We start from the raw sequence: 144,179 nt of genomic DNA, 5'->3' as shown, positions 1-144,179 counted from the left end.
AAAGTATGGGGAGGGTGGCAACTCGATGGCTTGAGGTAGAGGTGAGAATCAGTGGGTTTGGTATGGAGACTGAATTTTATTTCACCATCTTCCAAGGTGGATGTAGTATCCAAAAATACATTTTTGGAACTAGATATGTCCACTGTGAATTTAATCGAATTGTGGAAGGAGTTGGCAAAGGTGATGAAGTCATTAAGGCAGTCTCGGTTTTCGACCCATTTCATCTCAATATCATCAATGAACCGCAACTTACCAGCTCAAAGGTTTGAAAGGAATTGCGTTCCAATCTTCCCATAAATATATTGGCGTAAGAGGGAGCCATTTTGGTGCCCATAGCTGTACCACTTAATTGTATGTAATGTTCGCCATTAAACATGAAATTGTTCAGCTTGAGAACATGTTCAAGGAGCTTAAGTAGAGATTCGGTTGACGGCTGCTGAATCGTTCTACTGTCCCATACCTCCCTGCAGGCCTCGATACCTTCATCGTGAGGAATATTCGTGTACAAGGACGTGACGTCCATTGTAACGAGAAGAGTATGGTCTGGCAGGCCAGAGGAAGGTGTTTTATTCAGGTAATCTAGCTGTAGTGTCCTTGAGGTATGATGGCAAATCTTCTACATGTGGACGGTGATGTAAATCTATAAATTCAGATATTTTCTACGTGGGGTGGCCGATGGCACTGACAATAGGGCGCCCAGGCATACCCCCTATTTTCTTTGTTTGTGATTTCTAGTTCACACTTTTTAAATTTGACATAACACAGTCTCATTTCTGGTACGACCTATCACTTTTCATGTTCTGTGAAAAATATTAAGTCGTACCTGATATCATTTATTTTGGATAACCATTAAACATATTTCGGCTATTTAGTTTTTATTGAAATTAAATCTTTTTTCAAACAAACAAAAGAGCACCTTTAAACTTCTGAAAAAACAAAATAAGAAATGTATCAAAACCAAACACAGAATATCAAATTTAGAAACGTATATCAACTGTGACATTATACCAAAAGGCTTCCAGATAAATGTCACTCCCAACCTAGGGTTAGTTTTTAAAAACTTCCAAAAACGCTGGGACTTCATATTAAGAAGATGCTCCAAAGAATTAATGTCGCTCTGTCTGTCGTGGGATAACCACAGACTTCGACAACTGGAGAAAGATGTAGTTTCACTGGAGTCTTCTCTTAATACATCATCTTCCCATGCAGATTTTGTTGAAGCAAAAAGAATTATTACAACATTTAATACAACCCTATCTAATGACCTCAACAATACCCAAAACAGGAAGTTCCTTCGGGATGGTGTTCCAGCAACAAACAGATTTTTTTTTATAAAAGTAAGCGATCTGTTCAGTGTTCATACTTTAATGCTATTCCTCACATTAAATAACTGATAATTATAAAAATCTTGGAACTCATAGAGTTTAATTTTTGGTTTATTCATTTTTAAATCATTGTTTTAGTGCTTATAAAATTTATCGCAACTTACCGAATTTTATATGCACTTTGTCCATTCTTAAATCCCCAACAACGTCAAAAACCAAATAACTAATGTTTTCCACCAAATGTTTATTTAAAGATAACATTTTATATTTTGACAACAGCAATTTTATTGTGCAAAAACCCGCTTAATTTTCACACGCAAGAACATGTTTCATACCTTTTTGCTAAAAATTGAAAACGAGCAATTTAAATCGCTAAAGAAAAATGGGGCACCCTATATCTTTAACTCGATTTTTTTTATTAAATAAATATATATATATATTTTTAATCAGAACTCTAACGTTTTTCTTTTTCTAAATGATATAAGTAAATATGCTTTTGGCAAATGGCGATCCAAATTATTTATTAAAAGTTTTCTTTAACAAGTTTTGAAACAGTTTTAAAAATTCAGATATTGAAAGTCACATAAGTTCTTTTACACAGGTAGGTAATCGTAAATTTTTGAAAGGGGTGAAGGTGTGTTGCTGCTGTTTTTATTTTATGTGCAGTTTACTACAAGTTAAAGACACTTTAAATATCCAGGTAACAATGGTGCTTCAGATCTTTGTAAACACATTTTAAAAGTCGTACAAACGTCGGTCTTGTGGTTTAAGTGGAATAAATCATGGATGGTCCGGAGCTTCCTTGAAGTACTTGCAAATGTTAAAAGTAACTTTAATCGTTAAGAGTTAAATGACATTAGAGCGAAATCAGTTGTCTCCTCCAAAGCCTTGTCACTACAAGAACTTTTTGAAAAAGTTTTTGAGTTTCTGAGTACATATTCGGAAAGTCTATCATTTTTCAAAGCAATCATTTTGAGATTAAATGTCTTGTTGTGTTAATTTAGCAAAACACATTAAATGCAACGAACTTGCTGCATTTGTTTGTCATGCACAATGAGAACTTTGAGGTTTTTTTTTTTTAATTTGTTCTTTAATTGCTAAAACGTTCAATTTTATATACGAACTTACAAACATGATTATTTTAATACTAGATAGTTGATAATGGTTAAAAAAGTGGAATATCATTGTTTGTTTGTAAACTTAAAAAAAAAAATCAAATGATTGTACTAGGTAGTAAATTAAAAGCAAAAAATGGCGCTCACATGTAACTCCGTGTTAGTGAGAATAAATCCGCCCACACTAACTGACTGCTGCACGCCTTTTTATCAATTCTATGTAAGAATCAATGATTTATAAAAGGGTCTGACCACGCATAGTCACCAATTTTCCTTATAATTCATACATGGACACACCTAGGTGTAAAGCGCAAAAAAACCCACTAAAAGTTGGTTGCTAAGGGTAACCGTTGCCATGGTAATCGAGGCTAAAGATGGGAAAATAGCAAAACTTACCTACTTTGAAGCCATATTATAAGGTTTTGCCCACTAATGTGAACTATCAAAGACATAAAACAGCCTTTGTCCTATTTTCAATTATCTTATTACATAAGAAAATTGATGGAGAAACCAATACTTTTAAAATGTTTCCATTCTAAACCGTTACAAATTTTTGAAATCAGTTTTCTGCGGTTTTTTAAGCCCAAATGGGAAACTGTTAAATTTTGTCATCCATATCAATATCCATGCAATATATATTTATCATGAAAATTGACATCCGTTGCTATGGCAACAAGGCCAAAAATTAAGAAAACTGAGAAACTGAAGATTGTATTGATATGCTTTTATTCTTGATTTTAGAATTTATTTGCAATTGTTTTAGTTGAAACTTGTAAAAATATATCTAAATTTACATTATACACCACAAAAACCTTTGATATACAACAGAGACGTGTTGTTGCTATGGAAAATTAAGTTGCGTAAAAAAGCACACAGAAATTCTTACTTTTGGAAAAGTCCATAGCAACGGCAGTTATTTTTTAAAAAATCAGATTTTGTTCAAGTGTCATTAAAGTTAAGGACATGCTTTATTTTTTCTCATCATTTGATTTTATATATTTATTCATTATCAGTGAAAAATATCCATTTTAAGATGCCTAAACATATTATAATTGTCCTTATTTTTAAGATTGTTAGCTTAGCAACGGTTCTCAATTTTCATATTTAAATTTTTAATTGCACAATCATAATAGTGTTTACCAAAAAATCCAAAAGTTGCCCTTTTAATTAAAATTATATGAAGAAAACAACTTTTAAAATTTCTGTTTAGTAATCATGGAAACGCTAAAAAAATATGCGTTTCTCCATGAATGTTTTTCTTTCTTTTGAAAAATGACAACTATTTTCAATAATATATTTTACCCTGGAAACCCCAAGTTCAGCACATTACTCACAATATGTTCTCAAATAAGCATTAAAATGCCATTTTTACATCTTTACCCTCGGTTACCATGGCAACGGGACCACATAGCAAGAAACAAATGGTGTAAGGCTTTTTTACTCACCAAAGTCTATCAAATTGTCAAGTATGAAGAAAATCCCTGACTATGCGTGGCCACCGAATTTTGATTCTTACTATAGCATTAAATCGTGATTTTTTGAAGAATACACTCTCATAACTGCAGAAAATCATGATTTAATGCTTATATATACATTTTTTAACTCCTTGCCTTGTCTGCAAATATGATTCATACCTTAAAATTCCTATCTTATCCTAAGGGTTAGTTAAGATTAATGGAAGAGACACAGTAACAGCCACAAGCATGAACTTTGATTTTCGCTTGTGACGTTGCAGTTTACAGCGTTCAACGTTTGTGACGTCATAATAAAATCGTCAATTTGACCTTTGACTACTTGTTGGATTTAGAGGCATTTTAAGATCACAGAATTTAATGGAAAAACACAGTAGAGTGTAAATATATAGAATTGATCTTAAGGCGTATGTACATAACGGGTTTAAACTGGTCGACATATCGAGGGACTTCGATTTGATTATAATTCTAGTCACTTTAAAATTTACAAATTCAAAAAATATCTTTGCATGCGAATGCATAACATGTTATACCTCATCCATTTATGAAATAATTAGTTAAGTTCTCTGTATTACATATGACCAAATTAAAACATTGTCTATATTAAAAAGTTAGTCGACGAACACGTATACATATGTTTGCAAGTTTATGCAACCTTGGGAGTACAAAGAATTGATTTAAAGTTTAATCCTTATTGGCTTTCGATAAATATATTTCTAATATCTGAACGCAAAACGAAAAGAATATAACCTATTATAGGGAAAATCTACTATATAGTAGCTTTCGCCTTTGGGGGAAAGACAACTACTTAGCCAGCTTTCCGGGGTGAAAGACTACTATGGGGAAAACTGCTATACAACACCGGTAGTCTCGTAATTTAAAATACATGGTTACCATCTTGAAATATCAGCTATATCTTGGCGAGGGTAAGAAAGCGTGAAAAAGGGCGAGGCTTCCCGAGCGCTCTTTACGTTTTCGACCCGAGCCCAAATATAGCTTATATTTCAACACAAATAACATGTATTTTGCTTACCCTGTAACAGTTTAGATTAATCAATTTTTAAAGCACGTTTGCAAACTTTTTTTGACTACCTGATAGATCGTTAATATTGTTATGCCAAATCTGCATCACCGCTGTTCCGAAGCGAAAGATATTTATCATTCCGCATAACAAACTACATCCCTTTGATTTGTAAAATCGAACACATCATCAAGTACAAAAATAAATTGGCAAATGAATTTCTGTTTATAATATTAACATTCATAAGGTAATATAATTTGAATAACAATTATCAACAAATCGTAAAGAAAAGTATTGTAAACATGTGACGTAGGGAACCTATATAACAGTGTCAAAACCGGTACAAAAAATTCTGTGCCGTCATCTGTTTTTTTTCAATTTGACCCCCCTCCCCATCTTAAATTGTAATGTTCTGTATCTCCTCTAAAACCGAAATGAATGCCATTTTTCAACCAGAGGGTGTATCAAAGTGCTTCAGGATTTTGATTGCCAAGGATTTCCTTTTGCACATGTTGATTTCTTCGTCTGATATAGCGTCCGCTTTGCTTGAACTATTGCCTTCCTCTGTTTGTTTTTGGGGTTTTTTTTTGCTTTGCTTTTAGGGCGTCGCGAATTAAACGGACAGAATCATCTTGACTGTCGATTAATTTCTGTCCATATTTGTAAGGTCATCCGTTTCCAACAGAAGACCTTATTGTTTTTCTTAAGTTTCTTTTTCCCAATTGTCATTTTTTTTTCTTACCGATTTTGTGCACACGATATCTCAAAACAGCTCAACCGATTTACGTCGAACTTTCAGATCTGATAGGTATTGATCGGAACCTTGTTGGAAATATTTTGAATGATGACGTCACTTCCAGTTTTGAGTTATTTAGAATTTAACGATTTTCAAAGGGTCGGCTTATCCGGGGGTAAACTATATTGAGTTCAAATTTTCCGGGAATGTAGACTAAATTGTGTAGATCTGAAATGTGGTACATATTTTTTTTGGTGACCAAAAGCTCGCCCAATCTCGAAAATTACGGTTGAAAGCGTCGTGATTGTTCGTGGTTTTCTTTCAATATCTCTTTTCACGATAGTATTTTATAAAAACATGTAGAACAAAAAAAACTTTATAAAGTCAAGAGCTTTTATTTGACATCAAGGAAAAGGGGCTGGCCCTTAAAATTAGGGGCCGAGAGGGCTCTAAAAATTTTAAATGATGACTTTTTATTATAAAATATTTTGTTATACATTAAAGAAGCAAATCTGTTTGTTATAAATTTATTTACCTATTCATGGCAATCATTTACTCCTTTATTAGGTAATTATGGATTTTAAGGAGCCAGAAATCCGAAACTTTGATTTTCAATAGCTCAAAATGGAGGAATATTCTGAAAAGCAATATTGAACAGAATATGCTCAAAACATTGAGCTTAACAATATGCAACCACAATTTCTTTGTAATGTGGTTCCTAAAAGGAGTTTCAGGGCGGCACCTAAAACAACCTTCTCCAGATATCTCGAGGACGGTAAAAAAATTCGAAACACTTGTTAACAAAATGTGTTTGAAATGATAAGACCATTCTTCTGACATCAAGAAAAAAGGGACTGGCCCTTCAAATTATGGTCCAAGGGGGCTCTTAAGTCTGTAAATGATAACCTTTTATTGTGAGATATATTGTTATTTGTTATAGAAGCAACCATGTTCATTATAATGTTGCATGATAATTATTTACTCCTTTGTTACGTAATTAAATATTTTAAAGGAATAGAAATCCGAAACTTTGTTCTTTAATATCTCAAATTAGAGGAACATTCTGAAAAGCAATAGTGTACAGAAGATGCTCAAAATAATGTGCTTAACAACATGCAATCAAAATTTCTTTATTATCCGGTCCCTAAAAGGAGTTAAAAGGTCGGCCCCTAAACAACCTTCTCTAGATATTCCAAGAACGGTACAACATTCTTTAACACTTGTTGAACAAAATTTGTTAAAATTTTCAAGACCATTCTTATGACATCAAGAAAAAGGGAGTCTGGCTGACCCTTCAAATTATGGGCCAATGGGGCTTTTAAATCTGTAAATGATAACTTTTTAAAGTGAATTATTTTGTTACTTGTTATATTATAGAAGCAATTTATTTCTTATAACGTTGTTTACCTATGCATGAAAACGATTTTCTCCTTTGTTAAGTAATTAAAGAATTTAAGGAGCCAGAAATCCGAAACGTTGATCTTAATATCTCACGATGGAAAATAATTCTGAAAAGCAATAATGATCAGAAGATGCTCAAAATAATGTGCTAAACAAAATGCAACCATAATTTCTATGTTATCCGGTACCTAAAAGTAGTTACATGGTCGGCCCCTAAAAAAACCTTCTCCAGATATCTTGAGAACGTTACAAAATTCCTCAACACTTGATGAACAAAATGTGTTCTAAATGACAAAATCATTCTTATGACACTAAGAGAGGGTTGGATAGTCTTTCATACATAACTCTTAGATCCCGCCTCCGTTTCCTGATATGGTTCGTTGACGAATATTAAGGGCAATGTCATTTCCTATTCTTAAAATCGGACGAAAGACCCCCTCGTAACTAGATCGTGTCTAGTTGTCTACTTAATTTTCTGTCCAAGCTACTGATGATGGAGCGAACAGAACTCGGTTTTATACTACTGACCACCAGTTTCTCTGTCTGACAAAACAAAAATGGCTTACAGCTGATCTAATTCGTCGCAAGGGATTCCATGAACGTCGCGGTGTTCATTTTCATCATTTTTAGGATTTGTCTAACCAGGTTTGCATCTCTGAGAGTAACTGAGTTTGAGTTTTCTTGGTCTGTAAGGAAAGTTTCAACTTCATCAAATTTTATATGAATAAACTGAGGGTAAAAGTTGACAAAGGGTACTGTCTGTGCCGGTGTAATGAAGAATAGTGACCCTTGTAGAATAATGACCGGTCGTCATTTTTCGACGTAGAATAATGACCCCCCCCCCCCCCTCCTTGCTATAGAATAATTGGATTTCTCTGAAGAAAATAGACCCAGGGGTCATTTGTCTTCATGTCCAACGTGAAGAAAATGACCCCCGTAAAAATGACCCCCGCTGTAAACAAGAATAAAAATTGGTTACCCAGTATCCCGACAAGGTATCTGACTTTGAAATTACTGGAATTTTCACTCTGTTCAGTTGATTTTGAAGTTATAAACACCGAACTTGTAAAGAAATCACTATATATATATATACGGTTTTTTATATCCGTAGCAAAACACACATAAACACACTTACGATTTCTTTGAAATCCCTTGCGACGAATTAGATCAGCTGTAAGCCATTTTTGTTTTGTCAGACAGAGAAACTGGTGGTCAGTAGTATAAAACCGAGTTCTGTTCGCTCCATCGTCAGTAGCTTGGACAGAAAATTAGGTAGACAACTAGACACGATCTCGTTACGAGGGGGTCTTCCGTCCGATTTTAAGAAGAGGAAATGACATTGCCCTTAATATTCGTCAACGAACCATATCAGGAAACGGAGGCGGGATCTAAGAGTTATGTATGAAAGACTATCCAACCCTCTCTTGATGTCATAAGAATGCTCTTGTCATTTAGAACACATTTTGTTCATCAAGTGTTGAGGAATTTTGTAACGTTCTCGAGATATCTGGAGAAGGTTGTTTTAGGGGCCGACCATGTAACTACTTTTAGGTACCGTATAACATAGAAATTATGGTTGCATTTTGTTTAGCACATTATTTTGAGCATCTTCTGATCATTTTTGCTTTTCAGAATTTTCCTCCATTGTGAGATATTAAAGATCAACGTTTCGGATTTCTGGCTCCTTTAATTCTTTAATTACTTAACGAGGCCGAGTACAGAACGAGTACGCACGCTTTCGCGCAGCGTTTCATTTGCATTGTGACGTCATCTTTTTGCTTTGTTGACGCCGTGGCCTGATAGTTTCAACTGCAGATATTCAGCAAAATATGTTGGAAATAGCTCGTTTGATGCGTAATGTTGATATTATATTGTGGAAAAAACATAAATGTCTCGAAGTATAAGCTATATTTGGGCTCGGGTCGAAAACGTGAAGAGCGTTCAGCAAGCTTAGCCCTCTGTCACGTTTTCTTAACCCGCCTAAATATCACTTAATGCATTTATTTCAAGACATTAACAATTTATTTTATATTAATGACCCTTAATATGTGATGTTATATATTTATTTATTACTTAAATATGTCGTAATGTTTTAATAATACTATAAAGATCACCATTTCCGCCGTTGTCAATAAAAATAGCCATTATCTGACAAATTTGGGAAATTGGGCATACAAAAAACAACTTTGATAAGACCCCTGGAACAAACCAGGAGGTAAAAGGTTTTTTTTTTATTTGACCATTTGATGCCTTTTAGCAATAACTATAATATATAGAACAGAAAAAGAAACCCCTAGGGCAGATGTTTAAAAAAATGTAGAAAATGTGCAAAATTGATACATTTTAAGCAAAATCCCATAGAGTCCTATGTTAAAAATTAACAAACTTTGAGATGACCCCTTAAACAAACGGTGTGGTAAATGTCTTATTTTTTTTATCTTTAAATAATACTTATATCAGTAGAAATTCGTGTAAAAAATTTCATTAAAAAATCTAGGGCAGAACAAATTAGACCCGGCCTCGTTAACAAAGGAGAAAATAGTTGTTATGCATAGGTAAACAACGTTATAAGAAACAAAATTGCTTCTATAACAAGTAACAAAATAATTCAATTTAAAAAGTTATCATTTACAGACTTAAAAGCCCCCTTGGCCAATAATTTGAAGGGTCAGCTCCTTTTTTCTTGATGTCATAAGAATGGTCTAGACAATTTTAACAAATTTTGTTCAACAAGTATTAAAGAATTTTGTACCGTTCTTGGCATATCTGGAGAAGGTCGTTTAGGGGCCGACCTTTTAACTCCTTTTAGGGACCGGATAATTAAGAAATTTTGATTGCATGTTGTTAAGAGACAATGTCAGTAAGCATTGAGCTTCGCATGGAAAGTGAAAATTTTAAAAATCATTTAAAACCATACTAAGTCATCAAAGGAGAAGCAAAAACATATTTTTAACAAATTTTGAGTGATATCTTTTTTTGCTTGGTTTCCATGACAACAAAACAAATGTTCCATATTATCTATTAGTGTACAAAATCCTTGAAAAATAGGGATCTAAATATACAGTATAGGCCACTTTAGAGTTAAAAATATACCTTTTCAACAGTTTACCTAAAAAGACAGTCATTTATGTAATATAATTTGGATGGAATTATTATTCAATGAAATGACATCATAGTTGCTATGACAACCTGAAGAAGATCTGTTTTACTAGATACAGTATTGTCATAAAACAAATACATTTTAAAACCCTTTTCTTAAAAAAAGCAACGACTGGCAGCATAATGACAGTTGTCAATATTATGTATGTAAGCAATAAATTTGGGTAATTGATTTTCCTAATTTTTTTTGCAGAATGATGAATATTTGCAATTTTCCACCATTTTTATTTCAGTTGGCCGTCTATATAGCCTGTAAAAATTAAGTATTAATAAAAGTAAATATTAACTTAACATTCAATATGACTTGATTGTTAAGTTTTTACTTTTTAATGATTTTTTTCTCTGAGATTTAAGTCCATAGCAACGTAATTTTGTCCCTAGCAACTCCTTTTTGACACATCAAGAGTCATTAATTTATTTACGTTTATTTAACTGCATGTAAGTAGATTATTTTTATATTATTTTTTTTAAATATTATAAAAAGAACATTTTATTATCATATTTTTCTTTTTATTTAATTAAATAATTCCCATACCAACATAATTTTAATCATAGCAACACATTTTTTGCCACAGAAATCAGACCTTGATTGTGTTTTTAATGACTGTATGTATCTATATTTTATATTTTAAAAACATCATTATTTAATTTTTTCCAATCACTTCTATTCTCTTTGGTTTTTCTAAATCATGTCCATAGAAACATTATGTTCTCCCTAGCAACACATTTTTGCCATACAAATCAGAGTTGAGATAGGTTTAATAAGCCTTCACACACTTTATGAGTTACAATAATGAAATGTTTAAATTTTGATATTTAAAAAAACTTTACCAAAATAATAATAAAAAACACATTATGAAAAAGATTTGTATGGCAACAGTGTTCTCTGTGTGTATATACATGTATATATATATATATATAGAGAGAGAGAGAGAGAGAGAGAGAGAGAGAGAGAGAGAGAGAGAGAGAGAGAGAGAGAGAAAGAGAGAGAGAGAGAGAGAGAGAGAGAGAGAGAGGACACACTTTGACGGAGATACAAACTTTACAATTTTGATAAATTTATTCACTGTTTTAAACAGAAAATTACCATTATACATAGCGGTAATTTTTCAATCGTTTGAAATTGTTTTCTTGTTAAGCAAAATAACAGCAGAATATACTCTACTTACTTATTTAATAGAAATGCAATTTTAACCATACAGATTGGTTTTAGGTTAAATTTTGACTTAAGGTTACATAAAAGTTATTTTAATATTTCTTGCATTTAACAGAAGGACATCATACATATAAAAATTCATTTGTTCATTGCCTAAATTTGTTTTTCCTAATTTTTTTCACAAATTTGTCACCACCGTTTGTGACATCGACAATGACTAACCTCACCAGTTCAAAGTGAAGAGTTTCAGTTGAAAATATACATGATGCGTTCACATAGCTCACAAACAATACTACATTTTACAAGAGGCCCATGGTTCTTATCGATCACCTGAGTACCTGCAGTGTGGCCCTTTCAATGTATATTCATGTGCATTATAATTAAAGGGCTATTATGAAATCAGTTTTATTATTCCGGGATAGTTCATTCCAATAAACTTTCGAAATTCTAAAAAAAATATTAAAAAGTCGTAGCATAACATACAATGACATAATTTAACAAATCTTAAGAACAAAAAAATAATTGGGCAAAAATTACACCACCCTACTCTATACATAATCATTAAAGCCCTGCCCTTACAAGAAAACTCCTGATCCAGGGGCCATTAAATTCATAACTTGAAAAGAAGCATTCTTCCTTATCATAACTTTATACTTATTTCATCGGATTAATACCAAGGAGCATAGGAGAATATTTTCAAAGAACTACTGCATTTAGAGCCCCACCCTAACACCAGAACACCTGACCCAGGGCCATGAACTTCCCAATGTTGGAAGAGGCACTCTTCCTCATCATAAATATATACCTGGTATGTTCTTTAGTACATATATTAACTTTGGTTTAAATTGGATCAGTGGTTTCAAAAAAGAAGCTAAAAATGTTTAAAAGTTTACAACCAATGTACAACGAATGATGACGGACAAATACAGATAGCAATAGGTCACCTGAGTGACTCAAGTGGCCTAAAAATAGTGAATCAGAAGTTCTAATAAGATGCTTAAGTTGCCAAGCTTCTAAAAATCGTCTTAATCATTTTCAGCTTCTAGGTCCTCTTCTCCAACCATCTGATCATAACAGGAATCCTCCTCCTTTTTAAGGCCAATCTGCAGAAACAGCTGAAAACTTGATTTCCTGAAAGGAACTCATCAATTCTGAAAATGCGCTTTCCTTCTGCATTTCTCACTATTCTCATCTCGGAGGCTACATCTTCTGGGTCAAGTTTATGACCACTACTTTCTCCAACCTCAAACTTCTCTTTCAAGAAAGATTTTTGAGATTCATGGAATCACTTAAACTCGTGTTTTGACTTCAAAGCCCATCCTTTGTGCAGAACCAACTGGACATGTGTCTACTTCATTTTCCCCTTGTGTATTCTCCTTATCTGATTCCATCCTTTTTACAAGATGTTTTCTACAATTGGAACACACTCCTGTAAAAGTGAAAAACTATTACAGTAAATGATTGAGATATCATCTAACAAATTCAAACAAGAGGCCCAGAAGCCACATCACTAATCTGAGCAACAATAGCTCATCAAATTTACTTCATGGAATCAGAACAAACAAGAGATGTTTGTAAAACACTTATGCCCTCTCCTTTGGAAACATCTACAAGAAAATAAACGGAAACTGCAAATAACTGGAATTTTTTTAAGTCCAAGGGGTATAACTCTGTCGAAAATTGCTCGATCGTACCCAATATCGAACTTGACCTAGATATTATCATGATAAACCTGAATACCAAATTTCATTCCAATATGTTCATCCTCTGCGAAGAAAATGAGCGGAAACTGCAAATAACTGGAATTTTTCTACGTCCAAGGGCCATAACTCTTTCGAAAATTGCTTGATCGTACTCAATATCGAACTTGACCTAGATATTATCCTGATAACCCTGTATACTAAATTTCATTTCAATATGTTCATCCTCTACAAAGAAAATGAACGGAAACTGTTGGTGGACCGACCGACCGATAGACCAACCGACAGACAGCAGCAAAGCAATATGCCCTCCCTTCTTCGAAGGGGGGCATAAATATCTAAAATATCAATTAAGAGTAGCTACATTTAGTATACCTTGTTTAAAAAAATCTTTAAAATTTACTGCACATATTCCTATGTTAAACATCAAATCCCTTTTTTAAAAGACTTTTCAAAAGATTTTATCTAATTATATTCCTTGGTTAAAACTGACCCAGTGGTTCTCAAAAAGTTTACAGATGGATGGAAAGACAGACAGACATATGGATGTAATCAGAAAGTAATCAGAAATGCTCACTTGAGCTTTCAGCTCAGGTGAGATAATAAAAAGAAAATCAATTATCTAATTACCTACGTTTAATTTTGTATAACTGTTTGAAGGGCCAACATGGCTGAAAGCAGTAAAAAATTTATTTAATTTGGACTGTAACATTAGTCTTTACAAAAACTCAGTGGTCCGAAGACTGCGGCCAGAGAATTTCTTATTCCTGCCAGTGAAATTAAAAATTGACAAGTATGATGGACTTGTAAATATTTTAAAAGATAAATGTCTAAAACAATTTGTAATCAAATTTGAAAGTTAAACCTATGGATATATGGGGGCAAGTTAATTTTTTTGCAGGCCAATATATTTTGACAGACTACTGGTCCCAGTAGCTGTTAGTTTGAAAAGTTTTCATGAAGACTGTCACATTCTGGGTTTTTTTAAAATTTAAGTATATTTTACTGTACCAAGGCTTCATTTATCAACAGAGAGAGAGAGAGAGAGAGAGAGAGAGAGAGAGAGAGAGAGAGCGAAATAAAGATTCTGTGTTTTTAATCGCAATGCCATAATAACCAAAATAATTGACAAACTTGAACCAATTCTAATAAGACAATCATAATACCTCTTCAGAAAGAATGCCTGCTCTTTTGTTATGGTTCCTTTGAATTGCTCTTGCTTTGATGATTACATGTCCATCCAAGGGAACACATCCTACTTGACCTCCATCCAACACCAAGAACATATCTAAATAAGATGTTTAAACTCATTTGTAAATGTGAGTATCATTACTTAACCATTTTTTTCACAAATGCCCACTGCCTGGTCAAGTAATGATGAAATCAAAAGTTTTTACACATACTTTTGATATATTCAATCTGGCAGGCATATTTTTTAAAATTCTACATTCCCAGTTATGTCTACTAATGCTTAATTTTTGTTTCACTGGCAGTTTTACAATTGTCACTCAATATAAAAAAATATGGTTAAAATTTTGAAATTTACTTTGCAATTCCTTATTTCACATTTTGTGACGTTATAGTATTAATCTGTAGACTTAGTGCTGGTAGATTAAGTTTCTTGTGAATGCCAAACTTTTTGATGATCTGAAAGAATCTACCTCTATTTGCATTGTAATAATTGATTGATTCACAGTAAATGTACAGATATATATTGCAACATCAATATTAAAGAAGAAAAAGATAAGTGAGGACAGACAGATTAACAATTGCATAAGGAAATGCGCTTAGTTAAATTTACAAGTACAAGTAATTATGTACACTTTAAGTCCTTTTATACCGGTACTTATTTTTCCTGATACAAAACATTAAAAACAAAACAAAGCAAACAACATATGAATTTGTCATTTGCAAGCTAGTGTCTGTCATTGTCAAACTGAAGGCAAAGTTACTACAATTAAATTAAATGCTTTGAGATAGAGAGAAAATGATAGAGAAAAACCTAATTCACTATTAAGCAAAAGAAATTTCTATGGGTCATTTTTTCTGTTAATTCAGAGATTTACAAGCAACTCTTTCAAAACTAATCACATGTTCTTATTGAAAAAGGTGTTTAATTTAAATTCAGCAAGTCTTTGAATTTAATTGTCTGATATTCATAACCATATTATAAAACATGATACATTCGTAAGACATGTCACATACCTGTGTTTTGGACAGATAGTAAGTATTTCATCATCTTCACTGAAGAAACCTCCCCTTATTTTCTGAATTTGAATAATTCTGATTCTGATTTTATACTCCGACAAATTGAAAACTGTCGGAGGTGTGCATCTATGGAAAGATTACAACATGTCAGAGGAATAATATGTCTTGGTCAGGTCTTTTTGTATATTATATGTCCACAGGTATCATTCGGTGTGAAAAAGCTACAGACAAACTGATTTCCACCTAAAAGAGAACAAGATATCTTATAAATATAAAAGCTTGTTAATGAACTGATATTGAGCATACATGTATTTCCTAAACAAACATAGATGTACTACATCTCAGAATCTAAATTTAATAGTGCAATCTTATCATTATAGAGGCTTGATTTGGAATTAAAAATTGAAAATTAAAATTGCCTATTCTGTCTTTTTATATGTTTAGTGGGGGGGGGGGGGAGGGGGGGGTTATGTATTATTTTAATACATTTCATAATTTCATATAAATTTGCATTAATTTATGAATGCTTTACGTTATTACTGGTAACTTATTTGAAATCCATTCAACATACTGACAAAAATACACTTACTTTCAAAAGATGCTGTCATTTCTCTGCAACTTCAAGCGGATGACAATTAAGACAAAGTTCATGAGTCATTCCAATTCTTTCTAAAAATCTGTGTAAAATTGATAAAGAGTGTATTTTTATTTTACAAATTAACAATTTAATTGAAATTATTCTAAACTCATCACATATGTTGACGGAACAACACTTACCTTTACAAGTTGAATCAGATGTCATTCCTCTGTAATTTTAAACAAATATCAAGCAACCACAACTCCCTGTAAAATCAATCAAAAAGTCAATTTTTTTATTCGTTTATGAAGCAATATAGATGTTTTACATTAAATATTTTTGGCATAGATCAGAGATATTTATAAAATATCACCTACCATTACAAGTTGCTGTAAGTCCTCTGCAAATTCAAGCAGACTACAACCAACTAAGCAGACAACATGTTTGGTTTCCACTTCCTGTTAGTTTAATTGAACCTCCGCCGCAGAAAATTTCCATAAAAGGGGGGTAATATTACAAATTCAAAATCAAAGTTTTGTTACTTTGCTTTTAATGTTATTTCTTTTATACACAGTGACTACCGTTTTTCACTGATAAATCTTATAAACCAATGTAAGAATTTTTTATTTAATATAGAATCAAAACAAATTCAGGTTGCTTTTTAGAGAAATTAATTTTTAAAAAAACTTTAAATTTTACAATGAAAAATGTTAAAAAAGCAATTTGGGAAATAATACTTTGACGCTCTAATTTCCAAATAAATGCAAAATTTAGTGTCATCATTTTTTTCAAACTTAACAAAATTTTACGTTGATATGCATTGTTATTTTTACAAATTTGATGATTTGTTCGTATTTTAGTGTTTTTGTCTATTTTTGGTTGTTGCCATGGAAACAATGACCATGTGGCCAAAAATACCACATTTCTAAAATACTGCTTACCTATATTAATCAACATAACAATATCAAGGAAAAATAATTGTTTACACTTTCCACTTATAATATGGACAAAGCTCAATGATTACTGACATTGTCTCTTAAGCACATTATTTTGATCATATTCTGTTCACTATTGCTTTTCAGAATTTTCCTTTGATTTGAGATATTAAAGATCAAAGTTTCGGATTTCTGTCCCTTTAACATCTTTAATTACGTAATAAAGGAGTAAATAATTGTCATGCATAGGTAAACAACGTTATAATGAACATGATTGCTTCTATAACAAATAACAAAATATCTCACAATAAAAGGTTATCATTTACAGACTTAAGAGCCCCCTTGGCCCATAATTTGAAGGGCCAGTCCCTTTTTTCTTGATGTCAGAAGAATGGTCTTTTCATTTCAAACACATTTTGTTTAACAAGTGTTTCGAAATTTTTTACCGTCCTCGAGATATCTGGAGAAGGTTGTTTTAGGTGCCGACCCTGTAACTCCTTTTAGGAACCACATTACAAAGAAATTGTGGTTGCATATTGTTAAGCTCAATGTTTTGAGCATCTTCTGTTCAATATTGCTTTTCAGAATATTCCTCCATTTTGAGTTATTGAAAATCAAAGTTTCGGATTTCCTAATAAAGGAGGTAAATGATTGCCATGTATAGGTAAATAAATTTATCGGCCCCTAATTTTAAGGGCCAGCCCCTTTTTCTTAATGTCAAATAAAAGCTCTTGACTTTATAAAGTTTTTTTGTTCTACATGTTTTTATAAAATACTATCGTGAAAAGAGATATTGAAAGAAAATCACGACGCTTTCAACCGTATTTTTTTTAGCTTGGGCGAGCTTTTGGTCACCAAAAAAAATATGTACCACATTTCAGATCTACACACTTTAGTCTACATTCCCGGAAAATTTGAACTCAATATAGTTTACCCCCGAATAAGCCGACCCTTTGAAAATCGTTAAATTCTAAATAACTCAAAACTGGAAGTGACGTCATCATTTAAAAAATTTCCAACAAGGTTCAGATCAATACCTATCAGATCTGAAAGTTCGACGTAAATCGGTTGAGCTGTTTCTGAGATATCGTGTGCACAAAATCGGTAAGAAAAAAAAAATAATAATTAGGAAAAAGAAACCTAAGAAAAACAATAAGGTCTTCCGTTGGAAACGGATGACCTTACAAATATGGACAGAAATTAATGGACAGTCAAGACGATTCTGTCCGTTTAATTCGCGACGCCCTAAAAGCAAAGCAAAAAAAACCCCCAAAAACAAACAAAGGAAGGCAATAGTTCAAGCAAAGCGGACGCTATATCAGAAGAAGAAATCAACATGTGCAAAAGGAAATCCTTGGCAATCAAAATCCTGAAGCACTTTGATACACTCTCTGTTTGAAAAATGGCATTCATTTCGGTTTAAGAGGAGATACAGAACATTACAATTTAAGATGGGGAGGGGGGTCAAATTGAAACAAAATCAGATGACGGCACATAATTTTTTGTACCGGTTTTGACACTGTTATATAGGTTCCCTACGTCACATGTTTACAATACCTTTCTTTACGATTTGTTGATAATTGTTATTCAAATTATTTTATCTTATTAATTTTAATATTATAAACAGAAATTCATTTACCAATTTATTCACAAATCAAAGGGATGTAGTTTGTTATGCGGAATGATAAATATCTTTCTCTTCGGAACAGCGGTGATGCAGATTTGGCATAACAATATTAACGATCTATCAGGTAGTCAAAAAAAGTTTTCAAACGCGCTTTAAAATTTGTTTAATCTAAACTGTTACAGGGTAAGCAAAATACATGTTAATTGTGTTGAAATATAAGCTATATTTGGGTTCGGGTCGAAAACGTAAAGAGAGCTCAGCAAGTCTCGCCCTTTTTCACGCTTTCTTACCCTCGCCAAGATATAGCTGATATTTCAAGACGGTAACCATGTATTTTAAATTACGAGACTACCGGTGTTGTATAGCAGTTTTCCCCATAGTAGTCTTTCACCCCGGAAAGCTGGCTAAGAAGTTGTCTTTCCCCCAAAGGCGAAAGCTACTATATAGTAGATTTTCCCCATAATAGGTTATATTCCTTTCGTTTTGCGTTCAGATATTAGAAATATATTTACCGAAAGCCAATCGGGATTAAACTTTAAATCAATGCTTTGTACACCCAAGGTTGCATAAACTTGCAAACATATGTATACGTGTTCGTCGACTAACTTTTTGATATAGACAATGTTTTAATTTGGTCATAGGAAATACCGAGAACTTAACTAATTATTTGAAAAATGCATGAGGTATAACATGTTATGCATTCGCATGCAAAGATATTTTTTGAATTTGTAAATTTTAAAGTGACTAGAATTATAAATCAAATTTAAGAAAAAAATCAGCAAACAACGTCGTCCGTTTATCCGCCCATCTGTTCGTCCTATCCTGTCCGGGCAATAATTCTGCTCTGGAAAATCATTGAGAGTATATATACACTGTATCTAACACCCCTGCGAATGTGTTCGGAATGTTTTCTCTATCGTTGCTAAGTACGTAAAAAATCCAGAGGTGTTCGAATGAAAGTTAACGAGACTCCACCGAGATTTGTTCAGTTCCTGTGAAATTTCGAGCGGAAATATAAGTGTTCGGATAACATTATCAAAATACGTAAGTACCGGTCGTTTTTCATATCATATCCTACTTTGATTTATGTTAAATGGGAAAAGCTTTCAAGATATATGTATTTTTTCACCATCTAGCAGTTATTTATATTAAACAATAATATTCAGAACAGAGTTATCGTTCGTGTTCAACCACGTGTTAAGTGGTTGAAAATATAAACATTGGGTTGCTCAATAAAATCATAGCCATGTTTGATGTTTGTGGTGTGCAATACTATGTTTTTCAAAATAATAAGTCTCTGTTTTGCATTAAAACTTAGTATATCGAGCTAATTTTAAGGAACATTCTGCATAAAATGGCATAGTCTGTTTCACTATTGATGTTATTACTAGGTCAGGCGCGGATCGAAAATTAATCCTCAGGAGGGATCTCTTTTAAGCAGGTTAGTTGTTGCAACAGCAGACAAAAACTAATTTTTGTATCGTCACATTTATTTCTAGAACACATTTAATTCACCAATTAATGACGATAAAGTTTAAAATCAATAAACGTCTAGATTGTATATTTGACTACAAGAACGTAGATACTGTGAAATAGACTTTATATAGGAGGTACAATTTTTACTGCGAAACTAAAAGGGTCAAATAAAACCACGTGGTCTAAAATTTGAATGACAATAACATTTGCAGGGGTGTCTACGTCGTAAAAAATCATTCATGAATTTTCTCTCATGTGTTAACGATAGGGTAATATATCTTGTGGTCTATTTTATTTTTTTATTACTGTATAATTATTATTTAATTATTAAATAATTTTATTATTAATATCATTTTTTTAAGTTAATTTCTTTTTCAGAGGTTTCATGATACATGTAGGTCGAATGGTTGCATCATCCTTATTCTAACAAATTGAATTTCGTTAAACGACGGTTTACTGTGGTTTATCAGAAAGAAAACGTTCGCTGCATTGTAATACAAAGCATTAAATTTTTAATTGATGTCTTTACAATATTGAGACTTAACTAATTTAATCAAGGTAACATTGAGATAAAATTTCAAAAAGAGGTCCCTTGGCCACATTACTAACCTGAGCAAAAACAGTCTTAACTCTAATCGGCTTCTTAAATATAAACAACCAGACCGTTTAGTAGAATATATATTGCTTTAAAAATTTAAAATTAAATGGCATATTACAATTTAAAACATAAAGACTTTCTGTTGTTTCAGTTTTTTAGATGAAGAGTTTTACGATTTTGTTTTCATTTTATTCCTATGGAAAAAATAAAGCCCCTATATATAGTGTGTGTCCCCATCCTACACCGATGAACACGATTTAAACAAACTTGAATCTGCACTACCTGGGCAAAATTCCACAACAGTCACATTCTTTCTGATAAATATTGTTTAGAAGAAGATTTTAAAATATTATTATTTGCTATTCCGATGAAAAAAGTAACCTCCATTGTTGCATTATCGTACACCCCCACCCCTACCTCCAATCAATTTGTCAATTGTGAAAGATGACCCCATTGCTGTCGTAGATTATGGCCATATAGATAAGTATATTGAAGCCTAAAACACAGAACAAATTAACATTTACCAATTAAAAGTTACTTTGGTCGGACATAATTGCTGATGTCAACGGATTCAGGACAATTATAGTAAAATGGCCAAATAAGTTCCATAAAAAAACGTACTATGCAAACACATAGCCCATCCGTTATGCGCACATACAAGTCCGATGCGATTGTCCGAAGACTTGAACATGCTCAAAAGATTGGTCGAATAAAATCATTATTGATTCATATTAGATAAAATCCTTTATCACACCTCAAATTAGAAAAAGATACAACAATGTTAGAACACTTTTAACAAACCAGGTATAAGAGTGTTGTTTGTGTGTGTATTTTATAGTTTAACAGTTTTACAAATAATATGATGAAGTTTAAACATGACATATTATAACCTGTATGTTGAATTCTTTCTGAAGTATTTACATAAAATATTGCTTTTTTTAAAGCATATGCGCAATTTTCAATAATTTTTGCCAACAAATTAGACATGTGATGGAACAAGAAATATGTATAAATACAATTCTGGTATACAACAATTAATCAAAATCCTACATTTTAATTATCAACAATGTAATGTCTTTAAACTGGATATAATTTTATCTTGTTATATAAAATACATTAGAATTTAAAACTCAGTCTAACCAATTGTGTACTCTTCAAAAGATCCAGTGGCTTATATTTCTAACTTTACTTGTCCTAATAATCTAGAAACTTTCTTATCATTGTATGCACAGCGTTCTTCATAAATCACATGTGTCAAATGAATTTACCTTCAAAGTGAATACCAACGGTGATCATGTCAAGATAATGTCTTTGCACATGTACATTTTGTAAATAAGTCTATACGTAACGAGGTCAAACAGATTGTCTTCATTTGCAATGTAGTTGATAGGTAACAAAATAATCGGAAAGTACGGAACAAATCACCTTCATCGGGGGTCAACATTTCTGGTTCGCGAAAACGGATTTTTTGTAATCAATATTTCAGTTTTATGTTTCGTATTTTATTGAGAAAACAAGTAGATTCGTGAATAAGAGGGGTTCAAAAATTCATAAAAACCGAGCAACCACGAACTCTAATATAATGCCACTTTATGACATTTTATTGTAAAACAGTAAATAATATTTTATTGGTACATGTCCAGGAAAGAAATTGTATTCCTCCAAACTTTTTTTCTTGAATCTAATTAATATTTATTACAAAAAAACACTTAGTACATGTAAATTTTATTTATGTAGGATCTTGGAAATAATTGTCTTGAATAATAAATGGTTGATACACTACTTTAGTACATGTAATGTTAAAACAGACAGTTTTTTGCTTTAAATAAAGCTACCAGGATTAGTATATGTGTATTCAAGGAAATGTTCTGGACGTTTTTGATAGGAAAACATCGGTATTTTAAAGATAAACTACACCATGATATTCTTAGTCATTAGCTTAGCTAAACGATATACATGTATATTAAGTATATCAAGGTTTAAATGATTGCATTCAAAATGACAATGTTAACAATATCTGTCATTAGCCATGTTAACCCGATTCCCTCTGTCGGTCAATTACTCTGTTACAACTCAATTTTCTGACTAATCAAATGATAGGATACTGGGCTGCGTTTTATAAAAGAACTAACGATTTAACACCAAACTAATAACGCTTTTTAATCACACTCTGGTTAATGATTTAATTTATTGGCTGTTATACACCATTTAATAAATAGAAATTCTCGAAGGTACAAACTTGTACTATATTTATAGTTTTTTTTCGTTAAAAACAATTTAACGGGACTAAAATGATTCATAACTTCGGCGTACGTTCTTTTGCAAACACATCCAATGTTGTTAGCAATAAGCTTCAAGTTAACCCTATGTATAATTTATTTATACATGAATTGTCTTAATTTGACCAAACGAGCTTAATTGATATTTTTAAAATTTAAGAAACAAGCTAAGTTGTTTCATTAAACTACATTGTTTGCGTTTTATCTTTCGTATTCAAGTGTACGATGTATAAGTTTACTCAAATAAGGACTTTATCAAAATGGTTACCACTGCAATTATCAAAAACGCTATCTAGAGTTATTCACATGTGACAGTGAGTGGGAAAATTGGAACAGATGAGGAAAATTCACATTTTCATTTTGTTTCTGCTTTTTTGATTTGTATAAATGTTAAAAACAAGAATCCAGTTATTTTTGTAAAACATTCAACCCCGATGGAAAATATGACAATTTAAATAAGAGAACAATTTTCACATATTTTCTTTTTGGAGAATATACATGTTTAAAGCCGGCACATTTTGGATATTTTTTCAAAGAGTAATACAACTTAAAAAAAAAAAAGACATGATATTTTTTGGGTTAAGAACATTTTCATAATGTAGAGTAAATAAATTTTGTCATTGATTCTTGAAATAATACATATCAAAGGTATGTTAACATGGTAACAGAGAATCATTCATTGAAAGAAAACAACTTGTGTATTAGTGAAAAATTAAAAAACCAAATAAGAAATTGACGATGAAGGTAAATAACATAAAACATATATTGTACAAAGTCTAGTACTTTCAAAAGAAATATGCGAGTGTATAATCTGAGAGAGTTACAATCTAAGTCGAAAATAAAGATCATGAATTTGTTTTTCACACATTTTTGACTACAATTTTATTACAAATTTAACAACGGATATTTTATGGAAAGCTCAGAGCATGGTTTGCTATAAAACAGTCAATAATAATTGAAAAAAGATTTGTTTTCAGATATGAGTTAACGCAGTAAAGATTGTTTCCGTGTCATATTAGTGGGCTTGCCATGTTTGTTATCAACAATAGCTATAGCCTCAGGTTTTGTAAGCACAGGCCTTGGACAAACGGCTTCTTTTGAAGCTTCTGACGAGCAAAATTATCCGATACTCTCATACAAATACCATTGTCTTCTAATGTCAAGTACCCTCTCTGTGATAACATCAGGCAGCTTTCCTGCTGTTGGTTGTACATTTCCCTTAAGCACATTCACAGAAAAAGGATTGCCTTAATGTCTCCCCTTCACCTCAATCCACCCAGGGTTGTCAGCATGAAATTGGAAGTGATGGTATCTTGTCAAATTTTCAGAGGTTTGACGAAATTCTGGAGATATGTTTTCCAGTCATAAAACACCACTGGCTTGTCCTGGTCATGAAAAATCTGTGGAATGTTGTGTCCATCTTTGCTCGACCTATTGATTTTGCTACCTGAAGAAATACATAAACAGATCTTTTCTTTTAAAGAAATAAATTTTTTTGATATTTTTGAAAAATGTTGGTAACTTTGGTAAAATAAATACTGATTCGTGACGTCATTTGCATCTTTAAATTTACCTCTGTTAATGTTTATACAATTGAGTTTCTCCACTCTAATTTCCACATTCATAAGTACCAATCAGGTTCAAACTTGATGACTAGCAATCATTGTTGAAAACTGTATTCTTTTAAGCAGAACTAAATTGAACATTTGAATAGTGTTGTTAAATTGTCATTTCTGCAATAAAAGTAAACATCACTATTAAGTAAGTAAAAATAATGTACCTTGTGAAAAATGTTGTTATACACTATTACATCTTTACCATAATGCTCTAGGAATAAGATTTCAATTAAAGATTTTTTTAAATGGTTTCTCATTAAATACTTTCTCTATAAATCAAGGAAATACACACAGTATTTCTGTGAAAAGACGTATAAAGCTGTTATAGTTTTAAAAAAACTTAACTGTAATCACTCTCCATACCATAGAACAGTGTTGTTTTTTTCTGGCCACTGTAGTTGTCAAAGTGAAATTCCACTTCTTCTTCACCATGGCCATAGTATGTTAAATAGTGGTGCACCATGCTGGCTAAACTGTTTGCCCCCTTGCCTGTTGTCTCTGCTTCAACCACGAGATAAAAAACCTGTTTTCCTGAACAAAATGGTCAAATACATAAATTAACTTGAAAAAAATATTTTATTGATAACTTAGTTGTCAGGACTTTAACATCTTTTTCTATTTCAGTCATGTGTTTGTTTTTGATGAATATTAAATACATGTATAATATAATTATACAATAAATGATGCCAGTTATAGATAACATATTAACTACAGAATAAAGGATTTGGTACATACACACACATATATATATATATATATATATATATATATATATATATATATATATATATATATATATATATATATATATATATATATATATATATATATATATATATATATATATATTGACACTGGCTGAAATAGTAAATATTCGTCAAAAATTGACACATGTGTAAGACAAATTAAAGTAAACAACTATTGACTCTTTAACTCACCTGAAATGAAAACTCAATAAGCTTTTTTGATCACTTTTTATCCGGCGCCGTTCGCCCGCCTGTCCGTCCGTCTTTCTGATTGTCTATAAGTTTTTGAAATATTCTACTTCTTCTCCAGAATCATTGGGTATATGTCAACCAAACTTAGCACGAGGTATTATTGAATAAAGGGATTCAAGGGTGTTTAACAAATCCGCCAGGTCCTCTTTCAAGGGGGGATAATTGAGAATTATTTAAAATATGTTAACATTTTAGCTCACCTGAGCTGATGGTTCAAGTGGGCTTGATTTCAATTTCAACATCTTTTCCAGAACCACTGGGCTAATTTTAACCAAACGTAACACAAAGCATCCCTAAGCTAAAGGAATTCAAAGTTGTGGAAATAAGGACCACACATTTCTGCAACGGGAGATTGCTAGGAATTATTGAAAATTTTCGAGAAATTTTCAAAAATCATCTTCTCACGAATCATTAAGGACGTTTTTTACTCAGGGTTTGAGTTCTCAAATCCGGACTGTTAAAAAGTTAAATTTTATGAGTAAAATTTGTTTTAAATACAAAAAGTATTTATGGAATAAATGATTATTGACAACACAATTGAAATTTTACTAAATTTTGGAATTAGGCTCTGACAAAGTTTAACTTTTAGCCAAACAGAGGAAATTCGAACTAAATTTTTCAGGTTTTGTTTTTCACCGAAATATTTTTGGTTGTACTATAACATTAAAAGTTAAGATTTTTAGTTGTTAGTCAACATAATTTTGCATATTTTCTGTTGGTTTTATCTTGCTTTTTCGTTTATTTAATCGTATGGCACACACTACAAAGGATTGAAAAATGCTTAAAATTAATAAAAGACACCATATCCCAAAATTTGGATCATTTACCTCATATAAATGTTTCGAAAGCAGAGAAAGGTCAATATACTTAGTTTTAAGCTATTAATATTTTAGCATTATCATCATTCGGGTTTTTTTGGTTATATTGAATCAAAAATGGGTAGTTATTTGAAAACTGTTAGAGGAAATTCGGACTAGAATATCTATAGAAATTGTGAATGAAAATGTAATGCTTTGTATCTACTAATGTCATTACCATTCATAAACTGTATTTCATTTGTCAAAGAGTTAAGCAGTTTGTATTATTTTCAGAATTAAGAAAATCTCAATCAAAGTGTAAATTTTTTTATCGATTTTTCTTAAATTTTCCAAAAATATTCAATGGCCATTAACTCAAAAAGTAGGTCATAGGCCTACTTTTTTGGAAGTGAAGAATAACACTACCATGTAAGGTCTATAACACACAATAGTTGGTTTTTCATTATCATCAGTGGAATTTGATTTTCATTCTGAGTAAACGTCATCCTTAATCCAGGAAAACTGAAACTTTTGTGGAATCGGAAAAAAAAATATTTGTTGACAAAAATCGTGACCATGCACCTATAATATTCTTCAATTCTTCAAGAACCAATAGGCTAGAAAAACTGAAAGTTGTGTATAGGCATCCTCAGGTAGTGTTAATTGAAAGTTGTGAAAATCATGAACTCCGGGGGTAGGGTGGGGCCACAATAGGGGTTGCATTTTCATATCTCAATATATGAAGTAAATCTTTACAAATCTTCTCCTCAAGAACCATTATGCCAAGAAAGCTGAAACTTGTGTGGAAGCATCGTCAGGTAGTGAAAATGCAAAGTTATGAAAATCATGTCCCACGGGGTTCGGTGGGGCCACAATTAGGGTCGACTTTTTACATGGGAATATTAAGAGTAAATTTGGGAAGAAAAGCTGAAACTTGTTTGAAAACATCGTGAGGTAGTGAGTTTTCAGGTTTATTTAAATTATGATTCTCAGGGGGAAGGATGGGTTTACGGGGCGGGGGGGGGGGGGGGGCAGATTATTGCATAGGAATATATAAAAAAAAAAACTTTAAATCTTTTTCTTAAAAAAACATTTGCCTGGAAAAGCTGTAACTTTAGTGAAAGCAACTTCAGATAGTGTAGATTTAAATTTGTTCAAATCACAATCTTTAGGAGTAGTGTGGGGCCACCTTGGGGATTCAGTTGTACAAAGAAAAACGTTTTAAATATTCACAAAAACATGAGATGTAATTATATAATTATGTTCATATATGCTTTTATTTATATGCAAGGATTTTCATTTATTTCTGATTCTTTAAAATTGTTTAAACGTTGGCCTCTAGACGATATTTGGGCCTCAGAAGGGGTTCAGAGTTTGATGTTGGTTCGAAAGTGATATGACTATAAAATCATCCTGTTACATATAGAAAAGGGACTTGATATAAGAATAAGAATATCATGGGGAAACATTTTTTTGTATAGGATCTTCATGTATTATACCACATTGTCCAGATTACCATTACCATTACTTAATTTTCTTGAAGTAATGCATTACATTACCATTACATGAGTAAAGTAATGCATTACCATTACTTTGTGAAAAATCAATAAGTTTTTAAAAAGTGATTAAAATGCTGAATTTTTTTTGGAATACGTTCTATATCTAAAACATGATTAAACATATTTATAGGTTCAGGTTCACTATCACGTTTAAATCTAATGACTTATACAATATTGCTGTTGCGCTTTATGATCATCAATGTTTCAATGGTTCATCTTTAAACTGCATTATGTTGGGTTTGAAAACCTAAGATATAAGTGTTCAAGCAATAATAGATAAAATACATGAATCTTTTATTTTCTATCAGTCCAAACTATTGTACTTATATCAAACACACACAGAGAGAGAGAGAGAGAGAGAGAGAGAGAGAGAGAGAGAGAGAGAGAGAGAGAGAGATTATTTTCAAATGGGTTATAATACATGTACTAGATTGAAGTAAGTTTTAAGCTTACAGAGATCATGGTTGGACACTGCATTCTCTTAAGTGTAATTTGTTTTGCTTTTAATGGTGTATGCAACTGTCTGTTCTCTATTCTAATGGAACACAGCCCTGAGAAGGGTGGGGGATTGGGAATGTTTAGCACCTCTTAAAACAATAGGTTATTTTGATACTTAGATTATACTTGGGGCATTGTGTGTTGTTGACACATTCTTCAAAGTACAGAATTTATTAAATGCACAACTAATTGGATTAATTGTTTCAAATGATATAAAATGCTTTATAACAACAACACTCTTAAAATGTTATGAAATTTTGTTGTGATATGCAGTTATATTGACAATTTAAGAATGGATTTTTAATTTTAATTTTAAAAACTATTTAGTTGTGTGATTAAAAAAAACATACAACTTAATATTTTTATCTCAAGAATTATTTTTTTCCTTAAAACAATTTGTAATCAAATACAATTTAAGTTATTCAATTAATCACAATTTTATGAACATGAGCATGCATAAAAAAGCATAGTAATGCAAAGTAATGCCATGTAATGCCAGCATTACACTATATTTTGGAAAGTAATGCATTACATTACCATTACTTGTAATGATAATTTTGTGGCATTACACATTACTAGCATTACTTTGAAAACATGTAATGCATTGCAATGCATTACCATTACATTTAGCATTACCACAAGCCTGGTGGCGATTGTTGATCAGGTGAGGGATGTGGCCGATGGGCCTCTTGTTTATTAAGGTCTTCCGTTTCCAACGGAAGACCTTTCTATTATTGTGCGGGTTAAGATTATTCTTATTAGGGTCTTCCGTTTCCAACGGAAGACCCTCTTGTTATTCTATTGTTTCTTTTTATTATTATTAGGGTCTTCCGTTTCCAACGGAAGACCCTCTTGTTATTCTTCGGTTTCTTTTTATTAGGGTCTTCCGTTTTCAACGGAAGACCCTCTTGTTATTCTTCGGTTTCTTTCTATTATTATTATTATTAGGGTCTTCCGTTTCCAACGGAAGACCCTCTTGTTATTCTTCGGTTTCTTTTTATTATTATTTTTTTTCTTTTTCTTTTTTTTCTGACTCCTTTTTGGCTTCATAACTCAAAAAGTTTTCAACTTATTTAAAGGAAACTTTCAGGGATTATGTGCAATTATAATGCCTCAAAGATGTTAAAGTTTCCATAACAACATCACTTCCGTTTTGACGTTACGTCATTTTTAAACTTTTAAAAAGGTCATTTTGTCCGCGACATTTCTCAAAAACGCTTTAAGATAGAGTCTTGAAATTTTCTGTGGTTATGAATTTGGCAATTTACATGTGCAATAAGGCTGGAAAAAAAAATCCATTACTTCCGGTCGAAACCGGAAGTGAAACAAATTTTTCGAAAAAATGAATTTTCTGATCAAATCAAAAATGAATATGTGTTTTATAAAGCTTATCAAGCTGAATCTAACACTGAAACCCGTTTTAAAATCGGACAATGCATGAAATAGATATCGGAGTTTAAAAATTGATTTTTCCGGAAATTTTGTTTCCACGTCTTTGGTTTAAAAAATAGCGTAATGTTCAAAGTAAAGTTAATTCGTACCAAAAATAATTGTTAAGTCGTACATAAACACATTCGGATTTTTTTTGTTAAGTCGTTCTTGAAATCAGGAAGGTTTTTGTTAAGTCGTACTGAAAATCATTGTTAGTCGTCGTAAGTCGTACTAGGAATAATTCGATTTTTTCATCTTTTTATTTTAGTTACACTTGTTATTGGTTCAAGCTTTGCTTCTTACAGGAACTTCCAGCTTTACTTCCGACATTAACGGAAGACCCACTCGTTGCTTTGCAACGAGCTTTGCTCTAGTTCTTTTTATTTTTTTTTCTGACTCCTTTTCGGCTTTATAACTCAAAAATTTTACAACCGATTTTAATGAGGTTTTCAGAGGTTGTGTGCAACTATAATACCTCAAAGTTTGTGAAGTTTCTTTGAAAACGTCACTTCCGTTTTTACGTTACGTCATTTTTAAAATTTTCAAAAAGTCATTTTGTCCGCGGCGTTTCTCAAAAACGCTTCAAGATAGAGGCTTGAAATTTTCAATGGTTATGATTTGATCGATTTACCTATGTAATAAGGCTGGAAATGAAAATCTGTCACTTCCGGTCGAAACCGGAAGGGTATCAAATTTTTCGAAAAAATGAATTTTCTGATCAAATCAAAAATGAATATGTGTTTTATAGAGCTTATTAAACTGAATCTAACACTGAAAGCCGTTTTAAAATCGGACGATGCATTACAGAGATATACGAGTTCAAAAAATGATTTTTCCGGAAATTTTGATTCCGCGTTTTTGGTTAAGAAATTAGTATCAAGTTCTTGGTTAAATTAACTTGTACCTAAAAATTAATTGTTAAGTCGTACTGTAACACATTCGGATTTTTTTTGTTAAGTCGTTCTTGAAATCGGAAAGGTTTTTGATAAGTCGTACGTAAAATTATTCGGTGTTTGTTAAGTCGTACCAGGAATAATTCGATGTTTTCATCTTTTTATTTAAGGTACTCTTGTTATTGGTTTATGAGCTCTGCTTCTTACAGGAACTTCAAGCTTTACTTCCGACATTAACGGAAGACCCACTCGTTGCTTTGCAACGAGCTTTGCTCTAGTTATTATTATTATTCTTTTTCTTTTCTTCTGACTCCTTTTTTGCCTCATAACTCAAAAGATTTTTAACCGATTTTCATGAAATTTTCAGAGATTTTTGCAAGTTGGCGTCCCTCGAACATGTAAAAGTTTTAAAGAGAACGTCACCTCCGTTTTGACATGACGTCATTTTTAAAAATTTCAAAAAGTCATTTTGTCCCGGACTTTTCTCAAAAACGCTTTAAGATAGAGGCTTGAAATTTTCAATGGTTATGATTTGGTCGATTTACCTCTGAAATAAGGCTGGAAATGAAAATCTATCACTTCCAGTCGAAACCGGAAGTAAAACAAAATTTTCGAAAAAATGAATTTTCTGATTTAATCAAAAATGTATATGTGTTTTGTAGAGCTTATTAAGCTGAATCTAACACTGAAAGCCGTTTTAAAATCGGACGATGCATTACAGAGATATCGGGGTTTAAAAATTGATTTTTCCGGAAATTTTGATTCCGCGTCCTTGGTTTAAAAAATAGCGTAATGTTCAAAGTAATATTAACTCGTACCAAAAATAATTGTTAAGTCGTACTTGGACACATTCAGATTTTTTTGTTAAGTCGTTCTTGAAATCAGAAAGGTTTTTGTTAAGTCGTACTTAAAATCATTCGGATTTTGTTAAGTCGTACCAGGAATAATTCGATTTTTTTTCATCTTTTTATTTTAGTTACTCTTGTTATTGGTTTAAGAGATGTGCATCTTACAGGAACGTCCAGCTTTACTTCCGACATTAACGGAAGACCCACTCGTTGCTTTGCAACGAGCTTTGCTCTAGTTATTATTAGGGTCTTCCGTTTTCAACGGAAGACCCTCTTGTTATTCTTCGGTTTCTTTTTATTATTATTAGGGTCTTCCGTTTTTGAACGGAAGACCCTCTTGTTATTCTATTGTTTCTTTTTAGGGTCTTCCGTTTCCAACGGAAGACCCTCTTGTTTTTCTTCGGTTTCTTTTTATTATTATTTTATTTTTCATTTTTTTTCTGACTCCTTCTCGGCTTTATATCTCAAAAAGTTTTCATCCGATTTCAATGAAATTTTCAGAGCTTTTGTAAAGTTACCGTGCCTCAAAGATGGTAAAGTTTCAGCATTTACGTCACTTCCGTTCAAATTTGGCGGCCATTTTTAAATTTAAAAAAAGTGATTTTGTCCGGAAGAAATCTCCGTTAACTTTAAAGATATCGCTTTGAAATTTTTACTGATGATAGATGTATCAATTCTATAATGTACTGGGGGGTTTAAAAATTTCTTCATCAATTTTGCTCAAAACCGGAAGCAGTTCCAATTTTTGGAAATTTTCATTTTTTTTTAACAAAATAAGACAATACTACAGTCTTATAGAACTTGCCATGGTGAATTCAAATCTGAAATCCGTTTGAAAATCGAACGAAGCATTACAGAGATATCGGGGTTTAAAAATTGATTTTTCCGGAAATTTTGATTCCGCGTCCTTGGTTTAAAAAATAGTGTAATGTTCAAAGTAAAATTAACTCGTACCAAAAATAATTGTTAAGTCGTACTTGAACACATTCGGATTTTTTTTAATTAAGTCGTTCTTGAAATCGGAAAGGTTTTGTTAATTCGTACTCAAAATCATTCGGATTTTGTTAAGTCGTACCAGGACTAATTCGATTTTTTCATCTTTTTTTTTTAGTTACTCTTGTTATTGGTTTTAGAGCTCTGCTTCTTACAGGAACTTCCAGCTTTACTTCCGACATTAACGGAAGACCCACTCGTTGCTTTGCAACGAGCTTTGCTCTAGTTATTATTATTTTTTTTCTTTTTCTTTATTTTTCTGACTTTTTTAAACCTTAATATCTCCAAAAGTTTTCAACGGATTTACATGAAACTTTCAGGGATGAAGTAGCATTATTGTGCCTTAAAGATGTTGAATTTTTATTTACAACGTCACATCCGTTTTTACGTTACGTCAATTTTTAAATTTTCAAAAAGTGATTTTGTCCAGGGCGTTTTTCAAAAACGCTTCAAGATAGAGACTTGGAATTTTTTGTGTTGAAGCATTGATCGTTTTTATTTGGACATAAGGCTGGAATTTAGTTTCCGTCACTTCCGGTCTAAACCGGAAGTGTTTTAAAATTTTCGAATTTTCGAATTTTTCGTTTTAATTTTAAATGTTTACGAGGTTTGTAGAGTTGTTCATGCTGAATACGAAACTGAAATCCGTTTGAAAATCGGACGATGCATTATAGAGATATCGGGGTTTAAAAATTGATTTTTCCGGAAATTTTGTTTCCGCGTCCTTGGTTTAAAAAATAGCGTAATGTTAATAGTAAAATTAACTTGTACCAAAAATAATTGTTAAGTCTTACTTAGACACATTCGGATTTTTTTTTGTAAAGTTGTTCTTAAAATCAAGAAGGTTTTTGTTAAGTCGTACTTAAAATCATTCGGATTTTGTTAAGTCGTACCAGGAATAATTCGATTTTTTCATCTTTTTATTTAACTTTCTCTTGTTACTGGTTTAAAAGCTCTGCTTCTTACAGGAACTTCCAGCTTTACTTCCGACATTAACGGGAGACCCACTCGTTGCTTTGCAACGAGCTTTGCTCTAGTTATTATTCTTTTTCTTTTCTTCTGACTCCTTTTTTGCCTCATAACTCAAAAGATTTTTAACCGATTTTGATGAAATTTTCAGAGATTTTTGTAAGTTGGCGTTCTTCAAAAATGTAAAAGTTTTAAAGATAACGTCACCTCCGTTTTGACGTGACGTCATTTTTAAAAATTTCAAAAAGTCATTTTGTCCCGGACTTTTCTCAAAAACGCTTTAAGATAGAGGCTTGAAATTTTGAATGGTTATGATTTGATCGATTTACCTCTGTAATAAGGCTGGAAATGAAAATCTATCACTTCCGGTCGAAACCGGAAGTAAAACAAATTTGTTGAAAAAATGAATTTTCTGATCAAATCAAAAATGTATATGTGTTTTGTAGAGCTTATTAAGCTGAATCTAACACTGAAAGCCGTTTTAAAATCGGACGATGCATTACAGAGATATCGGGGTTTAAAAATTGATTTTTCCGGAAATTTTGATTCCGCGTCCTTGGTTTAAAAAATAGCGTAATGTTCAAAGTAATATTAACTCGTTCCAAAAATAATTGTTAAGTCATACTTGGACACATTCGGATTTTTTTTGTTAAGTCGTTCTTGAAATCAGAAAGGTTTTTGTTAAGTCGTTCTTAAAATCATTCGGATTTTGTTAAGTCGTACCAGGAATAATTCGATTTTTTTCATCTTTTTATTTTAGTTACTCTTGTTATTGGTTTAAGAGCTCTGCTTCTTACAGGAACTTCCAGCTTTGCTTTCAACATTAACGGAAGACCCACTCGTTGCTTTGCAACGAGCTTTGCTCTAGTTCTTTTTCTTTTCTTCTGACTCCTTTTTTGCTTCATAACTCAAAAAGTTTTTAACCGATTTTAATGAAATTTTCAGAGATGTTTGCAAGTTGGCGTCCCTCAAAAATGTTAAAGTTTTATAAAGAACGTCATCTCTGTTTTGACGTGACGTCATTTTTAAAAATTTCAAAAAGTCATTTTGTCCCGGACTTTTCTCAAAAACGTTTTAAGAAAGAGGCTTGAAAATTTCAATGGTGATGATTTGGTCGATTTACCTCTGTAATAAGGCTGGAAATGAAAATCTGTCACTTCCGGTCGAAACCGGAAGTGAAACAAATTTTTCGAAAAAATGAATTTTCTGATCAAATGAAAAATGAATATGTGTTTTGTAGAGCTTAATTAGCTGAATCAAACACTGAAAGCCGTTTTAAAATCGGACGATGCTTTACAGAGATATCGGGGTTTAAAAATTGATTTTTCCGGAAATTTTGATTCCGCGTCCTTGGTTTAAAAAATAGCGTAATGTTCAAAGTAATATTAACTCGTACCAAAAATAATTGTTAAGTCGTACTTGAACAATTCGGATTTTTTTTGTTAAGTTGTTCTTGAAATCGGAAAGGTGTTTGTTAAGTCGTACTTAAAATCATTCGTATTTTGTTAAGTCGTACCAGGAATAATTCGATTTTTTTATCTTTTCATTTTAGTTACTCTTGTTATTGGTTTAAGAGCTCTGCTTTTTACAGAAACTTCCAGCTTTACTTCCGACATTAACGGAAGACCCACTCGTTGCTTTGCAACGAGCTTTGCTCTAGTTTTTTTTTTTTTTTTTTTTTTTTTTTTCTTCCTAGACGCGAACTTTGAGGCTTCATATCGTGCTCATTTCTGAACGGTTTTTGCTCAAATTTTCAGGGCTAATGGACTTTACAAAACACTATCTTCATCAGTTCATAAAAATTATAATTCCCTTTCCGTTAACGAGTTATTCCCCTTTTAAAAATTTTTGGGGCCTTTGGTTTCCAGACAAAGGCTCCGAGACTATGATAGCAGGGAATGGGAATCCAACGAATTTGAATAACAAAGACATTGAAGTTGTATACATCGGTTTTTGTTTTTTGATTACGTTCCTTATTTAGGATAAGGTAGGGGGTTAAAAAACAGGATTCGGAAGAGTGCGAAAATTTAGACATATTTTCCTTTGTATCTTTTAAACAAAAAATAATTTGTTAAAACATGTAGAATAAAAGTTGTGCAGAATATCAAGGGCTCTCATTTGACACCAATAAAAAAGGGCTGGCCCCTTAAATTAAGGACCAATGGCCCCTAAAAGTTTTTGCTTAATAACTCAAAAACGGTTAGGATTTTGATATGGCTGTCGCTAGAAAAGTTGTTTGTTGGGATCTCATAAAGGTCGTTACAATGTTATTTTGTAAGTGATTTGTGTAGTTTGAGTGTAACAAGCTTTACATGTTGACATGTACCTGTTTTCATTTGACAAGTTAACGAAAGTCTTTGCGCGTACAACTGGCATAAAGTTACTGCAGAAAGTATGCTGGTTTATACAAACGGCATTAATTCATAAGAATTTTTTTTTTTAGAATACGTGCTTTTTTTTTTAGGAGTTTAAGTCATTGTTGTTAAGTTTTTATAATGCACAATCCTTAAAAACGGGATTTGGAAAACAAAATTTAATCATTGTTAACTTTTTCTTTTCTAGTAAACCACAAAATATGGAATTAAAAACATCTATATATGCATTACATTTTAGTTATAAACTCCATGCATTTAAAATCTACCTTGAATCAGAGCTGTGTGTGTGTACCATTACGTAAGCTCTCCCTCGCCAGCGGCCGAGAAAATCGGTCACCATGGTCGCGGCTGGACTACCTAGCAGTCAGCGGTTATCTGATACACGAGAGTTGCGTCTCTCATATATGTGTTTATTTATCCGCAAACTCAAGAATTGTTTTCGTTTTGATTACACATATTTATGGATTAAACGATTGGGTGTCAATTAAGAAATCGTTCAGTTTTAATAATATTTAATAAAAGCAATGGCATTCTCAATCTAAAGCAATAATAGACATAGATCAATTGTGGGTTTTAAGTTTAAAATAAATAACTTCTATTAGAGTAAGGTCATTATACTGTAATCTTTTCAAAGCTTCCTGGGTTATGAGCTGTGCGGGTCTGTGCGTTGTACCTTTACGTAATCTATCGTTCGCCCACGGCCGAGGATCTCAGCCACGGCTGCACTACATAGCGGTTATTTAATACACAAGATTCGCACACCGAGACGCACACTTCCATGCATATGAACGTGTTTGAGTAAATATAGCCGTAAATACAAGAACTGTTTTAATTTTATGTTATAAAAGTTTGTCCATTTTGTATTTAATTAAATTTGAGTGTAAATGAATATTAATGAACGATATTACTCCAAATCGGAAACATCGTCAGACATAAATTAATGGTTGGTTTGTTTATGTAAAATATTTTATAAACTGTTCAAATAATGTTTTAAATCAACAACAACAACAACCACCCCCCCCCCCCCCCCCCCAAATATTAAACATTTAAATGATGATCATCCATCGCACATGGCTGAGGAGATCCGGCGCGAGTGGACAAGTGATCCGCGGTCGGTTCGTGATCTTCTACATGTACCTTATCACGCGTTCATGTTTCATATTTTGCACGGATTATTATGTTTTCAACTATTATATTGGTTTAAGATGGAAAGATAAATTTATTTTACTTGTACAGTTGATTAAGCATTGATGTATACGAGAGCGTACAAGGTGGTTTAAAAATCAAATCAAATTATAATCAAAGTTCCATGTTACATGTTTGCGGTATGTGCTAGCACGATAAAAGAATGTCCAGAGTTGAGGCATTCGATGAATATTTAAAAGAATATTCACATGAGTTTTAAACAACTTTGGATTAGATTCTATCGGTCACATATTAATCACTTCTGTAGTTTTTCTACATGTATACGTTTCATTGTGGAAGCGAACTCATTGCTGCCCCCCCCCCCCCTCCTCCCGGCCCGCTGACAGGAGCTCGCGCTGGTATTTTTTTTTTTTTTTTGATTGGCGAAACGATATCAAGATCTGTCGAAAATCATTTTTAGTGGCTTCTTCTTATGTGTAACATTTTGTTTCACTTTCCCACCCGTTTGTTCATTCGGTCAGTCTGTGTTTAAAATTGAATCGCCACGTGCGACCGAGAATCTTGTATCGCTACAGTTCAGAACATATATAGCCCCGGGTCATCAATTCTTATGTAATTGAGTAACAGTTGGAATGGTGCTTTTACTACATAAAATAATAAATAAAAAAAATCATCCACAAAAAATGTTACCGTAACTCAATAGTCAATACCAAAAATAAAATCCGTATGATTACAAACTGAAATCGGTTTTTCAGTATTCGGCGGGATTTGATTTTTCTTCTAACATTAGTATTTTTATTGGTTTTAGAGGTAACGATGTAAAAATACAAACAGTAAAAAAATCTGATATTATTAACATTCATAATGTTGAAAAATATTTAAAATTAAATTAGTCACATTCGTTAGGAAACAATGTTATACAAACATCCGGTAATTTTTTTTCTATGTCGTATCATTCGCGTAAATAAATATGTCCTTTACATACTCATGTACCTCAGAAAAAATTCAAATGATTAAACAAAAAAGAAAGTTGTAATTACTATTTCGGATTTTTTTTTCAAAGTAATTTAACATTGTATTGAAAAGAACAAGAAATAAAAATGATTTAAATTTTTGACTCAATCTTCGTATATATTACCGGCGCTCCTTACATGTATAACGGCGTACAGTGTATAGATTATCATGATCTATTTGAATTAAGTACCATACGTAAAGATTCCCATAATAATTAATTGCATGACTGTGTACATTGTAGGCAAATCCCTGTGCGTTAATTACTTTTAAGACCTCTTGTTTTCCGTCAACAGTGGTTTAAATAATTAAAATGATTACTTGTAAAAATATCTATAATCGGGATTCCAAAGAACTTACTTCCCGCAATTCATAGAAATGATCAGTATGTTAATTCTATGTTTACATTTAATTTTGTTCAAATAATTAATAAATTTACTATCATTTAAATTGTGTGCTTCATCAAATGCTGATTCCGAATACCTTGAAGTCATAAATTTTCCATTGGCTATTGACAAAAAAAGAGACGCTTGACCATCCAATGAAAACAAATACACAGAGTTTGATTGACAGGTTCAGCCAGGTGCAGGTCTCACCCGATGTCCGAGGTTATGTGTGCCGCTTGCGCAAAGCCGAATGGTCTCAGTAAGAGTTATCGATGTCAATAAATAAAAAAAAAATACATGCTTATCAAACCATGCTCGTGTAAGTTAAGGTTGATTACGGCCTGTTCCAACAGAAATCATGTTTTGCTAACCGTATTTAATATTTTTTAATATAGCGAATTTTAATATTGTACAGTCATTTTACCGGTAACGAATCAGCATGCGGTTTCGTCGTGCATGCAACTTTTATTATCGGAATTACAAATGTTTTTATTTTTTGTTTAAATCGCGTTTCTTTGTCCTTCTAAATTGTAGTATAAAACTTCCGAAAATATAAAGGATGAATTACGGAGACAGTAATTTCAACACCCCCTCCATTTTCCATGTTTCGAATTCGTTTCCCAGTATCGAATTAAGCGCCCTTTATCACTTCTGGCCGAATATTTTGAGGCGAATTAATTTCCAAAATATACTAGAGGTACATGTTAATGGACTTATAAATGAAGAAGGAAAACAATTGTGGGAATATGTCATTTAAACAAATAACATGATCGTTATTTTCATCATACCGTTTTCCCGTCAAATTGAAACCGGACTTGAACAGTTTTCATTTGCGTTACTTTATAATATTGAATTTTCATAAAAACACTTTATAATAGTAATTGATGATAAGTAGTTGCCATTTTCCTTTGTTTTTCCCGTATATCTATCAATATATGCAGCCAAATAATACTTCTGTCGCAAAGAACCGAAACTATATAGGAAAACTACACGTGGTTCTATTTGAAGTCGTAATTTCATTCAAAGCTCCATTATAATTTGATATGATGAATTATCTTTTTAAATGAATTATATTTACTAAATTAAATTATGTACTAAATAGGGATCAATAACAAACTTATTTTCATAATAAGGCTTAATTGTTTTCACACTTTCGTTTTTTCTGCTTTGAACTTCCGGCAGCTCATATGTGGGTCACATTTTTAATTTGTAAACAATTCGGTAAATAATCGTACAAATGGCAAACAACTTCACGCACTGATATAATATTTATTTCTGTTTTATAATTACCTAGCTAGGGGTTTTTTAAAACCTCAACTTCGTCTTCAACCAATAAATATTTCTAAAAATTATTCGATATTGGCAAATATTCGTTACCGGTAAAACGACTGTACATGTACCAGTACTGAAACATCGTATAAAAACGTTATATATACATGTACTCTGTAACTAGTCGTCTTTTAATACATATACCTTTCTTTTGTTTGTTAAAAATAAATTAAATTTTGTAAAATGATAAGTATATCATTTCTTCTAGATTTTTTTTCATGAAAATACCTACAAAAGAGTTTTGCCAATCACAAACAGTTTAAAGTACATGTAATGTAAAACACGGGCGCCATTTTGAAACAAATTGTCAGAGAGTTCCGAATAAAATCTGATGAACGTTTCACATGGTTCTCGCACGCTTTGCTCGAAACGATTTACACGCTTTGACCGAAACTCTGCACGCTTTGTCCGAAACGCTAAACGGTTTACACGAAACGCTTCACGATTCACACGAAACGCTAAACGGTTAACACGAAACGTTTCTCGCACGTAAGTCGCACGCTTTTTTTGGTGTAGTAGTACGTTTCAGGGTCTGTAAATTTTGTCAGCACGCAACAATTCTAAATTGCACATTGTCTTCATAAATTAAGAAATATTTAAATAAAGAAGTTATCTTAGAGTAAAGGTTACGTGTTTTGTAAACGGGCTCGGTTTAAAAAAAAACCACAATTCCTGACATGACACATGAGTACATACTGTTTATAACAATGCTTGCTATTCTCTGAAAATGTAACTCGCCATTAAATATCTCATTTTTTAAATAATGTTTGTTACGATTACATAAACTGTGTGCGACAAATGGTTTTCCTAAAACATTTTATTTTTCAAAACACGTTTTATATGCAGGCTTTCAATCACAACACGTTTTTATAACAAAAGCAGAACTGAAAGTTAAGTAATTATAATCGTTTGACACCATATCACATATATTTTCAACTCACAGCAACAACGGAAGACCTACTCGTGACTTTGCCACGAGCTCTGCTCTAGTTACATTGATTATTTTGTCTGCCCAAATAACAAATAGAAAATTATTTTTATGATGTTCTTAATTAAGAATAGAAATGTATATCATTGTCTTTTTATTTATAATATGTTAGCAAAAATAAGCAATCATCATGGCAACATTATGATTTATTCATTTTACTGATATCCGAGATAAAAAGATAAAATATATAAAATATTTAATAGTTCTGCTTAAATGTTCACATAATTTGTTGAATTTCTATATAGGGAAACAGGAAAGTAATATCCACCATGTGTTTAAAGTGATGGCAGGCAGAACATTGTATGACAAACATATTGTACTATTATTAATTGTTTTGCTAATTACGTTTGATATCAATAGTGAAGATGTTCCGAAGTGTGATGGGTAAGACAAATGAATATCTTATTTTTGTACATAATAATTGATGATAAATATAATGTGTTTAAGATTAATGGTTTCTAGGCACGCAAATGTTCGCTATCTTTTGTTCTGTGTCTAACATCTAATATCTATTTTAACATGAAATGAATTTATTAGTCTTATGTTCTGTTTAGGGACGTTAACGGGTGTTGTGTAGGTTACTTTTGGAACTTTCTTGCTGACAAATGCGAAGGTAGGTAATCAAAATTGTTTAAAAAGTTTGTTTTTAGCTTTTTGGTGCAGCATTCACGATATCTTTTAAAAATGTTTCTTTTTTGTGTTAAGAATGTGCCCCGGGTTTCACTGGTGTAAATTGTTCATCGCCGTGTTATTATCCTTCGTATGGTCGTAGATGCCAAACAAACTGTATCTGTAGAAAGGAACTATGTGATATAGCAACAGGATGTCGAACGGTCACAACGGGTAAATATATATATATGGACATAAATAGGTCAATTATGTTTTTGTGAACAATCAGTACATGTCTACAAATGTGAAATAAATCGGATTTGTATGGGTTTCTTAATACAGTGATCTATGAATATATTTAAGCAAGGTCGAGTATTAAACAAATTGACTTTTCTAAGTAGGGCCTTTTAACATAACAATTTAATAAGACTCTCTGATAGATTGCTTTATAACAAACAAAGTGACTGTGTAATTTGGAGGCAAGAAGTTTATAAAATTATAACAAAGCTGAATTTATCGACAGCTAGTTCATTTGTTCTTATCTAAGGTTGCTTGATTTTTTGTTTGAACATACGGAAACAAGTGCGTAGAGTTATTTCCTTTACCTTGTTTCAATATTTACTTCCTCGCATATGCCAGTCGTACGTAACAGTTTAAAAGGCATGCATCATTTAGTGCTTAAAAATTCGTTTTTAAATTGTATGTTTCTGACAGTACTGGCATATTTTTCTCTTGTGATCGGGAAACGTTTAACCGGTTACGTAATCTCCGAAGTTTATTTTGCAAATATCTATTCCAATTAAACAAAACTCTTATTCCCACATAGACACACACATACATGTACTTGTTCGCACATGAAAATCACAACATTAATTGACTTTAAACATAAAACCCACATCATTATTTTGTAAGTCTATAGTGATAAAAAGTTCAGAAGAAATTTGTGAAAGACCAGAAGCTTTATATGTAATAATATACTGTCCGTAAAATCTGGTAATCAAAGCTTTGAAAGTTTTAAAATTTAACCAAAAACCCTGTCCTTTCATACACATACACATCATTGGCCATACATTATCAATTTTTCGATACATACATGGAACTTATTGCTAACATTAAATGTTTAAATGCCCTTTGAAATGAAAATTTTAAAAAAGAAAGACATGTTTGCGTTTTTCCATTAAGCTACCAAAGTTATACACTTCCTGCAAATAATATACAGTTTAAATTAAACACATTTTAAGTATTGAATTCTAATCAGTTAATTTTCTGACTGTCGGTCACTAGACGCCCAACTTTGAAATATTAATAAGCACGTGATATGACAAGGTAATTGGAACGTACACAAGATGTATACGCGAAAACGTGGTTGGTCGGTTGGCAGTGGAATATCGCGTTCAAAGAGAACAGAATTAATGAAACAGTCTGATAGAGAACGCTGTAAAAATAAATGAGAGTCTATATTGGCGACCACTTAGAGCGGGGGACACGTGTTAGAAACTTCACGTTTAACTATGATCTTGCCGGCTTCTTGACTTATACAGGTGGGTCGCACAGTAGTGTGTTTTCTTTGTTTTATAAGAGATTTACACATAAAGGAAAAGAAGCTTATGTCCATGATAGGTTATTCATTGTCTGAATATGATAAAACTTTTATAGCTATTACTCGTTTAGTTTAAGGCTGTAAATTGTATATGTTTTAATACGAGGGAACTCAAAAGGGGTAATTTTAACGTTATATTTTATAATTATACACGTTGTCAAATGTATGAAAATCATGACAATTGCAAAGTTGCTCTCATCAATTTCATATTTATATTCAAAAAAAAAAAAATCCATAAGCTTCTTGTTTATATATCTAGTCATGCTTCGCAAAAATACTGTTAAAAACGGCATAAATATCTTAAAAGTGTTATATTCAATCTCGTCAAAATTTACTCACTTTTTATTATATGAAATTATAAAAATCATTAGCAATCGAAGTGAGTCTGCTATGTGCGATTTAATTTCATTTCAGTTGGAAACAAGAGTAACAATCGACAAATGTCAGAATTCCTCGGAGTAAACCAGTCACCTCGAATGGTGTGATTGAAGATTGTAAAGGTTAAAGAACGACATTTTATTATAGTATCTAAATGGAATATTTTTACATTGTTCTTTGTATCTTCTTTGTGCTGTTTTCTTTAAACTTCTCATGGATTTTATTTTTTGATCGATCAAAACTAAAGCTTCATCGAGAGTACGGACTCTCCAAAGGCTGATCCCAGACCTCCAATAAGTTGTATGTACTAGCTAACTATGATGACTTTTGGAAATAAGGAAATCTTACTGTTTCTTATGTAAGGAATTCTAATCGGCAATGAGAATATTAAAATGTTATTTTTAATTACTTAGTTTCTACGGATAACTGATAACATATTTAAAAGATAGAAGATAGATGAATTATGAATAGTAAAATGCTTCCATTTTTGCATGCAATGTTAGCTATTTTAATACCAGAGTGATACACCAAACAATATTTGATACTCCAATGGCAGACTTATATAGTGTTTGCTTTTCTTTTAATTGTAACATGGATGCTATACGAGTACAAAGATACTGGTAATCACATAATACAGAACTCACCAAGATGATACATTTTTATTGTAACGTATGAAAATCGTAGTTATTAATGTATAATAATCAGTAAGTAATTACTTAGTTTCTACTGATAACTGATACAATATTTAAAAGATAGAAGATAGATGAAATATGAATAGTAAAATGCTTCCTTTTTTCATGCAATGTTAGCTATTATAATAATCATATGATATGTAAATAGATATATATATATATATATATATATATATATATATATATATATATATATATATATATATATATATATATATATATATATATATATATATATATAGACATATTGAACAACATTTATCGTACGAGGTTGAGTGAGGTAGGACAAGGTTGTATTGAGATCACGCCAGCCTGATATTTCAAATCAAAAATAACTCAACCATGAAATTATTTTCAACATTATTACTGAAAAACCATTCATCTGCTTCAGTATCAATATATTCAAAATTAAGCTCTGTATCTGAAGCTACCTTTATTTACTCAACCATACTTACATAGCCGTTTAAACCTGACTAACAATGGGCAGCATTTACCTTCTTTATAACTAGGCCCGAGAGCCTAAAACAATTCGAGTTGTTCTAGAATCCTTAACCTGCCAAAGCATCTCGATAATCAGGATCACTCACATCTGAAGGTACAATGTACCTCTGTGATTCATTTATTTAGTTAATTCAACCATTCAAGTTTGAATTGTTACTATTATAAATTTATTATTTTTATAGAAAAAAAAAACGTAACCTGCTCCAAACACTTAACATCTTCCAGCATCCGAAACCTTAGAACTTACTTAGAAGTAGCATTCATGCCTGTCAAGAGCATCAGTTTTAGTGCACCAGACTTTGTTTCGGTGAGGTAAAAATAAAATGTTTTTTTTTTAATGGAAAGAATATTATTACTTATTAGGTTAGTTACTGACTCACTACGGAAATACATTGGGTTAATCAATCTCATTGATGGCGAGGCGAAGCCGAGTCGTCTATGAGATTGATCAACCCAATATATTTCCGTAGTGAGTCAGTAACTAACCTAATGTGTTTTTTTTTCCCGAGGACTATCAAGCGACATATTTATTCACAAATTTATGCGATAATCTACGCAAAGTTATGTACAAAATGCCTAATAGGTCGTCCAATTTAACTCATTTCAACTCTTTAATTTTCAATCTTACCTTTCAAATACTCTTTAAAAATCTTTGCTTCACCAATGTTTACTTACAATGTTTTGTTGCTATTTAATTTTAAATGTTTTCTCCCTTTCCTCGTCAGAGATTTGAGTAAATTTCGACGCTGCCATTTTGTTCTGCTTTAGACAAAACAATGTGACGTCATTATTCTAAGGGCAACGACTCTAAGTTTAAAGAATTCCATAGGGCAACTACTCCAAATACTTTAAGAACATACGGCATGCGGTCTATATATTAAATGCTATGAGATGTCGAAATGAGTAAGCGAAGTGTCGGCCAATGACGGCCATATTGCCTAATATTATTTCTCACCAACAAATATAGATATATATATATATATATATATATATATATATATATATATATATATATATATATATATATATATATATATATATATATATATATGAGGCAATCACGTGCTATGCATAAACCAATGAAAGTGTGACATTTCAGTCCCAGGGAAAACAAATGGTTATATTAGTTATAAAAAATGCAATATGCTTATCAAATTATTACAGCTTCTATAGAAATTGTTTCTGAAGTATTTACACCAGAACTTTAAGTCACTGAAACATTTAGTAAAATTTAAAAAAAAATATTTAAGTAAAATTTTGATATCAATTAAATAAAATTTTTATGAAAGCATTCGATGTGTGTACAAGTGTGACCTTTTGTTGATTTTGTGAATATTAATTTCCTCAATTTATAAATTTTCTATCGATTTGTAGTTCCTGTGTGCCTAACATCTAATTATATCAAAAATAAAGTCGATAAATACCAAAAGTTAAAAAGGAATTCCTAATTGGCTGTGCTGAGTTAATAGACTCAGCATGAAAGTATGGACACGCGCGCATGTGTATGAGTTCGTGTGTGTGCATGTCTATCTGTGGTTTGAACCGATTTAGTACTAGTTTTATATTCAGACCTTTTTATCCTTATATAAGACAATTCACATCATGCCAGTTTTAATAATAAACATTTAATGAATTATATAAATCAATGACAAAAACGCAATCTCTTGGTATGAATATGATAAAAATATGTTCTAACGCCCATCTTAAACACAGACATTTAAAGGTATCATTACTTTTGTTTCTTTCGGCTACACGTACAGTAAACACAGTTAATCTTTTGATTAACATGCAATTGCAATTTCGCTATATCATCATTTGAACAATTACATATATGCACCAAAACAAATGACATTGTAATGCTGACATTAAAATACATTTGAACTTTTTTCAGGCTATTGTACACGGATAGGCATAACAAAAAATATATATGATAAGAATATTTTGTCCTTAAATCATCAATATCAAATATGTAATTCCGTCATTTCGGTTGCTTCAGCATCCGCATCTTCTAAATTCCTGTTCCTATTCCTACGAGCTTTGACAGACAAAATAAAACCATTTTTTCAATTATTTCTGACCACTTATGTATTTTGCAACTTCAAACAAATTAATTGAATTTTGTCTTGCATATCAACAACGACCGTACATATTATTACGTAAAATTAAAAAGCGAAAGAAAATAAGTTTGCGGAAGCACAATCCTGTCTAATCTATAAATTTGTTTTCGATGTTCTTGTCGATGAATAGCATATCTCATTGAACTGATGTTACCGTAATTTCCCTAGAAACTTACCTCTACAGTAGCCTAGTACTTGAGTAATAAAAACAGGTACCAACACAGTCAGTATGATGAGTAAGATGATGATAATAATGCTACAACGAATCAATAGATTAGTATACTATATACATAGTGAATGTTTGGGAGAGTAACAGTTAAAATTAACATCCCCTAGGAAACCCTCGTCAACCGACGGGAAGCTGTTACTCTCTCAAACAGATACCTGTTACACAATTTACGCGCATGTATCAATTCGTGGTATTAAAGGTTGCCATTTGTGTTGCAAACACCGAAGGTAATAAAACACATTTTAACTGCGTCTTAACCAATCAGATTTCAGTATTTACCATTAAAGTAGGATAAAAGTACATGCAATAAACGCTATTGTAACAACTGATCATACAGAAGTTTCCATTTATGATACAAGATCGGTGTTATATGTATTAAGTAAATAAAATCACCATAATGAATTACTTAGTTAGAATGATCTAGAATAAATTCCATTCCAAAAATAATTCTGTTCCAGATCAAACTTCACATGCACTTAAAATCATACATTATAATGCCAAACATTATCAGTTTCACCACTTTTTATATTGTAGGTAAATATTATTGAGTGAATGTTGCCATAACATTTACAAAATATTTTTGCTGCATCATTTATTAGAATTGGCACATTAAAAATGTGTTCTTTTCTTGAAATATGAATACTTTTTCTTCAGATGATCAACTTACACAAAAAGCCATTTATTGGTTTCATGGTGTGTAGGACTAGTCGTGGTTGTGATGAGAAGACGCTTAACTGGTGGTTTTATTTTATAACATTCAGGAACTTAAAAGAAAACAACAACGAACAAATGCGGTTTATTAAACTATTATACATTGCAATTAAAACATTTTAGAATTCCAACAGTCATATTCAATGGAATGATCATTGCCAATACTTGTAAACAATTATTTCATGACCTTTGCCCAAATAAATATGCTTTTCATGTTTCTAGCTAATACCAATATCAAAACAACAGACAATTATGATTCAGATATTTACCCTGATGTATATACAAAACTAAATAGACTTTTGTTTGTTTGGCGTAGTTGTCATGGCCGTTTAATCAAATGTGCAAAAATTAGATAAGTACATGAATATCAGATAGATATCAGTCAGATATATAGTACATGTACATCAGATAGATTTCATACATGTACATTGAACTCGACATGCGCCGTTCAAACAATATGGCAGCATATATCAAATATATATATGTAATATACAATATTAGAAATACTCTCTTGACCCGAGGAGCCTGGAAAAAACAGTGCCCAACTGAGACAGTATTCTAATCAAAATTATGCACTTTGTTGCCGAGTCCTTGAATACAGATGACCTGCAAAACCATTCCTTGTCCATATTCACTTTCCAGCACATCTTTCTTCTATTCTTCATGGCCATGATGCTGCAAAAGAAAACTCAACCCGAAAAAGCTATTCACAATTTATAATTGTACAAAAACAATACCTATGCAACTATTCACAAGTAGTTTAAATGGAAATTTATAATAATTTATAACCATGCAACCTAATTCTAAATAATGGGTTTGGGTGGGAGGGGATTTTTTGTGACCGACTCAGGGAACAGTTAAATATAAAAGGAAGAGCTTAACGCGCACGCTCCAAGACCAGGAAGTGTGGAGTTATTGCCCTTGAATTAGCATTACTAGAGTTATAGTTCTTGCCCCAAACAATATGCTTAACTACATGAAATAACAGGGTTTATCCATATTTGATAAACCTAATTATTTCATGACCTTTGCCCAAATAAATATGCTTTTCATGTTTCTAGCTAATACCAATATCAAAACAACAGACAATTATGATTCAGATATTTACCCTGATGTATATACAAAACTAAATAGACTTTTGTTTGTTTGGCGTAGTTGTCATGGCCGTTTAATCAAATGTGCAAAAATAAGATAAGTACATGAATATCAGATAGATATCAGTCAGATATATAGTACATGTACATCAGATAGATTTCATACATGTACATTGAACTCGACATGCGCCGTTCAAACAATATGGCAGCATATATCAAATATATATATGTAATATACAATATTAGAAATACTCTCTTGACCCGAGGAGCCTGGAAAAAACAGTGCCCCACGGAGACAGTATTCTAATCAAAATTATGCCAAATGGATCACGGACACTGTCACGTGAACCATCCGCCAATACCAGGCGGCAATTTTGACAACAATGACACCTGTAGATATGATACATAAGAATGTCTATACTTGGACATTCTAGATTCAGATATATGTATATGATATATAATAAGATAGATAAGTAAACGGACCATGACTTGCCAGAGATATATCAGCTAGTATATTTTAAGGATAGGTGCGAGAGGAAGATGTCACAAACTGCACAATAGCATTTTTCAGGGAATTTATGTATATATTGTTACCCAGATCTGACAAATGCACACCATCTAATCTAAATAATCTCTTTTGAGTTATCTGGATATCTGGATATTTGATAGATGCACCATTAAGCTTTTTCAAAACAAATGTTGCAATGGCACTATTTATTCTACGTCTAGAGTTTTCACCTTCAATGGTTGATAAAGACTGCCTCCAATTACTTCTAGGTAATATATGTGACCATACAATGAGAGTGTTTGGCAAGAGGTCTGCTATTTGAGATAAAGTTAGTTTCATGAATTTTTTAAGGTATTTTGAGGGTCCCCAATATTATTACCACCGCAGTGAATAATCAAAATAGTTGGTTGTTTATTAGCTATTAACATACTTGACACAGTTGTATACAAGTACTCCCAAACCATTCCCCTTCTACCATTCCAATTAATGGTAAAGTGGTTTAATCCAAGGTTTAACTGATTTGTGGTCTCTGCATATTTCTGTGCCCAATGAATAATAGATGAGCCAATGATCCAAACTGAATCTGAAATTTATGTATGATTTAACAGCATAAAACTAAAAATACTATCAACATGGTCTTATGTAGGATTTGAAAGCCGATGAACTCCATCTACCCATATGCTTGATTTGTATTTCAGAAACCCCTTTTAAGTACAGGTAAGTTGCACCTCCAATCCTAAATGAGTGCGACTTGAATGAATTTGTAGGTACCTCTAGGAATTTTAAGGATTTATACAGCATGGATGAAAATTGGTTTAGTATTGCAGTGGGCAAATAGATGTGTTGCTTGAATGCATTGCCTATGACTTTGAAATTTTTGAAAAAATTGACACATCAAAAAAGAATCTGGTGTTTTGGGTATTCTAATGGATGAACCGTTACCAAATTGATCTATTTTTGAGCAACCCACAAAAACTATAAACTCATCCTCCAACATTTGAACATGATTTCTTTCCAACGCCACTAGTTCACTTACTCTCAATAAAGCAAAAAATGCAATGAGAAATGCTGACTGAAATAAATGTGCTTCATACGAAGAAATAGTTAAATGTGGAATGATACTGGTAATTTGTGTTAATAAAGACAATGTAATTGGTTGTCTAATGTCCTGAGTTCTGCATGACCTTTTAAATCCTGCTAACAACTTTTTTACCAAAAAGGATTCTGTAGCATTCTGCCAACCATGTAAATTTACAACAAAACTCAAACCAGCCATATAAGATTTTGCTGTTGAAAATGCAAACCCAGATTCCTTCATATAAGCTATAAACATTACTATATGATCTATAGGTGGTGGCCACAAATGCTCAAAGGAAGCTTGAACTCTGAAAATTAAAAAATGCTTGGATGCCTTGTATGTAAACTTTACTTGAGTATTTAGATATACTGGCTTCTAACAGTTGATCTATAGTTGATGAATAATCTCCCAAAATGGAGCTGGAATTTGACATGGAAAATTGTCTGCTGTAGGAGCCAACTGTCGGAATCTTGACCACTGAAAGCGAGAAATAGCATCTGCTATATTGTTTTTTTTTCCCGGAACATGTATAGCTCTAACCTGGATATTATAACTAAGGGTATACAATACCAACGCTCGAATCAAAACCATGACCCTGTTATTTTTTGAAGACTTTTGATTAATAATATGAACTAATGAGAGATTGTCAATATGTAACAATAACTTTTTTGCATAGAGTTGTTCTGCCCAAATAAAAACTCCCAAAACAATAGGCACAAGTTCAAGAAAAGTAATATCTTTTGTTGTCTCATAAAACCAATGTGAAGGCCAAGCCAAATAACACCACTGACTGCCAAATATGACCCCACACCCTTTTGAACCTGAGCTATCTGTATAAAATTTGAGTGTCTCATCATCTTGCCATGTCAAAGATGGAAAAGGGGTTAATCCATTAAACTTTGTAAGAAATTCTACCCACATTTCTAAATCCAATCTGATTTCTTTTGAAATTCTTATGAAATGGAAAGATTTTTTACCTCCTGCTAAAGCCGCATATACACGACGACAAAATGCTCTTCCTGAAGGCAAAGCTTTAACCACAAATGCTAGTGACCCTGCTAATGACTGTAATTTTTTAACGGTGACCTTTTTACAACTTAAAGCATCATAAATTTTTTCCAAAAGTTCAGTAACTTTATTTTTTGGAACGAAAATAGTTCTTGAAACTGTGTCAATGCCTAATCCTAAGAAACAAATAGATGTACATGGACCTTCTGTTTTTTCTGGAGCTAATGGGATCCCTAAAATTTTTGATAACTTTATCATATGAGCCATTAACATCTCACAATCAGCTGTGTTTGCTCTACCTATAAATAAAAAATCATCTAAATAATGAATGATCCCCCTTGAATTTGACCTTTGCTGCAGCTCCCAGTGAAGGAAGGAAGAGAACATCTCAAATAATGAACATGAAATTGAGCAACCCATTGGCAAGCATTTGTCCACATAATATGAATTTAAAAACTTGAAACCTAGCAAGCAGAAATCTTCAGGACAGACTGGCAACAATCTAAAAGCACTTGAAATGTCCATTTTGGCCATTAATGCACCCTCCCCCATCTCCTGAATCAGTGACAAGGCTTGATCAAATGTAGAGTACGACACTGAACAATATTGCTGATCAATGTGATCATTGATACTATTACCCACTGGGTATGATAAATTAGAAATCATACGCCACCCCCCTTGCTTTTTGGGGAGGATACCAATAGGATTACACCGCAAATTTGAAATAGGTGGACAGGGAAAGGGGCCTAAAATTCTACCCAATTTTATTTCTTTATTTATTTTTTCATGTAACTCAACAGCATGTTCCTCTGCAGATATCATGTTTTTAAATTCAACCTTTTTTCTAATGCCTGTATATTGAAGTGAAAACCCATTTTTAAACCCATTTGATAGAACTGTTGCTATTTCTTTGTTTGGGTAATTTACCAGTAAAGAATCGAAGTTAGATGAATTGATTGGAGTGCTGCCAATATCCCATAATTTATGTAACAAGTTACATGTAGGTTTGCCGTCCTGTGGTTTGTTGTCGATTCCTGAAAAATTTGTTGTTGTAATTAAAATTTTCCGAACGAGCAGGTGCATTTTTGGGAATTTGATTAGATTGATTATTTTTGAAGCAGTTAATGGAGGGATGATATGCATTACATGTGATGCACTGATGCAAATACTTGCAATATTGTTTCTGACAAACACCTTCATAATTGTAGGCATAACATTTCAAATACCTACGAGTTGACTGATTTGACAATTGGGTTTTAATTTTTTGTGACCGACTCAGGGAACAGTTGAATATAAAAGGAAGAGCTTAACGCGCACGCTCCAAGACCAGGAAGTGTGGAGTTATTGCCCTTGAATTAGCATTACTAGAGTTATAGTTCTTGCCCCAAACAATATGCTTAACTGCATGAAATAACAGGGTTTATCCATATTTGATAAACCTAATTATCATCAAAAATATATAATTTTGTAAATGATTATCATGATGTTGGTTTTTGTTATCATTTATTGAGAACAAAGTAAGAACATACGTTCTTGTGTCTTTGAAGAATGTATGTATGAAGTCTATGTATGACTTCTAGATTATTACTTTTTCAAGATTTTCTTTCTAAAACAGTATTCATATAAAAACAAGCATGGTTTAATAATTTTACGTAGGAGACAAATGAACTTGAATTTGCTTTTACAGTATAATTATGATTTGTTTTATTTAGTTACATTGTTCGACTTCATAACCATCGTTGTTGATAAAAAAAACGAATTGAAAATTGAATCTTTATTATTTACTTTTAAAGATTTCCGTTGAGTTGTATGTCTTTGGGCAAGTGGTGCAGTTCTTATCAAAATTAGATGTTACCATATTTCTAGACGGTTCGAAATCAACACACCTCCCTGAATGTATACAAAGACATGTAAATGCCAATGAATTTCACAGTGCATGATTGGGCAAGCGTTACAAGCTAAAATATTAAAAGCATTTGCTTGAGATTATTCAATTCCTGCAAACCATAGCGAAAAATACATAGTTACATGCATGACACATTTTGTAACAATAAAGTTCTCGAAACGATTTTTAAAAACTCAGGGCGGAGTGACAAAAGTGAAATTCCCTGTGTATATATATACCGTTAAGTGAGCATTTGGATATTTACGGCAATAAACAGTTTAAAATATTTCCGTTTTACAAACTGTTGAGTGACAGTTATGTTCAAAGAAGAGAAATAGAAAAACATTTCATCCGTATTTCAAACCCAAATTGAACTGTCTGTAATAATCATGTATTGACTGGTATATTATCTACTATGTTGCATTTTAACGTTCTACTTTTTTAACGTCACGTTACAATGTTACCATAGCTACTGAAGATTTTAAAATGAAAGCGCCTACCCAGATAGCATGACTACGTTGGGCCAACGTTGGTAATTGGTTGTACTGTTGGTCGATGGTTGGCGTTGGGCACACAATGTTGGCCCAACGTTGGGCCAACATTATAACACATATTTCATAGCACACATTGATTGCTTTGTTGGCATGACAACGTCGGGCCAACGTTGGGCCAACATAAATAAAACATGTGATCTCATTTGTTGGTTATGCGCAGTTGAGCCAACGTTGGGCCAACATAATAACATGCCATGAATTTCGACTAAGTGTTTGTTGGTGTAACAATGTTGAGCCAACGTTGGACCAACAAAAGTAAAACATATGATCTATATTTGTTGGTAATGCGCAGTTGAGCCAACGTTGGGCCAACATCTTAATATGCCATGAATTTCAACTAAGTGTTTGTTGGCGTAACATTGTTGGGCTATGGGTGGGCCAACGTAGGTAAAACCATGTGATCTCATTTGTTGGTATCGGCAGTTGGGCCAACATTGGGCCAACATTTTAATATGCTACGAATTATGACAAAGAGTTAAGACAAACGAACAGATAACATGAACACAACCAAACAAATGTAAGGTATAGATGGGTAAAAATTTGTGATTTGCTCTGTTAATTTTGATGGCAATTATAAGGAATTTATAGGGTTTTATTTATGTTTTAGCACATGAAAATGCTAATTAAAAAGTGTGTATGTATAATTAGTTGAGTTAAATCTATTTCTCCTACTTTGGAATATTTAACATGATACATTAATTGTATGTACTTTATAGATCTTAGTTATTTGGGTTGAAAAATAGTTAAGCTATGTTAATAATATAAAGAGTTTTAAACTGTCAAATGTTGGCCCAACGTTGGTTCGTTGTTAGATTTTAAACCCGACAATGAATTTTTTTTTTATTTTTAGAGAAATTTTAGTGGAGCATTGTAAATTGTATTGGACTTAATTATTTAAAACTGTTGGATCATATATGTTGGCCATTTTTGCTCTGTTGAGGGAGGTGGCCCTTGGGCCTCTTGTTTATGAATCTGATGAGTTGTATATACACATATGTAGCTGGAGCGCCTATTGCATAACAAATCTTAAAGTGTTGAAATTTAGAGGCAGACGGAGCTCCTTCACTGCCCAAGTATCTGGGTCAGTGCTACAAACAGCATGGGACTGGCCAGTTTCCTTGGAGATCGGTCATCTGATATAACCAGGATGGTCAAAACTGCCACTTTTTATTTCGAATATATTGCAACCGTTGTGCGTGTACACCTATAGTAAATAGTGCTTTTTTCTACTCTACGAATTATACATTAGAAGATTGGGGATATATATGCTGCAAAAAGTAAGTACATAATAAATTATTATATTAACTTATGTACGTAATACTATTCCTTTTTTCAGGTGCTTGTGATGTTTAAATTTATTGTGTTCATAAAAAAAAAATGAATTATCATTTACAGTTTCACTTTATTGATTGTACATTTCAATTTAACCTTAGTTTTCAAAAAAAGCTTTCAACTGAAATGCGAGATTAACAAATGTCAGTGTATATCTTTTTCGAGCACTATCTAAATTGATTTTGCTGAGAAAAAAAACCCTATTCTGTGCATCGACATGGGAGGGTTTTCATACTAGTAGAGGGAATTTGGTAGATGCATAATACTATTACATCATAAAACATATGATTTATTTTATTAGAAAGTTTTTTGCACAATAAAAATAACAACTAAAATTTACATTTCCAGCCACAGTAAGAAAAAAGCAGACGATGTGCCTCTGCAACAGATGCAGAGATTGCAACCATTGCAAAGGACGGGTTCCGTTTTTTCAAAGACCATGAAAGTGAAAGGAAAAAAGGGAAGAAAGAAAAAAAGCAAGGAGGTAACCCAAGCCACTGAAGCTAGTGACCCGGACAGTGATCAGATCCTACAGTTCGATTGTTACTAAGGAATATACATATAGACAAAGAAATATACTAACGATTCTTTTTAATTCTGAAAAGTGTTTAAATGTTTTGTAAATTTTTACTCAGAAAGAATAAAATCTGTATACTTTTTAAGTTTTCGTTGCAGAAAATAATTGAATATTTGAATATATTTCCTGCATCTTAATAGCCAAAAAGCAAACAGGAATTAATTGGACGTAAGCGTTGAATTTGAATTGGGATTACATTGAATAAGTGCCGGCATGCTACGTTTAGCCATTGAAAGTTTGCTTATCGTCACTACGTTGGCTCTCAGCTGTTTACTAGGATGGACCAACAATGGCAGAGGATGTTGGGCCAATGTAATTTTCCTAGTAATCTTTACGTTGGACCAACGTTGGCCTTCAGTTGTTAACTAAGTTGGACCAATGTTGACAGGCTACGTTGGGCCAACTAAGTTGGACCAATGTTGGCAGGCTACGTTGGGCCAATGTAATTTTGCTCATCGGCCCTACGTTGGTCCAACATGTTGGACCAACGTAGGCCCAACATGTTGGGCGAACGTAGGGCCGATGAGCAAAATTACGTTGGCCCAACGTAGTCTGCCAACGTTGGTACAACGTAATGAACAACTGAGGGCCAACGTTGGCCCAACGTAGTCATGCTATCTGGGTAAGCTATACTGAACGTGTTTTCTTTTTTTACTTTATATATATATATATATATATATATATATATATATATATATATATATATATATATATATATATATATATATATGGAAGGATATAGTAAGTAAAAAATATCAATGAAGTGTTTTTCATCAAGGAGTTACATTGAAGTGTAAACATGTTTACTTTAAATCATACCTTGTGATTTCCAGACTTTGGAACAGACTTCTAGAAGTTTCGGTTGATATCTGTCTTTTACACAATGATACACAAGTGTCTCTGCTTCTGTAAATGGGCAATCGTTATTTCCTTTCGCGCAATTTTTCTTTTTCGCTGCTGCATTCCATTCATCGATATTTTTTGGACAACTTTCTACATACTTAACATCTTTTCTATCATCACATGGATGACAGATTGGAATCAAAATGACAACAACAAACCAAATCTGTAATATTAATATACATGCATTTGGAAAAAAATAATGCATAAGAAAATAGCAAAAATACAGATTACACAATTGGAAAATCAAAGTTGCACAAGTCCAGCATTTTCTCTGACGAAAGCAGATCAAAATGTATAGGCATAAAGGTATTTGAATTCACAGTTGAATGGCTTAATCAGAAGAGAGCATATCAACATAATTATTATGTCTGCCGAATTTAGTACATCTGTAAATCAGTAAAATAATATTTGTATAAATAAAGAATTTTTATTGATATATTGACTTTTAAGAAAGAAAAATAATCATACCATCCTATCAAGTACATATCATTATGTAAACAACATGTTTGTTTTGTAAGGATGCATATGACCTTAACAATTTAATCTGACATATGGATTAATGCCAAACGTATTTTACCTGTCACTCAATTTAAAAAATAACAGGAACAATATAAAATACAAAAAGTTTCAATGAATAAATAATAAAAATAACGGAAAAAAGAAAAGCGAAAAAAAAATCTGCAAAAAACAAGAAGCCTACAAGATCTAGACTTGACGATCACCTGAGTAACTAAACCCTAATCCTAGACTCCTCTAACTATTATCCCGCTTTTTGTTATTTAATGTTTGAAATATATTTATTCATGAAAGGTGGCAGGAATCAATTTGAAATTCACAATTAAAGACGATGGACCCAATTCACTTCTTCAAAAGTGATTTTTTTTTTATTAAAACTGTATATGAGTTAGAGTTACTAAAAATATTTTACATAAAAATCAAGTTATATTTTTAGAAATGACCATTTCAAAAATTATTTGTATTACTTCTCGTTTCCAATTAAACATAATGGGAAAAACGTTCTTGTGAAAGAAATGAATAATTAAAAAAAAAAATAGATAAATGGGGACACATGCCACAGAGCAGTTTGTCATTTTTTTTTTCAAATAGTCATGAACATTTCAATGCGAACTCCAAGAAAAATATTATGTACATCATTTTGAGGTTGATCAATGAAACAAAACATCGACTAGAGTGCGTTAAGCATGATTTATGATTGCATACTTTATATGGTAAACACAGGGGCGATTGTACTTTATTTTTCATATTAAAAAATGAAGCCAACCGCAATGTAAATAATTTATTTTCTCGCTTAAACTCTGTTCAATACTCTCTATAGATGATAATAGATAAGTTAGTTGAGCATAAACCTTAATAAAGCACTTTGACATCCCCTGATATATCTATGCATAATAAAGAGGCAGTACAGCTGAAAAAGAAACATGTGGTTGAACTTCAAATGTAATCATTGTATCGTTAGGAAATAAGAAATAACGTTGATTGTGACAATTAAAGTACATTAAAATCCCTTTTACATACCTAATCAATGTAAGTATAAGCTTCCCGAAATTTCAGGGTCGTACAAACATGATTATATCATATATCATTTATTTGCCCCACGTGGATTTTGATTGACAGTAATTGACACGTGCTGAACACCACATGATCCCCGCACGACTACGGTCATCATGGAATACGATAACTCTCTAAACGGAACATAATATCACTTTCTCGATAATTTATGAAAGATTTACCAATTTCAATTCATTTTAAAACGAACACACATTAATGTCAATTCATATTTAAAGGAACATCAATTTAAAAAAGAAATTAGTTTGTAGCAACTTATGTGATAAAGACCCGAAATAAATGCTTACAAAATGATAATTCTGATTATTAAAGAAAAAAAAACTTTGAACAATCATTATCTGGCAGACGGAAAAAAACCACTTATCAACAAACCTATCCAGAATCTTCGTGAGATCTGTATATGTTTTGTTTATAGTAAATACAAACGCATGCGTAATAGTATAGAAGAACCCCGTAACACTTCGCGATGTATAGATTTTTGGGTTATAAATATATAATTTTTTTATTTTAATGAAATACAGGTAACTAGATTGATTTCATGGAGAAATTTGTAATTTTCTGAAAGTTTATAAATTTATAAGTTGTACATTTCTTCATGGAAATCATAACCGTGCATTTAGTTTTTCCTCAATATGTGTAGGATAAGAGAGTTTTTATTTTAAAATCTGGCCATTTTTTTCTTTTTTGTCCGGCTATGTGGTCCCGGATATAATCTAGTCATGGATTACACAACTTATATTACTCTTATACAAGACATCCCAGACATATTCTTTTAACTAAACAGTATAAGTTATTGATCTTGTAGTTTTCAAGCAGTTAAACATGTAAAATTGTTAACGAACGACGGACGATGAACGACCGACGACGCATGACGAAGACTAATAGGTCACCTGCGTGACTCAGGTTTTTTAAGATATAATCACAGGCAAGTGAGTCGGTAAGTTAGTATTCTAAGAGAATGTTTATATACGATTCATTAATAGTTTTTACTCGTGAAAGAATTTAAGCATTACTCTAAGGTGTATCATGAAAAAAACATGTTTGATATTTTGGCAAATCGCACAAGCAGAAAAGCTAGAAAACTTAAGCTGTTTAAAAACATATATCAAACCAAACACTGCACAAAACCGACAGAAACTTACCAAAATGGGGTATACACGTAAATTGCCAAATGATAGTGTTTTGTGTTTTTGTGACTCTAGGTTAATGTGTGCTGTGGATGTCTTATCCATTGTTGCGTGCTTTTCTGATTTTGCAATTCAATTTATTCTTTTTATTTTTTTAAAAAAAACAACCATGTCTTTCAAATTATAATGAAACAATTTATTGAATTTCATTTTTCCTGTTTTAAAAAAATAATTTACAGTTGTATTAGAGCAAAATGCAATTGAAACGTATTAAGTATTACTTAGTGTACATAGCAATTTATAAATAATTGTTAAATTTGTCGACGATCATTCACATAAGTTTGTGTTTAGATCTGAAATAAAAAGGTAATGTAGGCATATCATAAATGAATGAAATGTCGATTGTAATTCATATAAAAAGCCAAAAGCAAGAGGTCCAAGAACCCATTGCTTACTTAACAACATCGCCAAACGGTGTTCAACAAAGCTACATGCAGTTAGATTAGTTATGTCAAATGCAGTTTGTAAATGCATGTACTCATTGAGTTAAGCACATGTTATTTTTAGCTGCAATGCGTTATTTAAAAAACTTTAAAAATAGTTTATTTCGTAAAACTTGCGTTTCGGGACCTGGCTCACGATTTGATAAAACAATTTCCCGTTATGCGTACTAAACTCTTTAGTGCCATTTTTTAGAACTTCAATATCTTTTATCTAATAGAGTGGGTCTGTGTTTGATGTTTTTGTCAAAGTCCAATTACATGCTCAGGTGAGCTAAAAACAATGATGCAATATTTAAAAACAAAAACAAAAAAACTAATTCATGCAAAATCTTGCAATTCAAAGGTTGATGGGTTTGTGTGCGGCAATCTTGTACATTTGAGGATAAGAATGTAAATATTTTTTGACCTGGCTTGTTTCTGTCCAAAACTAAATCTGTTGGCAAAGATATAAAATCGATAAATATGAGATTCTACATGTTTTGTATGCAAATTATGCATACAAGAAGTATGCAAATTATACATACAAGAAGTATACAAATGATGAATCCACGTATAGAACAGGACAATGCCTTTTAAATCAGTTTAAAAAAGCTGACGAGCTCCGCAGCTAAAGTTTTATTTTGAAGAACTAAAAACCTGAAAAAATATGAATAAGGTTCATTGGTGTCCACTCTACAACAATTTGTTGAGAAAAAAATGAATCTTACACATTTATTTCGTAACTTTGCCTCAAAATAGGGTGCCATATTTTTATTAGTCGCAACGTGATGGGTTTATTTTTAGACAAGAAAAATCAACTCTATATTAGGTAGAACTCCTGTGTCTATGGAGACACATTGATATTTTATTTTCATAAATAAAAAGTTTTAGAAATTCTGATCTTCAAATGTTAAAGATGGCCCTACATCCCCCTTAACATTAGAAAGTTTCTGAACTCTGAATATAAGCATCGATTTTCCAAAATTTCACAGAAATCGGATTAAACATAAAAAAAAAAATTCTCAGTTGACAATATAATTTAGTTCTCAACGCAGTCTTGAGTATCTTTTACAATTACACAGCCAATAGTTGGTATCTTACTATTGATTGATCGGTGCGTCTCAAATTAAGGTATAAAAGCAACGTTACAAAATAACAAAAGTAATGAGACAGATAACCAAACTGCTCCAACTTGTAACACAAGTTCCTTAATCTTTAGACTTTACAGAAAATAATTAAAACGCTAACATTTAAAGACTCGTTTCTAAAGAGCTTTCGCATGTTTACACTGTATTTATATGCGTTTACCGTCGTTAGTGTATGACATGTGTCTTTAAAAGGACTTGGGTTTTCCCTACCTATTTCAACATACAAATTATTTAAATTTCAGTTTTCCATTTTATTTATTCCGTCTTAATTTCCATCAAATTTAACAAGTTTAATTTAAGAAGTTTAATACATTTTTTTTATCTCAGTATGAAATGACGAATAAAGAAGAGTGTGACTGTATAAGTAGCGTCCGGAATTGGTGCTTTAAAATATGGAATAGTTTTTTACACGTGCCAATAGATCCTCTTTCAATTTGAAGATTGAAAAGAACATATCAATTGCAAACAAATTAAATGAATTACAGACCAATAAATGGAAATACTTTACTCTGCTATTGACCAAACGTATATGTAAGCTTTAGTTTTCAAACATCTCAATTCACATACATTCGTTCTTTCTTACAAATCATATCAATTTTGCATTTGGTGTAACAATTACAATGATCGAAATTTTATTTTTGCATATTAAATATACAACTTCTTATTTAACTTACCTACTACAATAAATTATGTACATACCTTCTCTGATCCCGATATTCTTTCTCCTTTAGATTTATTTCCACTTCGATCACAGATATATATAGACCATGCATTCTTAATTACTTGTAGTATATTTTTGGTTGTACATTTGTACTTCCTTGTAGAAAAATTGAAGTTTTAACTTCTTATTTCCCGAGAAGATAGGGGGAAAAGAAAGTGCAAATGTCCAGTCAGTTTAGTCGTGAAATACAATTTTGAATTTTTTTTTTTTTCAATTAAATCTCGTCAAATATATTATAATACGAGTCTGCAAAAACACGAATTTATGGAATAGTATTATTACTTTTTTCAAAACGTTCAATTATTGAGACACAAAATGATATTTTCAATGCATATTTGGTCATCTCTCCACGTTTATGTTGATTGAAATCGGTCTGTTTTCCATTAGACCTTACTTAGACTATGAGAAAAATATGAAGCACAGACCCACTCTATAAAAGAAAAAAAAGCCTTGAAGTTCTAAAAAGACATTATTTGGAGGTTTTGATATGTATAAGCCTGTTAGAGTCAACATATTTCAAGTATTGAACATATCTAAAGGTAAAAATCAATTATATAATCAATTATATGCTAAATATATATTGTTTTGAATAATCTTTTTAATAAAAAATATTAGATTTATTGATATTTTATTTTTTTAGTATCTTATCCGTCTCTGTATAGGCATTACACGCCTTATTCATCCATCTTCAACAAAAAAAAAAAAAATTGTTATAAATTTTCTTTTTTAATTTTTTTTAAAATTTACTACCAAAACAACAATCTATTAGCTAAAAAGATGTTTTTAGGAACTCATATCCATATTTGTCTAAAGCTTAAAAGAAGATATTGCAGATTTTAAAGGCTTGTATTTGAAAATATAAAAATAAAATCAGAAGGGGAGAGGCCAACTTTGTCACTTGAACATAAAATAATTCTGTAAAGGTTTCATTACATGTAAAACAAAACTCAATAACTGTGTAATTATGCAATTTAAACTGGTAAAGGAAAAGATGCTGCTCCAAAACAATATTCAGGGATGATGAAGGATCAGGAAAATGAAGACATCTAGCATTGTAAAGGGTGTTAAATATATGACTCCATTCCGTGACCTAAGGACAGAGAATTATGACAAACGTAATTATAGCCTAGCAAGCAGGTATAACATTTATTGCATTTTCATTGGTAGCATGCAAAGTAGATCAAACTGCTAAAAATAAGTTTTATCCATGTGACAATACTTGAAGACAGTAAATAAAATTCATCAATTAGAAACAACTTTACTTAAATTAAATTCACACACCTAGGTTGACTTCACTATCTATGATCCTGCCTGTATTTTAACAAAGCTAAACAACAGATTTGGGTTAGATATTATAGTTTCAGAGAAGAAGCTAAAAATATTTGAATGACATCAGACTCAAATGGAAACAAATGGAAAGAATCAAATTGAATCTCAAATCTTTATTTGCTTAACCAGCAACAATAAATACAAGACTTAGTGAGAAAAAATCAAGCACTGCATAAAATTATATACTATGTCTGTTCCATAGTCAAGGAAATGATTTGTTAGTTAAATACTCTAACAGTTTCTTCAAATGAAGAAACGTTTGGATACACTCTGCTCTTCCATCCTTTCGCAATATGTTGTATTGTTTGCTGAATGTTACAGATGCTTCATTTTTTGGAAGACATCCATTACACAACTTTTGATAATATGAGCTGTCTGTTTTGAACACTGAGATATTCACCTGAAAAAAAAGGACAAAACTTAATATTGTTAAAAAAACCCAAAAAAACATAACATTTCTAAGTTACTGGCCATGTAAAATTCAATATGGACATTATCAACATCACAAAGCTATCAAATCCTTAATCTTCATTTATCCTGACCAGCATGTAATCCTGTGGTTGTATGATTCGTACCCTCATTAACTACCTGACTGGGCATATTAACGTGGATAAATTTTTAACCCAATCCTTTCTGTTAAACTCAGTCTTTTAACCCAGTCTTTCTGTTATCAAAGCACCCTTTCATTAGTTTGATGTAATGTAAATCTGTTGGGTTTTTTTCATGTGTCACAAAATTTGCAAAAATAGGGATATCTATAGCATTTTTAATTGCATCATTTTTTGCAATTTAAAAAGTTCCTTATAAAAAATGATACAGGATATGATATCTGCATAATCAATAATTTGCAATTTCAGGAGATTGCCAAAAAATTGAAAATTAGATCATTCCAAATATATTATTGAATATTTGCGATAGTAATAACATGAAATAATGACATAATAGCATGTACATCACGTGTGACATCATAATACTAACAATATGAACACAGTTTACACTTGTCTAATGCATTACAAAGAGAACTAGACATGCTTGAGATGGTGACCATCTTAAAGGGCCCCACTTAAATAATGGAAAATAGGATGAAAATCAATTTAGAGGATTCTGCTTTGACTTTGACCTATGACTCAGAAATGTTCAGGTTTGCATAGAGATTAAAGTCAAGCTCATTGACTTTACCAACAGACTTTTGGTGTTTGATATGATCAAGATTTAACAAATGGGAAATAATTTGTGATTTAAAACTTTTTTTGATTTTCAAGACATATACTATGATCTTCACATTTGACCTTGAAATATGGTTTAAGGTCACTGCACACCCTTTACCCAAAAGCTCTGTTTATGTGAAGTATGGGCCAGATGTGGCTAAGTGGAGATAACATATGTTCCGGACAAGGATTTTTCAGATAATTCTGCTATGACCTTAACCTTAGACCTAGAAACTTGGTTCAAGGTCACTGCACACCCTTTATCCAAAGGCACTCTGTAGGTTAAGTATGAGCAAGATTAAGCCAAGGGGAGAGAAGATATTCCCCGGGCAATTGATCTTTGACAGACAGACACACTGATCATTATAAGATGCCTGAGGGCCAAAGGGCAGAGGGCTAGTATTGGTCATGTGATAATTTTTTTTAAATTCACTGTTCTTTTTATTATATATATTTATCATAATTATGAATAGATATTTAGTTTTTATTTTATGTAAAAACTTTAGCCTATAGAGAACAGGTAAAGGTACAGTTTCAGTCATAATTTGCCCTGTTTTAGAGTGATTTTTAAAAATATCACAAACAATTAAAATGTAATGTTTATTTACACAAGAATACCAATAAATTAAGAATCTATAAATAGTTGCAATATTATACTTTCACAAGGTAATTGTGACGTCATAAACAGTGCATTTTTCCGTAATTTTCATAAAACTGAGCAGAAGACACCAGTTCCTTTGTGGTTTTTTGAATAATAAAATATGTTCGCAGCTGTCGCCCATGAGGAAACTTACATTATAACTTTATCATGTGATATTACTTAAACTATATTAATTTTATTGTGGGCGAGGGCTGCGAACACATTTTTCTCTTCAAACAAGTGAGCTATTCTGATCACATTTTGTCTGTCGTCCGTCCGTCTGTCTGTCTGTCCGTCTGTCTGTAAACTTTTCACATTTTCAACATCTTCTCAAGAACCACTAATTTCAACCAAACTTGGCAAAAAGCATCCTTAGCCTAAGGGGATTCAAAGTTGTGAAAATTAAGGACCACGCCCTTTTGCATAGGGAGATAATTGGGAATTAATGAAAATTTTCGAGAAATTTTCAAAAATCTTCTTCTCATGAACCATAAGACCAGGAAAGCTGAAACTTGTGTGGAAGCATCCTCAGGTAGTGTAGATACAAAATTGTGAAAATCATTGTTAACACACGACGCACAACGACCGATGAAGTGGCCGAGTGGCTCAAGTGACCTAAAAACTATGAGAAAATGTGCAATTTTTCATCATTTTTTATCAAATCTTGGCAATATGCCAAAATGTTGAAGTTGTAATATTTTTTTGAAACAAGATATTAAAAATGCATAACTTGGTACTTTATATACACACATGTTCAAGATGGTATACATATATTTTTATGAGATTTTAACAATTTTTGAATTTTAGGGTAAATATTGAAAGAAACTGTTTCTCTTTTTTTCCTATCTCAAAACCAGGGTATTTTCAATGTTTAAATCTATTGGGATGTCCATTATATTGAAATTTTCATATCATGACATCGTAGTTCAAAAGCAGATATGCACCAAAAAAATTAAAAGATCTGAGATGCCTTGAGTTAAAAGTGCAAAGGTGTTCTGGGAAGGTGTAATTAGGGGTGTGATCAAGGGTGAACCTTTGCTTACAATGTATATCAAGGATGTAAAATTCCTGTATTTATACAGAATATACAATGAACAGAAAGTATTATCAGGGGTAACAAATCGAAGGGCTTATTAACCTATGTGACAGGGCCTATTTACAAATGGTGTTCAGCTTTAATGAGACTTTATCCCATGTATCGACTATTTTCGGTTATATCACCACACTAGTTATTCATAACAGATATGAATTATAATAACATTACATGTATTATAAAATCTTCTATAATTTCCTACGCTTACATTCGTTCCGTCAACAAGAATTCCAAACATTCCCATTTCTCCAAACACTGAGTATGGTAGAACACCGAGACTCTGTCCGACATGTTTACTCTGTAGATCTCCTCCAACGTGATCAGGACTAGAACTTCTTTGGATTGAGTTATCTCCATTCAACTGACATTCCGTTACCTGCAAAAATCTTACTATGGTAATGATATAACATAAAATGTCATTGTCAAATACAGCAAATATTTTTTTTTAAATACAGTGAATTATTAGGGTTTTTTGAAGAAAAAATTGTAACTGTGTATTTTAATAAAAGAAAGAGAATAATGGTATTAAATTGGATCAATTAAAATATTGCTACTTGAGCATTGTTTAGCTCTATATTATTTCACACTGAAATATTTTTGTATTTAAATTCAGTTAACTGTATCATTAAATAAAAATGTTCAGTGATATTAAAGATATAGTAATTAAAAAACAGTTTAATCAAAGAAGTATTAAGTTGCACAGTAGTTGATGGAATTATACAAAAAGTGTGAAAAGGGGAATAACTTTATATTTTTATCATTTTGAAAATGACAAAAAAATTACGAAAAGAGTTATTCTCCTTGTCAACCTGTATTTGTAGCAACAACAACAACATATAATTTATCTAGCCTTATTTGTTACTTAATTAAATTAATAATTAAAATTTGTTAAATTTATTTAACTGTTTTGGCAATTAAATCAAAAACCAAAAAGCTACTGGTGTTTCACAGTTGGGCATAATGACTCGATGTTTTTCAAATAAAATAAATTAAGAAGTCCCTCTTCTGTTTTCTAGGGTTATTTTATGGGATATCTTGGGGGGGGGGGGGTTAATTGCTTCACATAAATTCTGCTTAATGTGGTATGGACACTTCCATGTTGTGACTTATTGTTAATTGAAATAAACAATAATAAAAAACCAAGTGAAATTAATATATGTTTCCCAATATTGACACCTTTGAGGGTTTAGTAAGAATTTGTAAGTCATGAGTTCGAATCCCGCTGGGATTTTACAATTTTTACCTCTCCAAATATTTTTAAAAAGCTATTTTTTTTGTAAAAATTGCAAAATTCTAAACCATTGACAGTAAATCATAATGTACTTTAATACACATTAATATCGACAGATGTCCCATACCACCTTATTTTTTTAAGAATCTTATTAATACATGTAAGATGTTTGGAAATTTACAGAAAAAGCAGAGTTCTTGAAATCTTTTTTCCACTGTCAGTCATTTGGACTGACAACCATCAGAAGTTTGTCAGTCCAGACTGATTTCTATCAGTCCAAACATTTTCAATAGAAAGATGAAAAACTACAAGTATATTTGCCTTATAGTTTCTCTCATTTTTACCTTAATTATTCTGATTTCTCCTAACTTTCACATTCTGGCTCCTGATAACAACCTTATTTATCACTTCATTGATTATTTTTATTTCCTTCCCTCTTTCATTATCAACTTTCTTCTTGTTCTCTTTCCTGTCTCTTTCTGAACATCTCATATGTAACTAGGGCTCGGTTGTCAGATAGCAGAGTTGTTATTTCCCGAAAAAATTTATAAATGATTACATTGGGATTTTTGTGTGTATTTCTGTGTATTGCAATAAAAACATTCACTGAAAACCCTGTTTCGGTGTATGCAATATACATTGAAAAAACGTAACGAGACAACACTCGCCATCTTGGATTTATAGGGGGCCCTCAGTTCACGCTATGTTTAAAACAAGTTCTCCAATTTCTCCCATGATTTCTGACGACATCTAGGTTGGAAAATGATTGAAAGACTTATTCTTATTGTCTGACTACATCTGTTAGCTGCATTATAAACACACCGTATCAATATGTACGAAATACTCGCCAAACTTATCGAAAGCAACGGAAGAAATAATTACTGAGGTGTTCCGAAAATGTATAATAAGTCTAGAGAGAGCGAAAAAAACCGCGAAAAACTCCTCTAGATTTATTGTATGCGTTCGGATCTCCTCAGTGAGTATGAAAATTAGTTATATTTTCGCAAGTTACTCTGTCCATATCTACCTGTCATTTGGACTGACAGGCAACCTCAAGTAATCGGTCCTTGGTTATTTTTATCGGTCTTGCCGACAGGACCGAAAGATTTCAAGAACTCTGAAAAAGCGGTCAAAAAGCTGGTGAATAAAAAAAAATGTGACACTATATAAATAGTGCCTGTTTGGGAGGGTAACAGTTGAAATCGACACCCCGAGGAAACCATTGTCAACCGACGCGAAACGGAGGCCGACAATGGTTTCCTCAGGGTGTCAATTTCAATTGTTATTCTCCCAAACTGGCATTATTCATTTTATTATACTGAATGTTTTAATATTAGAAAATTTTTTACTACTTTTATCTAAGAAATGATGTGAATTCTTATGCGCATAATTTACGTGCATGTAACAATTTGTTTTGTTATACTTTCATGTTAAATACTGAAATCTGATTGGTTTAGACGCAATTCATAATCTGTTCTATTACCCTCAGCGTTAGCAACGCACTAAGCAACGGGTAACATTACGAATTGTTACATGCGCGAAAATCATGCGCGTACGCTTCCCCTTAGAATTCACGTTATTCCTATCTAAAAGCAGTGATGTTTTCTTTAAGATTAAGACATTCAGTATAACAAAATAAATAGTGCCTGTTTGGGAGGATAACAATTGAAATTGACACCCCTCGAGAACCATTGTCAACCTCCGCTTCGCGTTGGTTGACAATGGTTTTCTCGGGGTGTCAATTTCAATTGTTATACTTTCATGTTAAATACTGAAATCTGATTGGTTTAGACGCAGTTCATAATCCTTTCTATTACCCTCAGCGTTAGCAACGCACTTAGCAATGGGTAACATTAAACATTGTTACATGCGCGAAAATTATGCGTGTACGGTTCGCCGTAGAATTCATGTTATTCCTATGTTAAAGCAGTTAAGTTTTCTTTAAAATTAAGACATTCAGTATAACAAAATAAATAGTGCCTGTTTGGGAGGATAACACTTGAAATTGACACCCCGAGAAAACCATTGTCAACCTCCGCTTTGCGTCGGTTGACAATGGTTTTCTCGGGGTGTCAATTTGAACTGTTACCCTCCCAAACAGGCACTATTTATATACTGTTACCCTCCCAAACAGGCACTTATTATATATTATTATACTTTCATGTTAAATACTGAAATCTGATTGGTTAAGACGCAGTTGGTAATCTGTTTTATTACCCTCAGCGTTAGCAACGCACTTGGCAACCAGTAACACAACGAATTTTTACATGCACGTATATAATGCGCTTACAGTTCGCCGTAGAATTCACTTCATTTTTATATAAAAGCAGTAAAATTTTCTCTTAAATTAAGACATTCAGTATAATAAAATAAATAGTGCCTGTTTGGGAGGGTAACTGTTGAAAGCGATACCCTGAGAAAACCATCGTCAACCGACGCGAAGCGGAGGTTGACAATGGTTGTCTCGGGTGTCAATTTTAACAGTTACCCTCCCAAACAGGCACTATTTATATAGTGTTACCCGTTACCAAATGTGTTGCAAATGCTGAGGGTAATAGAACGGATTGTCAACTGTGTCTTAACCAATCAGATTTCAGTATTTAACAAGCAAGTATAGTAATGTCGTTTGTTACCCTCTTACCTGCACAACAGCACAGATTTGGTCTTCCTCAGTCATTGGATGACAGATCACACCGTCTGGTATAGTTACAAATCTCCCACTTTCTCCGGCGATCAGACCATACTGGTTTACATTACCCCCAGACCTGAAGACGAAAAGTACACAGTTGGCCTTTGTTTCATTTTATATGCATAGTTCCAAAGTTTAACTTATATCATTTTTAATGTTATGAAAAAACGTGTTTTATTTAGTTGTCATCATAAAAAATCAAATTTATGATGCATTAAAAAAATCATCAATTTTTTCTGTAAAGGTATAAAAAATTTCCTGTCTAAATAACAGATGTTTCTTGCAAGAGATAAGCTAGTATATTTTCTATTATAGGATATCCTTGCATCCAATATTGCTCTATTATTTAATATTTGAAAACAATATTCACTCAAATGTTTGAAAAAAATCTTAAGATTTCTCCTTTGAAACACTCCCTCAAGCTTGTCAAATTTCAAAACAGATCAACTGTTGACCGAGACACAGTCAACAACTGTTTTGTTATACCCCTTCTAATCAATAACACGTTTTCGTGGAATGTGACGTCACTGGTCAACAGTCGATTTTAACAGTTCCAATCTAACAATTCCAGTCCAACAGTCAAAATGCTGGACTTTTTTTTCGTATAAAGTTATATGGTAACTGTTTTACAGGGGTATAACAACAACTACTTCCTTCAGCTCTGTCTCAGAATGAAGTTGCTGTCTCAGGGGAAAATTAACTTGATATTGTCCTCATAACCAGTAAATAGGTACAAACTGTACCCTAATCAGGCCTCAAGTATTTGTATATTACTGATATAGTATCGATTAGAACAAGTACTCACAAAAGATGCAGACCAAAGGTTTTGGCAAACAGCACAAACAGTTCCTGGTACATCTCTTCCGTCACCTTTTCCCCTTCCTGTCCGCGATGTGTTCTCACCATATAAATCAGCTGCCATACAAACTGCTGAAGCTTCCTGCTAATGTCCTTCAGAGTTCTGTTTAAGGGAAACTTACATCATTGTACATCATGAATAAAAATAACTTATTGATAATGCATCCACATTTATCTAACAATATAAATTTTTGCCAGGACAGAATTAGCAACAGTAACTGTAGATTCCTATTTAAATGCGAGAAATGAATATCCATGTAAAATATTGGCCACGATTTTATATCCGGGCGATTCGACAGAAAACTGTTGAATCACAGAATTCAGAACATACTCGCTTATTCAAATGAGGAATCTACAGTATTCTGAATTCCATTCTCTGCAGTATTTAATTAATGTTCATGAAGTTCTTTAATTCCATTTTTTTTATTATTCAGATTATTTTTTTTTAATTGAAATTGCAGTTCCAAAATAAATTAATTTTATTTTTGGGTTATCTTAATCATTAGTTTTATGAATTTTGAAGTTTAAAGAAACTTCTACCAGTCCTTTGGAAAGTGATTTAAGGAGGCCGATTTGGGTTTTTTTGCGGAAAAACTACAATAGCAAAACTCTTTATTTTTTAACCATATGTAATTTAAACCAACTCTAGTTTATATGCGAAGGTTCATGAAAATCGACCGTCTGGTTCTTTTTAGGGACCATCTCAAAATAGAGGTACATTTACTATAGGAATGTATAGGAAACTGTCATTTTCCGCACATCAAAGCAGTTTTAAAAAATACTACAATAGCTTTTTTTCTCAAGTTGTTATATGATAAGTGATATCGTTTCCTACCTTATATGTAAAAAACACAAAATTCTACCGTCTGGTTTTTAGTGGGGGCCATCTCAAAATATTAAAATGCACCAAATTTTGCTATATATTTGGATCATCACGAATGATGATTGGTATAATGGATTCATTCCAAAAATGAGGAAAATATCCTCGAGGATAGCATCATTCTGTATATAAAATTTCAACAGCGTACAATTTTTACTTTTTCTTTAATGTTATTTCTTATAAACTACTACTACAAAGCTTCATTTTATCATAACGTCATAAAAGCGCGATGGCAATGCACCCCTACCACACAACGTAAAAATCGCGTTAAAAATAAAAATTTCCTTTAAAAATCTAAATATTTTTATCTGATTTTTGTTTATTGTGTTCAATTTTATAAATGATATCGAAAAAAATTCATAAGAAGTATAAAACAACTGTATTATATTAGAATGCGCAAAAACATGCGCAATGCAAACTAAAGTCGGCCTCCTTAAGTGCAAAACCTGTTGTAACAAACATGACAAATGGAGCAGTATTTTTTTTTCATCTAATACAGTACTTTTAAATTAATATTTGTTGCCTCATTGATATTAATGTGGACTTCCAGAAAGTGTCACATGAAAAGCCTGTGTGAATCATACGTGATAAGTATACATTAGTTAATATATTTATTACATTTATCAATGTTTATTTACTTTTTTTCTGGCTCCAGTAGAGTTTTATCCATACTTGTCTTGCTACATTGAAGTCAAAGATACTTGGGAATGTATTCAATCATTGGTTAAACCTGGTCCTAAGTCAAATGACAGTGTAATTTTAAAGACAGAACACATTATTATACCTTTGTGAATATTTTCTATGTACTAAACTTGAATAAATAAACAAGCTACTCTATCTAACCGTGAAATACTTTGTGCTACCTGTCCTTGGTAAATAGTAATCAAAACAAATCCAATTCACCCACAGCATTTGATTTGCTTTCCCTTGTTTAAAACCTCAATCCGCACACCTCTTGACTCTTGTAATCAAAGTCTCAGAGTTACATTCAATGTCTGATCAAGAAAATATTAATCGCTGAAAAATAAAGTTTTCTTCAACATAATAATTTAATATCTACATTTAATAGAAATCAGGTATGAGTTTTGAAGAGCATCAGATTTTGAATGAATGTAGGATGAAATATCTGTTACCAACATTTCCTTCATTAAAACCTGTCTAGTTTCTGGGGCCATCATTAAAAATATCTATGTTTCCCCTAACCCGACCCTAAATTTTGAAGTTGGGTAGGTAGGTAGGTAAATAATTTTTTTTTCTGTCAGGGAACAATATAAAATACATAATGAATTAAAAATGAAAAAGAATAAATCAATTCTTTAATTAATTACAAAACTAAAAAAAATATGACCAGTTATAAAACAAATTTTTATACTTGTGCTGATGGAATGTACAACAAATTTAATATAGGATTCACAATTTGATATTGTTCATCTTAAATTTTAACATGTTTGATTCAATGACCAGAGGTGCATGAATAAATTCATTATCATTTGTATTTTGACGTACATGTAAACCTATATTTAAATATCATTTTAATGATCATAATGTACCTTCTTCAAAGTATCGATAAATTTATCAAAATTTGGTAAATAAAATGTATAAAAGTATATTAAAACAAATAAATAATATTTTATAAACTTAAGGTAATGTAATAAATGTAAATATTTGTGAAGTTACCGTTCATTAAGCGAGTATTTCGCCCATGTTAATGATCGAGGCTTTCAAAATGATTGGAAAACGAAAAAGATGTGGGTCTTCTAAACACGATTTTGGGTAAAATAAGGTTTCTTTATATAAAAAAAATGTGTTTTCAATTTGGTGAAAAAAAACAATTCAGTCGGCGGGATTTAATTGGGTCGGTCACGTTAGGGGAAACATAAATACTTTCAATTTTGGCCTGGTCAAATCATCCCTGGACTTCCATCGTAATCAATAATGGGATCGATAAATATTCAGTCTGTTTGGTTGGTTCTTAAATGGCCAAAGAGACAGGCCGAATTCAAACCAAGACATCCTGAAACACTAATCACACACTCTGTCTACTGGGCTGTCTGGCGCCAGTATTCAATTAGGACTGATATAAGTTACACCAATCATACCCACCTTCTGCAAATTTTCTTGTTCTGGAATCCATCAGTAAAAGCTTTAATCCACCAAGGGTCTGCCAAAGCTCTTTCCATTTCTTTGATGTCATCTAAATTAACTGTTGAAATATCGTCACAGTGCAAACTAAAAACATTTTGAAGCACATGTTTATAGCACTCATACACATTGTCTTCTTTTGACATAAATAACTCCATTAGTTCTGCACATTTCTGTGTGTCGGGAACGAAATGTAAACAACCTTGCAGAAACACATTATGCATATCTGGAGAATTCTGTGTCACCTGAATTTTAAAACGTGACAGTACGTCTTCCGTCCATCTAGATGTGAGGCTAGGGACATTTTGTAGAAGCAGTGGGCTATCAGAGTTTGCCTGCGATGAAGAACTTTCAGACGGTTCGGCAAAATGGACTTGTTTACATCGCTTCTTGACTTTTGAACTTGATGAGGACGCAGCCCCAGTGTCAGAGTGACTTCTTTTCATCTGTGGAACTGCAGTTGAAGATGTATCAGGGCTACAATCCTCAGATGATGATTTACTTTCACGATTGTTCGCAGTTGTGTCCTCCATTTTGTTTTTCCCTCTATTTACATCGGGGGAACGGGACGTTTCGCCCCTATTGACGTTTCGCACTGAGACGTTTCGCTCCTAAAGACCTTTCGCGCTGAGACGTTTCGCACCATTTAAGTTACAAATCTCCCGTTAGATTATTATACCCCCTTTATATCACCTGATCCCCCTGCTGCTGAGGGAAGCAGAGTTGGTGAAGACAAGGATCGCCGCATGTGACCTGGAGAGGAACGTGAGGCAGATAGTGACCACCACGCAGAAGAAGATTGAAGATGCGGCAGCCAGATACATGGAGGACATCATCACCGCGTCCCATTTCCTGAAGGTCTACGCTGGTGTGTTCGACGTTTGAGGTGTGATGTGATGTGATGTACTGTGATGTACTGTGATTCTGTGAAACATTGTGTTTGTGTTGAGATAACTTACTTATTCATGTTTGTATACGATATTGTTTATGTATGTGTTATGTATTCATGTTTGCAGTTTATTGCAGAATATTTATTTTGCCTAGTTTTGTTGTTTTATCCAGGTGTTATCTCTAAATCATTGTGAAGGAAATATTATTTCATTTATACAAAATATTATAATTTAAGTAATTATAATGAGTAAATAGTAATATCAAATATATCGTAATTCATCATAAAAAAATTGACTCCTAGACTATTTATATAATCCGATGTTAATATATATATATATATATATATATATATATATATATATATATATATATATATATATATATATATATATATAATTATAATCATATATTAGAATAATTTGATTAGCCAAAGGTGTTAAAACTTATTTGGAGGCTCTCAATGGTAGGTTAATATCAATTTACTGTTACCACATAATTAAAAGCCGCAAAACATCTAAATCAAGCAATCATAATTATGTGTCTCATCAAATTTCTAATTACCCTAAGGTGTTATAACTCATTATTTGGAGGCTCTCCATGCTGATATCAATTTACTGTTACCACATAATTAATAGGCGCGAAACATCTCGGGGCGAAACGTCTCAGCGCGAAAGGTCTTTAGGGGCGAACCGTCCCGCACTCTACATCGGTACACAGGTCAATTCGATACCTAACCAACTCACACCCATCCTCGACACCTACAATTCCGTACCTCTGATCAGTTCCAAGAAGTATAAATTCGAAACTTGAACTACAACTGCGTCTGTTTACATATTATTCTTAAACTGCAACAGTTTCAGTTTTAACTTGATATTGTTTACCCCTTCCCCTTCTTAGAATGTATCCATGGACAATGCGTTTAGTACGACCCCCTCCCCCCCCCCCCCCTCCGAAAATCTATTAAGTCATGACAAAGTCCTGTTTTTGAACAATTAAAAGCAAAACCGCAATTTAAAATCAAATCAATAAAAAAAAATGATAAGATTACATGTATCTTTTGTTAAAAAAGAAAGAAAATAAGACAACGTGTAACGATATCTTAATTGATAGATTTTGATGACTGTTGCAAAACTTTGATCACACAGAACGATATACATTTAGAGGGTTTTTTTAATTTGAATAAAATAACAGAACAGGAAAAAAATAATAATATAACACTTAAACAAGATTTTCAAAGATACCACTGACAAAGATGGGTAGATAACTGACATATGGACATATTTTAACTAAATTCAATATCACATGCTGAAATTTATTCTATATTTCGTTTATCTGTCATTCCAAACGGTTTGAATATTGAAAAAAAAATGAATATAAATATACACACATGATCGAGTAATTAAGCAACGAACACATACATGTATGATTATCAGTGCACAACTATTTCTAAAATTAATTAATTATATGTGTGATTTGTACCACACCTACAAAGTAATATGAAAATAAAATTCCAATTAATGATTGAGAGTCTGTTTAATATGCTCGAAGACAGAGTATTTCATGTTTTGGGTTTTTTAAGACGGGTTTTGTATTTTCATGTATTTATCATTTCTTTTCTTTTTTTGAAGAGAAAGAAGACTTTTTGAAAAGTAAAATCATGGCACTTAAAGCAATAAACAGGCGTATACATACAATGTAGATATAATCTTTTATTCATAAGATCGGTATATAGTTGATGCAAACAAATGCGTGGAATAGTTTTAAAAATAAGTCAAATTATAATCAACTGTATACGCAAACTAGGTCTGGAATCATGTTTTTAAATGCACAACGACCATACAGACAGTGTCCTTTCTGATATACTTCATTTTATCAAATAGTCATGTTGTAATATGATATTAAAAAATGCATATTGATAAAATGAAGTATATATCAGGAAAGATAACAGGACATTCTCTTCGGCTATTCCTGTTTTTATCAGTATTGAAACATCCGTGTTTATGATTTCGAACTTTAAACACTTCGATGAACCATATACTGTGAAACCAAAATGGATAAAATCAAATCAAGAGGGTGTGATGTTGTAACTACCGTAATCCATACATGTAATTATAAGAGAACCATTTTAAAAAGACCTTGGACTTTCAGTAGAGCGTAGCTATCTATTTCTTGCATCATAACAAGTTAAAAATGACGCGGTTTCAAGCAAAATATGAACCCATTGCGTAGTCTTAGCTCAAAAGCCAGACAAATCTTGTTGATTTCAAAGAGCCATGGCTGAGTGGCCCGCAATGAAATAAACAGACAAACTCACAGTGCTGTATGACACAACTTCCCAAAGTCAATGCAAGCTCTCGTTAAAATGGTTTTAATTTTAAAAATAATGTTAGAGTATAATATGTTCATAGATACACGGATAAATAGTTTCACTAAAGATTGTTGCACTTGTCTGGTTTTTCACGCCGACCCATTTCCATAATGTCCAGCATAGGTTTGTCTCTTCCACCATAACGCTTCTGAATGGCGTACGCTATCAGCACCAGCACCGAGAGAGAAACCAATCCAGTCAGAGCTGACGTCATCGGGGTGTTTGTAGAAACTCCCTGCTTTCTCTGCGCAATTTTCTTCGAAATCACGGCCGTTCCGTTTTCTAAAACTCCTACAATAAAAAAGATGGTGCATCTCGATCAATGACTGAATTGTCAGTTTTCAAGCATCAATTTTTGTTGGACAATTACGTAAATAAGCGGAAATGTTACATACACATGTACATGTAGAATATATAGGAAACTCATTAATTTTTCATATCATTGCGGCAACTGATTTTCTTTGATGAAAGCAATACTTAAACTAATTTCTGACATATCACAAACAAGTGTGCCTTTAAATTATAATAGCGTCGGATAAAGCGCGGTATTTTTCACAATAAGGAGATGGCATCATTCGACCTCTCATGCCAGTAACGGCATCTCAAATAAGATTTACTTCTTTGTATACAAATTACGACCATATTTGCAATCACAACCCATGAATGATTTTTAATACATGAATTATTGTTTCTAATGAGAAAACCTTTAAAATATCGTGTTTATTGCGTGAGTAAATAGTTTGAATCAGTAAGTTGTGGATAGCTCATATCTTGCATGACGCCAGAATTTTTTTTTAAACAGTTAAGGTAGGGACGGATAGCAATCACGTGTTCGACAAAATCTTGAACATATGTATTCATGAGAAATGAAAACTTAAACCAGAGGAAACATAACAGTTACGGTTGTAATACAGTCATTCAGTAAAGCTGGACAAGTTTTCATTGATTTTCAATTTGTTTAAAAAACTTCACGTGTATTAAAATGGCAATACACTGTAATACGACCTTGCCTGTATGGATATAGATTCACATTTTCTCGGGGGTATTAGGTATGACTAAAGTTATCAAACTAATCCATGAATTTTTTAATAATTCCACGTTTATGAGACCAAGTTTTAATACTTAAAAAAATAAATCACTAGCTTCTTTAACTTGTAAACATTACCAAATTCTTTAAGGCAGCCCTGAACATAATCACACATATCTTTTGTGCAGTTACAAATGTTTTGACAGTCTCGTCCATAGGTTGGATACGGACAGGTTAAGGAACAATTAGAGGTAAAGAATCCAATATCGCATTCTACAAATTAAAACATTTTAAAACATTAAAACATTTTCCATACATTTGAAACAAAATTATTTAAATGCAAGATGATCAGACGTACATGTTAAAAGTAATAATTATTCAAATCTGTTTTCTTAGAAGCTAAATTCATTAAAAAAGTCATTTGTATTTTTAAAGAAACGCAAAATATAGATCATGACCATATGAAAATCTTACATTTTATTTTGTTTGCAGTCAAACACTGCACATTATAGTTAACGATACTTGCCTACACATGTATCCAAAGTAGCGTTAAATGTATATCCTTCACAACATCCATGAGGTCTCCTATAATGCAAAAATATTATAATTATAATGTAAAGCTGTCTTGAATGATTGAGTTAGATATAATTCTGTTAACTCTGATAACTTCTGTTGTGCAAAGCAATATAGTTACCTTTCACAGTTGCTGTTACTTGCAGCCACCATCAAATATTGATACAGAATTACTTGTAGAAAAGAAAAGACGACACAGGATACTTCATGGAAAACTCCATGCAATATCATGTTTAGTTATCCTCTTCTGCAATAGCCATCAATCGTAAAACAAGGTATTTTTTAAACGGGAAGTCACTACATGAAATATCCATGAAACATTCTAAATTTGGATGATACAAGGTTCATGAGTAGACATGTAGTCCAGTTTGATATAGGAAGAATCCTAAAAAGTATTAAACATTTTATCCGCAATCATATAGTGTACAAGGAAATTATCTAACATAAACTTGAATTATTATTTCATCCTTGAAAGTCTGTAAACAAATTCCAAACTATGTAATATATAGATTGTTTGTTATTGTCGCCTTGTGCCACACCGTGATATGCCAGTTTATACTGTCATGTATGGTTCATTTAACCATCTTTCAATGTAACATGATTGTCCCTGTTCTCGTCTTTTGTTGAAAAGGGTATGGGTATGTGCATGTTAAATACTATTGATTGGTAGGCACAGTAATACACATGCTAAGCAATTGACCATAGAAATAGAAATTGTCTTATCTGGTTAAAAAATGATCATAAAAGTTTAAAACAAAATTGAACAGAGAAAAACAGATACATCTGACGTCATCTGAAGATTATAATGTTCTTAGTGCCAAATTTACAAAAACATGAGTTTTGCATATCATTTGAATTTGCTCGAGATCTATGGTACTTATGGTATTTATGGTGTCATAACGACATTCGAAAAAGAGAAAATATTAACAGTAATATTTTGTTCCATCTCCATTCAATGAAGTTGCATTGATACAAAGTGTTCTATCTTCCTTAATTGGCCAATCAAACTGTTTTCTAGTAGTCACATGAGGAGTAATGATTTTTCTTGGAATTTAAACCATATCTAGTCATTTTTATCAATTTGTAATGTTTTATTTTCATATAATATGTTCTAAGTTTATGTTAAATCTCTAGATTTACATACTACCTCCTACACCCCCCCCCCCCCCCCCCGTTCTATGTCCATGTAAAAAAATCGTGATTTACACGCTTCCCCGTGGATTTCAACAAAATTAATGCAATTGTTTAAAACAGAAACATAGAACAATCAATTCCCAGGTGACAACACGTAATGGCTAGTAAATAATTGATAGTGTGTATCCATCACTATCTCATTTCTAAATATTCTGAATTCTTCAATTCTGAACCGTGTACAAATGCATGCACAAATGCAGTTAATATTCTTTGTACAAATGTGACTTTACTTCTTTTTTTTTTTTTTTTTTTTTACAATAGAAACATATAAAACCTAAACAAATACATGTGCTGCTGCCGTTTGAAGTATTTGTGTGTATATCATATCCACAAACGTGGCACGAACCATTTTCAAAAATAAATATTCTAAAAAGTTGTTTCTCATTGATTGATACATAAATCTAATTATGTCAAAACGAGGAAGTGTGGTTAAGTGTGGTAAAAGTCGCGAATCAAGCGCATAAAAACATTTCCTGTTTTGTCATCTTTGATTTCGAAAAGTATATTGTTTTTAATCAAGAGAATTCTGGAATGAATAAAAGATAAATTACATGATTGTACATCCAATTGTGTTTTTCTGAATTTGTGTTTGCTTATATAATTAACTTGTATTAAAGGATATATTTTGAATAATGTAAATAACTTTCTGTATACATACAGTATATTACTGTATCAATACATTCTCATTGATTGATACATAAATTTAATTATGTCAAAACGAGGAAGTGTGGTTAAGTGTGGTAAAAGTCGCGAATCAAGCGCATAAAAACATTTCCTGTTTTGTCATCTTTGGTTTCGAAAAGTATATTGTTTTTAATCAAGAGAGTTCTGGAATGAATAAAAGATAAATTACATGTACATCCCATTGTGTTTTTCTGAATTTGTGTTTGCTTATATAATTAACTTGTATTAAAGGATATATTTTGAATAATGTAAATAACTTTCTGTATACATTCCATGTGTAACCAGAAATTCTCTTTTAAAGCTTTCCACTTGGCATTTCTGTGAGAATTCTTTGATCATAGATACCGTGGCTTTCCTTTGCCTACCTTTGCTGAGTCAGGTAAAGAACATATTTAGCTGTCACAGTGGCCAACGTAAGTTTTCAGTTGTCTGTGCAGAATAAGGCAGATAACTCATGTATAAATCAGATTATAGAGGTTGTTGATTATAGAACTATACATGCATGCAATTAACTAATGAAAAATGTTTTGAAAACTACATAAAGATATGCATGGTATAACAAAAGTTGTTCGAAAAAATACTATCAAGGTGATAGAATTTTTTCTAAATGCATGCATGGACCTGTAGAAGCAAATTCTACCTGAGAAGAATGAAATCCCCATGCTAGCCGATGACATGTAATTATTTTAGCGAAGATGTTTTGTTTTTGTTTTTCTGACCAAATTGGAATACAAAATGTAAATAAATGTTTGCTTGTTTAGAGAGTTACTTTTTTAAAAATCTAACTTACCTAAAACGAATGATGAAAATCTCTTTTACGTTTTCTTAACCCCCCCCCCCTCCAATTTCAACCAAAAATATAGCATCACTGACTATAGGACTTTTTAGTATACTAGTATTTAATCGGTAGCCACCTTTAAAGGTGATATAGTTTTTAAGCAATGTTAAAAATAAATTATAAATTTAGATATTATTCTTCCGAGCTCGCTTCGGAATACGACCAAAAAAAATTGATATGAACTTCCCGACATATTGTAGAGTGACGTTTATTCAAACAATGACCCTAAAAGTCAAGATGCCTCTCCATAGGGTTGGGAGTGAGCCATACTTTAAAATACCTTTAGTTAGTGTTTTATTCTTTTTTATTCTCTGAGGAACAAGATTATAACGACTTATGATATTAACGATGAAACAAGCTTATTTCAATACTGTTCCTTAGAGGCCAGGGAGGAAAAAAGATTTAGATTATACTCCACTTAACCACCACCAGCAGCACCTTTTTTATCTATACATTAAAAATGTTCTTCAATTGTGCGTATTTAGTAAAAATGAGAGCATATTTACATATTGGAGACACTTGCTCCACCAAACATCATTGAAAGCGGAGAGTTGGGGGACAATATATGCCTATCTACTTGTAAGAAGTATTAACAGTATTACAGCAGATTTAAGAGACAGAAGATTTATCTCGTTGTATTTTATATTTTTCTATTAAATAAAATTAAGATGAAACATTTTTTTTTATAATCATCACTATGGTTAATGCGTGAACTATAATTTGGAAGCTATTTAACTTCTTTTTTTGTTAAAAATCGCAAACACATTTTTAAAATATGATGTGTTTAATAATCTTACGCCAATACACAATACACTAAATAACTATTCTCTCTCTCTCTGTCTCTCTCTCTATCTATCTCTCTCTCTCTGTCTGTCTGTCTGTCTCTGTCTGTCGGTCTCTGTCTGTCTGTCTCTGTCTGTCCTCTCTCTGTCTGTCTGTCTGTCTGTCTGTCTGTCTGTCTGTCTCTCTCTCTCTCTCTCTCTCTCTCTCTCTCTCTCTCTCTCTCTCTCTCTCTCTCTCTCCAATTACGTTGTAGATGACTGCATGTCTTCAAGTGTGCCTTTCATTTTCACACAACGCAAAACTGAAATGCTGATATGAAACAAAACCAGGATAATTATCAGCACGCCAGTACCATAGATGCTTCTTGTCACCCAATCACTCTGGCTCCATCGAAATGTGACTGTTTGGACGATAGTTTCGTCAGTGACAGTTACAGTATCAGCTTAAAAGGAAATAAATACCAGTAATGAAATAAACATCAAACATGAAATATTAATGGCACTAAAAGTTAAACTATTTAATATTCTTAGACTTCCGATGATTTCAAACACAATAATCTACTATAAGTACAATGTTATTCTATTCAAAGCTAACATGAAGCCATATCAAATAAGCATTTATCTACTTCTGACGACCGCAATATTTTAGTTCTTTATTTATTTTGACACTGATGTATCTACATTGCCATAATATGAGGGAGAGGGCATTATTCATGTTTCACTCCATTAAGGTATTTCATTCACATGAGCATGATAACTGACTTGAATAAAGGCTCACATATCATAAATACGGCATTGTCCGCTGTACTCTACCGTCTAAAACTTTTTAGACGGCAAATGACAAAATGTTGATGGCATCATGGAGTACGCAACGTCATCTAAATTACATTCCTTTCTTATATATTTATTTACACATAAAAATACATCAATGTTTCGTGTTGCCTTTTATGGACGTCATTTCAACACGAAACAAATATTTAGAAAGTAACATACATAATAAGTAATATTATCCCGACTTAATCGTTATTCATACATAAATGTGGACATATGGTTGATGGTATATATATCATTAAATATTTGTCTAAAATAAGTGTGTCATTGGCATCATTTAACATTAATATTATAGTTATAAATATGCTTTCATTTTTTTCCAAACTTCTCATGACTCAAGTGCATGCCAAATCGACCAAAGCTATGAATATGAAAACCAACAATTAAAACATTCAAGCACCAGTATTAGTAATTTCGTACCTGTCAGTTTGGTGTCTTTCGGTGGCAAACTTTGGGTGTAAATTGTATACGCTTCTACGATGCCATCTTGAGTGATGGGTTTACTGTTTGATGGCGTGTGGGTTGGGGTCTCGGTTTCTAGCTGAAAGAAAATAGCCCATGTCAAGAAAAAAGGAATGCTTATAAATGCATTTCAATACATTACTAGTATTTTGCTTGCGATGTAGATGCTCTTTGGGGTGTATCCAAAACTAGTTCTTACAAGGTACGTTTCGTTTCAATTTCTCAAGAATAAGTTTAATATTTTTATTACAAAATAGTGATTTTGACATTCACATCATGCTGGCAATATCTTAACTGAAAGTATAAAAATGCTTAAAATGCCAGTTAATCATATTTTACAAAGCACAGTGACGAGAATTTTTATTGCGTGGACCCTGAGGTCCACGCAGAAAATATATAAGCGAGGTTAAACCGAATGCTATGGGGAAAATTCAGCCTGTGCATGAGCTAGTCTGGTTCCTGTGGGTAATGGGTAGCTTAGGAAACCAGGCTAGCACACGTTTATCTGAATCGGGATCGGGATTCCGTGCCATATGCACACATAAGTTCAAAGGCGCTGTAATTGTAAATCAAAGTTGTCGGTAAACAGTACAGAAACAAAGTATTCCTTTTAAAGAAATGATTGGCATGTGATATGAACAATCAGTATTATGAAATAAGTTAATGTTATGCCGAAACTACAACATGCATCAAATAGCATAATTTGCAATGTTTTGTTGTTTTCCGAATACACAATCATGTAACTTAACTTTACATTTATAGTAGGCGAGGCTAAAGAACTTCCCGATTAAATTTTTTAAGCATTTAAGTATGATTGAATAATTATGTCACTATAACAGTTTAAATCTCAAGAAAAATGCATCAAAATATGAAATGTTTAATTCACACAAAGCTGTCACTGCATAGTTAACAAAGTAGTGCGAATCGTAATGTGTGCGCAAATGGTAGAATTCACCAAATGCCTGATACTATACATGCAAACTTCATTTATATATAGATCATAATTATTTCAGAAGTATGAATCCTTTAAATTCTGAGATAAAAAGGCAGGGCTATACATACATGTATACGTAATACAACGTACAAATTTAGTGGTTAAAAACAGAGGGCTAGAGTCGGTGGAATCTCTGATAATCCTAAGGCTTTCACGTTTTCGTTGGAAACACATGCAAATGGTCCACGTATTGTAGTCCTTTTTTAAAGGACAGCAACTTGTCTCCTAATCAATAAGACTTACCTGAGTTAGACAGCCGAATATATTGTTGCATTTTAGTTCGGGACAGTCACATGTCTGAGAACAACGTTTACCGTAATTTGGATACGGACAGTTTTTATCACAGATAACTCCATAAAATCCCGATGGACAATTTCTTATACAAAATAGAATATACATTGTACCATTAAGTATCATAAAAACATGTTTATTTCCAGAACGAAAGAAACAATTTGATATAATGATGTCATATTTTCTAAAACCTTACATTGTGAGCCACTTGTCAAATGCCGAAATAAGAATCATCCCATTTACAAGTAAATAGAACAGAATAAACATTTCCTTCAGACTCTATACAAGCATTCGCACTTGGAGAATATAATGCTTTTGTTTTGGAAACATGTTTTCGATTTTCATATTTATCAATCAAAGTTGACCTTAGTACGGAAGTTTAAGTTTAATGACAATAATAATTCAACCAATTAGAATTAATTTATAAATATACATGTATTACAATAGAAAAACACTATAATTTTTTTAATGTCACTCAAGTATTCGTTGAGTCTTGGCACGACGTTTAACATAAAATTCAATGCATACAAAACAAATTGTCACAGAATTATTTATGATATATAGAGATTTGTATTGCCTGCATGGCATAAAAAAATGGAAAATCAAGAGAGAGAAAAACAGCCACTAAAGCTTACTATAAAAGACAGTTCAACTTTCCATTAAACAAGCATATCTTACATATGTTTATAATGTATTAATATAGGGGAACAAGTGTAAACTGCAACTATTTTACAGACATGATATTTAACTGTTTGTTTATTTAAAAAAACAAAAACAAAACAAACCCCCAACCCCCCCCCCCCCCCCAAACAAAAAACCCCACAACAATATTTCTTTACAAAATGGTATTGACATAAGTCTTCATCCAAACTAGAATGAGTAATTTTTTTTTTCAAAATGCATTACTTTTACACGAAGAGTGCGATATAAATGTATAAATCACCTAATCCCATTAAGTTTCTTTTTCTTGAATTTCCACGACTAAAAAGGAGCTTTTTTAGCAATATATAATAATAACTGTTGCGTTATATTAGAAACTTCATTTAACCGTATTTATTACACTCAAGAAGAAAGTAATGACACAGGTAAGATTTCTTTAAAATATAACAAAGAAACAAGTAGTTGAAACCATTTACCAATTGCTTGTCATTAAAATTTATAAATGATTGACTTATTCTATTTCTCTAATTTTCGTCAAAAGTTGTGACGTTTATTTAATATCGTGGTGTTGTATCTATAAAATAATTATAATGCTTTATTGAAAATAACCTTAGTTGCATCATATAATGTGATGCGAAACACCGTATTTTGTTTAATGTTTCAATGCTGTATATATTCTACATTGAAACGTACTTTAAATAGGATAGGCAAACTAGCTTTCGTAGATTTCATAAAAGATCAACATTCTATATTTGACATTTAAATTGATTTCGATTAAAATACAAATGTTTAACTAACCCCAATCTTTATTACGACAAAATCTTAAAAGATTTGATAAAAATAATTCAGACGGCAGCAAAAAGTATATCGTCTTAATAATGCTGTTAATTCCCGAGTTGTGTACATATGCATGTAAGTTCTATTTTATTGAAATTAGTGAATCGATATCGATACAATATCGTCGATATCATCAATATCGATACTACATCGTGTCTTGGACATAGCTAGTTTACACGTTTTATTATAATCGAAATATTAAATCTTTGGATAACATTTAAATAAGAACTACTTCAAACGGTAAAAATGTAATGCACTCGTATTTTTATTTTTTTTTTGGGGGGGGGGGGGGTGGGGAGAAACAAAAAATACCCTATCATGCATTAATTCAGTTGCTTTAAGAAATATTTTCGTGAATATCTAATTTATTTTTTCAACCAAAAAAGTACAAATAATTTGAATAACTACGAACTTGAAAGTGATATTATTCTAGAGTGGGTAAGTTTTGTTTAATTCATTAGCCCATTAGAAAGAGGAATTACATGTACTCAGAAAACTAAGATTTCATACACATAGTAATGTTACTACATTTACCCAAAGATAATTCTCTAAAAGTAGCTAAAAGCATAAATTAATATTAAGGATAAATCATGAACAGGAAAAAAATAATTTCATATACACAAGGAACAAAAAACAATCAAACAAACAAAACACGTAAAATACATTAAATTTTATAAATAAGGACATACATTATGTAATTTGAATAATGTTTGTTTCCTTAATTGAGTGTAGAGTTTGATGCCCATATCATTTAATATTTATTCGTTTGATGAGATATCGGCGCTTCTGATTGGTTGAAAAATTTCTTTGATACCTGCATCAATAAAATTTTCGCCGGATCTACTTTTCTCAACTGTTCTGATCTAACACTATTTATAGAACGGGAATTTCCAAGATAAACACTGTCAACAAAATGTACAGTTGTGTCTGTTTTATTGTCAGGAAACAAAATGCAAACTTGTGAATATAAAAACTTGAAAGTTTAACCTTCAAAAATAAACAAAACACTTTGTTTGATTCACGAAATAGAAAATTAAGCGTCTTCTCACGATTTCGTCTGCTTGAGATCAATCAACATTTACAGCGAGGCTGGCTGTTCCTTTTAAGGATTTCAATATTATAACGAACATATAGGCATATAAACTTTCACGGTAACACTGCTGTTCAAATTTGGTAACGATAATTTTTAAATTTACACACGTAGATGACCGGTCATCAAAATAAGCGTCGTAAAGAAAGGCTATGAGTAATGCATCAACTCCTTCGGTGAATTCCAAGCGGCAGATATATACCATTTAAGTACATCACTGGCTATCTAGTTACCACAAAGTTTACAAAAGTCGCTTATACATACTATTCTTTGTCGATATATCAGCTATTTTCGTCCACGATCGCTTTTCCTTGGACGGTTATCAATGTCCAGTTGCATATTCCAGCGATCTCACATGAAAACTAGTTTTAATACGAGTTTTTCTGCACAGTGAATGATATCACAAGCTATCGCATGTATTTTCCTTTCGTTTTCAATTCAGCCGGTTCAGATTTTAACTCACTATTTGTGTTTAATCCATTAAATTCAGCCCAGTAGCTCTGCATCAGCTGCAGGCGTATCCATTTTGAATATTGTTGCTGTTGTTGTTTTGTATTCATACGCGCCGCTTCATTTACATTATTTACATTTTTGATCAATAACACTTCACATTTTTTTATTTGAAAATGTTTTATTAAATGATAAGAAATGAAGATAATAATTTTTCTATTGATCGACGTATCAAAGAAAAAATTGACCGGAAAACTTTTTCATCAATGCGCTACGCGCATTGATGAAGTTTTCCGGTCAATTTTTTCTTTGATACGTCGATCAATAGAAAAATTATTATCTTCATTTCTTAAAGGATTTAGAATCAGTAACTGCACGTTAAACCATAGATCGGAGAGCAAATACAACGGTATTTCCATGATCAAACAAACAGATAGTAATGTGGATCTTGCTGAACAATAGGCGTACGCGCACACTAGCTCAACGGGGAGTAAATACAAAATTAATGACACGAAATCTAGTTGTGATGTTGTAGATATTGTTTTCATTACCAACCGGTAAATTCAAAATTGACAACCTGACATAACTAATAATCAAATTCAGAATAAAGACAATGAAAAACCTTGATTGATTTTAACGTTCCTTTTTATTGATTTCTACACAAAGATGCACCATTAATATTTTTTCGTTCTTTACTTTTTTTCATTTTTTCAACACTTTTTAAATCGAAAATATATTTTATGTATAAGATAGACAACGTATGCATAAATGAATCTATAATAAGTGTCCCTTATTTTACACTTGTTTAAGCTAAATACTGGCCACAGCTGTCGTCCATGTATCTTGTGTTGCTGGGTGGTGGGGGAGGTGCTGAGGGTGGACTGGCCATCTTTGGGTGGGTGCTCATTATTGTATTGTGTTTACCTGTACCTCGGCCGGGTCCAGTTACTGCAATAAAAGATGGACAAGAAACCGTTTAACTGAGAGCCTATCTATTTCTTATACAATAATTACTTTAAGGCGGCAGAGAGAGAGAGAGAGAGAGAGAGAGAGAGAGATCCAATATGATGTGTAACAGGAGATATTATCAATGGAATGTGAGGTAGAATATAAAATATAAATGTATGGAAGCTTGGCATATGTACTAAAATAGGCTCTTAAATAATAGTAATTGTAAACAAAAAAAAAACACCAAACAAACAAGCAAAAAAAAAACCAAAAAACAAATCATTACCAATCAATAGCTGTTGTGGGCTGTAAAGATCAGCTGCACTTTCTGTCTCGTCCGTGTGCTTCTCGGGTGTCACCGATGTTTTATTTTCTTTTTTACCACACGTTGTCATCTTGGCATACGGAGAGGCACCATGTTCTCTCAAGGAAGTCTTATCTTTTCCACGTGTAATTCTAACCTGTTGGGTTCTTGTTTGCATGGTTTTTTCGTCACATTCCGTTGATGTTGACTCTTCTTCATTGAATCTTGTTATTTTCCTCCCGCTTCTTGTTGTCATTGTTGACTTTTTTATGCAAGTAGCTATCGTTTCTTCTTTCACTTTAAATTTGCTCCTTCGGATTTCCTTAGCTCTATAATTAGGTTTAATTTTTTGCCCACAACTGTGTACATGAATATGTCTAACAATTAATTAGAGTTTAAAGATTTGGCTAAAATAATATCTACTGATGAAATTTCAACTAAAATTTACTGTGTCTAAGTTATTGTTTTTTTACTTTAAAATAAGCACACCTGCTTCACCGAGTCTATTTTTATGTCTGACTGGGAAACACATTTGTTTATGACTGGTTATACAGGTAGGCAGGACATTTAAGAATTTATTTAAAAGTAAATGTTTACAGAGAATTTTCGTTAGAATCAGATTTGCTGTCCGGAGTAAATCTCCCCCCCCCCCCCCCCGCAAAGAAAGTAAATAAATAAAATGGGTGGCATTAAATATATCCTCGAAATATATTTGTACGGAAGCGTATTTCTGCCCTTTAATATTATTTTTTCTCTCTCAAGTAAACTAATGTTGTCCGTTGTAAACTTACCGCGCCTTTAAGATAATAACCGAGTGTCTTTTTGACGCAGACAACAAGGACACCATTCATTTCCTAATATAGAGAGATCAGTAGAAAAAGTATCAAATATCAATTTCAGCTCAATCTACAAAAAGAACACTTTCATCTGTTCAATAAGAATACTGTAAATTTTAATTTATTTAAAAATAAGAGAAAGAAAAAAACCCAGGACAACTCGTCGATAAGTTATCGACCTTGATTTAATAATAGTCAATTCTTATCCATATACCTTTTGATGTTTGGCAGTCTGTTTAACCTGGAATTTATACGCATGTATTCCGTTACTGTACGATGTGTTTCTTTTCTTTCTTTAGAGCGTCTAACCATAAGGAGAAAATAATGCAGTTCGATATATTTTCTTGATAATACGCAGAAATCAAAAGTAAATTTTAACTGTACAATTATCCCAAACAGGTATATCCGCCAATTATGCATTTGAGGTAGTTAATTCTGAAACATTTTGGGTATAAATATGATACTTATTAAATGATATTTTTATAAACTAAGGCAGAGGTAAATCACATTTGCATGTTTGGCTTTTGACTTTTGAATTTATTACAAAATTTAATGTGTTTTCTTTTTTTGTTAAAAAAAGAAAACAAACTAGACACGATCTCGTTGCGAGCAACGAGGAGGTCTTCCGTCCGATTTTTAGAAGAATATATGACATCATCGACTTTGATTTTCGACAACAAAACATGATATGAAAAAAAGGAGTGAAGTACTTATGCTTCATTGCATCGCTTGTTATAAGTTCTATTACATTGCTTTTTTAAATGCTTGTATTTCTTCCAATCAAGATTGAAAAGATTAATTTTGTTTACATCTCCTCCCTAAAAACCCTTATTGGGTAACGCAAGAGAAAATCATTATATTTTTAGGATATAGAAAAGTATTATACCTAATCTAGCATTAATAACCTTTCACAAAATGGCTCTCATTAAAGGGCTATAGATAAAAATTTTTAGAGCCCTTTGATCCCCTAATTTAAGGGGCCAGCCCCTTTTTCTTGGAATCAAATGAAAGAACATTTAATTCTGAAAACATTTTGTCAACAAGTGTTTAAAAATTCGTTACCGTTCTGGAGATATATGAGAAATAAGGTTTAAGGGGCCGATCCTTTATCTCCTTATAGGGGCCGTTTGGCGAAATTTTGAAGATTGTATATGGTTAAGAACATCTTTTTGAACAACTATTCTTCTGTATTGCATTTCAAAATAGTTTTCCTTTCTGAGATATGGGTGATCAAAATTTTGGACTTTTGGTCCCTAAAATCCTTTAATTACGTAATACATGACAAAATCATTACATTGCTTGGATACATAACTGTGAGATAAACATATTTGCTTCTATAACCTTTCACAAAATATCTCTCAGTAAAGGGCTACAGATTAAAAACTTTAGAGCCCTTTGGTCCCCTTATTTGAGGGGCCAGCCCCTTTTTCTTGATATCAAATGAAAGGTCATTTAATTTTAAACAAATTTTATTCAACAACTGCTTACAAATTTGTTACCATTCTGGAGATATATGAGATAGAAGGTTTTAGGGGCCGATCCCTTATCTCCTTATAGGGGCTGTTTAACAAAATTTTGAAGGTTGCATATTGTTAAGAACATTTATTTGAACAAATTTTCTTCTGTTTAGCATTACAAAATATTTTTCCTTTCTGAGATATGGGTGATCAAAATTTTGGACTTTTGGCCCCTAAAAACCCTTAATTACGTAATACATGACAAAATCGTTACATTACTTGGATACATAACTGTGAGATAAACATATTTGCTTCTATAACATTTCACAAAATATCTCTCAGTAAAGGGCTACAGATTAAAGACTTTAGAGCCCTTTGGTTCCCTAATTTTAGGGGCCAGCCCCTTTTTCTAGATATCAAATGAAAGGTCTTGTAAATATGAACTTTTTTTGCATTACATGTGTTAACAAAATATTTTTCAAAAAAGAGATAAAGTAAGAAAACCATGAAAAATTACGACGTTTTTTTAGTCTCAATTTTCGGGACCGGGCGAGCTTTAACGCCTTTTGAGCATGACAAATATGAATGCCAAATTGCACATCTACAATCTCTTGTCTACAATCCCTGAAAGTTTAAACTCAATATCTTTTACCGTTTAGGAGGAGATCCCTGGACAAGCCGACCCTCTGAAAATCGCTAAAACGTCATTTTCTCAAGAACGGAAATGACGTCATCAAAATAAAAAAATGTATATTAAGTTCGGATTAATATCTATTAGATCTGAAAGTTTCACGAAAATCGGTTCAGCCATTTCCGAGAAATCGCCTGCACAAATTTTGTAAGAAAAAAAAAATAATAACTAGATACGATCTCGTTACGAGTAACGAGGAGGTCTTCCGTTCAATTTTTTAAACGATACCATTAAAATATCAATAAAATTTCAGAATTTCCACTCATCCTCTCCCATTCAGATAATGTATACGATTGTCAATATCCTTTCAAATGCTTAATAAAGTAACAAAGTAACAACAACTTTGCTTCTATAATGCATTACAAAATCTTTATTGTTTTAAAATTATTTGTTATAGATTTTAAGAGTGCCTTGGCCCATATTTGTAAAGGGCCAGCCCCTTTTTCTTGACTTCTTTGAAAAGGTATTAGAAATACAAACATTTTTCGTTCTTACAATCATTTAAAATTCTTGATCATTTTTGAGATATTTATAATTGAATATTTTAGGGGCCAGTCCTCTAGATCCTTAATGGGGACAGAAATTCGTGTTTTGAAATGTGGAATCGATTTAAATCATAAATTCATACATTTTCTCTTTTATGATGTCTAACAAAATATTTCTGCTTTTCTAGTTATATTGCGTCAAAGTTTAAGTACTTTGGCTCATAAAGATAATTACGTAATAAATGGGCGTGGCCATATTTTTTTCTAATAGATATTGGTACGATCAACAACTTTGCTTCTATAATGCATTACAAAATCTTTATCATTTTTAAGTTATTTGTAAAAGAGTTTACGAGTGTCTTGGCCCCTAATTTAAAGGGCCAGCCCCTTTTTCTTGATTTCTTTCAAAAGGTCTTAAGAATACAAACATTTTTTTGTTCTTACACCAATCTAAAATTGTTGATCATTTTTGAGATACAAATGATTGAATATTTTAGGGGCCAGCCCTCTAGATCCTTAATGTGGACAGAAATTCGTGTTTTGATATGTGGAATCGATTTAAATCATTAATTCAAAAATTTTCTCTTCTATGATGTCTAACAGAATATGTCTACTTCTCTAGCTATATTGCGTCAAAGTACTTTCGCCCCTAAAAATCCCTAATTACGTAATAAATGGGCGTGGCAATAGTTTTTTTCTAATAGATATTGGTACGATCAACAACTTTGCTTCTATAATGCATCACAAAATCTTTATCATTTTTAAGTTATTTGTAAAAGAGTTTACGAACGTCTTGGCCCCTAAATTAAGGGGCCAGCCCCTTTTTCTTGATTTTGTTGGTAAGAACCTTTTATTATCTACTACTTTTGTTATATATGTCTTAACAAAATATCAACTGATAAAAAGATACAGAACAAAACGTATGAAAATTTTGAATGAAAATTCGTACCCAAATATTGTGCCTCAGTGAGCTCTAAGGAATATAGCCACTGACATAAAATTTAATAGGGCCTAACTTCAAGCTTTACTCTACATATCCTGAAAGTTTCAAACTCATATCTCTAATAGTTTCTGAGATCATCTCTGCACAAAATAGGTCGTAAAAATTACAAAATCGGCCGTAAATCGGTACCGGAAGTGACGACGTCAAAAACTTTAAAAAACATATAAAATTCAAGTCACGTTCCATCATCTGTGAAAAAATGATTGAAATCGGTTGAATGGTTTGCGAGAAATCGCGTGCACAAAATTTGGAAAAAAAAAATAATAATAATAACTAGATACAATCTCGTTACGAGTAACGAGTAGGTCTTCCGTTCAATTTTTTAAACGATTCGATTAAGATATCAATGAAATTTCAAAATTCTCCCTCAACCACTTCCTTTTAGATAATGTATACGAATGTCAATATCCTTTAAAATGCTTCACAAAGAGTTTTGCTTTTTAACATACAGCACATTAAAGATTTAAGATTTTAGTCTCCTAAAATCTCTAAACACGTCATCAATGGGTTTTACAAACTGATATTGCTGCGATCAACAACTTTGTTTTTATAATGCATTACAAAATCTTGATCATTTTTAACGTATGAGTAATAGAGTTTAGGAGTCTATTGGCCCCTAATTTTAGGGGCCAGCCCCTTTTTCTTGATTTTATACGAAAGGTCTCATGAATACTAACATTTTTGGTTCTTACATCCATCTAAAATTGATGTTTACTTTTGAGATACAAATGATTGAATATTTTAGGGGCCAGCCCTCTAGATCCTTAATGGGGACAGAACTTCGTATTTTGATAAGTAGAATCAATTTAAATCATTTAATCAAACATTTTCTCTTCTTTGATGTCTAACAAAATATGTATACTTCTCTAGTTATTTTTCGTCAAAGTTTTAGTACTTTGGCCCCTAAAAATCCCTAATTACGTAATAAATGGGCGTGGCAATGATTTTTTCGAATAGATATTGGTACGATCAACAACTTTGCTTCTATAATGCATTACAAAATCTTTATCGTTTTTAAGTTATTTGTAATAGAGTTAACGAGTGCCTTGGCCCCTAAAAAAGGGGGCCAGCCCCTTTTTCTTGATTTCTTTGAAAAGGTCTTAAGAATACAAACATTTTTTGTTCTTACACCCATGTATAATTGTTGATCATTTTTGAGATACAAATGATTGAATATTTTAGGGGCCAGTCCTCTAGATCCTTAATGGGGACAGAAATTCGTGTTTTGATCAGTGGAATCGATTTAAATCATTTATTCAAACATTTTCTCTTCTATGATGTCTAACAAAATATGTATACTTCTCTAGTTATTTTTCGTCAAAGTTTAAGTACTTTGGCCCCTAAAAATCCCTAATTACGTAAAAAATGGGCGTGGCAATGATTTTTTCGAATAGATATTGGTACGATCAACAACTTTGCTTCTATAATGCATTACAAAATCTTTATCGTTTTTAAGTTATATGTAATAGAGTTTACGAGTGCCTTGGCCCCTAAAAAAAGGGGCCAGCCCCTTTTTCTTGATTTCGTTGGAAAGAACTTATAATTATCTACCACTTTTGTTATATATATCTTAACAAAATATCAACTGATAAAAAGATACAGATCAAAACGTTTGAAATTTTTGAATGAAAATTCGTACTCAATTTTCGTGCCCAGGCGAGCTCCAAGAAATGGCGCCACTGGCGTAAAACAAAATAATAGTGCACAACTTCAGACTATAGACTACCTATCCTGAAAATTTCATAGTCATATCTCTGATAGTTACTGAGATCAGCTCTGCACAAAATAGGTCGTAAAAAACTACAAAATGGTCGATAAATCGGTACCGGAAGTGACGACAACAAAAATTTCAAAAACATATAAAATTCAGATAATGACTCATCATCTGTGAAAAAATGTTGAAAATCGGTCGAATAGTTTTCGAGAAATCGCGTGCACAAAATTTGGAAAAAAAAAATAATAATAATAATAAGAAACAGTACGAAAACTATAAGGTCTTCCGTTGGAAACGGAAGACCTTAATAAGAAACAGTACGAAAACAATAAGGTCTTCCGTTGGAAACGGAAGACCTTAATAATAGGGAAAAAGAAACCGAACGAAAACAATAAGGTCTTCCGTTGGAAAACGGAAGACCTTAACAAGAGAGAACATATACAAAAATAAACGTTTTATTCCAATGAATACACAATTTGTTTGTAAATCATTATAATAGACACCAAAAAAAAAACAACTAAAAAAAAAACAAAAAAAAAAAAAAAAAACAAAAACAAATGGCTTACGGATGTGTTAATCTGCAATTAACCTTGACACAATTGATTATTGATACGATAACATGCGCAATCACTATTACTGCCAGCATGCCACCAACAGATATAATAGCTATGTGCATCCACGTAACTTTGCTCTTTTGTGTTGGTTTTGTTAAGATTGTGTTTTCTATCTGCTCCTTCATAGCCTTTTCTGAAAAGATTTTTTATTAAATGTACATTAATACAGCTCTACACTTCGCTACATTTCATTTCTAGCATTACACATGTATGCATAAAAAAACGTTTTTGTAACAACCTTTCAGATTAATTCTTATAATATTCAATGAAAATTAAAATCAAACTAAGAAATCGAGAAATGAAGCTTGTTATGGATTACCATTGATTGGCCCATTTTTTCGTTGTGAATCCAACTGTGTTTCCAACGTGACCCCTTCGTCAACGTTTGAATTATTCTTTACCAATGGTTCCGTCTGTATTCCTCTGATACCTAGACAATTATTACATGCAACATTGTTCTTTTTTTGTATCCATTGATGTCATCTTTGATAAAATGTTATATCTAATTAGAATATGTTTATTATTTTTTAAATGACGTATGAATGTCGTTTGAAGCAAAAAAAAAACCCTAAACAAAACAAATTAAAACACGACCTGTTATTGTTGTTTTTTCATTTGGAGCAAAACTTGATTTCGTCTTCAGATATGGACAAATAGTATCTGTCGATAAAATCGAAAATAAAAAAAAAAACCGGATGTATTCATACCTTTAATCAAACATGTATGAACATTTCTACTCGTGTAAACAATTTAATGTGTAAATAAGTAGAATCGTCTCTCTATTAGATGCAGCAATGTTTTGTAAGCGTTTTGTTGAAAGGATTTCTTCTTGGGCGATATAATTAATGTCTTTAAACTAGTAAACATGCATGTAGTTATGCGGTTTTGTAAGCAATTCTCAAAAGAATGTTTAAAAAAAAATCAATGAAATGATTTAAGTAATTTCAATTGCACTACAGAAATGCTACATTATTGCATCAAAATAAAAACTCACTAGGTTTACTTTTTTGGCAGCCATAAACAGTACTGCAACGTACTTTTGGAGATGAGCATTGCTGCTGGCAGCCACCGGACAAACCGCAGCTAAAATATGCATATGCAATTTAACAAGTTTAATTCAAAACTAATATTTCATCTTTCTAAAATATTATAAGAAAACTATTTTTATACTAATGATATAGATAGATAGATACGGTAAAAAGACAAACAGACAGAGATAGTCAGATAGATAAATAGATAGATAGATACAAGTATATCTATCACATATCTATCTATCTATCTTTCTATCTATCTATCTATCTATCTATCTATCTATCTATCTATCTATCTATCTATCTATCTATCTATCTATCACAAATCCATTACTGATTTAGATGAAAGCTGCTACATAACATTATTTACAAAAAAGCCATCCCATAGTTCCCTCTAGAATGAATTTTATCTCTTTCCTTGAAGTAAATGCTCATATCACCACAACCCAAACTCTTAACTAATTGTAAACATGTTATCGATATTGATTATCACACTATGGGTTTTCACTCTCTCTCTCTCTCTCTCTCTCTCTTTTTTTCTCTCTCTCTCTCTCTCTCTCTCTCTCTCTCTCTCTCTCTGTAAGACGCTTGGCTAACCGCGCAAAGTCTGTTGCCTATTATTATCTCAAGGAAAGTCCGAGTAACTGTTTTATACAATTTTATTGCCGTGTCGTATAATTGTATTCAATAATAATTCAAATATGATCTCTAACAAAACGACATGCGTTTATATACCCTCTCAACTATGTCGGACAGTTTTGTTTAGTCATGACCATGTGTGCTGATCATGAGTGTCGATTCAGTGCCCGATTTTAAAAGCAGTAATTCAATTCCAAATACAGTATTAAAACTGTCAACCTGTCCATCACAGCGTAGAGGGCCTACAGTCTCCCACACCGGTACAAACATGAGTATGAACACGAACATAAGTCAAAGGTTGACAGAAAACATGTAATTTGTGACAAGCATGCGATAGTAGAGATAGTAGAGCTCTATAGAGACTGCAATTATAACAAATACAGTACCCTCGTCCCATACCTGGACGTATGAGATCATACTACTGCACAATTATATTCAAACTGGCCTTTTTATGGACTTTCCAACAGAGTGATTAATAGGTTAATTTCATAATAATTGCGCAGTTTATACACAATTGTTTGAGTGATGATATTAATAGTTCTTATCAAGGCCACAGCATAGTTATCTGTTTACATCTTTCTGTTTTAATATCTCATTAAAACGATTTTACAATCTCATGCGTGTTTAATTTTTTTTCCTATTAGTCTGTGTTTTCTTTTCAGCTTTAAGACTGTTTTCTAATAAACATTTTAAGAAATGATTGAAAAATAATTTTGTGTGGACATTTCGATGAATAGCTTTGTTACTAACTGACAATACTTTTGTTTACAACAATACAACATATTTGCAAATCTGTATGGACTTTTCCTTAAGGAATTTCCCTATCATTGATACTTGTGATGTACCAGTTGTACAAAGAACAAAAGTAAACATACCCTTATTGGCTAGTCTCAGTGTACTTCATATTATAAACAACTGGTACACGATTTTTTATGTCGATATGTTTTAAGAACTTGACGTGTTATGATTGAAAATTTTAAATTTCCCCCACGTTTGTTTATAATTGAAATGCTTAACATTGTCTGTTAGGTCTACTGGGGATAAATTGTGTTGTCAATGTTTAAACGATACACAAATCTTATTTTAATCGTATACTTGGTTTTTTCTTTGTCAGGCAGATTGCTAGATAGAAAATACGTTATTCAAAACAAAACCAAGGATGTTCCAAATACTATAAATTGTACACAGTGATAATATCCAAATATCATATGGATTTCTTGTTAGAAATGTGCTGGGTATATATGTATGTACTGTATACATTGACGTTCGGAAATAAAGTCTAAATCTTGACAATGTTACCAAGGCTATTAAGGTAAACATCTTTTGCAGTATAATCAAACACTGTGCCCAATACTTTTAGAACGTCATACCGGTAATCATATGCAAGTTCCGGCTATATATTTGAAATATGTTCATCGTAAATATGCAGTAAAGTGTTTAGTTTGGAATCTTGTCAGAAAAAACCCACCGAATATTGAATCAAACATCAATGAAATATCATATTTTGGTAAATAATAAAATATTCCTGATGTTATTGCAACATTAATCTTTGTCACATGGAAGCGGGCATCCTTTTATGTGATTGCACAAACTCTGTCTGCAAACACATATCTCTTTACAACTAAGGCCAAATGTTGGGTACCTGCATGACTCTTGACAGCGATATCCATAGTATCCAGGGGAACAAAATCTAACTGCAAAGTTAAAAATTAAAACAAACGATTTTAAATGTCTTTGTAAGTAATTACATTTATTTTTCAATATGAGGGGTGACCTTTTTAATTCATCATATTTTTTATGTTTAAAGGATTGATAATTTTCCTTCTCTCCTTTTTATCTGTTAATTAATATATTTTATAACCCGTTTACTTTTGTATTGTTATTGCTTACGGGATACGTTTTTGGGGGGTCAAAATGTTCCACACATAGAGCTTAACGTGTATGCAAAACAAAAATATGTTATGATCCTACTTTTTGAATGTGAATAGATTCAGTTGCAAATAAAAAAAACCAATGAACCAATTTTTACTCCATTGGTGTATAAAAGTTTCTAATAAAAAAACCCCTTATTTTATACAGAAAAAAATATATCCTAATTTTAAACACATTAAATATTATCCCCAACAAATTATCGAAAATGTCAGTTGTTTCGTAACTGGCAAAATACTGGATCTTTATTGTACTTCTTTTTTACATATGTTTGTGTGCTCAAGTCTAGTATTGGTCGGAACATTTTGGCGAACCCTTTGTTTCATTGTAAAATGTTTTAGTTGTTCAATTAAAACAATATACTGTTGAAATGCTTCTCAGATTAGTACCAGTAAACTTTTTTGCTCTGAAATTACTTTTCGATTTAAAAAATAAAGGAAAAGAAACTGCAATCGCCTTAAAAATGGAACTAACGTGGAAGCATCCTCTGGCATTGTAGATTCACGTTTGATCTCCTGGGATAGAGATGTGCCTCTATTGAGGGGGGGGGGTGAATTTTTACATAGGAACGTATCGCGGATATATTAAATCTTATCGTCAAGAGCCATTTGTCGGAAAGGTTGACACTTATTTCACATTTTTAGGTAGTCAAGTACTGTAAGTTAAAACTATGATCCCTAGCACAATGGTTTGGGTGGTCAATTTTTACATAGGACTATATAAAGAAGAAAATCTTAAAAAAATCTTCTTCTCAAAAACAATTTTGCCAGAAAAGTTTAAATCTATGAGGGATCTTTCTCGTGTACTGTAGGTTCATATGTGTTCAAATCATGATCCCTTGGGTAGAGTGGGGGCACAATTGGAGAGTCAGTTTTTTACATAGAAATATAAAATGAGAATCTTTAAAATCTCTTTCCTTCAAAACCAATGGAAGCATCCTTAGATGGTGTAGTACTACTTTTTAAAATTATTATTCATGGAGAGAAAGTGGGGTCACAATGCCATACTTTTTACGTAGAAAAATATAGAGGAAAATCATTATCTTTATAGGGGCCTCAATGTCAAAACATGTGCAAAAAAAATATAAAACAGAAACAAAACTAAGAAAGAAAAACCTTCAGTTAATTATTCAGATGATTTTGTATTTGATTTATTTTAGCTGTTTGAATAAGAGTTATATCAGTTTGCTATTTTTGCTAAAATGAACGATGTTTGCATTGGGCCTCTTCACGTTGTCATTTGAAAAAAAAAAACTATCCATGATGGAACAGTTTGTTATATATTATTCTTGTTTTACATACTATTTCATAAGATATCATGAAATTATTTTTAATACAGATAGTGTTTATTATACAGTTAACTTACAATTTGAGAACGACATCTTCAATTAATGTTAACAATCCAAAAGTTATATAAAATCCAGTTTTCATGGCACATATTCTCATAACGCTATATTTTTTATGATATTTATTCTAAAGTCTGCATATTGCGTTCTACAAGGATTTTTGTTTGCAAGTGTACTCTTTTCAGTCGTTTAAATCTTCCTTTTTCAGATATACCATGTTGATTATCTGCAGCTACATGTAAATAGAATGGCAGTATACGTTTAAGCTCTCAATTTACTTCCTTATTATGTTTCATTTTTCTGTGAAAAAAAGACAAACAAAATGAAGTGTTTAATTGTTTACAATTTCTATTCACTAACCATATTTGAGTGTTAAGCTTCGAATTATAAGCAAGATACAGAGATTTGCTCACAATTCTATGTTTGAACACAGCGTCAATCGTAGAATTATAAGCAAGATACAGAGCTCACAGTTCGCCTAGATTTGAGTCATATTTTGTTCACATGAGTTTATTACATCCAGCTTAAGATTTTGAACTTGGTATCTCCTATTCAGCATTTAAAATGGAAAAAAAAAGAATGTCCTAAGATTTTCAATTCTTTTATTAACTCAAGGCCAGTTCACTGGTATTTGAGGTTTAAAATCAGTTTATACAAATGTACACAAACACAGTCAGGGATCACATGTCACAATTCTATGTTTGTACACAGAACTTAAAAACTAAAGATTAAAAAAGTAAATAATTTGTCAATATTTATTAAGAAAATTTTCAAAGTCTGTTCTTCCAGAAACCAACTTTAACAACTTATTGTATTGTAAACTGAACCTTTTTTCGTCATTATTACTCCTACTGTACACTATTGACAAATTATTTACTTTTTTAATCTTTAGTTTTTAAGTTCTGTGTACAAACATAGAATTGTGAGCAAATCTCTGTATCTTGCTTATAATTCGAAGCTTAACACTCAAATATGGTTAGTGAATAGAAATTGTAAACAATTAAACACAAGAAACATGCACTATAACAAATAAAGAACACAATTTATTTTTTCGAAATAAATCATATATATACATGTATATACCTACATATTTCCGTCAGCGATATCAAACTCTATTTAAACTGAATAAACTAGAGAAAATGCCGAGCTTCTCAACAAAACCTATTGCATTAATCTACCATTACGCAAAAGATAATACCGAATTACCGATAGAATGAATTGTATTTCAGTACTTTTTTTATACATCAGATATTGCTTAATTTGCGCAGGTAAACAGTTAACTGTTTGATTTACCGAAGTTTTTGTTTGATTTGATACGTAAAAATCACGAAATACAGACGATAGTTCCCAGGTTACAAAGCATAAATAATGAAAATGAAACGAAAATCAGAACAAGCTAACACCAACGTCATTTGTGAAACTGTCAACGCATTGAAATATTTAGCCTCAATTTACTCCAATATATTTTGCATGTTTCAAAAATTTCCCCTCATACGCGAACTGTTGCAGAACAAGCAAATTCATCATAGTCAGATAGACCCTTTTTCGTATAATGTCATGGCTGCTTTAAACAAAAAACCTCGTTTTAGAAGTATGGAATACGAGTCTTGGTAAAATGGGTAAGCAAACCCGGGCCGTGGCAAAATAAAAGCCGGGGCAGATCGGCAATCGTGAATTCCAAATACGCATTATTTTGCAGCAATATTTACAGCGAATACAAATATACTGGTCCATCAAATATCCTGAAATTTTAATGAGATTGGCAGATTAATAACTGCCAATCTTTTGTTTTGCCCAGCCCAAGTCTTGCCTTCCCATTTTACAGGATGCCGAACCCGAAGCTATTTACCTGATTGAAACACGCCTTTCCTTTATTATCATTTTCGTAATAACTCAGACTTGAAACAGAATTAGTCCTTAATTTTTGCAATTTATATTTTCCTTCCCATAAGGATAATTTATGTTAAACTACGTTGAATTGGACTCAGTAGTTCTTGAGAAGAAAATTTTTTAAAATGCACCCCCTTTTTCTACAGTTTCAAGGTTTTCTCCGCTTTGAATACAGATCGGACTTTTATTTCTGCAATTTATATTTGCCCTCCCATAAGAATGCTTTGTGTCAAATTTGCTTGAAATTGGATAAGCGGTTTTAGAGAAGAAGTTCAAAATGTAAAAAGTTTACAGACGGACAACAGACGGACGGACGGACGGACGACAGACAAAATGTGATCAGAAAAGCTCACTTAATCTTTCAGCACCAATGAGCTAAAATAAATGTTTTTCCCCTAAATTTTGGAGTCTTTCTTATATTTTTGAAGGCCAATGTATTTGAAGACATTTTCTCACGTGTTACTTTTTAATGGTCATATACAGTTATTTCAATTTGAAGTGTTGTTATGTTTCCTTCATCTCTACATCTGTGAATAAAAAATGATCCAATGTAGGCTAGGAATGTCAATACTAAAAGTGAAAACAACACCACTATGGCATTTTTTATTCTGATGTTGGTGGATATTTTTGTTGGTCTCTGCAGATAATTCATTGGATAATGTGAGCTGTCGTTTCCTTTAAAAGAAAAAGAATATTTTTTTTAGAATTCTTACGGAAATTTTGTGTCATTACTTTAATAACTATTTCGCTTTAAAAGCACAATCACCTCCAAAACAGCCTTTTGCAAAGTTACAAACATCCCAGGAACAGCTACAATTCTTTTGACATCTTCTCCCGTAGTGTGGATATAAGCATGGACTAGAACATAATTCTCCGTAAAATCCGATTTCACATTCTTAAAAAAGGAAATCATAATCGTAATAAATCTGAAAAAAGTACATGGCAAGAAAGAAAGACAAAATGAAATGAAATAGGAATAACAAAAATTAAGCCCTTTATTTTGATCAACAGTAATTTTGTCCATTATAATTTTTGTAACAGTTATTGGGTTACTGTCGTTTTTCTAAAAATGGCGAAGGCTTTATCTTTCTAAAGGCTATAGCCACCATCAAATATTACCAGAATAGAAGAAATGTACATATCTATTTTAGCACAAAGATACTGATATTGTCGTTTTAGACATCGTAATTCGGTCCACAATTGTTAATGTGTTCCAGTTATAGAAAACAAATAACATTACGGCATAGACAAAATCAAAAGCTGACATGATCAATGTTATTGCATTAGAGATGAAACACACACTCTTATAAATATGGTAGCTCAGTAATATTTTAACAGCAGAACTTGCGTTAGATTTTGTGCTGAATATACGAGTTGATGCCAGAGAGTAGTTGATAGGTACATGTAATGAAGCGTGACAGTTGCGATCAATTTGCTCATTTTCAGTCAATTTTTTGCATCAAGATTTTTCTTATAAATTTTCGAACAGACTGCTTACTATAGTTTTACATACCTGTACATTCGTTAGTTGTAAAATTGAAGAAAAATCCATCACAGCACTGAAAAGGTTTCCTGTATAAATTTGATGTGAAAAACGTAAGATCATTTCAATTTAAAAAAAAATTAAAAAAAAATACATTTTGAATTGCTAAACTATATTCATAATATGATATTAATCTGATACTTTTTTCCCAACAAAATTGGGAAGAAATTGAAAAGTTTTTATACTCTTTGCAATTTCCATAGTTGTTGACACTGATCAAAACACAACTAAAAATTCCAAATATGCTATAAACTAGGCAAGTAGAGTAAAAAAGCATGACCACTGATTATATTACGTATATTAAATTAAACAGGAATGATCCATGATCAATAAATCTATCTAATAAAAGGAAATCACTATTAAGTTCAGGAAACACATAAAAATAGAAATAAGGAAATGGCTGGTGTGCATTTTTGCAGCCACATTCATTTTGTCGACCAATGTAGATTTTGTGACTCAGTTTAAAAAATATAATTTGTATTGATTAATATCTATCTCAGTGTGATTTCGGTTAGAAATCCCGTTGAATATGTGCTCCTTTCAAGAATAAAATAGGCTGCGAAAGGAACACTTTTTACATGTCACGTCTAACAACCAACAGACAAATGCAAGCATTACATGAATACATACAATGAAATCAGAATGCTCATTTGAAAATGAGAACTCGATACGAGTAATTCATTTGAATATGATACAGAATTACAAAAATATCGTGTGAACTCATGTATCTCATTTGAAAATTGTATCAAAGATTTTACTTTCTTGAAATTCCCAAGTTTTTAATGTAAACACATTTCGTTTTCTTTTCTTTGTATTTTCTAGTTTGATGTTTTTCTGTACTTATGTGTTATTATAAGAGGAAGTGAAGAAGAGTAAAGGACAGACGGAAAGTTTTTTGCACTACTTTCCTTTCATATACGTGCAATTTCCTTTTTTTTCCAAAGTTAATTAAAAAAAAATATTGAGTTTTGTCCCAAATAAAAATGTCTTCAATCAAATGATAATTTTCTTCGATTGTTGTTTCTTTCATTCCTAAAATTATAGAATTTTTATAAAAAGATTCATAGTCAATTTTTTTTATAGACAAGTTTGTAAACAGGTTCGATATTTTAATGTAATTTGTTAATATTTGCAAATCGATTAAGAGAGTGATTACCTGTGATTTAAGTTTTTGTAACAACATTTACTGCTTTAAGGTCTGGGTAAACAACATCTACATTGTATAAATATAATTTAAACATATGTTTAGACAATACCTATTAATGAAAAACAATACCAATTATTCAAACTGTAATTCTTTGTCAACTTAATACAAGAAGCAGTTTAAGTTTTGTTAAAAATTTTTTTTTTTTTTTTTTTATTTAAGCATGCTTTCTTTTTACATTTAAAATGGGCTCTACGCTTTATCCAAAAACACATTAACAATATGCCTTTTATAATCTACTTTGAAATCTAAAAACTTCACTTTTACCTCAGTGTATAATATATTCTTTATTCAAACAACATTGCTGGTAATGGATTGAGGGTTAGGATAGATAATTATGCAAATTCACTTTGTAAAAGGTAAGTTAAAAATTGTGCTCTTGATTTAAATTTGAATTGGTCTACCGTTTAATTAACTCACGTTAGTTTTAAAATGTTTTCAATAAAAAAGTACAAAATATTCTACCGATTCAACCGACAATGCCAACATCGCAGACATAAACAAAAGCTGTTGATTTGGGGTGTTTTCAGATTACTTATTAAATTCCTAAACTAAGGTTTTCTTTAATATAATGTGTTTAGACTATCACTTACTGTCATTCATATTAAGCCACCGGTAAAAAAAATTGCACTGTGTTTTGGGACACAAACAAATCTGTTCACAAGCGACTCCGTGACGTGGGAATTTGCATGGTGTGTCACAATACTTCCCTCTAAACCCCAGAGGACAGCTGGTACCTGTAGATTATCTTAAATTGAACTTTTGAGCGTTATGCTCAATTTTTCGCCAAAAGAGGGTGTGATGCTTTTGTAAATAAGACAAATAAATAAATAAATACAGTCTATATACTTAAATTGAATAGCATTTCGAGTATAATTAGTGTATAACAATTATTCATTATATGAAAAGACACGTAAATTTCACATTGTATGACATGTAAGACTTGGTTATATTTAGTTAATCTTTGAATGATCATTAATGTGCTTATACTGAGCACAGGACTTAAAATAAGAAACATTGTACTCCACACCTTTGTGAAGTGTCATCGTATGCCTAGAATACAATAAAAAACTGTCAAAAGTTATTGTCTTTAACATTAAGTACATATTTTTAAATTGATAATGTTTGGAGATTACTTTTTCCTAGAGATGGACATCCATTAAGATGATGACACAAGTTCGGTCTGCAATCACATTTCCCTTTGCATTGACACCCAAAGAATGGATACGGGCAATATATTTTGCAATCATCTCAATAAAACCTTGGAAGACACGCTTCCGACGATCTGCCAATGAAAATTATGTTTTCAAAAACAAGAAGCCATTATAATGCTACCGACAAATTGGTAATATTTTCCATAATAAAATGTTTATTACCTTTCTGTGAATGGGCAGATAAGTTGTGATGAGTCATGACTGATACCCATGGATGCTGAATACATTAATTTTTAAAAAGAAATGAAAAGAAAGTCCGCAAAAAAAATAATAATAATAATAGGTGGTATATTGAACAGTCTGACATATACAGTGTTCAAGATGGTAGCAATGATGATGTATCATCTTTATGAATACAGAAATATCAGAGAGAGAGAGAGAGAGAGAGAGAGAGAGAGAGAGAGAGAGAGAGAGAGAGAGAGAGAGGCCTTATGATTTTATACATTAACAAATTAATAGAAAAACACTTTTTTTTAGATCAGATGTAAAAGCATTTTTTTTTTTGCGAAAACCAATTCAGAAAGAGTCAATTATCGATCTTACTGTAACAGAAAACCGACCGTTCTGCGAAAATACAACCTTAGGGGTAAGCACAAACTCACAATGAAAGAGAATTGGCCCCACGAATTTTAATGATTCCACAGTAGACTGTGAATGTAGGTTTCCAACTGCAAATATACATTTTTTTGTAGTCCGGAATTACTTGTTGATTGCATCGAAAATTAGTTTTCACAGCTCCACTTATATCATCTTCACAAATGTCAAGGTTTTGTGATTACGGAACTCCAGACATATAATGCGTCATATTTGTGACGTAATACAAAAAATTGATACCTGACCATGGTGCGATATTAGATGTATAAACACTAAGTAAAAACAACAAAGTACTTCAGTACCGATCAGACCCAACCTAACACTAGAGTAACCCCAAACTAAACCCCGGGTTTACTTTTGGGATTTACTTTGGGTTTGCTCTGGGTTAAACTTTTGAAATTTGGGGTCCACTCGGGGTTTACTTTGGGTTTACTCGGGGTTTATCCTGGATATACTTGGATATTTCTTTTGAGGTCAACTGTAAGCACTGAAGTGTAAAGCAGACCCGTCTTTTATCTTAGCATCATACTGCCTGTTATTCCTGCCCCTTGTTTATTCCGAATACACAGTTATCGCCTGTTTTCAGTGGTATCCTCTGACTTGGTTTACTCTCTGTGTCCAATCTGTGGGTTTACTCTGGGATTACTCTGGGTCCATTCTAGTAAACCCGGAGTAAACCCAGAAAGTAAACCCAGTGTTAAGTTTGGGTTTACTTTCTGTTAGGTTGGGTCTGATCGGTATTGTATACTACATGTATATAAGCAAAAACATATTTTTAAAATGTGTCTATAGTTTGATTCGCCGCAAGTTGTTTTTGTGCATGTGCATTTTATTTTAGAGAGAATATGGACGATGGTAATATACACACAGTGGGTATGAAGGTAAAAAGAACAAACATTTTATACGCATTTTTTATCAAACGAAAGCGCCAATGAATCTTTTAGTACAGTCGGTTCAAGCATATCTTATACAACATACACCATAGCATAGCATAGCATTGAAATCTCATAGCATAGCATTGAAATCTCATAGCATAGCATTGGAATCTCATACCATAGCATACAATCTCATAGAATCGCATTCGGCATATCATACTACAACATACCATAGCATAGCATACAACATTCTTTTAACTCGGTTTTAAATGTTTTTATTTGAAAAAAGAAATGTTTACATAATAGATTTGTGGTAAACTTTGGCTTCTTATTATTTTGCTTCGAAATGTGTGGAACTCTTCTGTGTATGGAGGCGTTTTTGTTCAAATCTCATAGCATAGCATACCATATCATTAAGCCCTTCATTTCAATTTCTCATAGCATAGCATACAAATCTCAAAACATAGCATACAAATCTCATAGCATATCATTAAAACCGCATACCATAGCATAGCATAAATTTGTAAAAGATATTCATGAAATGACTGTACAGATGCGGATATCCTGGAAATTTTACACGGGGTTTTGAAGAATAATTGTGTTTTTTGAGGAGGAGCATGCCCAGATCAAAAAATTTTCCGGGGGTGGAGGTTGAGGGTCTGACGGTTATCAGAGTTTGCCAGGGGATGTCCAAGGCATATTTTTGGTAATTTTATAATGTACATGTAATTGAAAGAAATTTTGCGAGGATGGGGGTGGGGTGGGGTCTGGAACCCTATCCCTTCCCTTCTAGATCTGCGCATGGCGAAGACCGATGCCGGTAATTTTACGGTAATTTTAATCATTGTTTATTTAATTAATCATTGTCAGAATTATCGGAACGCCAATAAGCAGTTAAAACTTAAAATACAAACCATTCAGTCTCGGTGAGTATTTGGCCAATATGCGTCCGCATACATGTTCGAAAGAAATGGCAATATTCAAGAAATTCGGATGGACGATCTGGGTCCAGATTTTGTTTGTCTCAAAGAACCATTTTTTTTAATCAATAAAGTTTTACCTTTAAAAAAGAGAGATATCGGACACAGTTTTCAATGTTAGCATTTTACAATTTAATGGTCTAATAAAATTTTGTATGCAAAATAAACTTAGATTAACCGCTAACAAACAAGCATAAAGGGGGACTGAGAATTAATTTCTTTCTTCTTTTTTTTTTACATCAAAAGAAATTCAAGAAAAAATTAAAACTTAAAATAAGCGGCTTCGTATTCAAATATTATCGTATACAAATATTAAGTTCACTTTTTAAAATCATCTCCACGATTGTATCTATATATTATATTATAATTATTTTATAATAATATAATCTTATCTTCATCGTAAATCAGTATTTTGTTTTGCTTTTAAATAAATTTTCAATCAGAAGCAATTCCGTCATTGTTAAAATTGCCACATTTGTCATGTCAGTAATTCACATTATGCTTTATACGACGGCCGTTTATTGTAGAAAAAGTAGAGTTTAATTACCATGCATTGGGGCCATTTTATTAACATATCTCCCAGTACTGAAACAAGTCAAGATGTCTTTGTTACAGTAAAACTGTTGGGTGTTACACATGTGTACGTCCAGCTCTACAAGCACATGCACTGTCGTCTGAGCGAAGGCCTGAATACAACTAGCGACTCTCCAATTGATAGGTTACCCGAGTCTCGTAATGCATCTAAATATAGAGAGTGGCACAGTTTTGAAACAAACAACAAAATTAAGGTCAGAGAGGTTCATCTTTTGAAATGCAAATGTACATATGAATAACAATATTTGGGAATTTTGTGTAGAATCATCTTTACGCGCTGCATGTATCAGTTAGTGCATTACAAGAAACTCTTTCAGAACTTCCTGAACGAGAACACCCCCCCAAAATATGGACCGAACTGATAAAAAGTGTTTCTGCAAATACTGACTATAAGTTACGAACCCATCAAATTGAATACTACTGAAGGATTCGAAATTAATTTCTTTGCTTCAATAATGCATTAGAAAATTTTATTCCTTTACAAGTTATTGACAAAAGTTTTGACGCCCTACTTGACAAAAGTTTTGACTCCCTAATTTTAGGGACAAGCCCCCTTTTCTATATAGCAAATGAAAGGTCTTGGTAAGACCACAAACTTTTAAGATACATCTTAGAACAAATTATTATCAGATGGAAAACTAGAACGGAAAATACATGAAAGTTTTTGCATTTTTTCCTAACCATTGTGTGAATACCTATACCACTCCTCATATTTGCATTTAAATAACAAATGGAATATGTCTTGCACTAATTTAATGTATCAGCTTCCAAACCAGCCCATTTTTGAGACTCTGCCAGTGACCGTTAAAGCTAAACCCATCTGACAAAAAAGTCGTGAAATTTTACTAAAAGGGGAATAATTCAAAACCGGATGGGGATTTTCATCAAGTAAAATATGAAACGACAACATCGCGCGGTATGTTACATGTATCAAACCTGAAAATTTCAAAACAATCGGTGAACAAACGAGTGAGATGTTAAGGATCAAAGTTGGCGTCTGGAAGAAATAAAATAATAAGAAATCTGATTTTTTTTTTTCAGAATAATAGTAAGGTCTTCCGCTCGGAAGCGTAAGACCTTAGTTATAACGTCTTTGATTAACTACTTAATTTTTACTACATATTTTGATTAATTAACAGGTCCTAAAGCTTAAGGATGACGTTTACTCAGAATGAAAAATAAATCCACAGATGATAATGAAAAACCAACTTTTGTGTGTTATAGACCATACATGGCAGTGTTATTCGTCACTTTCAAAAAAGTAGGTCAATGACCTACTTTTTGAGTGAATGGCCATTGAATATTTTTTGAAAATTTAAGAAAAATCAATAACAATTTTACACTCTGATTGAGATTTTCTTAATTGTGAAAATAATATAAATTGCTTAACTCTTTAACAAATGAAATACAGTTTATGAATGGTAGTGGCATTAAATGGATACAAAGCATTAAGTTTTCATTCCCAATTTTTATAGATATTCTAGTCCTAGTCCGAATTACCCATCAGTTGTCAAATCACTACCCATTTTTGATTCAATATAACAAAAAAACTAAATGATGATAATTCTAAAACATTTATAGTATTAAAACTTAAGTATATTGACCTTTCTCTGCTGGCATAACATTTATATGAGGTCAATGATCAAAATTTTGTCTTTTGTCATTTTTAAGCATTTTTCAATATTTTTCTAATGTGTGCCATGCGATAATCTAAACGAAAAAACAAGATAAAAGCGACAAAAAATATGCAAAGTTATGTTGACTTACAAAATATTTCAGTGGAAAACAAAATCCGAAAAATTTAGTCCGAATTTCCTCTGTTTTGCTAAAATTCAAACTTTGTCAGAGCCTAATTCCATAATTTAGTAAACATATCGATTGTTATGTCAATGATAATTCATTTTATAAATACTTTTTTGTATCTAGAACAAATTTTACTCATAAAAGTTGAAATTTTTAACCATCCGGCTTTGAGAACTCAAACCCTGAGTAAACAACGTCCTTAATGCAAAATCATTTTAAACATCTTGTTTCAGAAAAAAAATTAAACTATTTCTATTCGTTCAGCTGTGAAGTGTTTATATTTATTACTGATCCTAATGGGTGTTAAAAATCATGTCTCATGGTGGTCATTTATCAATCAAACGTTGATCCTTAAAAATTAAAAATATTAGTTATTCTATGACATTGACTAATCAGCTCCTAAACTGTGGTCTCACATCAACTTTTTATAGTAATTTAACGTTTTCTTTTTGTAATTCCTTATTTCTTGATGTTTTTGGATGAAAATTGACATACTTTAAAAAGTGAACTCCTTTTTTATCAATCTGTTAGTTTATATCATTATTTAGAGCCCAAAACATCTTGTTTTGTGCTTTTAAGCACGCCCCGAATTTGCCGAGTTTTTACGATTTACTGTACCAGTTATCGGCTTCGTGATAATAACATAGTAAAAATCCGTGTTCATGTTGATTTTATACTCTGCTAAATGTAGTTTGAATTATGTCCCTTGTGAGGTCAGACTAAAGTATTCGGTGTCATGATACATTATAAACATCAAATAATTCGTTTATTATCATACGGTAATACACCAAATTGTATACTATTCAATACATAATTGTGCAAACAGGCGTTCAATTGCACTACGAATCTCTTGGACATTCGTGAATTCCTTTCGTTTATACATGTTAAATGTATTGATTTTATATGTCAAATCAAAGAAGGTATATAATAACGTATCACAAAGAGGTAATATTCTATTTTTAACCTATTACGTCACTTCCCCCACTGCTTAAAGTGCAAAGATGTAAAATCAGCGGTAAACAATGATCGTTTAAGCTCATGTATAAAACATATTTAAGAAAGTTTTCAAGCAAACTTACTTTTCTTTATTCGAAAAAGACGACTGAATTAAAAAATCTTGGATTGTCGCGTGCTATAAACCCGAACTCTCAGTTTAGCCGATAACTGGTCTTAGCCGATAACTGGCACAGTACCAGTACAGTCGTGCACGTATTTAGACGATTTAACTAATCAGAATTAAATCCATTTATCAAAGGGAAATCATGTTTAGATTTCATCATATTAACATTTTATTTTATTATAAACTCGTAAATCTAGGCACGTATTTCACAACTATTATTCCCACAATAATCTGCGCCTCCTGGTATTAGCCTTACCAACGGCCTTTAATTTTGGGCTATTAGCCAAACCCGTGACGTCATTTTGTACTTGCATCATTCATCCTTCAAAAAATAAGGTAATACGTGGTTTTGTTTCAGGTTCTGTCAACCATTTTGTAATGTTTTTGGTTATGCAGTTGTTTTGTGTAAATTATTTTGTTACGACGAATTCTTATTACAAATTCTCAATTCTCTCAAACCTTTCAATCGCCGATGACAATTTGAAGCTTAGATTGTTTATCGATTTAATCGGCACATGTAGCCATTGCTTCAAAATAAAACGCTGCACATGTAGCAATTGCTCAATCGTGCACGTGTTTTCAAAAACATCTGACGACTCGTTGTTTTATCTTACAAAATGTATATGTGTTGATTTATTCTTTTTATTTTTAATGAGTAAACTATGCCAAAGAGGAAGGTTCGAGAGGCCCCGCCTGCACCACGTGCAAAGCCGCGCGACCGGAAGCGGGTTGCAACAGACAGCTCTGGCTCTGATGGTCCCCAGCATAGTGTGGATCTGGTCGATCGATCTGGTCCCCAGCATAGTGCGAATCTGGTTGATTTCTCCACCTCACCTAACCTAAATAGGGAAACCATGTCGACCCAAAAGCAACCACCAGCGCTGAACAGGGAGCAGTTGGACAAGGTGACACGGGCAGTGATTGCCGCCATGTCTTGTAGGGCAGAGACCTCTCATCCCCAGAATGAGATGACGCATGATGCATCCGCAGAGTATCCAGGAACTGACATTCTTCCTGCACTAGCCATAAGTAACAATCAAAAGTCTCATGTGCAAAGTTACCATAATGACCTTGGGCACACTGTTTCGAATAACCTTAAGCTAAAAATAGCTAATGGCGAGTATGTTAACTTGGGGATTTTAGTCGATCGCACTAATGAATCTGATCCTAATGACGATACAACATACTTCTCTATGCAAGGTGGCAACATTACCTTGTCATCCAAATACAAACCCAAGGTTATTACAGATATTCAGGTATGGACTGATGCATTTCTGGTCTATGCCTCTATATATGTCCTAGCACACCCTGAGTGCAGTACAGCTTTATTCAAATATATGCATACTTTCAGGCTAGGGGCTAGTCGTGCAAAAGCTCTCGGCTGGAGAGATTATGACATACAATTTCGTTTGAAAAAAGAATTTAATCCAAATATGTCATTTGCTATTGTTGACCAAGAGTTGTGGCTCTTATATATGTACAGCCCTCTTGCTGTTCAAGGGTCTGTGACACAAAACATCCCCCTTAGATGTTATGAATTCAATTATAAAGGCCAATGCAACAAAAGTGTATGTCAATACAAGCATGAGTGCATTTTGCGTTTTTAAATCACCCCTATATCAAATGCAGACGCGGTTCAGGTTCTGATTCAACTTACAGGCCAAACAGCGCTTCAACATCCTGGCGCCCTCAGTGCAGTCAACAACGTCCACCTATGCTAGACCTGCCCTAACTCAGCGTCCCAGAGCCCCCCAAGCATCCCACCAATTTAGACCTTAGCAGCATTGCTCACTCTCCGGTTAATGTCCTAAACTTAAGTAAAGATCTCGCTCACTATCCAGATCAACTAGCTGCTTTTGAATTATTACAGGGTTTTACATATGGGTTTAAGCTTGGTTACCAGGGTCCACGGGTTGCATCAGACGCTAAAAATCTTAAATCTTTGTACTGTTTACAGCGGGAAGCTATGCAGGCCGTCAACAAGAAACTAATTTTGGGAAGGGTTGCGGGGCCCTTTGTGTTTTCACAACTTCCTAATTTAAAGTTGTCACCGGTGGGCATGGTACCTAAAACAAGATGGCTCATTTCGACTCATTCAACACCTATCATACCCATTTGGATCTAGTGTTAATGACTTTATTGACAAAAGTTTGTGTTCAGTCAAATATTCCTCTTTTGATGAAGCCCTTTGTATGTTAGCTAATCTGGGTCCCGGGGCACAAATAGCTCGCCTTGATATTAAAAGTGCCTTTAGATTGCTACCGATTCACAAGTCTGAATTTGAGTTGTTAGGTTTTAAGATACAGGACATGTTTTTTATTTACAAGTGTTTACCATTTGGCTGCTCTGTAAGCTGTGCTAAGTTCGAGAAATGTTCAACATTTTTAGAATGGGTATTTAGGGACAGATCAAGTTGTGACAACATAGTGCATTATTTGGATGATTTTTTACTAGCTGGAAAAGCTGGATCACAGGACTATGCCTATCTGATGGGTGTTTTTATGGAAATTTGTGCAGAGTTAGGAGTCCCATTAGCTGAAGACAAAACTCTTGGTCCCGCAAACTGTCTGGTGTATCTTGGCTTAGAAATTAACACATCTAGTATGACTGTTGAGATCCCCTCGGACAAAATTCAGCAGTTTAAGTTCAAGTTGTTGCATATTTTACAAAAACACAAAGTTACTTTACTAGAACTTCAAGAATTACCTGGGTTGCTGAACTTCTGTATTCGTGCTATCCCAGCTGGTAGGGCATTTGTTAGAAGGTTGTATGATGCATCCTGTGGGCTGTCGCGTCCTTATCCCAGGCGTAGGGTTACTGAGGAAATGAGAAGGAATATTGACACTTGGTTAATGTTTTTGGAAAATTTCAATGGAGTAACATCATATAGATTGGTCAACTGGTCAAATGATTTTGATCTCCAGTTATATACAGATAGTGCAGGTATTGCTGATTTAGGATGCGGGGCGGTTTTTGGTCATCATTGTGCATACTTGGGTGGCCGGACCATTGGAAGGCATCAGATATCTTCTCGGACATAACATTTTTGGAGCTAGTTCCTATAACTATGGCTTTTGCAATTTGAGGCAGCAATCTGTCTGGTAAACGGCTAATAATTCATACTGATAATGAGGCCTTAGTTTCAATTCTCAATTGTAATACCTCAAAATCCAAAAGAGTCATGTATTTGCTTAGGCAATTAGTTTTGCAAGGTCTGATGCTTAATATTCAGTTCAAAGCTAAGCATATAGCAGGGATATACAATGTTAAAGCAGATTCTCTTTCCCAACAGCAATGGAATCGATTCAAGGCCAGTTTTCCAGGAGCAAACAGCCAGCCATCAGCAATTCCTGCATCATTTCTGCACATGATTTACAGCTTAGATCCCAGGAGCTTCTGAGTTATGCTTAAACAATACCTGCAAACTTTATGATACTGCAGTAAATGCATTCCATTTGTTTTGTCGAGTCTATCAAAGTCGGCCAGTTTGGCCCCCATCTCAGTCAGATTTAGTCAACTTTGTGTCATATCTATCACTGCGGAAATTTTCAGCCAACACAATAAAAAAAACATATATTGCAGGTATTTCTTGCCACTGTAAATTACATGGCTTCTCAGACAGGACCCAAGATAGTTTTGCTGGGCCTGAGCCGCAGCAATCCCCACCATGACACTAGAAAACCAATTACCTTGCAGATTTTAACCACCATGGTCCAGACCCTCCCAAGCATTTGCAATTCATATTATGAATCTACACTTTTTACAACTATATTTGTTACAGCATTCTTTGGGTTTTTCAGAATGGGCAAGTTAGTACAAAACACTAAGCAGGATGTGGGGCATGCTATCCAAGTGCAAAATGTGTCATATTCACCACTGGACAACACAATTAAAATTGTACTTCATCACTCAAAGACTGATCAGGTGGGTAGGGGGGCTGCTATTCAACTTAAGTCTACACATAAGATTGTTTGTCCTGTGTCCTGTATTAGGTTATATTTACAGTTGAGGCCGAAGTGTAGGGGGTCATTGTTTTGTCATATTTCAGGAAGTCCGATGACAAGATACCAGGTAGTATCAGTTTTCAACATGTTTCTAGAGAAATTAGGTTTAGACACTAGGTTGTACAAGACACATTCATTCCGTATTGGTGCAGCATCTAATGCTTGGGCTTCAGGAGCAAGTCAGCAGTCTATTGCAATTGAGGGTAGATGGAAATCTTCTTCCTTGCTTAATTATATAAGACAGTAGCCCCTCTAAAAAATGTTAAGGTATTGAAGGTGACAACCTTCTCTCATGTTTTTATTTACATGTATGTAAATTTTTTTTAGATCATACAGGAATCTGGATTGTTGGGTCATCCATCATTAAACATGCTTTTTGTTATGCAAAAAAGTCTTGCCGGGGCACTGATTTACAGCTAGATAGACACAAGGCATTCATTTTCTGGCAGGGCAAAGGGGGCATGAGATGGGGTCAACTTTACTTTAAGATTAAGACATTGCTTAAGGTAGAAGATCCACCTCAGATTTTGGTCATACATTCCGGAGGCAATAATATCCCTATGCAAAACGGGGCTAACTCAATTGAACTGCGATTAAGTATTATCAAAACCTTGGAAAAACTTTCTAGACTGATGCCATCCACCACTCTAGTTTGGTCCCAGATTCTGCCCAGGGGTGTATGGAGGGGTGGGAGGAACCCAGTTACTTTAGAATAGGTTAGGAAGCGAACAAATAGGGCTGTTGCATCTGCACTTAAAAGGTTGGGTGGGAAATATATAAAATATCCAGAGCTGAGCATTGATAGCCCTGGTTTGTTTGCCACAGACAAAGTACATCTTTCTGGCCTGGGCAATGATTTATTTCTGTACCGCTTGCAACAAGCACTACAAACATTCTTGTCCGACCCCACTGTGTTTGCGTAGCCTTGAGTAGGGGACGAGGGGCCATGGCTGCGCTATGACTAATTGGGTCATAGTCAGTCACACTTGACGGTGACTTTATGTTGTTTTTATTTCACCTAGTCCACTCGGTCTCAGTCATGTTGACTTGAGAAAAAAATTGTGTGTGTTTTTTCTTACTTGGTCAATTTGCAGACCGTATAACTATTAATGAACCGCATTGTTGTTACTTTATCATTTCAATCAAGGGCACTTTTTCACTCCTATAACAAGTAGTTGTCTTATACTGTTATGCCTTTGGACATTATTATTCCCTGCCCTCGTGTTTTGATCCCGCTTTTTAATTTGTAATAGCTTAATCTCAACCTATAGCCCTCGTTTATGGGTGTAGCTCTACTGGTTGCGCAGACTATGCTTTACATAGTCTCGTGGCGGCATTCTGGCTTAACAGTAGTGCTTATGTCAACAATATTAATTGACAGATATTTGCATTTGTACATATATTATGGACTAGGTGAGCAGGCAGTTGAGCATCTGTTCCCAGGGCTCAAACTTTTGCTTTGCTTGTTTGTTAGGGACGCCCTATAAGGCAAGAATTGATGCCTGGCTCCCACATTTTTAGCAGCCATGGCTAATCATCGCCAAATAAAACTTAAAATAAAATACTGTATAGTTGTTTTTCATTGGGCGATTTCCCAAACTTGTTTTGTTTTCTGTATTTCGTCTTTGATAATACGATTTAACTAATCAGCGTTAAATCCATTTATCAAAGGGAAATCATGTTTAGATTTCATCATATTAACATTTTATTTTATTATAAACTCGTAAATCTAGGCACGTATTTCACAGCTATTATTCCCACAATAATCTGCGCCTCCTGGTATAAGCCTTACTGGTGGTATCCGCCTTAAAGTTTGGGCTATTGGCCAAACCCGTGACGTCATTTTGTACTTGCATCAGTCATCCTTCAAAAAATTGACCCACCCTCCAATATCCCTTATACCTGGTTGAGTCAATGTTTTTACTGTTTAAGCTGTTTAATTGATATACTGTTATTAATAAATGTACGTCGTTTCTTTTCTTTGCTGCTGTGTTTTCTTTCTGACCATTGCAGGACAAGCTGAAGCCTGGTTTGTTGTAACTTTGTATTTGTTGGCCTCCAATCGTCATGGCTGCTGCAAGGAATCCCACGCAATTCCAACAGTGGGTGGCATTCTGGCTTACCAGTAGTGCTTATGTCAGCAATATTAATTGACAGATATTTGCATTTGTATATATATTAAGGACTAGGTGAGCAAGCAGATGGGCATCTGTTCCCAGGGCTTAACCTTTTGCTTTGCTTGTTTGTTAGGGATGCCCTATAAGGCAAGAATTCACGCCTGGACCCACATTTTCAAGCAGCCATGGCCAATCATCGCCAAATAAAACTTAAAATAAAATACTGTGAAGTTGTTTTTCATTTCGCGATTCCCCAAACTTGTTTTCTGTATTTCGTTTTTGATAAGTGTCACATGTTGAAAATAAAAAAAATCACATAAACTGGCCATAAATGCATATTTCCCGAATGCAAAACAATAAAAAAAAGACTGTTCTGGATGATAAGTTGATTCTATTTTATTTTCTGTTCAATGTACACAATGTCACTTAACAGTTAAAAAAAAAGCAACAATGATTATGAAACAATACTCATAACAAAAATACGATAGTAACATTTTTTTGGGTAGTATTTTGCTTTTTTTTTATAAAGAATAAATAAGCTTGTTTTAAATAGTTCTTGTGACTCCATTGGTTATGTTATCCACCAAACTTTAATTTTAAGACATGAGAAAATATTTTGTCAACATCTAATTCAAAATTTTTTTATGTTAAATGTTGGTGATTAAATTTTGATCTTTGCAACCATTAACCAAGGAAAAGTAAATAAAGAAAAACATGAGTATTTCAATTAAAATGAATAACCCAACACCGTTTAAAACTTCTTTGATTCAGACTTAAGGTCACTGATGCATAAAACGACAGGAAAATCGTAATACATGTATTAAATTAATTCAGATCGGATACAACCAATGAAATGCAAAAAAATTACAATAAAATTTAAACATTAAAAAAAGAATAACCACCCCAAGCATGCAGTGTTGATTATAGACGGTCGACGTTTTCTTAAAAATTCAAAAAGGTCAGATTTTACAATTTGAATAATTAGCCATTAAACGACATTCATGTTTATTATTCATTTCATTAAACAAGTCATTACGCTTTCTGTGAATGACTTGTTTCTAAGTAGTTTATATACTAAATTCTTTTACTGTGCGCTGAGATAAACCAATAGCTTTACCAATAGTTTTAACCTAGCCTCCTCATGCTGTTGTTAACGCTAGACGATATCTTTAAAAACTTTTAAAAATCATTTTGTATAGTACAATGTATCTATCTTTTTTTAGAAGTAAGACGCAAATTTTGACAAATCAACCATACCATCCTTAAGGAATAATTATTCTTTGTATCACTATATAATGATGTTAGTACATTGTATTACAGTATTAATTTCAATACATGATCTGGTATTGTTGTGTTTTTTTTTCTGTGTGTTTTTTTTTGTATTTGTTTGCTTGTTTGCTTTGTTTTTTGTTGTTTGTTTTTTGTTGTTTTTCTTTTGTTTTTTGTTTTGTTTTGTTTTGTTTTGCTTTGTTTTTTTTTTGGGGGGGGGGGGGGGGTGGGGTGTAAATTGGAGCCAAAAAAGCATTGCATATCTTTTCGCATTTCTGGCATTTTTTTTTTTGACGTATAGGTAAAAAAAACTTCGCTTTAATAATGATAATTAACAAATAATACTTTCTGTGTTTTTTTTGTATTTGTTTGCTTGTTTGCTTTGTTTTTTGTTGTTTGTTTTTTGTTGTTTTTCTTTTGTTTTTTGTTTTGTTTTGTTTTGTTTTGCTTTGTTTTTTTTGGGGGGGGGGGGGGGGTGGGGTGTAAATTGGAGCCAAAAAAGCATTGCATCTCTTTTCGCATTTCTGGCATTTTTTTTTTTTGACGTATAGGTAAAAAAAACTTCGCTTTAATAATGAGAATTAACAAATAATACTTTCTCCAAATCTGCGCCGAATATCAGAATACCTAACATCATGGACGACGCTCGCGACGGACGAAAACGGATAGCAATAGGTCATCTGAGTTAACTCAGGTGATCTTAAAACAACAGCAAAAAAGTGAAAACGCATGTTTATTTTTAAAAAAAAAAAACGCAGATGCTAATCTTGTACTCATTTGCAATTCTGTACAAGTAATTTTATTAACTTAAATCCCATACCGTTAAAATTGTAAATAAACACAAACTTTGTTTTTAAAATTTAAACAATAGTAGACACAAAATTGAAATAAAAACATGCAAAGTACGATACTGAATCAAGAGTTGAACAATGAATGACGAGTTAGGCACAGATCGGATTTTTCCATTAACTTTGCTCACGGATGCCTTGGTCTGCGATTTACATTGACACACTTGATAATTGATAAAATAACATGTGCAATCACCAATACTGCCAGAATGCCACCAACAAATATAATAGCAATGTGAATCCACGTAACTTTGCTCGTCTGTGATGGTTGTGTAAAGTGTGTGTTTTTTATACGCTCACTTAGAGCCTCTTCTAAAAAAAAAAATAAATGTACCTTACAACTCTACATAGAATGTTATCCTATTCATCAAAGGAAGATAACTCTTTACAAAATTGTTTTATTTCACTTTCCTTGTCATATAGAAATACATTGTTTATTTAAGAATGGATCTTATTTGTTCAATACCCCTTCAGTATGCGGTGAATATCTTAATACAGCTCTATGAAAATTTAACGCACACACTGAAAACTGAACTTATGTTATTGACTACCTTTGATTGGCCCATTTCTTCGTTTTGGATCTAATTGAGTTACAAACGTGAACCCTTCGTCAGTCTTTGAATCATTTACCAATGGTTCACTCTGCATTCTTGTAATACCTAGACAAATAGTATTACATGTAACATTATTCCTATTTTTAGTGCAAATCTTATTATGTGAGTCATCAATTTCATTTTTAGTAAAATCATAATGTTGTTATATTCAAGTAAACTATGTTTTGTGTATATGACGTATGGAAGTCGATTGAAGCCAAAGAAATCAGGACCTGTTATTGTTGTTTTCTCCTTTGGAGCAGAACTTGATTTCGTCTTTAGATATGTGTCAATAATATCTGTCGGTAAAAAAAGATAATTTTTTTTTAGAGTAATTCATACCTTTAATCGAATATGTAACTTAAGAAAATATCTACTCGTTTAAACAAATGCAGATGTTAATAACAAGAATCGTTCCTTTATAAGATGCAACAATGTTTTCTAAGCGATGTGGTGAAATGATTCCTTCGTAGACAATATCATTAACGTATTTAAAATAGAATATGTAGTCATGTATTTATGTAAGTAAGCTTTAACAGAATTTCCTGAAGAAAATTCGATTTAAAGGTTTATGTGATGTTAATTACACTACAATAATGCTAAACTATAATAATTTTGTACTTATATTGACAACATTGTGTCGAATAGGAATTAAATGTAATATCAGTATATAGAAAACTGCATTATCATATCAAATAAAAACATTTTTGTTAAAAAACTAACCAAGTTTCATTCTTTGGCAGCCATTAACAGTACTGCAACGCATTTTTGGACATAAGCATTGCTGCTGGCAGCCATATCCATAGTTTGGAAATTTGCATTTTTCATCACAATATTTTCCGGTAAAGCCCGCCTCACAAACCGCAACTAGAATATGCGCATGTATTGTATTATGCTATGGTATCTTCATCATTTTTACGTATGTTAATTTAACTTTATGACATGCGCCATATTTAAAATAATCGTGAACATAATCGTTCACGAAATATTTAAAGTTTCTCGTTTAATTTATTTCTGAAAATAACTGATTGCCAGAACTCAATATCTTAAATGTAAACTTTTATCGTACAACTATAAACAGAGTGACAAAGGTTCTAGTCAAAGTGTATTTTGTGTGAATGTTCTTTGTTGTATAATGATAAATAAATAAAAATCAGTTTATCTATCTTTATTCCTTTTATGTATCTATTATATTCTATTACTGATTCATATAAAAAATGTTGCATGATAATTATTCCCCATAATGTTTATCATTAAGCTATTCTTTAGTTCGCCCTGAAAATAATTTAATTTTTTAATTGTAATTTTTTTTTAACAATATAAAAACGATTTATAAAACCCCGCCTTTTACGGACCCATCTTTAGGACACTGATAACATAAAGACTAAAGAAAGACCCGAAATTTTAATTTTGAATATAAGGTTGTAAATGAAATGTCGTCAGCTAATTAATATTACAGAAAAAGGAATTTGTCCAGAGCTTGTGTCGTAGTGAAAAAAGCCCTGTTAGTTCCGTTTAATCCGTTTACCGATGGAACAACTATTGCAACATAGGTAGAGAATCATTTGAAAATGGCTGATAGACTTAGATTATTAATCAATGAGAAACCAAGTGCAGCAGTAAAATTCGTCAATGACAAAGAGGGAGGAGTAAATATAAAACATATTGAAAAGAAAATCAACACATTTTATTAGGTATAGCGTTTTAACAATTTTAAACTAGATGCTGTCATTAGACAGTAATACCCGCATCAAGTGTTTGCCCCTAACTAACATTGTTTTGTACCAGTTTAATTAAAAACGAAGGCCACATGCAAGCTCCGGTAATACTGTACATTTAAAAATTATAATTTTCATAACTGAAGGATGTGATCCCTTCCCATAATACACATGAGCAGCACTTAATGTGCAATTTGGGGTTGAACTGTTTGCAGTGAATTTTCAGTTAATCGATAATCTTAACATTTCATGTCATAGAAAGTATAATGATCTATATAATTATTACAAACAAAATTAATTTTATTAAATTATGCCCCCTCCCCGTGGCGCTTGTCGGCTTTAGATTTGCTTCTGTGTGCCTACATGTACATCATCGTGTGGACAGATTTAGAAAAGGGGTGGGAGTGAGGGGTTCAGACCCCCCCCCCCCACCCATGAAAATTCATTTATATCAATAGTAAAACTACCAAAAATACACCTTGGACCCGAATGCTCTTACAAACATGTAAACGCTCTAACCCATTGTGCTTCAATGCTAGGTAACATTATTTTGGGGGTAAATATTATATTTATACTTTATTGTTTATTTCAATAGGAAGTATACATGTCCTTTACCACCATAAAGCTGTTATTTACTAATAGAATAGTACAAGGGGTTTTGAAGAATAGGTCATAAAGATACATGCATGTTTCAAATAATTGATCTTTGTCTGAAGTTACGTACACAACGCAGGTCTGCAGGTCTCATTAGCGGGTACTAGTTTTACCCAGCTCTTCGATTAGACGGGTTTCGCGTATACATATACATGTGTTTTCCATATGCAGAAAAAAGATTAGTTAACATGCATAAACATTCCTTTTGTGATGATCAGCTAAAGAAATTCATTATTGTGATTTTATTGGATTATCATTATGATGTTGACCAATATAGGTAAGCATAATACATGTAGTAGCAGAACATAATCAGACGCCAGCATAGCGCATACATAAGTATTACTTTCATTTTCTAAATAACTGATCTCCCTTTGACAGCATACTGTATCACCATCTTTTAATATTTAAATAGGCTTATCATCGTTACCTATCATATCACATTTTTAAAGTTTCTGACATTTTAATTGCAAAAATTATTTTTTCATTTGTCAGACTTACACTATTGAGTTGACCCCATATTGACTCTGTATAAACATTTTTTTTATTAAATTCGTGTATTACATGTAAGTAAGTGTAGAGACCTATCATTTTTATTTGAGTTATAATAGGAAGGAAGGAAGGAAGGTGTATTTATTTCTTAATGTATTATAATGCATCAAATATGATGTAGGCCATGACCTTATGGGACTGTTCTGACCCCCTGAACCAGGAAAATACAAAATATATACTTCTAATGTCATTATGATCATGCATCAAATTGTGTAAAATACATGACCCCCAGGTGTTGTCTTTAACCCCCCCCCCCCCTTTTTACGAAATAGAAAATTATGATACATTGCATTTTTTATTAACTTCTGAGATCCTCATTCCTAAACAATATACCGGGTATTCTTGCTCTTTGTGTCATTGTGCATCAAGTTGAATATGTTATTCCCCCTTGGAGACACTCTGACATTTTAAAACTAGAAATAATAAAGTATTTTATCTTATTCATATGTAGTGTTTGGTCCATATGGGTAATTCCTAGCCTAATGATGACACTGCTTTAATTGTTAAGGAGACTTTACAATTGCCCCAAATAGGCGAATACACATGCATATAACTTTTTGTTTCTAAATCTTAAAAATTGAATTAAGCAATTTCAAAAATGTTATTGTGCATTGGGAGAGAAAAAGCAATCAAGGAATGATTAAAAATTTGCTACTGTTTACATGTAAGAATGTAAGAAGACTGAAACTTTATAACTAGATTTGATTGGTTTGTTGGGGGGGGGGTGTGGATGTGGAGTATATAAACATTTATCATTTGAATTTTTTTTTGTTATAAATGTTAACTTGTCATTGCATGAATATTAGTTATTGATCCCAAGGTAGAAATATGACTTCGGATCATATCTCATTAGATCATTTGTCAATTATGCAAGGTGTAATGTAATTTTTTTTTAAGATTTACATTTTTTACCAATCTATAACACTTTTTAGACCCCAAATTATATTTTTATTTTAAACGATCATTCGACAATTAAGGGGGGGGGGGGGCAACAGTTTATATTTGAGTTTGTTTGGGGGTGGGTGTTCCAAGTCATATATTTGACAATTGTTTAAAGTAATTTACAATAAGACTAAGCCATACTACAGTCATGAACATGAATTGAAGACCAAAACACAAACTAATACATGTATGTATACATATGAAGCATTACAAAACATAGATGATTGATCTATATCTGGGTTCTTAAATTGAATCATATAGCATGAACATATATCATTGTTTCTTTGTTCAAGGCATTTCAGATGGTATGTAGGTCATGATCCCAAGTGCTTTTCTTGAAATTATCAAATATCATAACAACCATTGAGATCCTCACCTTAATCCAAAGATATTATTCCTCCTTAGATCATTGCGCATCAGATCATTTTGGCATGTAAGTTATGACCCTTAGAATCAGAAATTGTCAAATATCTTTAAATTATTAGTGTTTGATGATCATATCTCTATTTAATCTTTATTCTTAAGTCTCCCGAATGAAATTTGGAATTCTTATTGTGTTTGTACGGTTCTTATTACATGTATGATTATTTTTTGTCTTCTTCTTTTTCTTTTTTCCCGATCTGAACTTGGTTCTCGGAGATGGCTGAACAGAATTGTACAAAACTCTAGGATACGATAGGCCTGCATATCTAGTTGTGCACCCTGGTTTGATTTTTCTCATTTTGGGTTAGACAACCATTTTTCTTGGGAGGGGGGGTCAAAAGGGTCTAGCATTGAACCTTGTAGGAAGAATCGTAGGCTCTATTGTAAATGGTAACTTGAAAACGGACAAAGATAATAATATAGGGTTTTCAAAATCATATATTGACTGTTACTGGCAATATGACCCCTGGGGTCATCCCCACCCCCAAGGAATTGGAAATTACAATATATCTCAGAAACTGTTATAATCATGACCCCTAAACCATATATATTCTTGTTTCTGATGTCAAGGGGCATCAAATGTTATGTCGGTCATGGGCCCTGTGGGTGGTCCTGACCCCCCTCAAACAGCAAGTCCCTTAATATCTTCAAAACAGTTGAGATCTCCACCCTTAAACCATATATAATCTTGTTCCCTGTGTCAAGGGGCATCAAACTGTATGTAGGTCATGGGCCCCAGGGGTGGTCGTGACCCACCTCGAACAGGAAGTGCACGGATATCTTGAAAACGGTTGAGATTCCCACCCCTTAACCATATATTTTCTTGATCCTTAAAGGACATCAAACGGTATGTAGGTAATGGGCCTCAGGGTTAAATTTAACTTTTAAAAACCGTAATGCACATCTATAGAACAGTCCCTATCATATCCCAAGATATGATGTGTCTATCCATTAAATCATAAGAGGAGTTCTGGGATCTATGTTTTTTTTGAGTGATGAACGTCAATTTTCTGCTACTATTTGACTCCCTGGATGAAATGTTAATTTTTAAAACATTATTGCACATCTATAGGACAGCCAAAATTATATCCCAAGAGATGACGTAGCTACTCCAAAAGTTGTAAGAGGAGTTCTGGGAACCATACTTTTTTTGCAAAAAAACGTCATTTTTGGTTACCAGCTGATCCCCTCTATAAAAAAAAATTTCTAGAACCTGATCACACTTCAATATGACACCCCCGATCATATTCTAAAAGATCATTTGGCTACTACCAAATAAAATGACGTTTTTTAACCAGTTTTTGTGTAAAAAAAAACCTGTCATTATTCAGCCAATAAATGACCCCCAGGACAAAATTAAAAATTCCGAAACCTTATTGCGCATCTATAGGATACCCTTAAACATATTCCAAGAAATGAGTTGTCTACTGTTGAAAATGTAGGAGGAGCTCGAGGAAGAAAGTTTTTTGTGAAAAAACGTATTTTTTTAAACAATTATTTGACCCCCAGGACTACCAGAGAAGTTTTGAAACCTTTTTACAAAACAACATGACACCCCAAATGTTCAGTTTGCTGGTTTATAAGATGTAAGAGCAGTTTGAGAAAGTAAAACGTGACAGACGGACGGACGGACGGACAGACGGACGGAACAGGGTAACAACAATATACCCTTTCTTAAGAAAGTGCGGGTAAAAAGACTGACATATGGTAAGAGAGGCTTTTTTAAAGGGGGTTCCCATATAAACCGAATCAAAAACAGCCAAAGGCGAATGCAAATTTCTGTAAAGGCGACTTAAAATTTATAGAAACTGTGATAAAAGACGTGTATATGAAAATTGTTACAGGATATGAAACTTGATTACATTTTTATGAACACAAACGGAAACTTACAGATAAAATATGCCTTACTAAACAAAAAAAGGGCTGACTATTGCTAAACGAAGGAAAACGACTATGAATATTTATGCTCTGTACGCTATTGCATCTAATGTTAGCCTTATAGTCACCCAGATTTAAATAAAAAGGCATAAGTGTAATAAAAGACGTTTGTGTTCACAAAAATTTAACCGAAATCCAGATATACATGTCCATGGTCACCATGCGGATTTTTTTCATTTTCATGTGCTATTATATGCCTAAAATTAAAAGGTCGTAATGATATGCATATCACATGCTTGTTAAATGATATTGATTAATGCATGTATATTAGGGGAAATACATAACTGCATGGGTCGTATTTCTAAAAAATAAAATTGTCAACTGTAATTTGATATCATTTAATTTAATATCATATCAAAGTTGCAAGTTGTTTTACAGATATTAGCTTTACCGTACAAGACCCTTAATTAGATGTATTCATTACAAGATTTAGAAGGCGTCTATGACCTATACAAAAGTCCATTCAGCTAACGAAATATTGTAATGAATACATCTATAGGTTCTGTTATTGGCTGCTAGCTTCAGCTTGGTAGACAGAATTGCATTTAGATATTAGCTAATAAATATTTATATTTAAATCAACAGATTCAAGTTTTAGGGTCATGGTCACTATTTTTAAGGTGGTTTATCGATCGTCTTTGTCAATTTAAACATAAATAAACAGTTCCTATTGTTAACGAATTCATTTTAGGTCTAAAATTGAAATTGAATTACAAAAACATTTAAAATATAAACAAAATCTTTCTTTACACAGCAAAGAATTGTAAGATCTTTATCTCGTCTATAACTCAATAAATGACATTCAAATTTGTGTTGCCTATTATAAATGCATTACGGAAGCATTGTAGAATTTAAAATCGGAAAAAAAAGTTTTGACCAAAATCATCGGAAAAAAAAGTTTTGACCAAAATCGTTACCATGCCCCTTTAAACACAATTGTTGTTAAGAAATGGATTTATTAAATAGTAATTTTAAACTTTATGTTCTCAACTACTGCGAATCAAGTATGATAGCACCATCTCTAGTTAGAGAGATGCTGGCCAAACTTAAAATTAATACTAGTGCTCATTATAGGGTGATTTTAGTCATCGGGCTCGGAAATATCAATGACCCTACCTTGGGGATTAAATGTTATAAATTTGATAATGTTCTTATTTTTAGTTAAAAGTTTTTCTTTAACCTTTAAGCTTTTAATATATGTTTTAAAACATCGAAATTGGGATAGAAAAGTTTGACGGCTTCTTCTTTTATTATGCTAAAATTTTCATATTATCTTTCAACATTATCCTAATATAATTGCTTACAGAATCATATATATTGCTTTTTATCTACAATAATCATTTATACCCTAACTCGTAAAATATATATTTAAGTAATTTTAAATCGAAAAATATATATCTTATGTAATTTTGAAATTCTACAAATAATATTAAGAAATATCGATTACAAATGCAAATAAACATTTCAAAAGTGTTCCCCTTGATAGCATGGTCTTCATATGTTGGAATGTCAAAATATAAATAAACCAGAAAGCCAAATTTTATGAAAATACAGATATTAATAATATCGCAGGGCGCTATGTGCTATTGATAAGATCTGTATTTAAATGATGAAAGCCCTATCCGTAAATCTTCTCTTTGTATTTCCTAAAAAATAAGTCTCCCGTAAGCAACGATTTATATTTTAGTGAATATGGAGGGTCATATGTATGCTGATTTACTCACTTGTGTATAACGACAATCATATGTTATTATCAAAGGAATAAGGAAGCATTCTTTGAGTATTATGAGGTAATTATTTCGGTTGGGCGTGGTCAAATCACGCTCCGACCGAAATTATCAAAATGTCACTAGAAACTCTTCTAACTGAATATATCTTCGATTTCTCTATAATTATTACATATAATTATCATTGATGACGTCACAAGTGTGTTTAATAGAGACGATCAATGTCGGGAGACAAATCATCGGAATGCAGTGTAAACAATGCTGAAATAACTCTTATTTCATACTGATACACACTATTTAGATGCATGTCATTTTGGATATAATCAGGATAATACAGGCATGGATATTTTGATTTATTACCGAGTGTTAATATGTTTTACGGTGCGACCGTTGGGGCGAGCGCAGCATGTGATCAAACAATGAATTACGATAAATCAATAAAATTAACAACTTCAATAAATTTAATTGCAAAATAAAATAAAACATAATTATTTTTCAGTAAATTTACATGATTTATAGTTTATAAGATTCGTTATTTATTTATGAGCACTCTATCTCCTCTTTTAAAGCGATTGTAAAGTACGTCAGTTCATCCCCATTTTTGCAGTAGAAATTTTTTCTTAAACTTACATACAAAAATGACTTATCACAGAGGCACAACCTACTTATCATGGAGTTGCCCCTCTACTTAAAACAAATGAATTTCAATTTTTTTTTGATTTACGCTTTAAAAAATTGGCTTATCATATTATAGAAAGAAAATAGAGCCCCCCCCCCCCCCCCCCCCCCCCACCATGGGATTGGGAGCATGTAATAAATGGAAGTGAAAATAAAGAAACCATTGAACTGCTAAAGAGCTGAAGGATTAGAATTTTTCAGATTTATAGAAAAATCCTTTTTTTTTTCTTTTTGCTTGTAAAGATTTTTTGGATGAGACTGCCATCCATATCCACCCACCCCCTTTAAAAAAACGATGCTATGTGTACGTTCCTTGAAATTGCCGTAATTATAATGAATAAAATGTTAGCATTCATTGAAATGAGTGCAAGTTACAACTGTTTCCTATATCTGAAGAAATGTCCTCATTCTTTAGCTTTGCAAGATTTTGAGAGGATTTTCAGCAGATTTACAATAACTTCAGTTAGAGTAATTTCCCCTTATTGTGACGTCAAAGTTCACGTTAGTGAAGTGTCGTCTGTCTTTGTAAAGTAAAACTCCCCTGAGAAATAAAAGTACGCGAAGTATACTGTTTTATTTACTTAAAAAGCATGATGTTCTTAAAATAACACATTTATATGTACTTTGATTCTCGCGAGAACATGAGGTTGGAAACCATTGGTTCTATGAATTGTGGGTCAAAATTTACTGACGCCGAAAAAAATCTATCGGATCTATGTGTAAACCTTTGTGACGTCACTCAATTATCTTTGATTGAGAGTGTACTGAAGTGAACTTTAGAGGTACCATTGACTGTATGTCGTATACATCGTTATTGTTTTTATTGTTTTGCTGATTCTCGTGAGAGTGTGAAGTGTTGAAAATTGCTATGATTACAGGGAACTACTGGGACGATTAAAACAATGCATTACTGGTCCGATTTACTGACGCCAAAAATTCCATTGAATGAATGTGCAACTAGTCTGAATTTTCTATTCACACACGCCTTGCCGGTAGGGCTGCGCTCGCTGTAAGGTAAGCAGACAACCATTTATGTGGCTTGACCGGCCTTTTCTCTATCAGTGTGTACCAAAAAGGCAAAATTGTAAAACAACCCCGAATATTATGAAAATTAAATTCGGCATATATCAAACGCATGTGACCTAAACTACTTGAAAAGTGTTGCTAGAATCCTGAACTATGTTGTTGTAAATAAAAAAAAATACGAAGTATTTTAGGTGAAGTTGAAGAAGTCGAGTAGGTTTCCAATAAATAATGACAATTTTATTCATTCTATGCGATTATCAATAGGATTCTAGCAGTTATACTCATAAACATGAACAAATTGCCGATCAAATTATGGTATCATACATACAAATGAATTTCGGGGTAGTGTTACACTTTTTGATTTGTTGTTAAGGTAAAACAGTTTTATATATTTTTAAACTGTCACATGATACCATGGCACGGCAGCTTTAATGTTCGGCTCGATTCCGAAGTAGAAAAATAATATCATGGCGAACACATTCACTTGATAATAATATTCAGAACTGTTTTCGTAAAAATAAACAATTTTTAAATTTTGCAAAATATCAACGGTCATTAAACTCAAAGTTGCCTTAACATACTCGCGTATGTATCATATGTATTACTGTGTGGCGCAGCCCATACCGTTTTTCGGTTATGCTATAAGGCACGCCCATTTTGTGTCACTCATGTTTTATGAAGTTATTTGGTTTTAGATTTCAAAAAGTTATATCCAAAACATTCCTTCTTAAATTTACCAATTAGAAGACTAAAAGTAATATCCAAATTTTCCCGAATCATTGCAATATATAAATTGAATCAACAATATTAAAAAAATATATATGGATCACCCTTACCCATGTATTTTACACAAAAACAGAAATTAAATGTATATCTGCACACACTTGGAATATGAAGGCATCAAAAATACATCATTTTTCAAAAAAAATTAAATCCTTTATTATGACAAAATCTACAGAAACGAATGCACAATTTAATAATTGTTATATGTATGATTGTGTATACTGCAGATGATTTCTACATGCAGGTGACATATGATTGCACTGTGAGTTTTCTAAATGTAATTATCTGTTAGCCTTGAAATGCCATCTACAAACCAAACTGAAATACAGAAAGGACATCATACAGCAAAAAAGATGTATGAATACTTTCGTCATTTTATTGTTTAGTATTTTACATACTTATCAAAAACTCAAAGTATGACTCTTATTTTTATTTTGCATATCTCTGCAGTTGAACTGACAATAGCTTCATATTTTGAAAACGGCAAGAGGAGTTATCTGCACCGTGTGTGCAATATAATGGAAAAAAGTACTAAGTTCAATGTATGTAACTGGTATTTCACCAAAACAAAATACATGTCAAGTAAAATGCACACTTTGTGAAAATGAAAAAGCAACTGCAAACAATAATTTTATCTTGAAAACTTTGTGAGAGTTATACGTTTAAAGAGATGCGCTATATGCAAAAATTTGTTAAGAAATGACTTTCTACCACTGGTATTTTCTCATGTTTCCTCAAGAATAAAATTAAAAGACAGAGAAGTTTTATTTATCCTGGCTATTTCGTTACTAAGTCGAATCGTCCGGATAGATGATTCATGGTCATGATTTTAGTCAGAATAATTTTTTATGTTTCTATCATTTATTATGCGTTAAGAATGAATTTCAAATGACCAAATGAAATTTGAGAGTCAGTCAAAGAGCTATAAGCAAGACACAGGGATCACAATTCTTTGTCATGTAAATAAGGCTCGCGTCCTGGTCCTGAGGCCATAAAACTTAGACGAGCTCAATTTTGATCTAAGTCTCACTTTTATAAAAGGAACATATAGTGGAAAAGTGAGACTTAGATCAAAAGTGAGCTCGTCTAAGTTTTATGGCCCCGGGGCCTGTTCTTGTTTACAGATGTTCAATATACCGGTAAAATCCTTTTTAAGCTGATTTGTCTATGTTCATTTTGGACTTAAGCATAAAAAAACAGTTCCTTACATTTAACAAATCCATTTTAGGTCTAAAAATGGAATTTTTACTTCAGCATTTAAGATGTACACAAAATATTTGTTTACATGGTAAAGAATTGTTTGCTCTGTAACTTGCTTATAACTAAACCAATGACATTCAAATTTTGGTTGCGTATTAAAATGCCTGACTGATGCATTGTAAACAATACAATCGGGAAAAAAAAATGACCAAAATCATTACCATGCTCTTTTAAAAATCTATATCTACACGTAAATTGTTCACCAATGCACTTCCGATCAATTGAAATGTTTACTTATTGTTGTCTTCCTATACTTCAGGTTCAAGACACACGTTGTTTAAAATACCCTTTTTTTAAATATAAATACCACAAAGTTATTAAAAGCGTTCTAGATTTATTAAGTGATAATTATATGAAAACCCGCACAAGCACGGGAATTAACACTCTACACCTTTATATGATATAATGCGTAATATGATGAATCACATTTTATTTCATTATGTATATGCTTTGTCCGATTTGCTTTCTTAACTTATTCTTTAGAATTGAAATAAAAAACCAATCGCATGGCTGGATAATTAGATCGAGCAGCGGGCATGGATGAAAAAAATAAACTGAAATGGATAATATATACATGTACGTTGCCTTTATTCTGTTGCAGCTGACTGACAAATCAAACTTTTTAAATTTTTTATATCAAAGCAGCGACTGGGTAGTTATAGCTACAATAGTGTAGCCCTCTCCCTATTTTTTTTCACATCAGATATATATAAAAAATAGGTGAGGGCTACATCATTGCTGCTATTTATTGCACCTCTCTCTAAATGTTGTACTTTAAGTCAAATTTCAATATAATTTACATTACTATAAATGTTTATGATTGCGATGTTCGATAAAAGTCTGTTTTAAAAAAATGGGGGGGGGGGGGGTCACCCTAATTAACTTCACCGTTTTATGCATAAATGTACAGCATTTATTACGTAAAACACAAACTGTTCTTTGTTTACAAATTAATGTCCAAGGTTTACTACCAATCTTTCGTGGAATAAAAATGTTTAAAATAATGTTAAAAAATCATTAAAAAAAGCCGCTAGTGTATGCACATTTATTTCCATATTTTAAACCAACGTCGGATTCAAAATAACTTGTCCCACACTTTCCGCCATGAAGTTAATTAGTGAACCCGTATCTGGGCACCTCGCTGTGGAATGTTCTTACCATAAAAACTAAAATCGCATCAAATTGTTCATGTTTATTTGTCAACTTTTTTGTATTTATCGAAGTCCGGCATCTACCTGCGACGCATGATGAACTCGTCCTACACTTTTCGTTTATTAGTCAACCTGCGTTCTAGGTTAACCGGTTCTGGAAAGTTTTATCCCATTCTCTCGTTAGAGGTCGGGCTTTGCAAGCGAATAATTATCAAAACTAAAATCGCGCATTCCAAAAACGAATTGGCTCATTTGTAAAATTTAACATTTGTCAAATCTTAACTTACATGTATACTCTAAATAAGTTCCCAGTAAATGTATTCACTCTTTGCGTAATCATTCAATATTATTGCATTGCAAGAATATACTAGTATTTTGATGTAAGCTACCCCTGACTTTGATCCTCCAAAGCGTATCCACCACCTTACTCTTATTTTTAATATTTCAGACTTGATTATCGAAAATGAAAGTAAGTTTTTATTTAATTTTAAAGTAATTACTTATCAGGTAAAAGTTAATTATAGCTAACAGACATCATCTCAAACGTATTGGAATACCAAAGGTGTAAGTAGTTACTCTGGTGCAGGCATTTTGTAGTTTATTTGCAAAAAGTCTGAATTTATAAGTAGAGATTCTTTCTTTGAAGTAGAGAAGTGTTTTAAAAAGTGGTGTCACTTGAAAGGTGCTCAATGTATTGATACCCTAGGCACGTGCAGTGAAGCGTGACTAATCATGTCTAACCAGCAATGCTGGTAGTATTTAAAAGTGATTTGAGAAGTCAGAGTATTTATACTAGCTACTTTTGGTGGCTAGCAGATGAAAAGGTGTAAAACTCAATTGACAGGCGTAACCTTTCTTTTGTATTAATCGGAGAACCATTAAAATGTACAGTACGGTTTAATGAAGCAACATTTATAGTTAAACTGTGTTTAATGGCAAAACAGACCGTCCGGATCCTGAGCGCGAAATATTAGATTTATCATATATACAATGTATAAGTTGCATTAAAAATGTCAACATTTTATTAGTTTTCCATTAAATGTTTTAGGGGAAAATATTTATTGTAAAATTTGTCGTGTAGTGTATGATAACATTGAAATATTTTTAGAATTAACAATTTAAACGTAGAGGATTTGTTTGAACCAATGAAAGATCATATAAGAACAAATGTACCCTTTTATTAGTAAAGATTATCATCTTTTGATAAAATTAGAACAACAGTAAGTTATCAAAGGAGATTCACTTTTTCATATTAACGTCCCCTTCCTTTAAATACCATGGTCATAATGCGGATTTTCAATATATGCTTTTAAAGCATGTGTGCGTAATAATGAAAAAAAAAACCAATCGCAATGGCAAGCATACCATATGCTTGTTAGTTAATATCACAGGTAGTAGGAGAAAATTATATCAGAAATGTGTGTACTACTCTAATTAAATTGATGCAACTGCATTTACAATATTAAATTTGCAAGTTACCTTACTGATATTAGCTTAACCGTACATTTTCACATTATTAGTACATGTGTTTGCAACAATACGAAAAGAAAAAGAACACCTATTTTCAAAAGATATCATAGAATATTGCTTAAATCTAGTTCTAATTAAAAACAGAATGAATTTCATTCTTCGTCAGTTTTTTCTTTTGCTTTTTCTGTTTTGTCGTACGTCAGTTAGATCATCAGCGTATGAATCAAATGTAAATGTTTACACCATATACTGTTTACTAATCCTAGCGCTTAAGAAGAGAGAGTGCACAGTTCGGAAACTAGATGTCATTTAACTCTGTATAACGTCTTCAAAGGAAAACGGTAAAAAAAAATATGATCTGTTTTAGTTTAAAAAATAAATCAACTCACCTAGAGGCGGGCATCCCTTTCTGAAATGGCACAACTGTCGTCTGCAGTCACATTTCCTTTCACAACGAAAACCAAATGTTGGATACCTGCATTTATTTTCTCTGCGATCTCCAATAAATCTCGGACTACAGTCCACAAAAATTGAATAAATTTTACTGAACTGAATTATTATACCTGCCATTCCATTTGTTTTATTTATTCACTAGATGATATCACTCGATTAATACTTTACACCTAAAATGATACAATGCTTAAGCTTAATATGTTGAACCATGTTTTTTTTTTCATCTTAATTTTGTATATATTGTGTCTCCACAATTTTCTTAATTGCTTTCTTGACATACTTCTTAAAATAGAAATAAAAAAAACTGCATGTCTGGATGTTTAAAAGAGCTAGCTGGGATGGGAAACCTAAACTAATATGGGTGTTATATACATTAACGTGACCTTAACTCTCATTGTTGCCGCTGATTAAAAAAAATAGCAAACTTTATTTTATCTTATTTTACACCATTGATTGGGTATCTTTTCTTCATATCTTCAGCCTAAATTTTGTTTCTCTAAGGCAAATTTCATTATCATTTTTCATTATTGTTCCAAATAAGAATATCAGATACATGTAAAAGTATGTCTTAACAAATTTACTGGGAAACACATCCCCCCCCCATCCGATTTAACTTTCCCGTTCTATTCATACATCATTTATTAATATAGACGAATAGCACAATATGTTCATTGTCTACAAAATATTTAAAAGGTTAACTGCCAATCTGTTGTGTTACAAAAATGTATGAAAAATGCTAGTGTATGCATATTCACTTCCTTATATGTATTTTAAACCAAAGTTGACAGATATAAAGTATCTGTTCAATGGATAACTCGCCCTTCCTTTCCACTGTGACGTTAATTAGTCTAACCGCGTTCCGGCATAGGAAAGTTCTCTATTTCAAAACTAAAATCGCATCAAATTAATCCATATTATATAAATGTATCTGCCTGCTAAAACCTCTGTCACACCGGAGCTGCGTCCTCACGGCGATCCCGCTGCGTCCTTAAATAATGTAAAACGCCAAGGTAAACGCAGTAGAGTCTCCTACAGCCCCGAAGAACGCAACGGCATCTTCGTCCGTCGCGGTGGGATCGCCATGAACATTGAAGAATGCCATGCGACGGCGCGCACTTTGAACATGCACAAAGTACGCGCCGTGGCTCGGCGTTCTGATAAACACGCCGTTGAAGCGTAGTGAGATCGCCGTGACAGCGCCGTAAGATCTCCAACAGCGCCACAAGAGCTCCGTCGGCGCGCTCAAGGAACGCAGCTAATCGCAGTGTAGAAGCAGTGATAAGTCAATTGCCTTTGCAAGGAGACCTCACGGCGTCCTTTGGGATCTCATTGCGTCTCTATCGAGCTCTCACTGCGCATCCACAGCGTTTGAACAAGTTGTTTTTCATTTGGCTGCGTTCACACAGCGACCCCATAGAGCTGTTGTTGCGTTCATTGCGCTCTCGTGACGTTTCTTCTGCGTTTATACCACGCTCCCACGGCGTTTCTACTGCGTTGTCATCAAGACCACGAAAACTCGAAAAATGGCTGTTGTACAATAGCAAGCGATGTAATAATTATCAAACTGGATGTAGATGACTATGTAGAACGTAGAATTTGCTAATATTCCAAGACCTATCAATGGACGTAGATGGAATTCATGCCATTTGATTCTGATGTTTTCAAATCTTTTCTATGTTTTCTAACAACTAATAACGGATCTTTTTTGTAGACCTGACTGCTAAGAGGTTAATCATAGTCCTTCACAAATTGTTTAGAAGTAACTATGTTTCAATTACAATGTACCTTTTCATAAAATCAAAACAATGTTTTAATCATTGGTTTACTAGTTGTAAATTCTTGTTTGTTTCACATAAAATTGTACAAATTAATATCAACCTACCAAGAATTAAAACACGTCTTGTGCACGCAGTCAGTGCGCAGAGCACGCCGTGGACGCGCGGTAAAATCTCCTAGCACGCCATGAGCGTACGGCGGAGACTCAGCGAGAGCGCAGTTAATCGCCAAGTAGAACTCCGTGGAAACGCAGTTATAGCCTTGGGAGCTCCGTAAGAACGCCTCGGTCGCCGTCAGGACGACTCCACTTGTAAAATTTTCAAATAAAACTGTACATTTTTTCTTAATTTTCCTTGCGATCCTATGGCGATTCCGTGAATTTTACAACGCCGTGAACACGCCGTGAGGACGCAGCTTGGTGTGACAGGGCCTTAAGCATAATCAACTCGCCCTGTCATCCCGCGTCCCTGGTTACCCCGTTCTGTAAAATTTCTATCCAATTTGTTTATCTGTCAAAACTATTATATTGAGACCTAATTTAAAATATAACAGTAAAAAAGTCACCCAAGTTTTAACCTGTATCACTGAGGCTACCTAATGCTAACTGAAAGTTCTGAAAAGCTGCCTTAATGGCAGCGATATATAATGAATTTATAATTAAGTTACTTTTCAGTTTAGTTACTTTTCAAAACTTTATCCTGTGTTATTACAATGCAAACTTTCGCCGTCTTAGATGAAATCGTATTTCTAAGTTTTGATATTTTTTTCCCTAAAAAATCACCGTTAACGTTTTTTGAATACTTTAAAATTACAAATACTTAACCAAAATTGTAGTTAAATGTTGAGCATATAATTTACTTACTCATAACGAAAACCAACAGTGTATCCAATTGTTGAAAAGCATCCAAAGATCATAGAGACAACAGTTATCAAAACACAACTATTCATTATTCCTTAGTTTAAATGATACTACTTTTTTATTGGCACGCTCTGAAGAAATAAAACTAACGGGCATAAGTTTTCGAGTGCGCACAACTTCCCTTTCCTGCAGTACTTAATGAATATATAGAACTTCATTTTGTAAGAGAACGACAGGAAAAATCCCAGTATTAATTAAAATTGATTGTGTTATGTTCATGGTATAAATCGATATAATTAAATGCAGAGGGAGTTTCTAATACTTATAAAATATAATAAAATACCTTATTTAATCACCATTTCAACTCATGCATAATACATGTATTCATAAATTCGTGTTTTGTTTTAATGTGAGATTATTAACAAGACAAAACAGATTATGTAGCTATCGAGAAGCAGAAAAACAATTTTAATAAAATACAACTTCTGCGGTAATGGCATTAATGCATTGATTTTGTTACCGAGCAGTACAGAATTGATCGGGATTGAAGAGGGGGAGGGGGGGGGGGGGGTAAATATCGTATCGTAAGTATAAACAAATAATAGTGATTGTTTAAGTACTTGTACACAGTTACATACTTACGTTTTTTTCTTTTTTTCGTGAAGGGGAGCAGCAATTGTAGTGACCACACAGCCGCATGCAGCATTAAATTCAAACAACTTGTATTTGTATTGCATGCGCTTTATGGTTGCGCAATAGTCCATTTTCGAGTTACCATATTCCGGCAAGATTCTAACATTTAGTTCGCACAAAAGTCACGTGATTTTTATTAAAATGCGGGGCGCATCACTTCCGGTAAAATTGTTTACATTAGAAACGACATCGTCTGCTACGACATGCCGCGGTATTACTGTGTCGCCGAAGGCTGTTCTTCGGATTCAAGGAAAAAGGGGAGGTATGGGTTTATGGCAGACGTAGAATTCTTCCCTTTTCCCTCGTCAAAGCATCCCAAAGTACGCAGGAAGTGGCTTGAGTTGATAAGACGCCGTGACTTCGAGCCTTCTCGACATGACAGGATATGCTCCATGCACTTTGTTGACGGTCAACCAACACAGGACCACCAATACCCCGAGCTTTTCCGCTACAATAACTTTAAGTGCTCGTTGGGAAATCGAGGTACATCTTCCATTGAAAAGAGGTCCCTTCTACAAGCCGCAAATAATAACAACAAAGTTACGTCTGATCAGGAGAATGAGCATCGACCTACTCAGGCTACTGCAACGGATATTCTTTTAGTGGTATGTACTCTGTTCGAATCACAGTATATCTTCTTTTTGAACAATGATTTATAATTGATTCTAAATAAATGACACACCAATGCATACGTTTTCATTCTAAATTTGTATATAGGGCATACAAAAAAGAATGTACGTTGCACTATAATTATGTATTTGTAGGATGAAGATGATGCATATAGAGAACAGCTCTTTCCATTCCCTGTCAATAAGGAAATCACTGTGCAATCCATACCAGCAGTAGAACCAACAGCAAGTATGTTGATTTGTTTTGATAAATGTGAACCTAACGTATTGAAGGAAAAGAGGAATGAGTATACAAATACAATGAACCGGGAATCGAGCCAGGGACCCCTGCAACTCTAATCAGAAGCTCTACCACTGAGCTACCCAGGGCGATATCCACGGTCCATATATATATTAACCCCAAATACTAAACTAATACATGTAATGCCAAAAATAACCCAACAACTTAATCATATTAAAAAATAGTAATAATGCAAAACTAATGCTAGTAAATAATAATTACATATTGTATATATTTTCTTTTCAAATTTTAGCTCCCAGTGATCATGATTATTGTTCATATGGGAATGAAAAGGCCCATCCCCAGACTTGTAATGCAGAATGCCAGACGAACTTGACACTACAGGACATGGAAAAGTCTGAAGCTGAACTGCTGCAACTGAGGGAGACCTTTAGGGACAAGGATGATCTGAAGCGATACTTGCTTGTGGACAAGATGACAGACAGTGATAGTTCTGTCAAGAGTTACTTCGGATTGCCATCGGTCGTTACTCTATTTGGAATCTTTGGTATGAATAATGCTTAATACACAATATAAGTACATGTACATGTAATAAAATAAAATTTTGACTATATCTATATTTACAAACCAATAATGATGTGCCTCAAATTATGATAACAATATTTTATGGACAAATTGGTGCTACAAGCTTAAGTATGATTAATATTTTTAACTTAGTTTTTTATTACTTTTGCAGCCATCCTTGACAATCTTACACCAACGCTGGCATACTGGAAAGGTGGGTCAGGAGTATACAATGCAACACCAGAGAATCCCTCCAAGAAGACTGGACCAAACAGGAAGCTGACACGTTTTCACGAATTCCTTATAACACTGTTAAGACTTAGATTAGCTTTACCAACTTTTGTCATAGCAGATATTTTTGGGATTTCATGCACTAGAGTGTCACAAATTTTTGTTACCTGGATTAATTATATGAATGTTGTGTTTTCACCTCTTTTGAAAAGACCATCTGCTAAATGTATGAAAAAGTTTTTGCCAAAATGTTTTAAATCAGTTTTTCCCAAAACAACTTGCATAATTGATTGTACTGAATTTTTTATTGAACGGCCTTCCACCCCAACAGCACAGTCTAGAACATACAGTTCTTATAAGCAGAAAAATACCTTTAAAGCTTTAGTTGCTGTTACTCCTTCGGGAGCTTTCATGTTCATTTCAAATCTTTGGGGTGGAAATGTATCAGACAGGTACATAACTGAACACTGTGGATTTTTAGATATTGTAAAACCTGGTGATGAAGTGATGGCAGATAGGGGCTTTTTGATAAGAGATTTACTGTTAGAAAGAAGGGCTACATTAAATATACCACCATTTACCAAAAAGTGTTCATGGGGGAAAGGTAAACATCTCACTGCACATGATGTTTTGAAAACAAAAAAAATTGCAAAGCTTCGTATCCATGTGGAACGAGCAATAGGTAGATTAAAGAACTACAAAATTTTATCTCACACTATTCCACTGAAAATAAAACCTCTGTGTAACCAAATTGTAAAAGTGTGTGCCTTTTTAAGCAACTGTCAGGAACCTTTAGTGAAATGAAAAGTGAAAAAATGATTGTATCAGTTGAAACTATTGCTCAATGTGTGATTTTTAAAGCAATTATCAGGAACTTTTAGTGACATAACATGTAACAAGATACCGATAGTTCATTGTATACCTGATGAGTGCAAGTTGTATGCATCTTAAATGAAAATTTACTCATGTTACAGAATGTTACACATTGTTTTTATTTTTTCTAACGAAATCTCATTGGCCAGAAATTGATTGTATAGACAAATGAAAACAGCCAAACACCATAAAAATTTGCTTAAAAGAACAATAAATATAACATATTTTCAATAAACATGACCTTAGTGTTTTTATGCAAATTGGTACATAAAACATTATGAATTGAACTTTATGAGAGTTGATCAAATGATTGACTACAATCAGGAAGTTACATTTAATGCAACAGTGAGTTTACAACGTATTTATCAAAAAATTTGTTGCATTTCTGAACAATGTCAAAAAACATATCACCATCAAAATTTATTCTGTCAATAAGTATTCCCCTTCTTGTAAAGAAAACAAAATCACACCATAAGGATTTGCAAATTCCCATTTGCCCCTGAATTTGAACATACCATGGTGAAGTATGCTTTAACCGAACATCATTGTTTTCATCAATGTAAAGATGGTAATGATCATCTTTACAGGCCTCTAAGGGTTCGACATTTTGATATGTAAAACTACATTTAACCTCAAGGAGCCCCACTCCACAACATTTGCAAGAAACTCTTCCATCTGGTGAAGCTCCCATAAAAGGATATTGTTCACTAACAAACAAACCACATTGATCTACTTTTAAATTCTTGTGTGATTTTTTGTGTTTTTCAAAGTACTGTTGTCTGGCTACAGGTTCATACTTTTTACCAAATGCAAGGGAAGGTACAAGAGAATGAGAACTATCTACAGAAGAGCTAAGTATTTTCTTCAAGATATAATTTTCAGGATTGTCGGTAAATTTAAAATGCATGACAGAAGGAAAAAGTGATGCTGTAATCCTGCCATATCTATGTTCGAACCAGGCAGTGTTGTCGGACTGACCTCTAGTAATCTTTTCTATTTCTAGTACAACATCTGATGTGTAAATCATTTTTAAATGTTCTAAAATGGAACATTTAAGTGACAGTGTTTGTAAAGCAGTTTTTAGTGTAGGAATATCCATTTCATCAGAAGAGCTGTCATCACTTGGAGGATCTAAAACTTGTAAAAGTAATGAGTTGCTTGATTTAAACAGAGTAAATACATTTTTCTCAACCTCCCTTAAATTGATTTCACCACAAGGGGAGTAATTTTTGGGAGTTGGCATAACTTTTTTGTCAGTGGTTGTATTTTTCTGCAAATCAATGTTGTCTATCTCCATTGGCTCAGATGTCTTCTTCGGCTTGTCCCACATACACACAGTGTCAGTACATGCCTCCGAATAGCGATCCTTGTGCCTATCACTAAAGCTCACCAGGGAGAACAATAGGGCAACACAGTGTTTACATGTCCCATTACCTCTGAAAAGGAAAATGCAAAATATTATCAAGTAAATCATTTATATTGTTCTTATCAAACAAATTCAAATGAATTGGATGACCGAATGATATGATAAAATGAAGATGATAAACCATACCAGATTCATACCAGATGAATGGCTGGTTACATTAAAATGTATTAAAATGGTTACCGCCAAGTTGCCAGCACTGGGGTAGATGATAGGTGATGTATGAATGTGAAGTCAACGATTAAAGTACAAAAATGACCCATTTAAATTAAGAGCCTCTTAAGTACTTCTCTCAGTTGCAACACAAAAATGAGAAAAAAAATGTCTGAAAATGCTATTAATGAAAGGAAAATAAATGCACAATCTATAACTCTTACATGATTATCATAATATCATGCACAAAATACAGATAAACAAAACTTGCTTACACAACACAAGAACAACCACCACCAAATATCTGTCCGTTAGTTCTCAAGAGTACCCAAGTGACATATGGGGCCTCAGTCTGCCTTGTTTCTGGTACACAGCATGCCTTCACATAAAAGTATGGTGAAGAATCTGATACCTCCGCAATAGTTACATCACTGATGTGGTTGTCTCTGTGTAACTTGTAACCATTATCCTTTCTGTAGGATGTTAATCGTGAAGCTTCCCAACCGCAATCATTCAAGAGATACACCATGACGTCACATGACTCAACTGATGGTAATGTTGCCAAATTTACTGACCACTTTGTAACATCTCCTATTGGCAAAATATCCTTCTCAGTACTTCCACTTTGCAACTCGTCTAGGAATTTAAAATACATTGTATTTTATTGTATAGAGGTGGTAGATATAAAAGGTTGAAAAACTTTGTGACGAGCCCTTGTGTGTATTATTGTATTTTATTGTATAAAGGTGGTAGATATAACTGTTTGAAAAACTTTGTGATGGGCCCTTGTGCGTAACGTGCATAAATTGGCTAGAT

The 144,179-nt window shown here is 32.6% G+C and overlaps 7 protein-coding genes and 5 pseudogenes across 8 annotated transcripts in view; 3 read left to right on the top strand and 9 right to left on the bottom strand.

Moving 5' to 3' along the window:
* Positions 1-12,670: 12,670 nt before the first annotated feature.
* Positions 12,671-16,095, bottom strand: LOC128183766 (uncharacterized; annotated as a pseudogene).
* A 24,810-nt stretch (positions 16,096-40,905) lies between these two features.
* Positions 40,906-47,628, top strand: LOC128183767 (scavenger receptor class F member 1-like). The gene is made up of 4 exons (XM_052852923.1): positions 40,906-41,006; positions 41,177-41,235; positions 41,328-41,465; positions 47,403-47,628. Exons 1-4 carry the CDS (start codon positions 40,906-40,908, stop codon positions 47,447-47,449), a joined length of 345 nt encoding a protein of 114 aa, XP_052708883.1. The 3' UTR covers positions 47,450-47,628.
* Positions 47,629-49,688: 2,060 nt separating this feature from the next.
* On the bottom strand, positions 49,689-51,534 carry LOC128183783 (uncharacterized; annotated as a pseudogene).
* An 11,356-nt stretch (positions 51,535-62,890) lies between these two features.
* LOC128183764 (uncharacterized) lies at positions 62,891-74,072 on the bottom strand. Its single transcript, XM_052852920.1, has 5 exons — positions 73,495-74,072; positions 70,459-70,614; positions 69,606-69,729; positions 65,942-66,109; positions 62,891-63,192 (listed from the first exon to the last, which is right to left on the bottom strand). The coding sequence occupies exons 1-5, from the start codon at positions 74,064-74,066 to the stop codon at positions 62,995-62,997; spliced, it is 1,218 nt and encodes a 405-aa protein (XP_052708880.1). The 5' UTR covers positions 74,067-74,072; the 3' UTR covers positions 62,891-62,994.
* A 2,084-nt stretch (positions 74,073-76,156) lies between these two features.
* On the bottom strand, positions 76,157-79,543 carry LOC128184653 (multiple epidermal growth factor-like domains protein 10). Of its 2 annotated transcripts, none has more exons than XM_052854216.1 (4): positions 78,514-79,543; positions 78,346-78,404; positions 77,958-78,092; positions 76,157-77,083 (listed from the first exon to the last, which is right to left on the bottom strand). In XM_052854216.1, exons 1-4 carry the CDS (start codon positions 78,621-78,623, stop codon positions 76,854-76,856), a joined length of 534 nt encoding a protein of 177 aa, XP_052710176.1. In that variant the 5' UTR covers positions 78,624-79,543; the 3' UTR covers positions 76,157-76,853. The 2 variants fall into 2 exon arrangements, with proteins under 2 accessions (XP_052710176.1, XP_052710177.1); XM_052854217.1 differs by having other exon boundaries at positions 76,157-77,074.
* A 2,537-nt stretch (positions 79,544-82,080) lies between these two features.
* LOC128182992 (uncharacterized) lies at positions 82,081-85,197 on the bottom strand. The gene is made up of 4 exons (XM_052851777.1): positions 84,665-85,197; positions 84,421-84,553; positions 83,142-83,262; positions 82,081-82,333 (listed from the first exon to the last, which is right to left on the bottom strand). The coding sequence occupies exons 1-4, from the start codon at positions 84,733-84,735 to the stop codon at positions 82,134-82,136; spliced, it is 525 nt and encodes a 174-aa protein (XP_052707737.1). The 5' UTR covers positions 84,736-85,197; the 3' UTR covers positions 82,081-82,133.
* A 2,935-nt stretch (positions 85,198-88,132) lies between these two features.
* On the bottom strand, positions 88,133-89,255 carry LOC128185960 (uncharacterized). Its single transcript, XM_052855678.1, has 2 exons — positions 88,740-89,255; positions 88,133-88,453 (listed from the first exon to the last, which is right to left on the bottom strand). The coding sequence occupies exons 1-2, from the start codon at positions 89,011-89,013 to the stop codon at positions 88,311-88,313; spliced, it is 417 nt and encodes a 138-aa protein (XP_052711638.1). The 5' UTR covers positions 89,014-89,255; the 3' UTR covers positions 88,133-88,310.
* Positions 89,256-95,486: 6,231 nt separating this feature from the next.
* On the bottom strand, positions 95,487-100,653 carry LOC128183779 (uncharacterized; annotated as a pseudogene).
* A 14,959-nt stretch (positions 100,654-115,612) lies between these two features.
* LOC128183778 (uncharacterized) lies at positions 115,613-118,451 on the top strand (annotated as a pseudogene).
* Positions 118,452-120,683: 2,232 nt separating this feature from the next.
* The window catches only part of LOC128184124 (uncharacterized), a 171,984-nt pseudogene continuing 148,488 nt past the window's right edge, over positions 120,684-144,179 (bottom strand).
* On the top strand, positions 139,388-141,737 carry LOC128184123 (uncharacterized). The gene is made up of 4 exons (XM_052853472.1): positions 139,388-139,854; positions 140,014-140,107; positions 140,412-140,666; positions 140,856-141,737. Exons 1-4 carry the CDS (start codon positions 139,453-139,455, stop codon positions 141,716-141,718), a joined length of 1,614 nt encoding a protein of 537 aa, XP_052709432.1. The 5' UTR covers positions 139,388-139,452; the 3' UTR covers positions 141,719-141,737.
* Positions 141,888-144,179, bottom strand: part of LOC128184122 (uncharacterized) — a 2,686-nt gene continuing 394 nt past the window's right edge. The window contains exons 2-3 of the mRNA XM_052853471.1: positions 143,639-143,999; positions 141,888-143,223 (exon numbers count right to left, since the gene is read on the bottom strand). Coding sequence (XP_052709431.1) covers positions 142,122-143,223; positions 143,639-143,999 — 1,463 coding nt within the window. The 3' untranslated portion in view covers positions 141,888-142,121. The remainder of the gene's footprint in view (positions 143,224-143,638; positions 144,000-144,179) is intronic.

The sequence above is a fragment of the Crassostrea angulata genome, chromosome 5, assembly GCF_025612915.1.
Source record: "Crassostrea angulata isolate pt1a10 chromosome 5, ASM2561291v2, whole genome shotgun sequence".
NCBI classification, from domain to species: domain Eukaryota; kingdom Metazoa; phylum Mollusca; class Bivalvia; order Ostreida; family Ostreidae; genus Magallana; species Magallana angulata.
This window is presented reverse-complemented; position numbering and strand designations above follow the sequence as displayed.

What these genes read in the sequence shown, in the direction of transcription:
- LOC128184123 (XM_052853472.1), top strand. Translation starts at nt 139,453, where the DNA reads ATGCCGCGGTATTACTGTGTCGCCGAAGGCTGTTCTTCGGATTCAAGG. An exon ending in CAACGGATATTCTTTTAGTG is followed by an intron (nt 139,855 to 140,013) that starts GTATGTACTCTG and finishes ATGTATTTGTAG; the next exon opens with GATGAAGATGATGCATATAG. An exon ending in TACTCTATTTGGAATCTTTG is followed by an intron (nt 140,667 to 140,855) that starts GTATGAATAATG and finishes TTACTTTTGCAG; the next exon opens with CCATCCTTGACAATCTTACA.
- LOC128185960 (XM_052855678.1), bottom strand. Translation starts at nt 89,013, where the DNA reads ATGACAACAAGAAGCGGGAGGAAAATAACAAGATTCAATGAAGAAGAG. An exon ending in CCCACAACAGCTATTGATTG is followed by an intron (nt 88,454 to 88,739) that starts GTAATGATTTGT and finishes CTTTTATTGCAG; the next exon opens with TAACTGGACCCGGCCGAGGT.
- LOC128184653 (XM_052854216.1), bottom strand. Translation starts at nt 78,623, where the DNA reads ATGATATTGCATGGAGTTTTCCATGAAGTATCCTGTGTCGTCTTTTCT. An exon ending in TACTTTGGATACATGTGTAG is followed by an intron (nt 78,093 to 78,345) that starts GCAAGTATCGTT and finishes TTTAATTTGTAG; the next exon opens with AATGCGATATTGGATTCTTT. An exon ending in GGGCTGCCTTAAAGAATTTG is followed by an intron (nt 77,084 to 77,957) that starts GTAATGTTTACA and finishes TTTTTATTGTAG; the next exon opens with GAGTTTTAGAAAACGGAACG.
- LOC128183764 (XM_052852920.1), bottom strand. Translation starts at nt 74,066, where the DNA reads ATGGAGGACACAACTGCGAACAATCGTGAAAGTAAATCATCATCTGAG. An exon ending in ACCTTTGGTCTGCATCTTTT is followed by an intron (nt 69,730 to 70,458) that starts GTGAGTACTTGT and finishes TTTCGTCTTCAG; the next exon opens with GTCTGGGGGTAATGTAAACC. An exon ending in AAATCTGTGCTGTTGTGCAG is followed by an intron (nt 66,110 to 69,605) that starts GTAAGAGGGTAA and finishes AGATTTTTGCAG; the next exon opens with GTAACGGAATGTCAGTTGAA.
- LOC128183767 (XM_052852923.1), top strand. Translation starts at nt 40,906, where the DNA reads ATGGCAGGCAGAACATTGTATGACAAACATATTGTACTATTATTAATT. An exon ending in GATGTTCCGAAGTGTGATGG is followed by an intron (nt 41,007 to 41,176) that starts GTAAGACAAATG and finishes TGTTCTGTTTAG; the next exon opens with GGACGTTAACGGGTGTTGTG. An exon ending in TCTTGCTGACAAATGCGAAG is followed by an intron (nt 41,236 to 41,327) that starts GTAGGTAATCAA and finishes TTTTGTGTTAAG; the next exon opens with AATGTGCCCCGGGTTTCACT.
- LOC128182992 (XM_052851777.1), bottom strand. Translation starts at nt 84,735, where the DNA reads ATGTTTATTCTGTTCTATTTACTTGTAAATGGGATGATTCTTATTTCG. An exon ending in TTTGACAAGTGGCTCACAAT is followed by an intron (nt 84,554 to 84,664) that starts GTAAGGTTTTAG and finishes ATTTTGTATAAG; the next exon opens with AAATTGTCCATCGGGATTTT. An exon ending in GAAAGACACCAAACTGACAG is followed by an intron (nt 82,334 to 83,141) that starts GTACGAAATTAC and finishes TTTCCTTTTAAG; the next exon opens with CTGATACTGTAACTGTCACT.